This window comes from Bidens hawaiensis, unplaced genomic scaffold (assembly GCF_021521415.1).
Source record: "Bidens hawaiensis isolate Kalapana, Puna unplaced genomic scaffold, B.hawaiensis_p1.1 tig00028455_1, whole genome shotgun sequence".
NCBI lineage: Eukaryota > Viridiplantae > Streptophyta > Magnoliopsida > Asterales > Asteraceae > Bidens > Bidens hawaiensis.
In genome coordinates, this window is record NW_027494637.1 from 151544 (window position 1) to 283657 (window position 132114).

The 132114-nt window shown below is 35.2% G+C and overlaps 10 protein-coding genes, 1 non-coding gene and 3 pseudogenes across 13 annotated transcripts; 6 read left to right on the plus strand and 8 right to left on the minus strand.

Annotated features, from left to right (window-relative positions):
* The first annotated feature begins 6927 nt into the window (after positions 1-6927).
* LOC143577014 (uncharacterized) lies at positions 6928-10698 on the plus strand. The gene is made up of 4 exons (XM_077060968.1): positions 6928-7287; positions 7365-7539; positions 7596-7895; positions 10610-10698. The coding sequence occupies exons 1-4, from the start codon at positions 7018-7020 to the stop codon at positions 10696-10698; spliced, it is 834 nt and encodes a 277-aa protein (XP_076917083.1). The 5' UTR covers positions 6928-7017.
* A 10670-nt stretch (positions 10699-21368) lies between these two features.
* Positions 21369-22366, minus strand: LOC143577015 (HMG-Y-related protein A-like). The gene is made up of 2 exons (XM_077060969.1): positions 22101-22366; positions 21369-21994 (listed from the first exon to the last, which is right to left on the minus strand). Exons 1-2 carry the CDS (start codon positions 22128-22130, stop codon positions 21554-21556), a joined length of 471 nt encoding a protein of 156 aa, XP_076917084.1. The 5' UTR covers positions 22131-22366; the 3' UTR covers positions 21369-21553.
* Positions 22367-28959: 6593 nt separating this feature from the next.
* LOC143577017 (protein RSI-1-like) lies at positions 28960-30194 on the minus strand. Its single transcript, XM_077060970.1, has 3 exons — positions 30101-30194; positions 29941-29965; positions 28960-29316 (listed from the first exon to the last, which is right to left on the minus strand). Exons 1-3 carry the CDS (start codon positions 30179-30181, stop codon positions 29135-29137), a joined length of 288 nt encoding a protein of 95 aa, XP_076917085.1. The 5' UTR covers positions 30182-30194; the 3' UTR covers positions 28960-29134.
* A 2617-nt stretch (positions 30195-32811) lies between these two features.
* Positions 32812-34657, minus strand: LOC143577018 (protein RSI-1-like). Its single transcript, XM_077060971.1, has 3 exons — positions 34376-34657; positions 34245-34269; positions 32812-33229 (listed from the first exon to the last, which is right to left on the minus strand). Exons 1-3 carry the CDS (start codon positions 34460-34462, stop codon positions 33048-33050), a joined length of 294 nt encoding a protein of 97 aa, XP_076917086.1. The 5' UTR covers positions 34463-34657; the 3' UTR covers positions 32812-33047.
* A 14640-nt stretch (positions 34658-49297) lies between these two features.
* LOC143576993 (cinnamyl alcohol dehydrogenase 2-like) lies at positions 49298-63641 on the plus strand. Its single transcript, XM_077060951.1, has 5 exons — positions 49298-49319; positions 49440-49520; positions 61987-62080; positions 62185-62298; positions 63427-63641. The coding sequence occupies exons 1-5, from the start codon at positions 49298-49300 to the stop codon at positions 63578-63580; spliced, it is 465 nt and encodes a 154-aa protein (XP_076917066.1). The 3' UTR covers positions 63581-63641.
* On the plus strand, positions 63637-63951 carry LOC143576994 (vomilenine reductase pseudogene; annotated as a pseudogene).
* Positions 63952-66451: 2500 nt separating this feature from the next.
* Positions 66452-68679, plus strand: LOC143576996 (8-hydroxygeraniol dehydrogenase-like). Its single transcript, XM_077060952.1, has 5 exons — positions 66452-66623; positions 66793-66906; positions 67562-68075; positions 68234-68387; positions 68462-68679. Exons 1-5 carry the CDS (start codon positions 66526-66528, stop codon positions 68677-68679), a joined length of 1098 nt encoding a protein of 365 aa, XP_076917067.1. The 5' UTR covers positions 66452-66525.
* A 1058-nt stretch (positions 68680-69737) lies between these two features.
* On the minus strand, positions 69738-72909 carry LOC143576990 (8-hydroxygeraniol dehydrogenase-like). The gene is made up of 5 exons (XM_077060949.1): positions 72753-72909; positions 72542-72655; positions 71748-72261; positions 70103-70256; positions 69738-70024 (listed from the first exon to the last, which is right to left on the minus strand). Exons 1-5 carry the CDS (start codon positions 72863-72865, stop codon positions 69822-69824), a joined length of 1098 nt encoding a protein of 365 aa, XP_076917064.1. The 5' UTR covers positions 72866-72909; the 3' UTR covers positions 69738-69821.
* A 2133-nt stretch (positions 72910-75042) lies between these two features.
* Positions 75043-76083, minus strand: LOC143576997 (8-hydroxygeraniol dehydrogenase pseudogene; annotated as a pseudogene). Its single transcript, XR_013143035.1, has 3 exons — positions 75565-76083; positions 75318-75468; positions 75043-75245 (listed from the first exon to the last, which is right to left on the minus strand). The product of XR_013143035.1 is annotated as an 8-hydroxygeraniol dehydrogenase pseudogene (transcript).
* A 12363-nt stretch (positions 76084-88446) lies between these two features.
* On the minus strand, positions 88447-88658 carry LOC143577022 (small nucleolar RNA U3). Its single transcript, XR_013143041.1, has one exon. It is a non-coding gene; the product is annotated as a small nucleolar RNA U3 (small nucleolar RNA).
* A 2684-nt stretch (positions 88659-91342) lies between these two features.
* Positions 91343-98319, plus strand: LOC143576991 (dynamin-related protein 3A-like; annotated as a pseudogene). Its single transcript, XR_013143034.1, has 19 exons — positions 91343-91850; position 92099; positions 92610-92892; positions 92982-93010; positions 93087-93188; positions 94012-94080; positions 94165-94335; positions 94412-94460; positions 95112-95394; positions 95472-95564; positions 95648-95785; positions 96365-96472; positions 96567-96665; positions 96751-96793; positions 96852-97000; positions 97557-97703; positions 97790-97842; positions 97939-98038; positions 98148-98319. The product of XR_013143034.1 is annotated as a dynamin-related protein 3A-like (transcript).
* An 8452-nt stretch (positions 98320-106771) lies between these two features.
* Positions 106772-111317, plus strand: LOC143576998 (receptor-like cytosolic serine/threonine-protein kinase RBK1). The gene is made up of 6 exons (XM_077060954.1): positions 106772-106778; positions 106874-107329; positions 109224-109481; positions 110150-110304; positions 110391-110606; positions 110690-111317. The coding sequence occupies exons 1-6, from the start codon at positions 106772-106774 to the stop codon at positions 110996-110998; spliced, it is 1401 nt and encodes a 466-aa protein (XP_076917069.1). The 3' UTR covers positions 110999-111317.
* A 2411-nt stretch (positions 111318-113728) lies between these two features.
* LOC143576999 (AP2-like ethylene-responsive transcription factor AIL7) lies at positions 113729-117020 on the minus strand. Its single transcript, XM_077060955.1, has 6 exons — positions 116726-117020; positions 115710-115792; positions 114663-114755; positions 114500-114573; positions 114229-114356; positions 113729-114138 (listed from the first exon to the last, which is right to left on the minus strand). The coding sequence occupies exons 1-6, from the start codon at positions 117018-117020 to the stop codon at positions 113729-113731; spliced, it is 1083 nt and encodes a 360-aa protein (XP_076917070.1).
* Positions 117021-123695: 6675 nt separating this feature from the next.
* Positions 123696-129147, minus strand: LOC143577019 (nucleobase-ascorbate transporter 11-like). Its single transcript, XM_077060972.1, has 10 exons — positions 128604-129147; positions 127718-127815; positions 127458-127628; positions 127291-127391; positions 127066-127201; positions 126939-126989; positions 126566-126853; positions 125630-125864; positions 124961-125241; positions 123696-124001 (listed from the first exon to the last, which is right to left on the minus strand). Exons 1-10 carry the CDS (start codon positions 129145-129147, stop codon positions 123780-123782), a joined length of 2127 nt encoding a protein of 708 aa, XP_076917087.1. The 3' UTR covers positions 123696-123779.
* Positions 129148-132114: the final 2967 nt, after the last annotated feature.

Below are 132114 nucleotides of genomic sequence, written 5' to 3' on the forward strand. Positions count from 1 at the left end.
TTCTTGGATCTGCCACTGAACAACATAAAAACTAAAGTTAATAACTAACTTGTTGGAAGGAGTAATTTCGGACTACAAGTCACAAGTTGGTGAACTTGAGGGACCAATATTGACAAGTAGGTCATAGTTGTTGGTTTAGTTTCCTAATTGCGTTATGTTTCCTAATTGTATTGTAATTAAAATAGGTAATGGTTTGCCTAGCAAGTTAGGTTAGTCTATATAAACCGAGTAATGGTTAGACAATATAGATTGTGTGGTGTGAGGTGCAACCGAGTTAGGGTTCATCTAGATACACACGAGAGATGTAACCGAGTTAGGGTTCATCTTGGTGTAACAGAATTAGGGTTCATCAAGAGTCAACCAAGTTAGGGTTTGATAGAGTTGTAATCAGTTTTTAGAGTGAGTTTTCTTATTAATACAAACGGGAGTTATTCGTTTAATTCGTGTGTTGATTATGATAACTAACTAATACAATTGCAAAAGAATCTGCAAGTACAATGTCACCATCCATAAGAACAGACACATAATGTGAAACAAAGACCACATAATGTGAATCAAAGAAATCCAATCCTTAAAAGAACATGAATTCCTATAACTTTTCATCACTTATTACAAACATGGGTTTTTCCTAGATCCAACAAAACCCTTAAATTTGACCCATTGATCGGGTTTCCATTCACTTTTCCCTGTAATTCCAATTCACTTGTTAATCTCACAAAATAGAACAAAATACTGAAAATAATATCACTTTAAAGCCATAGATCAATTTTGGAAAAAAATAGATATTATGTATAACCAGAATAAAAGATATTCAAGTTGTTCATTTGTAACAATTTTTAAGATAGTCGATTACTTTGGCATGGCGACTACGAACCCATAAAGATAAAAAATCCTGAACATATGATAATCCCTTATTAAACAATAAAGACTAAAGATTAAAAGGTATGTAGCGATTAGAGTTACCGTTGGAGTAAGCAAAATAAAGTTAAAAGACGGAAGTAACGAAATCGCAAAAAACCCTACCTTGATGAAAGAGAATCGCCATTAGGGTTATAAATTATAGGGAGACGATGGTGATAGAAGATACTTGGGAGTCTGCAACAGCGATAGGGTTTGAGAATGAACCGGCTTATGTAATCAATTTAGGAGCCTGCAATCGATTAAGGAGATGGTAGAAGAGACTTGAAAAATGTATGGATGTAACGGCATGAGAGGTTCTAACCCTTTTTTAACCCATTTTTCTAATCTAGGTACCGAGACCCGTGGATACTGCCCATAACCCGCGAAAATTTTAAAGTTAAATCAATGAGAAGCCATCATTTTTAAATGGAACAATCTTGTGGCATGAGAGGGAGGGAGCGACGTGAGGGCTTTAAATGTAGACAATATTATATATATAGATAGATTTATATATAATGAAAAATACAATTCACATGTTGTTGGTGTGAATTTAAACATATATGAATATGTAAAATATATGTGTATTCATCGTTGTTGGCATAAAATTGAAACGTATATGAATAAGTAAAATAAATGTGTATTCATTTTCGTTAGCATAAAATCCAAACGCATATAAATAAGTGTTACGTTCATACTTGAGATTGAGATAGAGATAAACCTTTCAGATCGAGAAACCCACACATAACACAAAACATAAACATAATCATGAGGCATGAAGCATAGATATATAACATGAAGTTTAACACACAAAAACATGAGATTGAATTATATAAAGTATTCAAACAAAACTTGGAAATTGATACAGGTATACATGTTACCCCTTGAATCAGGAAATTCTCTCAAAGAGTTGATGAACTAACGACTCTATTAGAAAGTAGAATTAACAACTTTTACACGAACTTTCAAGTGGGTGGATTGGTCGGGTGGTATTAGTTAACAAGAGTATTCTCGTCGAACTTCGCTCTTTAAGCTCAACTTCAATACAAGCACACTTGGAGTGCGCGGTATAATGGAGAGTTGTATTCTTCTTCCTAATTTCGATCACACCTAGACCTTTTTAGTTATTTCTTAATTTTTTTCTTGTCGGCAGACTCCTTTCCAAAAACCCTTGTGTTCCCGAGTTTCATTTATCTGAGGAAATGGAAGGAAAAAGAGGGATGGAAAAAATATGTTGTGTTCCCGAGTTTCATTTAAGAAAGGAAAAGGAAGGAAAAGTTAAAAGAGGTGTTCCCGGGTTTCATTAAAAGAAAGAAAACGCGGGGAGAGAAGATTAATGATGAGTAAAATAAAAAAATTTGTATTTTTCCAAATTGGAAAGATTTTGAAGGAAAATAAGTTGAAGAGAAAGAGAAAATCCATACTATATAATAAATAAAGTTTTTTTCATGCCACATGGCATCACACAAGATAGGTTCTTACCAAATTTTCCCACATCTCTCTCTCTTATTAAATACATTTCCCTTTTTATTAATAGTAGTTATATATTAAACTTTTTTTCTTTTTAATCAATTATTTTCTCTTTTTAATAAATATTTTGTAATTCAACATTTTAATGCAAACATAGATATATTATTTAGTTTTTTATAAATATGTTGTATTAGTTATTAGTATTAAGTTTTTATAAGTAACGATTTTTCACGTTCATTTAGATAAAATAATTAATTTCAAATAAAGATATTTTAACTTTATGTTTGTTTTGCAATGAAGATTAATAAAAACTAAATCACTATAGATGGTTTGATTTGTTTTTGAGACAACATGTTTTATCACATGGTAAGTTATGTGTTTCATTATCTAAAGTTGAAATAAAAAAACAAAATGAAACTACTAATTTGATATATAGGTTAAAATTACAAATAAAATTACAAAGATTGCATACAAAAAAATATTTAGAGATTTATGAACTTCAACAACTTTTTATTTTCATATTGTGTAATAGGTAATTTATTCTACCATACATTATATCCTTTATATCATTTGAACATATTTTTTGTTTTTCACATTGTGTTCTAAACAAATTTATTTATTATAACTCGTGTTCTGCACGGGTCTTAATGTCATATGCCATTACACATGAATAATCCTTACAAAATTTTTCAATTTCTCTCATGTTAAATATATATTTCTTTTTCTTATTTATAGTTAATATTTTATTATTTTATTTTAAATCTATTATTATTTTTATAATAGTTATTTCACGGTTTAAAAAAATTAATACCAACACAAATATATTATTTAGTTTTATATAAATATATTGTATTAGTATTAATATTAAGTTTTTATAAGTAAAGAATTTTTACATTGATTTAGATAAAATAATTTTTTTAAATCTCAAAGAAAGAAATATTCACTTTATGTTTGTTTTGCAATGAAGATTAATAAAGTTAAAGCCAATTGCTTTAGATGATTTGTTTGTTTTTAAGACAACATGCTTTAACACATGATATGTGTTTCATTATATATAGCTGAAACAAACAACAAAGTGAAACTACTAATTTTAATATGAAGGATAAAGTTATAAATAATTTATAAAAAAAAAAAACAAGAAGAAGAATTTAAAGATTTATGAATTTTCAACAACTTTTTTATTTCCATTTGTGTAATGTGTAATTTATTTTACCATATATTATATATTTATATCTTTCAGAACATATTTTTTGTATTTCACATCGTGTTGTTATTTAAAAAATTTATTAATTTCTTAAATATATTTTTTTTCTTATTTAAAAAAAAAACAAGAAGAAGAATTTAAATATATTTTTTTTTCTTATTAATAGTTTTATATTTAATTCTTTTTTCTTCTTAATCTATTAATTTCTTATTTTAATAAATATTCCCTGGTTTAAAAAATTCAATACCAATATAAATATATTATTTAGTTTTATATACATATTTGGTATTAGTTAATAATATTAAGCTTTTTATATGTAATGTATTTTCATGTTAATTTAGATAAAATAATTAATTTCAAATTTCAAAGAAAGAAAATTACACTTTATGTTTGTTTTACAATAAATATTAGTAAAAGCTAAGGTTAATCAATTTAGATGGTTTGTTTGTTTTTGAGAAGCTTGTTTTAACTTTTAACACATGGTCAACTATGTGTTTTATATTTAGAGTTGAAACTAAAAGCAAAGTAAAATTACTAATTTTAATATAAAGGATATAGTTATAAATTAAATTATAAATATTATATACAAAAAAATATTTAGAGATTTACGAATTTTCAACTTTTTATTTTCATATTGTGTATTGTGTAATTTATTCAACCATATTAAACATATTTTTTATATGTTGAACATATTTTTTATATTTCACATTGTGTTATTATTTATATAAATTTATTTATTTTAACCCGTGTTCTACACGGGTACGTAACCTAGTACTATAATAAAAGAAACCTCTTTTTCTTGCCTTTATTTTCATAAATAAACTCGGGAACACAACGCGTATGTTTGGCAAAGAGCTTTTATGAGCTTTTAGGAGCTTCTAACTACTAGCTTTTAGGAAAAAACTCATATTCAATAAAAAGTCTTGTTTGGTAGAGTCTATTAAGAGGAGCTTGAAGCTTTTATATTATGAGAAAAGGCTCCATGTTAAAACGCTCCTGATAGTAGCGTTTATAAAAGTCTACAAGCTTCTAGGGATTATAATTACCTAAATAGCCTCCCTGTGTATATATTATTCTATCCCATCTTCCTTCACCTCTTTATCAATTATCAGTCCAAACAAACAAAAGTTCTATACGCTCCTTCACGTTTCTTCAAGCAAGCTTAAAGGTATGAAATCAGATCTTCGATTATTATCCATTTTTTATTTCATTGATTACACATGATATAAGTTGTCGATTGATTATTATTGATGATACGTAACCGTGTGCAACGAATTTGATTTTAATTGATGATTTAGATCTTCAACTTCTTTAGATCATTATCCTTATTAAACTAAATTACGCAGAATTTTGACTCAGTTTTCTATGTAATCTATAATGATGAATACAAAATTAGGTTGTAGATGACATTATAATAAATCATATCTTCTGTCTTGAATGTGAAACTACCTACATGTTTTGATATGCCAAAAGTATTAGAAATCTGAAGCTCTTTACTTGATAATCATGTTTATGTATATTTTGTGAAACTAATGTATATATTTAGAAATCTAAAATTGTTGCCAGGAACTTCATTTATAGGGACTATCAACAGTGGTATATAGGGCAAAATATAATAAATTGTTAAAGAAAATAGGGAGAACTGATTATTTATTTAATACTAACTTGAAATCGTTTAGGCTCGTGAGCCGCCTCGAGCTCGATAAGTGAAGCTCGGGCTTGTTTATTAAACGAGCTTACTTTTAGACTCGAGATCGGGCTCGATCGTGGTTTTACACGAGCCGAACTCAAGTAGCTCGCGAGCGGCTCGGCTCGACTCGTTTACACCCCTAAGTCTGGAATCACTGATAATCAACTTGTTTGTATTATTTGTGACAACTTAGTTCCATGACCTGAAAGAATGAGATAAGATTCTCAACATTTGATAATCATGTCCCGCTGTGAACGCACCCGTATTGAACCTGTACTCACTTATTTTGCATCAATATACTCACATTAATTTTCAAACTCAAATAACTTCTTAACTGATTAGAAGATTCAACATTCAGAATACGAAAAGTTGATCATAGAACCTAACTTTTCCTTTTGAAGTGATTAGAATATTCAACATTAAGGAAACACTTTCTGGTTCAACAAACTACAGTTCATGCAAAATTTAACTAATAAATATTTTTTGTTGTAGTTGGATGACATGCAAAGTAATCTAAAAAATTCCCAAATTGCCCTTGTATGCAACTTGTTAGCAAACAAACATGAATTGAGCTGTCAAAATAACCTGCCAAATCTGACCCGTTTATAATTAAAACATATCTGTCCGAAATGTCTCTTTTGACCAAAACTTTGAATTTTGGCCCGAAATTAGCGAGGCCCGCCCGTTTAAGTTGCAAATCTTTAAAAAAAGATTCATCAATTCAATCCTCCTGCAAATATTCTTAAATACTATTGACCCGTAACAAAACATAAACTGACCAGTAACATGAAAAACTGAAAGTCTGACCTGAACCTGCAGTCCGCTTCGGCCCGTTATCAAAATTACATCTTTTGAAGCTCAAGTCTGACCTGAAACTGCAGTCCGCTTCGGCCCATTAGAAACATATAACGCTTGATAGGTTAAAATAGTATTGTGACCACATACCATGAGTGAATTATGCGAGACATTTCCATATGTGTTTAATGGAAAAGACATGAGAAAATCTGTGGTACTACCAATGCATTAATGAAGTGCAAAAATAAAAGAATCGTTACATACCAAGTTAGTAAATAGAGAAAATCTGAACCTTGAGGTACATGCATCAAGTTTGTAATTGTCAAGCCCAAAAATACAACAAATCCAATTAAATGCCTGCACATAAAAAATACTAAATATGTCAGTAATAACATACTACCACTATTTTGATTTTGGTGATGTAGTTTTCAATATTTAGTAACACTAAGGGTGCAAATGAGCCAAGCCGAGCTCTATTTTCAAAGCTCGTTTAGGCTCCCGAGCCGGCTCGAGCTCGATTAGTAAAGCTCGGGCTCGGGCTTGTTTATTAAACGATCTTATTTTTAGGCTCGGGATCGGGCTCGATAAAGCTTTGAGCTTTTTAACGAGCCGATCTCGGGTAACTCGCGAGCAGCTCGGCTCATTTGCACCCATAAGTAACACTAAAAACTTTATGAAAGTTATATGGTACTTTAAATTAGCATGAATGAAAGTTATTAAAGTTATTAACATGAATGAAAGTTATTAAAGTTATTAACATGAATGAGTTTACCAACACTTTTATGAAACTTGATAATCAAATATTTATGCACACTGTACAACATCCGTACAGTGTAAAACATATCTTTGTAGCTAATTTTATTTTTTTTTTTTATATTTTTAAATTGTGTATATATGTATTCACAGTTACTAGATGGATTCAAAAAAAGAGAAAGGGAAAAGAGAAAATTAGACAAAAGAAATGGTGTTAGAATTTTGTCGATTCTTAAACAAATATATAATGAAGCATGGTCGAACTTCCTCATTCAAATGGGTTTCTCTTCAACCAGAGTTTAAAAAGATTATAAATCATAAATTCGTCAGCGAGAAAGCTATGAAGAACAAATATGACCATATGAGAAAAGAATACAACCTTTGGAAGTCACTTAAGAACGAAGAGACTGGTCTAGGCTGGAATGAAAGTACCAAGCAACTTAGTTGTTCTGATGAATGGTGGAAAATAAAAATTCAGGTGACAAAAATATAACTTATTTAAAATTTAAATACCGGTCACAATGATAACTAACGATTCACCGTTTAATTATGTAGGAAAACTCGAAAGTTCTAGCAATTCAAAATAATCAACCATCTATACAACTACAAGAAGAGTGGGATCAGTTATTTGGAGATGCTGTTGCTAGTGGGGAAAATTGTGTGGTGCCATCTATGGATCCAATGACATTCAGTGAGGTGCATGTTGAGAACCTTGAGGATGACAATGTTGAATAAGGTTATAATGGAGATGCTTTTCAAGTACACAATGATACACCTTCTAATCTAAAAACTTGGAAACTCTAGAAAATACTTTCTTCGGTGACTTTTTGAATGAAGTACGTCAAGCTGATGCATTAACATCAACTGCCAGTGAGGTTGCAAAAAATTTTGAGAAGCCTACTAAAGTAAACACTAAGCCTAAACCAGTTAAGATGAAACGTAAAGGGAGAGACTCATTGGGGGCTTCAATACTTAAAGACCATTTAACTCAAAGTAATATATATCAAGAACGTGCTTTGGAAATATTAGAATTAGATTCTTCCAAACTCAATGAAAGTAGTAAGTTTAGTATTGAAGCTGCTATAGGTGTCACACCCTCAAAATCCACTAACGGAGTTTACCGTCAGAGGGTGTGAACTAACAGGATCAGATTCATTAGTTATAATCAAACCATGAAACAAAGTTTCAAAACCATGAAAACGTTTACGAGTATTTAAATGCGGAAGCGTAAAAAAAACATAAAACAAAATGTTGCGTCACGCAGGACGACTTAAACCCAATGATAACAGTTTTAAAAGAGTTTGCATAACAAAAGCGTTTTCAAGCAATGCATGATCCTATACCGCGCGCCCGCCTCGGCTACCTGAGAATAACATACTAAAAGTGTCAACACGGGGTTGGTGAGTTCACAAGTTTATAAAAAATAAAGCGTTTAGCGTTTGCGTTCAGCGTTTTGCGTTCAGCGTTTTGCGTTAAGCGTTTTGCGTTATGCGTTTTGCGTTACCAGATAGTGTAATGTCAATTATATATCTATAGGTAGCTAGCCTATAAAACAAGTATTACTAAGTGTTCGACACCAAAGCTGACTGTTTATCATTTGCCTTGCCACCAGGTCTATCCCGACCATGGTATGTGTTTAGCCAAGATTACACCCACTCGACCTCCAGTCGAGTTTAGCGTTGGGTGGGGTTTGTCAAACCCAGTAGTACTACTCAACAATGACTCGCTATTATCCAATATTAAACGGTTCGATGTGAATGAAGGACTTTAGTTATTGCGTTTGCCACTTAGTCTTTACAAGTGATATATAATCTATATTAACAAAATCTTAAATGCGTTTTCGGAGTATGTTATCTCCCCAAGTGAAAAGCGTTTGAAAACAGTTTAAAGGGGTAAGTGAAACTCACTGTTTGCGAAGAATTCCCAAAATAAATCACCAAGTGATACGCGTCACAGAAAACTCTCTCTAGCGTTCTAAAACAATAAGGAGGTTTTCTAAGTATCGGAACTAATATCGAGTCTCTAGACCCGGCACATAATTCCTATGCACACAACGTGTTTCGTGTTTCGTTTGTGAATCGTGTGTGACTTTAACAATTGTATTTGTGATACGTTACATGTGTGAGCAATTATTTACGTGTCGTGTATTCATAATGTACATCACTAGCAATTACTTCCCGTAAGGGCAATTTGGTCAACACATAACAATTAACTAGCAATTATTCCCTGTAAGGGCAATTTGGTCAAATCATGACAATCAATTAGCAATTATTCCCCGCAAGGGTATTTTGGTCAAAATACGACAATTAGTTAGCAATTATCCCCCGCAAGGGTAATTTGGTCAAAACATGATAATAAATTAGCAATCACCATGTTTCATGCAACTTTCACAAAATTCAGCAACTAGTTTCTTAACGACAGAATTCTACTTGAAAAACTAGTCTATCCCACCGATCATAGCATCACAATAAATTTACCAAAAATTATCACAAAAGCATGTATGTGTTAGGTTTCCAGAACATATTTTGTTGTATTTTTATTCCATACATATTTCTCACAAAGATCAATTTACCACAGCAAACTCATAGCAGTCAAATTTATGCGCAATATAATGTTATTTGAAATTCCCGTTAAACGAAAAATCCAATAAATGCAAGACCACTTGGGTTAGGTTCCTAACTCAACAAGTCAACTTTCAGAAGTGGAACCAACCCAATTGGTCTCGTAGTTCATGAGATATAACATTTACAAAACAACCTAACAGCAGGTCTAACAACTCATCTTTGCACAACGTTTTTGTAAAATCATAAAGGTTAACTTTTACACGTCCAAAAATTGCAAATTTACATTCTTTAGAAACTAGACTCAACCTAGTTTACTGTAGTATCAATTATCTCAATCAATTTTCACATTTACACCCCGTTTCAGCCAGTTGAACATCAACAACACAACCTGTCCAGAAACTGTTTGCAACAAAACTCAACAATTTAACCATCTATAGACTATAATCCGTTCATATAACACTCTAGACACCATAATCACTATCCATGCACATCAATTACACCATACATACATGGTTAGGGTTTTATTTGATCTCAAAATCAAGACACAACAATTAACATGTAACAATATCAATTCTAGTTATCAAATCATCATCAAATCAAACAAAGATCATATGAACAGAATATATGAAATTTCCAGATTTTAGGGTTTATAATTAACCCATTCAAACTCAAAATTAAGCATGTAAAATACATAGGATAGTTGTTTATACCTTCCTAGCACCTTAATCTTCGATTAACCTTGAAAAATCTTGATTGTATGTGTGTGTATGAGGGCCGATCGCAAGGAGACAAGGGGGGGGGGGGCTGGCCGTCGATTATGAGGGAGAGAAAGAGAGGATTAGGGTTTTAGGTTTATGTTATTATTTATAATAACATGTTACACTCTAGTCCCTCAACTTCCAATTGTTACTTTTCTAGCTTAAATAACTAGTTCTTGTTTCTTGTTTAGCATCACACATAATATAAACAAGTAACACATAAGTCTAACACATAATTATCACATAATTATTGTTTTGACGTTTTTCGTTTATTCACTAATCGTTTGCGTCAACTTGTTTGCGTTTCGGTGCAATTCCCGAAAGATTACATATGTAGTAATTGTCAAGCGTCATTTAAACCCTAGTTTAAATGTAATGAGGTGTGCGTTATAGATTCAGTGATCTTTAAGTTTGAATTGACGGAGTTGAGTTAACGGAGTTAACGGAGTTAACCTGAAATTGATGATTGTCACAATATGTGTGCTTAACAAGATGGTAGATGCAGGATTAGTGAGAGAAGATGAGGAGTTGTGGTTCTTTGCAATGTATTTATTTGAAGATCCGTGAAAAGAGAAATGTTTATAAATGTGCGACATGATCATAGTAGGTTAGCGTGGCTGCAATGAAAGCAAAGGCTCACCGACTAAAGTTTTCTTTGAGGATATGTTACAAAGACATTATTGTCTCTATTTGTTTGAACTTTATTTCTTTTGGATTGATTTATTGTTTTTTACCTTGATGTTTTAGTGGCATGAATATATAGGAAGTTATTTGATATCTTTTTATTTTAATTTTTATTTATTTGAGAATGTTATTTACATCTTTATATATTAAGCTATTTATGTGTTTATATATTTGCTAGTTATGTGTTTATATGTTAACCTGATATTGAATTTATTACCAGGGCTATTATGAATAATGAAACAGGCAAGAAGAAGCACAAACTGCATTGTTATAAATTTTTGTTGGATTCAATTTATATAAGTGATCTAGTTGTTGCATACTATTATAAACATATATACAAGGAACCATGCATGACATCATCACAAACGGGGCAGGCTTGGATAATGGAAGTTTTGAATGGAAATCCTATACGATGTGTAAATGCATTCAGAATGCATCTGTAAGGCCCTGTTACCCGGTGACCCTACTTTAGCGTCGGATTTACTCATAAACACACTTCTTCAAATCAGAGTTTATTAAAAGTTTTCGCGGAATATAAAACATCAATCATTTGTTACAAAACATTAAATCTTTTCTTTGATACCATAACACAAAACTTTATATTTAAAACATCTTTACTTCTTTCTTCAGATGCCAGCCGTTCAATCCATGCCGTGTGTCATCCTCATGCTAACTCTATAATCAGCTCACCTGCGTGCATACTAAAAGTCAGCTACGCTGAGTGAGTTCTAGTTAATCGAACGCCATATAATACATACACATACATACATATCTGTAGTTACATATCCATACTTCACTAGTTACCCTTCTGTTCTACATACATACTTGCTACCATACATACATACATATCTACAATCACTAACTTCAGTCTACCGAGAGTACGTTCATAGTTCACCGTCTATACCTGTACTCAAGGTCGTGAACACGTACAAGGTTCGCAGTCCTTACCTATGTTCACCATTTATGGTACGTACAAGGATCGCGGTCCTTCCCTATACCATAGTACATCCACAACACGTACAAGGTTCGCAGTCCTTCCCTATGTTGCAACCTAATTCATAGCACGTACGAGGTTCGCAGTCCTCCCCTATGCTACAAAATCAGCACGTATAAGGTTCACATTCCTTTCCTACGCTGAAATACATCCACAACACGTACAAGGTTCGCAGTCCTTCCCTATGTTGCAACCTAATTCATAGCACGTACGAGGTTCGCAGTCCTCCCCTATGCTACAAATACAGCACGTATAAGGTTCACAGTCCTTTCCTATGCTGACGCCTATCTACATTACGTATAAGGTTCGCAGTCCTTATCTACGTTTACATATATCATCTACTTCACGTATAAGGCTCACAGTCCTTAACTACGCCATCACCAGCCGAGTCTATGTCCGACAGAAGCTAGAGGGATTTGCCATCCTAACTTACTATGTCGAACGTAGAACTCACATGCCATTCGTGTACCTATATACACATACTTACATTATAACATAAGAACACTCTAGGCATTCTTTACCTCATTCATTTAACAACCATACCCCTTGTCGTTACGTGCAATATCCGAAGATCGTTCACGCCCCGACAAGTATTCATTTGAAATATTCATACATCTTCGATATATAATATTCGTACCTTTATTTTTAACCTGACAGTATGCGCAATATCCGAAGATCGTTCGCGTACCGACAAACAATCATTCATATCTATCACACATATCACATATTACATACACTTATCACTTAGGATAAATGTATTAACAACACATCGAGTATGCACACAGCCCCGAAAACATAACAAGGAATGGGGCTAGAAACTCACCTGAACACGGTTACGTTCACCGTTAATCGTAATCCCTTTCTTCGGCTGTGCACGGCTGACTGTATAACAAGTACACGTATCAAACTACTATCACTACTCATATCATCTTTCCAGTCTTAACTACTACCCACAACGAACGGGGGTCCGGGGGCAGCGCCCCTGGCAGCGGGGTCTAGGGGCGGCAGCCCCTAGCAGGGTCCAAGGGGCAGAGCCCCTGGCTGGGGTCGAGCTGCCAGGTCAGCTTGGAAAAATTTTATTTACATTAACTGTCTTAACACATTTTCCATTAGGTTTTTAATTTATTTTCTAAGCGAACTTAACTTTAGGCGAAGTTAAACCTTAGGCGAACTTAGCATTAGGCGAAGTTAAACCTCAGGCGAACTTGGCTTTAGGCGAAGTTAAACCTCAGGCGAACTTAGCTTCAGGCGAAGTTAAACCTTAGGCGAACTTGGATTCAGGCGAAGTTATCATCAGGCGAACTTAACTTTACAGCGAAGTTGCCATCAGGCGATCTTAGCTTGCAGGCGAAGTTCATAAGGCGAACTTAGCTTGCAGGCGAAGTTCGTCGCGTTGAAGGCGAAGTTGCCCAGATGAAGGCGAAGTTGCCCAGATGAAGGCGAAGTTGCCCAGGCAGCCGCTGTTTTAGTTTCTGATCGGCATTTCGAGCGATTTTAACACCCTTGCTATGGTTCAATATCACCCACTACGCTACCCGACCATTTTTGGTCGTTTATACACTAAAAAGCTTGGATTTTTAAACTTCAAAGATCAAGAATCATACCTTTTTGGGCTTGTTTGGATCTCGTTTACTTGCTTATCACCACTAATCGCTCTCTCTCTCACTCGGGTCTGCCGGATCTGCCTTCGGTCCGGCGGCGAAGTTAGTGTGTGGTGTGTGTGTTAGGGAGTTTGGTGAAAAATGAAAGATATTTTGGGTTTAGGGGATATTTATATCCCTGAAATCCCATAGACCTAAGGCCCATTCTCATTTAACCCATCTCTATTAATCCAAGTCCATAACCCACATCCATTACACGACACTAGCCCGACCCATACCAACTCCTATTCTTTTATTTATTTCCTGATAACCCGAGTAAACTTTCCCTCTATTATTAAGTAATATAATTAATTTATCTTGAAATTTCGGGATGTTACAAACTATGTGGAGAGCTTGAATCAAACTATGGATTGCAATCGAGTGATAGAATATTAATATTATTAAGTAATATAATTAATATTATCCAAACGTGTTTATGAAATTATGTGGAGAGCTTGAATCAAACTATGGATTGCAATCGAGTGATAGAATGTCAACTTGTGAGAAGGTGGGGATATTTCTGTATACATTGGCATTGGGAGTATCTAACAGGGATGTTGGGGAGCGTTTTCAACGTTCTGGGGAGACTATTAGTAGAGCATTTCATGAAATTCTAGAGGCAATATCTGGTAGAGATAAAGGTTTTCAAGGTCTAGCACGCGACATTATAAGACCAAAAGATCCAACTTTTGAATTTGTACCACCTCAAATCTTGAACGACAAAAGATACATGTCGTATTTCAAGGTATTGAATTGATTAATGTCATTCATGCTTGTTTATTTTGTTACTTAACTAATTTCAAATTATATTTAGGATTGTATCGGATGTATTGACGATACACACATAGGGGCCTGCATCCCAGAGAGTCAACAACTACCTTATATTGGTAGAAAAGGGGTACCAACTTTCAGCGTAATGGCAACATGTGATTTCGATATGTGTTTCACATTCGTATCGATCGGATGGGAGGGTTCAGCACATGACACACGTGTTTTCGTTAACGCAACCCAGGATAGTAAATTCAACTTCCCACACCCACCTGAAGGTAATATTTAAAATTGTTTAAACATATATATGGAACTGTTTCTTGTTATTTTTAATATATCCCAACGTCTTTTGTTTTTCAACTCCTTTATCAGGCAGATATTATTTGGTTGATAAAGGATATCCATGCAGAAAAGGATACCTTGTTCCATATTCCAAGACAAGATACCATCAATCTCAATTTCAAAGAGAGCCCCCGAATAATATGCAAGAAGCTTTCAACCGTTCACATTCATCTTTACGAAGTTATATTGAGAGGTCATTTGGAATTTTGAAGAAACGATTTAAGATACTTGGTACAATGCCCAAGTATAGCGTTCAAACACAAATTGATGTTATCATGGCTACATTTGCATTGCATAACTATATACGTAATTCTCAAGAAGATATAATGTTTACTACAATGGAGCAACATCCAACCTACATACCACGAGATGAACTTCATGATGTTAGTAACCATGACACAAGCACCAATGGTCTATTTGAAGGAGCAACGAATGAGATGAAATTTGTTCGCAACAATATTGCTACTTTGATATGGAATGCACGACAATAACGATATAACAGCATTATATTTTATTCTCGACTGTTTGGTATTGACTATGTTTTATTTGATTGAAAATAATCATGTTTTATTTATTTGAGAAACACACACACACACACAAACACACACACACACATACATATATATATATATATGTATGTATGTATATATCTGTGTGTGTTTGATTACGTTTAGTATTATGTTCTTTAGTTATTTATTTATGTCTATTTTGGTCATTTTATACATTTTATTAAAAGCTTCAGCTTCTCTACCAAACACCTAAATATATCTAAAAAGCTACAGCTACCAGCTACCAGCTACCAACCACCAGCTACCAGCTACCAGCTTTCAACCACCAGCTACCAGCTTCCAGCCAAACATACCCTAATTGTCAAAACCCTCAATATAATTCTGTAGTGGGTTCTCCATTAATCTCTAACCGTCTTTCATTTTTTATTTTATATTTTTCATTAATCTCCAACCGTCTTTCATTTTTTATTTTATATTTTTCCAAATTATCGTTCAATTACCTAGTGGGCCTGTTTTTCCTTCTTCTAATCTTCGGTCCAAGTGTCCAACAGCCTGCTCCATAATCCATTGCATTGGTCCAAAGCTCCAATCAACTTCAAGCTCAATTCATTTAATTCCTACGTATTCATAAAACTAATATAATTAATTTATTAAAAAAAATCCGTAATCTTTATTACGCAAGTTGAACATTATAAACGAAATAAATGACAAAACGTAGATAATTTTACATTCGTCAATATTCAAACTCAAAAACAATTTCATTATTTCCTTCAATGTTTGTGGGATTGGGGTGTTTGGTAATAAAGAAGAAATTAAATTTCTAAGTATTTAGGAAACCAGATCAATGTTGATGGTGGATTTAGCTCGTATTCATTCAATTTGAGAACATTCTTAGTTTAGTTTTTCTTTGACTTCAGCCAGAGGTAACCTTGGAGGCAGGATCATCCCCGAAAATCCTTAAGAATTGAAGGAATTGAGGCGAGTAAAAATTGGGCCCTTAAAATATAAACTCAATAACTTGTATATAAAAAAAGTCAACTTTGCAACGATATTTGTGATAACAATAACAAAACAAAAGTATCGTAGCAAAATGAACTAATTTGAATATTAAACGAACCGTAAGTCTCTCCTAACATTTTTTTGCTTTAAATCAAAAGGTCTTTTGTTACATAAATGTAAAAAGTAAAATAATCTATAATCTATATAAACGAAAACATAAAAATCATATGTGTTGCGATGTGGTCGCTCCCCCTTTTTTTGGAGTCATCAAATTTGCTTGATTTTTAAATGGAGGTTTCTCATGCATTTGACCCGGATTCACGGGTATGGGTCTTACCAAACCCATATATTCCTTAAACATGTTATAACGTCTCATTAAATTAAAAATTATTCGCACCAAATTATTGATGTGAAAATCCTATAAAATAGGATATACTAAAAACTATTATATGATTTTTTTTTAAATATTATTTATAATTAACAAACAATTTATAGTAAAATAATAAGCGGGTCTTGGGTCTTACCAAACTCAGATAACTTTTAAACCTAGTTATAACATCTTAGTTATTTGTGAAACATTTTTATCATCACACTCTAAGTATATTATAAATTTCATTACAATAAATAAATTAAATCCAAAAAAGTATGTAAATATTAAAAACAGCAATGTAAAACAGTCCTCGTAATACGGGGGATAAAAACTAGTTTGACATATATATTAGAAAACAGAAAACTCATAAACTAACATGCCACTATCATATTAGTAAAAATTTAAGATTGGATTCATATTTCAGTGGGGCTCAGCTTTAAACAAATAATATAAATAAAAAAATAGAATAAGAAAAACAATGTGAGACGCATATAAATAAAATAAAAACAATCAAAGAAAACAAGAAAGAAAAACAATGTGAGATCAAGTCTCGACCTTGACCATTCGACTGGTTGAACAAATTAAGATTAAGCATGTATAGAGGTGCACAAAAACCAGAACCCGGAACCGGATACGGTAAAAAACCCCGGAGCCGGTTTTTTTATAACCGGGTTTAATACCCAAACCCGTACCTCTCTACCCGTAGGGTAAGTATATGGTATGCATTTTGGTACTGAAACCTGTACCCGAACCGAACCCGATTTGTGTCTGGTAATACTTGAAAACCGGAACTGGTTCCATACCCGGAACCAGTTTTTTCAATACCCGAAACCAGGTTTTTAAAATATCCGATCTATACCCACAATTATCCGAAAAATACCCAAAAAAGTGGAACATCTTAAGTAATTTAATCTATATCCGGAAAAAAACTTAAAATACCCAAAAATAGGGTTTTTTTCAATACTCGGAAGTAAGATAATAAAAAATCATATATTGTCACTATAATATATATACACTCACACACTATACTATATATAATACATCACTTATGGACAAATTAAGATACTTATTTTAAGTAATTTACAACATTAAATGCATGAGTTACATCTTTAAGTAATGATACATTAGTCTTTTACACACATAAAACCCATGTTCATTTGATTTATATCAAAATAATTACAAGTATGGTACTTTAACTTTACTTAAATTTTGTTAATTAAGAAAATAGTTACAACTTTGATCTCTCATGATTACCTACTTTTTACTCAACTTTATTTATTTTATTTTTGTTTGGTTTTCTTCATATATGCCTTACAAAAATAAGATTAAAATTTTTTCGAACATACCTATTTAAACGTGTTTATTTTTGTTGTCGTTTCAGTATAAATTTTTTTCAAAACAAATGAACGGTTTAATATTTACAAGTCATTACTGCATGAGTGTACAAATTTCTAAAGGATAAAATTTACAATCTCATATTTCATTTAATTACATATCTAGCCCTTTATCTTTTTTATAAAAAACATAAACAAACTTATTACAATTCAAAGTTTATGGAATAATTACAACTTTAACCACTTACTATTATCTAAATATTACTCAACCTTTAATTTTTTTTTCTTTTATGTGTTTTATAAAAATATGATTAAAAGAAATTAAATTATATAAATATCAAAATAATCAAGACGGACTTGAGGTTGAGCTCGGATTGAAGTTTGAGTCGAGCTCAAGCTAGGCTTGGTTTGCTAACAACTTTTATATATTTTCTCGTTGCATTGAGCGGGTACCTGACTAGTATATATGTGTGTGTGAGAGAGAGAGATACTCCAAACCCTCGTGATTTCGTGAAACCGTGCGAACCATCCCTCTAATGTTTGCCATCTACCTTTTCCTAACTCATTTCTCGTTTTGACAGACTTGAAGCCCAATGGCATTGTTGCAACCCAAACTCCATCCAAGTCCATTTGTTATTTAAATTTGTAATCAAGCTCAAATACATGGATGTTTGATCCATCGTTTTCTATTTAAAGAGCCCACTTTTTTTCACTGATTTAAGTCAGTAGTAGCATTATTTCGTATCACTTTCATAGATGGTCTTCAATAAAAAACTTATTTTGTAATTTAGCTTTCACTTTAACCTCTATAAATCGGTTGCCATGTCTTCTTTATATCTACTATTATAATAAAAGACTACCCACTTATGTCACTTATCACTCTCTTAACCATTCTCATCTTTTTTAACCTTTTATTCAAAAACATAAATTCAAGAAACATAAATTTGAATCTGGTCAACTTATTTACCATGCTTCCTAAAAATTAGAATTCTTTGTGTATTTGGAAAGCTACAATAACAATTTACTAGTTGTTTAAAACTTTTCATTATATATCTTTTTTTTCATAACTAAGATACCATTAGTTGTTTTTTTTCATTATATATATTTTTGTTGACTATTTTTTGCTTAATGTGCAAAGTTTAACATTTTTATTAAAATTACTTTATTTAAAATTCTTAAAATTAAGAGAATTTTAGGTATACATTAAAACCATTATTAGTTTTAGCTGAAACTTTGGAAACCTCAATTCTAGTTTCTTGCTAAAACTCTAATCATACGAATAATTATTAGTTTTAAACGTTAAAACCAACTATTAAATTATGTTTTCTTTCCGTATTAATACATATATAACTATGGAAACAATCATGGTTTACTAAGTGTTTAATATTTCAGCAACTTTCCAAACGATTATCTAATCACACGGGATGTGTACCAAATTATTAACATTCATTATTTAAAATTTGTTATTTAAAACTTTTAACTAATATAAATGTGAGTGATTTGATTTTTCAATATTCCCTAATTATAAATCAATAGAATAGTTTTGGTAGATTTTTGTAAGGAAGAAATCAAGGGTCTAATATGATCAAGCTATAATTACGGTTTGTTTATTTAATATGGTAAACTCATTACCATGATTGTTTCTTGTAAATCTGAATTCTTTCATTATTTTAAAAGCTACAATCATGATTTTTAATTGTTTTAAATAATTATAGAGATAGAGATATATCAACTTAATTAAATATTGCAACTTCTTTTTAAAATAATCACTAATCACACAAGATTAGGATTCAAAGTTTAAAACACTCATTATCTAATATTTTCAAGTACTATACATAAGACACATCATGTAGTACTTTGCTAACTCATACAGTAAAACATCTTCACAACTATGGCAAACAGGTTAGTATGTCTTTTTCATATTCCTGCCAATTGCATTCTTATCTAATACTTTTGCTATTTCGTATACTTCATGATTATATGACTTTTAATTGTAATAAATTAAAAAACTTGAAACACTTCAATACAGATGAGCTGGTGACAGCAAATTTATCATGCTCAATCAACTTCCAAGTTCTACGGACATTAAGGATGACTCTATCATCAAAGTTTGTGTAATCCGGTTTTGGGATAATCATGTTCGGGATAACATGAGGAAATAATCTCAAAGGGCATGATATTAATTGACCAAAAGATATGATATGTTATGTGTTTATATATATATATATATATATATATATATATATATATATATATATATATATAGTTTTATTATATTATCATTTTTATTGCCTTTTTAACATTTTTATTCTTTGTATAAGTCAGGGAAACATTGTTCATGGGAGCCTATTACAAAAATTTATATACACATTTGTGAGATATATATCTGAAAATACGTGTTACATTTTAAAGAATGTTTATCCAGGTGACTACAGTCCTACATACAAGTATGTGGATAAGGAAAAAAATCAATCTCTTTCTGAAGTCAACTTTTACACACTGTAAGGAATTTGATGGTGATTTATACAGATTTAAATTTCACGACATTGATGCACTTATTGGCAAGGTTACTAAAACGAACACCATTGTCAGTAGGTATTATGTTACATAATGATACTTTGTATTAAAATTCCGTTAGTATAATATTATTAAAAGTATCCAACTCAATAAAAAAATAACCAACAAATATGACATTACTTGAAAGAACTTTTGTTCTCACATGGACAGCTATACGTCGCCTTGTCAAGAGTTACAAGTAGACATATGCTAAAGATTTTGATTCTTGATAAACAATGTAATCTGACCAATACAACTACAAATGTAGTGTACAAGGTAATTTTCTTAATTGTAAATTATTTACGTAATGTTTCTTTTGTAATTCCTGTAATTTTAATGTAAGTTGTAATTGTATTAACAATATATGATAATTTCGTTGTTAATTGTATCTTTCTTAATGTTTAAATTTTAAAATGAGAAAATTATGATTTGTCTCCCTATGCTTTATGGGCGGGAGCACTTTAACAAGCCCATTCCGATTTTACGCGTTGCGTGCCATTAAAGCACAGGGAGGCAAATCATAATTTTCTCTTTTAAAATTTTCATCAATTACCCGTATAATACACGGGTCTCAAACTAGTATCTTATATTTGAGTTGTAAAGAGTTACAGAAAAAAAATATCATCGTGTTTAGTTTGTCAATCATGCTTCTTATCTCTCTTAAATTGGCACACCTAACAAACCGAAGTGGTTTCTTCTGCTAACTTCCTCCCTCGCAACATATCGTTCAACTATATCTATATCGCCAAATGTCTAGAAGACTATCCCTTTGGACCTACTGTAGGTTAACTTCTCGTGTGTTGCATTCAGGTTGTTCCTCCTATGTCGCACCAACCGGCTCCATTGCATTGGCATCCAAAATATATACTTGCGCAACCAAAACAACATGTAGATCATAACAAATACCATTTGTTAATCGCAATCCATTGAATAGATACACAAATAGAATTCACAAAGCCTTCCTTAAGATGTGCTTACCATACTATTATCAAATATATTGTCATGATTAACAACCATAGGTGTATAATAATTCTACCATGATAAAAAACCATCAAACCATAAACTAATGCCAATTCAAAATCCACATCACAAAACACCAAATTTCATTTCATTCCATTTCATATTTAAACCTAAAAATTACAAAACCCACCCTGAGATAACAACATAAACTATAACCTAATAATACAACCTTCCGTTAGCTAATTATCATTAAGTCAACTCAAAAGTCAATTAGCCTCAACACCCACATCATCCGCCTGCACTTTCCTCGGCCTGCCTCTCGGCCGCCCGGTTTTCGACGACGTCGTTTTCACCCCCGCAGCCTTCACCTTCTTCGCCGCCGGCGGAGCATTTGGATCCTTCTTCGGTCTTCCTCTTCCCCTCTTCACATCAGACCCGGGTTGAACCGGGTCTGAACCACCGGTCTGGACCGGACTCCCCAACACCCCCGGTTCTTTAGCTTTTGGCGGACGCCCACGGCCGCGTTTCGCCGGAGCACTCGATTCCGGCCGATAGTAGCTGTTATCAGACACCACTAGCTCACCGTTGTCCACCAGCTTCTTTAATTGATCGGACAGATCGTCTGGCACAGACCCGTGAGTTGACTCGATGTGGCTTGAGATCAACGATTCGCTTTGTTGTTTGGCATCAATGGCTGCAAATATCATCTGCAAAAGAAAACCCACAAAGATTTTTACTATTTTAACACATTTTGAGATTATTTGAAGGTTTTGGGAGACGGGTTTGTGTTGAAATGAATTAGTAATTAATTACCTGAGAGTATGAGGGTTGTTCGTCGGCCATTGGAGGTAGGGTAGAGCAAGCACAGTGTGTGAATTTGTGGGATCTTTTGAGGCGATTTATGTGAGGAAATTGTTGGATCAGGATGGAGATAGATGGTGGATATTGACGGTGGTGAGTAATAGATCAATGGGTAAGATGTGTTTATGAAAGGAGTCATGCGGATCGGTGACGTGGAATTTGGGATTATATAAGAAATGGTTTTCTTCTAGGAGTGGGTTTTGCCGTTTTGTTTTGTTTTGTTTTTTATTTATTTATTTATTTTTTTTCCTTAGCTTCAAAGTCTAAAAAAAGAAAATAATAAACTAGATAGAATTATTTTTATATTTTGAAAGTAAACACTAGCCACTAGTGTTTATTATATAAACAAGGTCTTATACACGTGCATTGTCGCGTGCGGACGTGCTTGTGTATTTACATATAGTCGATATACGGAATGTAGCTAATTTTAATGGTAAATTGGTACCTGTTTGATTAATCATATACCAAAAATGTGTTGCCTAGTTACACAAAACGCATGTTTTTTTAGTTTCCTTGTTTGAAAAAACTGAAAATGAGAGCGTTTTTATAGATTTTTATGTAAATAAAGAAATAAGATGTTTCATAGTTCATACTTCATCTTAGGAATTAAATTCTAGTTATCGAGTTCAAACACATAAAAGTTTAATAAAATGTTTGCAAAAATAACAGCCTTTATCGGTAAAATAAAAATGGATTTTAACTTGGTATAAATGGTCTAGCACCAAATGGACATAATGGTGAAGAACATGCATATAAAAATAATAAAATTGTAAAGCAAACAATAGAATGATACGGAAAAACACGTGTGGTTAATCATGAAAGTTTGATAATAATATGTGGCTATTATTCAAAGTTGATGAATAGTATATTAGAAGCTGGTTTTTAACATGTATATATAATATCTTGTTGATCATTTAGAAAAACAAATGATTTATAATAAATTGTGAGAAAACCAACAGCATTAATGTAAGACTGTACGGTGCGGTATTCGATATGTATGGCAACGTGCTAGTCAGCTAGTCTGTATTGGCAGGAACATGGCCTCGTTTTAGTTAGTGCTGATCAAATTGTATCTCGAACTATATTTTTCTATTCTGATGGGTTTGAAGCTGTTAATGTAACAGTTGAAATATGAAATTTAATTAAATAAAAATCAAAGGTCTCGAGATGGTTAGTTTTTTAAAAATATCATATTTTAGTTTATTAAACTAATCCTAATAAATAATCGTACGAATTTATATTTTTTCACACTAATATTTCTCGAACTCTTGTACTTACTTTCTAAAATCTAAAAATCGACCAATTGATTCAATCTCTCGTGAAACTATAAAAGCGGTTATAGCCGAAACTCTCGCAAAACTAATAGAAGCTTGATCCCAACTCAACTCACAATTCTAGTAATTTGCACAAAATCAAACCTCAACCAATTTCTCCTAACTTACCATACCAAGCACCATTTTTTACCCAACCACCCCAAGCAATTCTAACAACCGTTTTCGACCAACAATTCTATCGTCAACCCCAACATAATGAAGAATCCCAAGAATCGGAGGAAATATGGTGAGTCCGATGAATAAATCCCCGCCACCACCCCACCCCAAATGCAGAAGCATTGTCCGTCATGACCAATACGAAAAGAGAAGAAACTAACATCATCATCCACCGATTGCTACTAGGATTAGAAAATGTATGTTGTATGTACACCTCCGTCTAAATCATCTCTAAAGCATCATTCCATCATGCTGAAGGAACATATGGAGTAGACAAGTGGATTGCCCTTGGAAAGTCATATGCTCCATAAACATCATCTAGTGGGTTAAATGTGTAGCAATTAGCAAAGTTTCTGATGAGACATGAGAAGATAGAGTTAGAAAAAGATTATTATAAATTTATAACTATGACCCATTTGAGTTGTGTGTAGCCTAGAAAAAAACGTGTTACATGGGCCATAGTTAATATGGCGCTAATTGGCTAGCAACAATTGTTCATTAACGTTCTTGTTGATGAGTTTGAAATTGTAAATAGGATATTACGGATATAGGAATCTTGGTGTGTTATACTTACATGATCATATCGGAACAATTCATACCTATAATCATGACTTGCGTTACTCCTAAGAATGAGCATTTTGTCCCAAATACCTGTACTCGTACCCGCAGTAAATGTACCCGTACCGATTTAGCCTATTCGGTACAAATATTGGTACTAATATTTGTTGAATTTCGGTACAGGTACAATTGGTTCAGGTACGGGTACGTTTGATATTTTGTACATATTTGGAATATATAGGGTTTAATAGGGATTCCTCATATTTAATATATAAAATAAATTATCCAACCATGTTATTATTGAACAGGTACTAAACCTTTCTTCAATATTAAATAATATAACATCCAATGCTCGAATCAACCAACAAATCACTTAAAGACGACGATCGAATTAGGATTCTTCAATACTATCTTATCATTAAATTGGCGACCAAATTGGTACTTGTACTAATTTGGTACTCATCACGTACATGTGCAAGTACCGATACTCGGACTAATTCAGGTTGTTTGTTACTTGTATTGGTACCGGTTTCAAGATCGTCGAAGATTTGGGGTGGGGGGGGACAAAGTGGTACAAAAATGGGTACCATACCGAAATACCCGTACCCGTACTATAACGAAAATTTTAATACGGTTATTAGTACATATTTTTATTGATTTTTGGTATGGGTACAATCGGGTACAGGTACGGGTATGGATACAGGTATCGTCCAAAGCTCATTCCTAGTTACTCCATAACCATGTATAAACTTTTACTCGTTTTTTATCGCTTATGTCTAATGACAATACAAATGGATATGTTACATGGGTGTACAATTAAATCTATACTTTGTACATATTTTATTTAACTTAAAATAATTTTAAAGCATGCGAGATGTATGTATCTTCATGTTGTTTTCACATGTACCATCATTTTACACGTGTTTTTTTTCAACGTGTGTGTGTGTATATATATATGTATATTTGTCCATATACTCTTAGAAGATTCTGAAGAGATTCAAGCCCCACGAGCCCAAGTAAACCACTAGATGACATTAGATCGTATCTGCATGTCTGACCTTAGCACATTAAAGAAACCCGCGGGTGAAACCGGCGAGCAGAAGACCTGTCCCCCACAAATGAGACAAACAATACACAACGATTAGTCCACAACCCAATCACAGCCCAAGATTCTTCAAGGGTGACAACCAGGACAAAGGGGAATCACGATTGCATGTTGAGCCAATAACAAGACGCTAACACTGCACCGTTCACTAACGATTATCCATATCGGGCAACTATCACAGCCAATTAGAGGCCTTGTACATGTTCTCCTATGAGAATAAAAGGTTTGTGTGATAGGACAACCTAGCCAATCTTCTCTCTACCTCTTCGACTTAAAATACCAATTGTTTAAGTATATTTCTCCTTCATACTTTCACTCACATATTTTCATGTAATCAAAATACTGATTCTCACGCCGGAGGGTGTTAAGAGAAGACCCCCCCCCCCCCACCCCAATTCTCTCCTTCTCGTAACGAGGCTCATGGTATTTTGTTTTGCATGTTACGATTGAAATAGAACTTGTGAAGATCATATTAGCCTCTAACCTGGTCTGAGACTTGGTTTAATACTTGGATTAAACCTGTGTTTCTTCTGTTTCATATTGAAAATATCATCACATGAAAATGTAATCTAAGTATGAGAATGTGAAAATAGTCCTTGTTAATTGGGGTGGTCGTTTAGTTGAGGGTCATGACATATACCTAATGGTCGGAGTGTTATGAATACATTGCATTTGCGTCTTATAGATTTGCTGTAATTTTTGTGTACAAATAATTGCTTTAGGCTTTTGAAGTTTTTATACAAAGGTCTTCTTGGGTTCAAAAATTTTAAACTAGGTTATTTTACGGCATTGCTACTTATAACTAGTTAGTGAATGTACCGAACTACGATGGTATTTCTTTACTAGAGATTACCCATACCTATTTTCAAGAAATGATTATCTTTTATAACTGAAACACATGTGTCAATCATAGTAGTTTACAAGATACTAGTATAGGATGTTATGGTATTGGAATCATTCGAGAATCCATATACTCCCTCCGTCCTTTTGAATATGTCATATTTGGAATTTTCAAAGTCTTTATTTATAAACTTTAACCTTAATTATATACTTTTTGTGTTATATAAAACTTGATAAAAATTATACCGATAAAAACATTTTTTAAAACATACTCAAATCATATAACTTTCATCAAGTGTTATCTAACACAAACAAAATTATTTAAGGTCAAAGTTTATAAATAAGACTTTGAAAATTCAAAATAGGACATATTCAAAAGGACGGAGGGAGTAGTATTTTTCTATCTATATACATTCATATATGTATAAACATGTATATCATAATTCATAACATTCAGGTGAAAGACGCCTTTCTTGATAATACGTAAACCATAAAGTAGATATCCCAGTATTATTCACGGAACATGTCCTGGATTAGTAGCTCAATTATAGAGATAACGTCTCTTAGACATCAAAAGTCCTGGGTTTGAGTTCACTCCTACAAACACAGAGATTTACCTTTTTAAAAAATTCAATGTAAAGTATTATAAGCTAGCTAGCATTATATAATGCAAATTATTAATATCAGTACATAAATATAAACTATTAACATTAAATTATTCTCATATTTGATAGCTCTCGGCTAGAAATCAGTTCGTATAATTTCTATTTGTGATCCACACTAGCTCGTATATATTTCGAGCCAAGTTAAGCGTGATTTATTAAAGGGATTACTCTATAGAACACTCTACAGCCCATTTAATAAAAGTCAGCCCAACGAGTAGAAAGTTTACCTTTTTCACTATCAGCCCATAGCGGCGTAACTTTTAATTTTTTCTTGACTTCTACCATTTTCACTACTCTTTGTTATACATTTTGAGAAATACATAATCATAATTAAACTCAGCACAAGCTCGCGTGTGGTAACTTAAACGAACTAAAGCTTGGCTCGAGCTTGTGTGCGGCAGCTTAAACGGCCCAAAGCTTGCTCGAGCTCGGTTGTGCAGTGTGAAACTAATACATTGAAGGCCAAAATAGCTAAAACTTATAAATACATTAGGCTCGAGCTCATGCTTGATAACTAAATGATCTTTATTTGAGGCTCGTGCTCTGCTTAGGCTCGATAAGACTCGGCTTGTTTCAAGCTTTTTATCATAAGATGCAAACTAGCCCGCAAACGCCTTGGCTCATTTGCATTCCTACTCACATTATTATATATGTGTAACACAGTGTGATTTCCATTTTATCTAACAAAATTATGGAAAAAAAATGTGGAGACATAGCTCGTGAAATTTGGGAGAGTGATTTGTGAGACATGTGATCAGTGAACGGTTATATTCCCAAGCAAAATGCTAATTAAAGATAAAGTATGTGTCATTTTAAAATGTTAATTAGACGAATAACTCAATAAAATGGCTTGGATAAGAAGAGGATAGATGCATATTTCCTGAGTGTTAATAAAGGGGAGAAAGGAAAAGAAATGAATAGAAAGTAAATAGTTGATGTGTTTCTTAATTTTTTTTATGAGAGAAAGGTAAAGAAAGATAAGAATAATGTTTCATTAATGGAAAGAAAGGAAAAGAAAGAGGGAGAAATAAAGTAGAAAAATGGATGGAAAACTTTCTTTCCAAAATGGAAAGAATCCAGAAGAAAGGAAAAGAAAAAGAGAAATGAGATGAAATAGAAAAGAAAGGAAAGGAAAACTTTCTTTTTCCTTTCCTTTCTCTCGTTAAGTAAACTCGGGAACACAACGTTAAGTTTTTAATTCACAAATTGACAAAAACAAGAGATTAAGAAATTTAATTTACTTTAAAAGCATAAATGCTCAGAATACATAAAGAGTAAAGTGTCATTTTAGTCCTTGTGGTTTGACAAATAATGCGAATTTAGTCCAAAAAGTTTATTTTTTGCATATGGATCCTCCACGTTTCCCAGTTCTTGTCATTTACATCCAAATCACTAACCCCATTAAATTTTATCGTTAAGTCAGGGCTAGACATGTCTTTTCACTATTTCTTTATTATAATACTTATTTCATGAACTACGGTTTGCGTCCTTGTGGTTGTCCAAATCTGCGGTTTTAGTCCAATAGTTTTAAGTTTGCAATTCTTCCCCGTGGTTTCATTTCACTTGCAATTAAACTCGAATTCCCTAATCTCGTTAAGTTTGTTTGTTAAACCCATCAGTGTGCCCTTCACGTGAGGGGCAATTTTGTTCCTTCTTTTTTCCCTTTTTCCCCAAATACACCCAGTCCCTGACGTGAGGGTGTTGCGAATTAGGGCTGAGGTTTATTTGGAGAGAAAAAAGACAAAATTGATCATCACATGAGGGGCACGCAAAAGGCTTAACGACAAAACTTAACAAGGTTAATAAATTCGGGTTTAATTGCAAGTGAAATGAAATCATAAGGAAGGAAATTGCAAATTTGAAACTACCGGACTAAAACTGCAGATTTTGACAAACTAGAGGGACGAAAACCGCAGTTCACTTAAATAAGTATTATAATAAAGAAAGAGTGAAAAGACATGTCTACCCATGACTTAACGATAAAATTTAACGAGGTTAATGATTTGGATGTAAATGGCAAGAACTGGGAAACGTGGAGGGTCCATATGCAAAAAATAAACTTTTTAACTAAATTAACATTATTTGCCAAACCACAAGGACTAAAATGACACTTTACTCATACATAAATAACAAAAAAAAACATATTAATAAATAATGACAACAAATACTAGATAACACTTTGACTAAAATGCCCCTTGGTTATCAGACCACTTTCAGTTTATTCAAATTAAATTATAAAACAAACACAAACTGATGAAAGAAACAGTTAGACCCTTTGACTTATAAAACTGTCAATTAACTCCCTCCAATCTTTAATAATATAAAAAATCAAGGACACTTTGGTTTGCCTTCTTGAGTCTTCCAGTTATTGTAGCAAGCACACTTCTGTTTGTTGCCATAAACACCTGGTGGCACACACCTACATTTTGCACAACACTTTTGGCAGAAGAACATACATGGCTTCTTGTGTGATGTTGCCGAGCACCGGTATGTGCATCTCGGTTTACACTCTGTAAATTAAACAAGTCCATTGTTAAAATCAAAATTTTCAAATTCAAACTCTTAATTCATCATTATCATCAAGATAATAACGTTGATAATCATTAATTCATAGAGTTTGAACCATTTATCATTTTTTTTACTTTTCTTTTCAATCAGAAAATTGTCTAATTACCAGATTTTGTTTTGACTTTTTTTTGTTTTCACATGTTTTTATTGCTACATTATATGTTTTTGTTTTTTTGTGTACTATAATATATAAATGTTACACAAATTAAATTAAAAACAAAAAATGTTCTTATAAAACAATTAAAAGGACATCTTTGCAATAATCCTTAAGTAAAATAGAACATTTTATAAAAAAATGTTCAAAGATTAGCTCGACGGGAGCCTATGACGCAGCAGATCGTAGCAATATGGATCTGCTGCGTTATGCATAGATTTTTTGTGACAGAATGGCTGCGGCAGCGACCATGTGTCGAGCAATGATTGGTTAGTAATGTATAAAATTCAATGACATTTTATCAACTTGTCGTATCAAAATGACATTTTCATGAATTTCCATAATAATAATTTCCTACAAGTATATATATTCAAATTGAATTGGACTAAGAAGGAAGAGATTGCATGCATACCACTGGCACGAAGCCTGTTCTTCCCCTGTAAAAGCGAAAACAACGAAATCACTTCGATAATCCGATCCAAACAATATAACACTAACAATGTCCTCGGTTTAAATATGAGCAAACCAAACATTTTAAAATTGGTACATGAAGGTTTAACCAACAACTTTACCTGAGCTACATCGGTGAATGCGATCAAAACAATCAACAACACAACCAAAAACAAAGCTGTGGATGATCGTCCTCCTGCCATTATTCAAAATATAACTAATAATAATATTGTGAAGATGAGTTGAAGTGGAGATATGGGTATATATTTATAGGGAGTGAGATATTTTGGTGTTTGTAGATGAGATTTACACACAGTAGATGGTGGTGGTGGCGGTGGCGGTGGCGGTGGCGGACGTTAAGGCGTGAAAAAGGGAGATTGCAACCACCAAAAGAGTTGGTTGTCCAGATCGGGAATACCGATGGGAATTAAATTCGTCGGCTAAAATGCCGCGTTTCATGTACTTTATAGTTACTTATTATTAGGTGTAATTATTAAGTGTGATCCATATCTCATTATAAAAGGAAAGTTACCGAACTAGCCTTTTTTGTCAAGTTTTTCCAGTTTTATCCGAAGACCAAACTAAATTTCAAAAATAGCCTAACTATTCCGTCGAGTTCAATTGAAACCGTTCTTGATTCGACAAACTAATGACCATATCAGGACGCGCCATGAAACATACTATTCCGTCGGATATGACGGTTTACGATTTTGTCTGACGGATTAATGAAACAAACCGACATAATAATAAACAGCTGATCAGCTCATGCTTTCGTCGGATCCGGCTGTTTAATTTGTTCGATGAACTCTAGATTTTTCAATTCGGGAGTTTTTGATTTTGAGTTATATAGTGAAATTAAACATTATGGCTGTGTTCTCCTCGAAAACTAAGTGATTTGCACTTTTGATTTGGTTGATTTTGTGAAGAAATAAGAAGTGTAGAGGTTGGTTTTGGAGATAGATGATAAAGAATTCTGTCAGATCCATTAATACGTTAACACGTTGAGCGATATTAAAAGTCTAAAAATTACGCCCAAATTGATGCAAAAAATAGGTTATTTTGGGGATTTTTTTTTATTTTTTTTTTGTTGTAAATCTAGCCTATTTTTGAAAAAATTGATCAAATAAGGCTATTTTGGGAAATTTCCCCATTATAAAACTATATTACATTTTTGAAACTATAAAATCATACGGTATGTATGTATACGTTGTTTGACCGTCGGTATCGTACTTACGAAGCATAAAGAAATTGATATTGAATCGATACCCAGTACGATACCGATTTGTTCATCTCTTTCTAGAACATCTTGAGCAAGACAAACTAGTTCCTATTGGATGGTTAGAGATCTTTGATTTGTGCCATATGACGCACGAGATTTAACTATTTAAGTCATGTGCCACTTGATGTATTTTTCTACTTGTGACATGTTTTCATTAAACGATTTAATGTTAATAAATAATAATTATTTTTCTACTTGCGTTGGTCTAATGAAACTCTTTTCATGATTTTTTTTACATCTTTGACAAGTGTGAAATTATGGTTTTCTTCTGATCAAACATTAGTTTCGCCCTAACAACTTATTGTTAAATGACAATTTTATAGTTTGGTTAAATATATTTTGGTATTTAGTATATCAATGTCAACTTTATTAGTTTAAATTAAATTAAACAATTTGTGGATGATATATGGCAGTATGGCACATGAGAATATGAGGGCATGACGGCGGCAATTCGCGAAGCAAGTTAACGGCACATGTGAGACCGTGCGTTGCAATTAGCATGTACTTTTTCTTCATGGTGCCGTGTAATTAACGGCTGAATTCTTAATAATGCAATTTGTTGTGTGTGTGTGTGTTAGAAAGGAAAATTGCAACAAATATATAAAATAATTGAAAATTATAATTTTTTAGTTTTATACAGAAATGAATTTATGAATAAAAGTTATATATAAAAATGTTGTTCAGATCAACATATATAGTAACGAATGGCTTTAACAGAGGACCATTGTGGGCTGGGGTGGGGTGGGGTGGGGTGGGGGAGGCTTTTTATAACTTTACATTAGTCGACTCGTATCCTCCTTCCGATCAAAAGTCCTAAATTATTAGTTTGAAATTCGGAAAAAAAAAATATAACGACGTTAAGTCATTTTTAACGATTAACGAGGGGCCATTGGGGCCAGCTTTTAAAAATTTGGAACCACCAATGACCATAAAATAAATAGGAATTATTATCGCATATCACCAATCATTAGAGTATTAAAATCCAATAAACCTCGTTATTATTCTTCTGAACAAATGATTTAGGCCTTAAAATAATAATAAGGCAACGAACAGGGCCAGTGATGGGCTTGTGTGGGCTGCTTAACCCATAATACTCTAAAATGGTTTGGTCCACTATACAGGATTACAGGGAATGATTTTGTTTGAGCCTGATCTAAGTCTCTAACACCTAACTTTAAGCCCAGTAGAAGCCTACAGATTGGCCTGCAAATGGTTGTTTCATTTTTACTTACTTGCAATAATTTCATAGTTTGTGTGTACGTGTGAATTATTCAGGGGCTTTTATTGTTTTGTCACCTAACATAGAATTGTCAACAGTAAAAGGAGTAGGTTGTTTATTCCTCATAGACACATATTGGTCTCTTTATTTCTATGGGATCCTTTGAACGGTTATTTGGATTATTGATGCGTATTAGCCCGGCGATCATCTCCATTTCACTCTCAAGAGAAAAATAACCCCTAGCCAAACCTGTAATCCCCTTATTTTGTTATATAGGAGATTTATACCCAAGACCTTTAATTTTATTTTTCTCGCTTGGGTGTTGCACAATAAGTTATAAGCCAGAAGGAAACACAAAATATATGAAAAATATAATTCTTAAAAGAAGAGAAACAGAAACTTGGTCGGATATCCTAGTTTAAAGAGTACAAAAGATCTACCAACTAGATTCGAGCCAATGGATAGCACTTTGACTAAAACACCCCTTGCTTATCCTTAACAGAAAACAAGTCAAACCCTTCTACTTTAAAGAAATGTCATAAAACCCCCTCCAAACTTTAATATGCAAAACTCAAGGACACTTTGGCTTCCCTTCTTGAGTCTTCCAGTTATTGTAGCAAGCACACGACTTCTTGTTGCCGTACACACCAACCGGCACGCACAGGCATTTTGCACAACACTTTTGGCAGAAGAACATGCACGGCTTCTTGTGCGATGTCGCCGAGCACCGGTACGTGCATCTAGGCTTACAATCTGAACACCGTAAACAATAATAATGCCAATGTGCATTAGTATCTATACTTTATAATTTATAATAAAAAACTACAAGTTTTGTCACTTGTTACTTATAAATTAAACATCACCCTTTTTAACAAATTTATTTATAATAGTTACTATTCTTAAAATTTATGTTTCAAAATTTGTTAATTAATTTTTTTTTCAAACATTTGATATTTATAATTATCTTTACTTTAAAATTGTTTAAAGGACTATTGTACAACGAATGTGTTAATAGTGTGTAACGGATTTATTGTTTCTTTATACTGATTATTTATTAAATATTGTATATTCAAGAACTACACGGGCAAGACACGACCTCAAACTAGTACATTGTAAAAGCTCATGGCATGTTGAAAAAAGCTCGTCCAAAATTTGCTCACAAGCCGAACCAAGCTCGAGCATGTATAAAATAAATTTATTTTCTCTATAAATATTTAAAAATATAAAATTAACTTTTGTACATATATCGGCCATGTGTAGAAATATAAAACTAATTTTTTACATATGGATATGTAAAACTATAAAGTAAGTTATTTTATATATCAATGCGTAAAACTTTAAAATTAATACAAAAGAGAGTATTAAAAAACTGACTATTTCAACTTGTTAAGATTGATTAATAAGCTGACTCATTATCACCAATTTATATGGGAGATATAAGGGATGACCCTGGCTTTCCAGGGTTCAAGTCCTGATCTCACCCGGTTTTACCGGCTCATCGTTGTCGTGCCATTTAGCGGGCGTGGGGGTCGGGTTTTATCCGGTGAATCCCTCAATTGATGGATCGCTATGGGCTCCGTCCGTCCGGACTAGTGGCCGGCTCGGGCTACCTTTAGCCAATGGGAGCCGCGGACAGAGTACCGGCGTTACTTAGTTGGTCGTTCAAAAAAAAAATAATAAGCTGGCTCATTAAAGATCATTTAGAACCCTAGTAACGTACAACTAAATGTACAATAAATAAATGAACTTCCGGTGAGTGATATCATACCTCGGGGACGAAGCTTGTTGTACCCCTAAATGTACAAGAAGAAATAATATAAATATAAATATAAGAATATTCAAAAGCGTCGGCTAGTAATGTAGATTAATAAAAACTAAAGGTATAAAATTAATCTGTACCTGTGCAATGTCGGCAAATGCGAGCATGAGAAGAAGTAAAGATAGAACAAGAACCAGAGATGTGTGTGAACGTATGACTCCTGCCATTGTTTTTGTTTTTCTCTCTAGGACTGAATTAATATTGAGATCTATTGATGGGATAAGAGAGAACTTATGGGATGTGATGAAGGGTGAATATGTTATTTATAGCGAATATAGGATGTGTGTTTCATGAAAAATGATGAATCGGATGTCACGTTTCTGCACAGTAGTGAGTACTGTTTTTGTGTTTGTGTGTGTGAGAGAGAGGAGCGGTGATGAAGGCGTGAAAAGGGGGAATGGATTACCTAAATTTAGTAAAGTTGTGAAAATACTAAGGGGTGTTTGTTTGGCCTCTTAATGAGATTATTCAGATATCAATATCTGAATCGGTCAGATTAAATGTGTTTGGCTTGTTCAAGAGTTACATCTGAATGATTTTTATAACCTCTTATTCGCTCAGACACAAAATAAGTCTGAATGAGAGAGAAAGAGGACCAAAGTACCCTAACCTAATTCTTCCCTCCCACCCATCATCATCTACACATCGCTCCTGCTACCAGCCCTTTGAAGCAAGAAACCCACCCTTCGAATGCATCTGCTACATCGATCTCATGTCACTCGAGGTAAATTTTTTTCTCCAATAGCAATTTGCGAATGTTATTTCTGAAATTGATGAATCGTTTGGTTCGTTCTTTGTTCTCCCATCTTCTAAAGCATATGATTGGTCATAACTATTAGAGATTAGGGCTTATTCTGTGTTTTTTATCAAGTTTTTGAAATTAGGGCTTACATGTTTAATGTTCTTGAACTTGTTGAATTCTTGCACTTACATACTTACAGTTCTTTAATCTTGATGAATTCTTGCATAAGCCCATTTTAGTGGTTGAATATTGTTCCAAAACTATGTTTTTTCTAACTATTCTTTACATAATCAAGCTATTTGATTGTTACTTTTGGATGGGTGAAGAAACACTAACCTGACCCCGGGCAGATTACGGATAACCTGGGGGTTAGATAGATGTTTCCCACAAGGGGTTAGACCCTGAGAAGATGGTTCTTCTGATAACCTGCAAAACAGACACCGTGAGCTCGTCACTGAGAAGGGGGGGGGGGGTCCTCCTTGTGACCACCCTCCGGCGTGAGAATCAGACTAGATTGCTCTTTAAATATAAATGTATATTAAGAGATTGCTAGAGCAGATATCAGGTATAATATGTAATACGAGATAGTATATGATGATAATATGATAATGTAATAATGTGTTGAGATGATCATACCATTTGGGGTATTTATAGCCGAAGGTAGGTTTCCAAGGAGGTATGGCCGGCTGCAACAGTGTTCCTGTTCATCAACAGTAGCCTACGCACGTGCCCTGCTGGTAGTTGGTGGGTAGGCAGCGGCTGATAGTGACCAGGCCTGCTGTATACTATTCCCTTTCCACCAACTGCCGGCTACGCACGTGGTATGACAGTAGTTGGTGAGTAGGCAGCGGCTAATAGTGATACAGTACAGGAGCATGCTGCTCGCCATACTGTATCAGTGAGCTGTCGTATCTCTGATCAGATCTTTCGCCCATACCTCGTCAGGTACAGTAAAAGATCCTTCAGTATACAGACTGGCTTATTTGGGCGGGAGTATTCCCCCTCCCGCCTCTGTGCGGGATTGCTCCCGGCTTTGCTCATTCCTTCAGGTGACACTGATCGAGAGCTAAGTGCCTTGTGCGTGTAGCCATGCTGCGCGGGTGGCCTTCCCTAATGGCTTGTATCCGAGGCTGCGGGGACAGGCGGAGTCCTTCACCATTGGGAGGCATTTCCTGCGGGACCAGCTTGCGTACTGCGCGTAAGGACGTCACGTCTCTGAGCATGGTTGGTCCTGCGGATCCAGTTGGTCTCTGCGCAGACGTCCCTGTTTAAGGTGAGTCTTGCGGGTCCAACTGGGCTCTGCTGGGACCTACCTCTTCAAGTCCCCCCAGTCCAATGTTCTTCTCATGCGTGTTTAATAAAGTGAGGTGAACTTTTGGACTTAAGCAAAGGGTTTTGAAAAGGGTTTTGTAAGGTTTTCCATGGGGATTCTTTCCGCGGAAGTCCTTGTCACTTGCAGAAATGCCCGAGTTTCCTGCTTGGTCTTTGGGTATGATGCGGGTAGGTCTGTAACCTCCTCGCAAGTCAGGAGCATTGAGTCCCAGTTGTATGTATTTTCCATGAGGTTTTGGTAGTTTTGAACATAGTGATCAATTATGTTAAAACCACCAATTCCATTCTGGAGCTTCAAACAACGTAGTTCTCGACGTTCCTGCTATGCGGGGATGTTATTTCCGTTTCCGCAAGCATTGCCCAGAAGATCCTTCCTGGTTTCAATTCCCAGCGGAGCGCTAGGTATGTGAAGGGTTTTGCCTTAACACTGTACCAGCGCTCGTCTTACGGTTACTTTACTTCCAAGGTATTCCTGGCGTCAATTCCCTGCGGGTGCTAGGTATGTGAAGGGTTTTGCCTTAACACTGTACCCGCAGCCGTCTTATAGTTACTTGGTTGCCGAGGTACTTGGCTTCAATTCCCTGCGGGTGCTAGGTATGTGAAGGGTTTTGCCTTAACACTGTACCCGCATCCGTCTTTCGGTTACTTGTTCACCAAGGTTTACTTGGCGTCAATTCCCTGCGGGTGCTAGGTATGTGAAGGGTTTTGCCTTTACACTGTACCCGCATCCGTCTTACGGTTACTTATTTGCCAAGGTTCTTGACTTCAATTCCCTGCGGGTGCTAGGTATGTGAAGGGTTTTGCCTTTACACTGTACCCGCATCCGTCTTACGGTTACTTGTTTGCCAAGAGGTAAGGGGTATTTTCCCGCTTACTTTTTAATATTTTCGAATTTTGAATTTTGAAATTCGAAGAGTTGGTGAAAAGATAAGAACAGTCCAAACCTCTGAAACGTCGTGCGACGGTTTCTTCTGACTGTCAGGACGTGCAGGAAGTTATGATGACGTGACAGAACATGGTCATTCCAGTCGCTTTTTCTGGCGCGTGGGCACGATTTTTCAGGCGCGTGGCCGCGAAATTACTGGCGCGCGTCCTGTCAACAGCTGTTGCCAGCTTGCTTTTTGCCACGTGTCATAGTTTCATTGCACCTTCGATTTCTCTCTCCTCCGCATTAAATTCACCGCATTAATTGCGATTACTATATAAAGGGGGAGAGGGTTATTTGTAATCCATACTTTTCACTCTTCTCTTCATCTTTAAGGCGATTTCCGGCGAATACTCATTTATTCAATCGAGCATTCTCTCGAAATCGTTCTCTTCTTCCTCTACAAGATGTCTTCTCGTGATGCTGAAGCTATAGCTGACGACAGGGGTACTGCTGGCGAGTGCCAGTGTGCTCTGCCCGGCGATCAGTACCGGTATGTTGTCAGGAAGTTCATGCTCGATCATCTCGAGCCTGAGTTTCCTGAATCCCACCAGACCGTGTACGATGCCCCCAGAGGCAATATCGGGGTTTATGCTGCATTTTTTGTCTATGGGAATCTTAGATTCCCATTGACAAAATTTGTTTACCGTGTCCTTGAGAGGCACGGTGTTCATTTGACCGAGCTGCACCCCATGGCGATCGCCAAGATTCGCCATTTTGAGTGGGTGTGCCGGATTTTGGGCATCGAGCCCCATGTGGACCGCCTGATGACCTTCTATACCTGGAGGTGCATCCAGGGGTGGTACACCCTGACGACCCGTATTAAGGGTCTGAAGATTTGCGACACCGAGCGCAGTCTTCGTGCGTGGAAGCAGGAATTCTTCTACATTTCTGCCCGCGCCATCCCCCTTGCCATGAAGTTTAAAAATGGCCAAGCGATACCGAGCCTTTACGCCCCCAATTACCAGGAGGCGGAATGGTTTTCGAAGATATCCCGGGTCCAATCTCCGGTTTACCGGTTTGCGGAGTCCGGGATGGTCATGTTAGGGATGAGCCGGGTGTGGAAGAATGCGTCTCAGGTTCCCATCCTTCTCGAATATGGTTTGAACTCTATTCCCTATGGTATGTCTTGTCTTTCTTTTTGATACAAGTTTGTCTTCTAACTGTTTCTTTTCTTTCAGAGGGAAATGATTTGGAGTCGCTTCTGTACCCGCGGGAAACCGACGGTCCCGCGCGGATGGGTACTCGTGCTCTGGACGAGGGCGAGTTGCCCATCCTGGAGCAAACGGCGGATCGGTTTGTGGAGGTCTATCCGCTGGGCCACGAGATCCTGAGCCACCGGCGGCCAGGTAAGGCGATATTCTTTCCTCAATCCCTCAATGCTGTACCCGCTGCTGGAATTAACGACCTGTCTTCTGAGGAATCCTCAGATGCTCCTCCGTTGGTGCGGAAGAAGAGGGTTGCCGGCGGGAAAGGGAAGGAGAAGGCCTCCACAGCTGATCCGGTGATTCTATCTGACTCCGAGTCAGATAATGAAGAGGTGGCGGGGAACCCCGGTGGTGAGGAGACCACTGCTCCGGAGGCTACGACTGTTACCTCCGGAGATCCAGCGACGACGACGGTGATCGGTACCAAGAGGCCGGCTCCATCGGGTTCCTCCCCGCCCGTCCGTACGTTCAGGGTCAAGAAAACCCGTAAGTACAATCATAGTTTCTTTCTTTGTAGATTTATCACTATAAATTTATCTAACACTTTCTTCTTTGTGCAGGCGTGGATGTTGACGCATTCCGGGGTGAAGCGCAATGGAGTACCCTTCCGCCAATGACGGTAGGCTTGGTCAGCCTACCTGAGGCGTCGACCCAGGTGACCGCGCCTGCTTCCGCTGGTTCAGTTGCTCCTGAGCAGACTGTTCCAGCTGAGATGACGTCACCGCCGGCCGTGAGTGCGATTTTTACAGCATCCTTCACAGAGCCGGCGGTTACTGCTGCTGCTGACTACGAGGCGGCGACCACGGCGGCGACCACAACGGCGACCACGGCGGCTGTCACCATGCCCGCGCCACCGGCACCGATGGCAGGACCATCAGGTACGCGCAGGGCTTCCCGCCGATCTTTGCCACCTTCCCGTCTGCCTGACCTGTTGGATGGATTTCCTTTAGGTTCAGGTGATGGGTTTGGCGGCTATCGGCCTGTCATTGACCCTACAGGTGCGTGGGGTTCCTTTCTTTTTCCCTTGTTTTTTATCATCTTTTCCTTACTGCCTTTGTTTCTTTTGCAGTGTCGGATTCCAATGAAGTGTATGTTCCGCGATGGAACATACGCCGAGGAACAACCCTTCGTACCCCTGTGGAGTGCGTGGACTGGGCTCGCCACGCTGCTCCTCATGGTGCGTTGGGGGAAGCCATGGCTAGCTACCAGGAGGGTAGGCTAACCAATGAGCTTCGGGTTCTCCAAGCCCGGATGCAGCCGCGCGTCGAGCTGCTTTGTCGTGAAAACGACAAGTTGAAAGCAGCTCGCGCCAAGGACGTATCTGAGGCGCGTGCTCTTCGGGAGGAGAACCAACAGCTGGCGGCAGCTGCCGCCGACAAGGAGAAGGCCTTCAAGGCCCTCGAGGTTGAAGTTCAGGCGCTACTCGAGGCCCGCTCCAAGGCTGCCCAAGCTGTGAATGAACAGCTTCGGCTGGCCAGGGAGACTGCGCGAAACGCAACCGAGAGGGCTGCCAAGGCTGAAGCCGTTGCTGAGCCTTTGCGTGTGGAGAATGAGGAGCTCAAGGCCAAATTAGAGGCTCTCCAACGCGCTCATGATGCCTTGGCAATGGAAGATGCCAAGAAACTCCAGGAAATCCTGGACCAGAGGGGGGTGCTTGACCACACCGAGCGGAAGCTTAAGGGCGTCGAAGAGGCTGCCGCAAAGGAAGTTTTACTTGCCAACCTTAACAAGAGCGAAGCCGAACGCGCCCATAACGAAGCTCAAGCTGCCCTCCAATGGCTTCTTCGAGAAGCGTTGCCTCAGGTATGTTTAGTTTTATCTTCACGCTTTTCTTTTGTAAGAAAAGGTTCTAATACTTGTGTTTTCTTTGTAGGTTGTGCGTCGGGTCTTTTCAGAGACCTCTTACGATGATGCTATGACCGCAGCCCTCAACGCTTCTCATGAGGATGGGGAAAAGGCCGGCTTCCTGCTTGGTCTATGGTTTGTTGAGAAAGGCGTCCCGCCTTCCAACTTCCCTTTGTTCGATGTGGATACCGAAGCCATTTATGACCAAGCATTGAACCAATACGCCGCCTTCCCGCATCCAGTGGTGGAAAAGGTGGACGAAGTAGCTGCTGCTGATGATGGGTTAGCTGTCCTCAAAGCGTTCCTCGAACCACCCCGTTCTTCTGACGGAGCGGGTCCAAGTGGAAGCGGCCCTGAAGCTTGATCCTGAAGATCCCTTCCCATTGCTAAGATGACTTGTATAGTTTTATTCTTTTAGGCGGGTAGTTACCCGGCCATTCTTGTAATAGTTAATTTGTGAAATATAAATCATTTTGCGTATAAGATTGTTATTTCCTTCTTTGGGTTCCTTGCTTTATAAACTTATGACTTGCATACTTAGTTTAAATTAGCAATTTTCCAAGTGTTTAGAATAAGAACCTTTGAACGTGGTTGATAATGGGTTAAAGTTTCGCTTCCTCCTTCGTGATTGTGCGGGTAGAACCGTCACTTGCACTTGGTAGGATGGCTAAACTTTAACCTTCATCTGACCTGCGTGTAGGTTTTCCTTTTCGAAATTTCTAAGGCATTAAGATAAGTTAACCTTTGAACGTAGTTGATAATGGATTAAAGTTTTCGCTTCCTCTTTCGTGATTGTGCGGGTAAAACCGTCACTTGCACTTAGTAGGATGGCAAAACTTTACCCTTATCTGACCTGCGTGTAGGTTTTCCTTTTCGAAATTTCTAAGGCATTAAGATAAGTTAACCTTTGAACGTGGTTGATAATGGATTAGAGTTTTCGCTTCCTCTTTCGTGATTGTGCGGGTAAAACCGTCACTTGCACTTAGTAGGATGGCAAAACTTTACCCTTATCTGACCTGCGTGAAGGTTTGTCACGTTATTGGGTTCGTGCGGGTAGGACCGCCTTCCCATGCAATGACTTCACGTAATTATGCGGTGAAAACCGGCATATTAGTGTTCAGAAAAGTATAAATGTAAAATCATCAGCTTCGATGTTCTTAAAGAGAATCATTTCCATTAGAAGTGGCTCTTGGCCTTTTCTTTACAAATTGGAATTGATTTACATGCAAACTGTGTAAATGAGCTCCCTTCCATGTTGTTGGGATGGGAGTGCCATCGAGCCGATACGCACCTGGTTCGGGATCTCGTTCTTTACGCAGCATGTAGTCTCGATATTGAAGCTGGAATTGATTCGTGTTTTCCCCAGCTGGGGTTCTACACGCACCTGCCTGCTCAGCCTTTATTGCGCCACGAGGTGCGCGAGCGTCCCATCTCTGACAAATGCTTCGACCATGTCTTTTACGTCTGTGCATTCTTCAGTGTTGTGGCCTTTAGTCTTGTGAAAGTCACAGTATTTGCTCCGATCAGCATCGTGACGATGTCGGATTATTGGAGGCTTTGGCCACGGGAGCTGTTCAGTGGCGAATATCTCAGTGACGCTTTTGCTGAGTAGCGTCCATCTGGAGTTCCGGTGCGGCTGTGCATTATCCCTTCCGCCCAATCGATGTTGCAAGCCGGATGAGGTGTCAAAGTTTACCCTTGACTGCCAAATGCCTTGCTTCCGTTTTTTATTTAGTCGGGCGGAGAGGACGTTGTCTTCTCTCGTCTTCTGAGTGTGTAGAGGTTTGTGCTCTGTGGGAGATCTCTACCCAGTTGCTTCTCCGTTTCCGCATAGCGTTTTGCTGCTGTCATGATGGCATCCCATGTGGATGGCATGCCATCTTTACCCGTTAGGGTGCGGATGAGCTCTGGGTCATGCGCGCCCTGGATGAAGGCAGCGCGAACAAGATCTTCGCTGATATTGCCCAAACTTAGCTTCTTTGAGTTGAAGCGAGAGATGAAGTTTGGCAGAGATTCATCTTCTTCTCGTATGCATTTGAGGATTGTCCATTGCTCCTCGGTATACTTCCGTTGCTGGCTGAAGTGTTGGCTAAACTTCTGCTGGAAGTCTGCCCAGTCGTAGATGTGGTTGACCGGTAGACGATCAAACCAAGCTCTAGCAGCCCCAACAAGCGTCATTTGGAACATGTAGCACCACGTGGGTTCCGTCCAATTGCTGACGGTTGCCCCCGCTATGAACCTGTTCAAATGATCGTCTGGATCAGATATACCGTCATACGTGCCTATGTTAGGCATCTGTTTGGCACTCCTTGGGGCAATTGCTTCCGCAATGTCCCGTGCAAATTTGGACGTTCCCGCATTTGCTACGTTTGGTCTGAACGTTTTGGAGAAGTCTCGTGGACTTCCACCTGTGCTTTTTGGTTTGAAGGCTTGTCCAAAATGCCTTTTCGGTTGGGATTCCATTTCCTTACGCTTCCCTTTTGCCTTATGGCGAGGGTTCGCGTCGGAGTCGGATTCCTCCGAGTCATCCTCCCAGTATTCAAGTTCGTCGGCCTGTTGTACGGAACGCAAGCGTTCGTCCAACTCAGCCTGGAATTCTTTTTGTCGTGCCTCCGCCCATGCCTTAACTTCATCGAGAGTTTGGCGGGGGAGTCTTCGTTTCTCAAGCTGGGTATCAGTGGATCCCAGTAGGCGATCATTTACTGCACTTGCCCCCGCTTGAGTAACTGGGGTAGTGTTCGTAAAATTTACTTCACTTGCCCCGGCTTGGGTAACCGGGGTAGTGTTTGTAAAAACTGTGTTACCGGTATTCACCCCAGTAACTGGGGTTGTGATTACCGGAATTTCTCTAACCATCTTTGTAGAAGTTTGAAAAAACTGGAGAAAAATAAAGTTCTAGCTTTATGCACGGATGGCGCCAATGAAGAAACACTAACCTGACCCCGGGCAGATTACGGATAACCTGGGGGTTAGATAGATGTTTCCCACAAGGGGTTAGACCCTGAGAAGATGGTTCTTCTGATAACCTGCAAAACAGACACCGTGAGCTCGTCACTGAGAAGGGGGGGGTTCCTCCTTGTGACCACCCTCCGGCGTGAGAATCAGACTAGATTGCTCTTTAAATATAAATGTATATTAAGAGATTGCTAGAGCAGATATCAGGTATAATATGTAATACGAGATAGTATATGATGATAATATGATAATGTAATAATGTGTTGAGATGATCATACCATTTGGGGTATTTATAGCCGAAGGTAGGTTTCCAAGGAGGTATGGCCGGCTGCAACAGTGTTCCTGTTCATCAACAGTAGCCTACGCACGTGCCCTGCTGGTAGTTGGTGGGTAGGCAGCGGCTGATAGTGACCAGGCCTGCTGTATACTATTCCCTTTCCACCAACTGCCGGCTACGCACGTGGTATGACAGTAGTTGGTGAGTAGGCAGCGGCTAATAGTGATACAGTACAGGAGCATGCTGCTCGCCATACTGTATCAGTGAGCTGTCGTATCTCTGATCAGATCTTTCGCCCATACCTCGTCAGGTACAGTAAAAGATCCTTCAGTATACAGACTGGCTTATTTGGGCGGGAGTATTCCCCCTCCCGCCTCTGTGCGGGATTGCTCCCGGCTTTGCTCATTCCTTCAGGTGACACTGATCGAGAGCTAAGTGCCTTGTGTGTGTAGCCATGCTGCGCGGGTGGCCTTCCCTAATGGCTTGTATCCGAGGCTGCGGGGACAGGCGGAGTCCTTCACCATTGGGAGGCATTTCCTGCGGGACCAGCTTGCGTACTGCGCGTAAGGACGTCACGTCTCTGAGCATGGTTGGTCCTGCGGATCCAGTTGGTCTCTGCGCAGACGTCCCTGTTTAAGGTGAGTCTTGCGGGTCCAACTGGGCTCTGCTGGGACCTACCTCTTCAATGGGCCAACACTTAAAAAATACCAAAAGATGAAATTAGTTATAGTAGAGTTATGATGTTCAAATCCAGATTATGCGAATTTTCTACAATTAACCATTTGGTATTGGTTTGATTTCAAGTTTCTATGGTGCTTCTCAAACTAAAACCATTATTAAAGTTTAGGGATGAGCAAATTCGGTATTGGTACCGGTACCGAATCGGTACAAAAGTTTTGAGTTTCGGTACCAGTTCCAAGAATTTGCGATTTTCAGAATCGGGATTTTCGGTACCGATATCATCCCTAGTAAAGTTTTAATCACTATAAACCAAAATGAAATTATTGACAGTTGAAATTGAACCATACCGAACTTTTCCTATATATTTGATTACGATTATATGCCATGCATAATCTTTTATACTTTCAAATTATGCATTTTCGTAAGAAACATGAGAAAGTATCTTATTATTGATAAAGATAGTTTTAAAAACCAGATCATAAAAAAATTACTCAAGTTTTTATGTTTGATCTTTAAAAAAGTTTATGCACTTGGAAGAAGAAAATCTTTAAAGCTTATATGATAATTAGATGACATTATTATCTATGTTTTATAGCCTTTGGCTCCAAACTAATCCACACATTATTTGAAGCTGCTTATGAAAAGATGAAAGTTGTATAGCATACAAATTGATGAATGACGAAAAATTGTATTAATATGATGCTGGTAAAGAAGTGATAAGACTGGTGACCCGTTAATACAAACTAAAGAAGTTATTTTGTTGATGAATTGACTTTTTGGTCAAACTTTACTTTCGGTTAGAATTGGCTTTTGCAGGCGGATATATGAGAAGCAACCGATGGGCTAAGGTGAAACAATAGTGACGGTCAATGAAGATATCAAAATTTATGCCGGTGTTTGGTCAATAGACTTGACTTGGTAGTTATAATTAACAAGTACACTCTCTAATGTGTAGAGAACATGGAAGCAACTAGGTTCATCGCATCGCGCGGCGGCGCGGGTCATAACTAGTTAACTATGAGCCTATGATGGTTTCTATTACTTTTTATTTGAATAGTATGTTTCCATGAATAAATTCAACTTGTACACAAACTTTCTATTTGGATTTTAGTATGTTTTCATGGATTTTAAAGAAACGTGTACTTTGGATTTTCTATCACATTTTGTTGTTTCTTTTTATAATTAACGAACATATCGCATTTAGTTGTTTCTTTTTATAATTATTTATCATTCAGAGATCTAACCAAACAGATACATTTCTTTCAGCACGAAAGGGCTAAAATAGTCATTTGGCATGGTTATTCAGATGTACAACCAAACAGCCTTAACTGGTTCAGCACTTACTGGCTCAGAGCCTCTTAATCATTCAGCACTTAATGATTTAGTATTTACTAAACAGCCCCTAAAAAAGTTACTTTTATATAAAGCTATTCATAGAAAGAGCTAATTATTCATTTATTTGTATAAAATACTCCCAACAACCATCTTTACTCACCTTGTAGGTGGCCATATTTAAAATGGTCTGGGATCTTTAGTTGGTATCCGATTACATTCGGAACTGATAATAAAATCAGTTTTAATCCGATATGAGTTTGAAATACTTCAAAACAGTGTTGTAAAAACTTCGATTAGGCTTCGATTTATCGCTAGTACTCACTTTACGGATTATTTTGGCCTAATTGGTCAATGGTTAAATATGACCAAAATCAACAGCTTCTGGCGAAGTTCCGACCAAAATTAGCGGTTTCTGGCAAGATTCCATAAAAAACTAGCGGTGGGCGAGATTCCATAAAAAACTAGCAGTTTCATTAAAGTCTTCCTGCCAAAATGTGTTTATGTATGTATATAACTGAAAATTACATATGAAAATGTATGTGTGCCTGTATATATGAAACTGAAAATTATAAATTAAAGTATGATTCGATTAATCCCAATTAATTAGCGTCTCCAACCTACCGCCTGACTATTGAAAATTATACATTAAAGTCTGATCCGATTATATGCTTACCTATTACAGCAAGCGGATTAGTAACCGCACCAGGGAAGGATGCAACCGACATGATTGTTAGCTTGATCGGGTTTCGTTTTATGGTGTATAGTTAAGGATGATGACTAGGGTTCTTGAGAGGAATCGATTTGGGAGAGATGAGGCACACAAATTTGTATGTGTTTTTGATTGGTTATAATGTTAATTTATTATCTCTCTATATACACCCAAGAGAAACCATTTATTAGCTAGTAAGAGTAATGTGACTCATCAACAATTATCAAACTAATCTTACTATACTAATAAAAGAAAATGTTGAAGTTTAGGTGTCAAGCTTAGATTTCTCATAATTTCTAATCTCTTATCTCATTCATTCTAGCTATCTACGGGTCATGGGTCAAAACCATTTTGTCAAATGAGTTATAACAAAGTGTGGATTTTATTTATTATTGAATTAAGTGTAATTTTCATCCCCGATGTTTGATTAACTACGCAACTTTAATACATTTTTAAACTTCTTGCATATCAACACCTAACGTTTCCACTAAAATCATGATATTGTAGTACTTTTCGTTCACCCCGTTTGTTTTTTCCATTAACTCTACATTAAATTAATTTCTAAGTATTTTGATAATCACAATTGAAATAACTAACCTTATTTACTTTTATCATTTGACAAATCCCGTGTAATACATGAGTTCAAAAGCTAGTATATAATAAAGTATTATAATAATTTTAATCAGAAGGGTAAAATCGTTTATTATACTTTTTTTTGAACGACCAATTTTATTAACAAAGCCATCACATGACTAACAAGTAACTAGCCTTTTTATATCTTCTTTAATTATATTGTCTGACACCCATGTGTTGTTAATAATAGTATCATTTACGTCTTTCATAAACTCCAACAAGCTATGAGGATGATCGATTATATTGATTTTCGTTTGCCTTTATTATATAGATGTTTAAAAATCTCTCTCTCTCTCTATATATATATATAATAGAGATAAGAGAGACAAAATGAAAATGTTGAATTTTAAGAGTTTTACCATATTACTAGCACAAAGTACAAGTACATATTGCATCATTTACAAAACCCGGTATGATAGATACCAAGACCCAGATTTTGAAATAATTTGAACCCAGCGCTTTCCTCTCTCTCTCTCTCTCTCTCTCAATTTCCCTCATCTTTTTGCTTTCAGCCGCATCCTTTTCATTCGATTTCAAGAGGTATTTTCTTCATTAACACCTTTGATTGCCTCATTTTCTTTTTCGTATATTGATTTCGTTATTCATCAGGAGGGAGAAGACAAGGAATGACTTGAAGTCTCACGATCTGTTGATTCAAACGAAGGTAAAAATGGAACCGTCGCCAGTAAGGATGACAAAAAAAAGGATGAAGTTAGTTTTTTGTTTGTGCTTATATAACTCGTCAAAGCTTTGCCTTTTTCTGTGATTCATCGTTTATCATGTGGATTCATTCTGTTTGTTTATAATTCGTGTTGTGCAATTGGTTTATACATGGATTACCAGAGGATCTTTTTGGTAGCTCTCTTAGTTCTTCAAGAGGAGATTCGTAATATATTTTAATTGATTTGATTTTGTGGTTTAGGATGCCAATTTGTAGTCTGACTATGTGTATTTGTATGTGTTAATTGTTTTTTGTTTTTATTGTTTTTGAGTTTGAATCTGTCTAAATTCAGGGTTTTGGTTTGAGATTGTTTGATTTACTTGTTGTTACATCATTTTTGTGCAAATCAAAATTGTTTAATTCATATCAATTGGAAACAAATTTCAAAATCACATTTACTGATATTCTGAATTTTACAAACAGATGCAGTTTTTGTTTCTTGGCTTTAGGTTGTGTGGATTCTAAAGTTTAGTATGTCAGAACTATGGTTTTTTGAAATTTAACTGGAAATAGGCCAAAGTAAATTGAAAGTATTATTTATGCAAGTGTTATTTATCCTTGGGTTTAATGATTCTCTAAAGCTTGCTTCTTTTTTTTTTAATTTAATTTGCGAGTGTATGATTATACATTTTTACTTATTAAAGTGAGAGTTTTTAAACATGTTTGACAATTTAAAATTGGCCGTAAAATAATGCACAAGATCTCATACATTTTTACTCATAATCATTTTTTATTGCTACACTGGATTTTGGTAACCTTTTCATCTATTTATGTAATCTTAACGGACATTGGTTCTAAACGAGTCGTTTTAAAGTAACACGAGTTTACAATCTTATAAATCTTATTAAATACATCATATTTAGAAAAAACAAGGCGTTCAAAATGACTTTGAGTCAATTTGAGTTTTGAGTAAAACGAGTTCGTGCAAAAACTGGTCGTTTAGTAAGTGATGTTTGAATAATTCACTAAATAATATATACAACTGATTAATGTTTAAATTATGTTAGACTAAATGTCATTTAAAGGTTACTACTGAACGCTGCATATTATGACATTGCTTATATTTTTTTTATATATATTTTAAGTATTTGTTTTTGTTAATCTACATGCAAATACTATAGGAAGTAGTCTGCAGTTCTGCACACTGGTTTACTATGGTGCTGAAACTTTGAGATGCTTTGGATGCCACCATGTTACTGTTGAAGGAATGACCTTAGTCCAAATATTATTATTTATTTTATTGTACCTTTTTACTACCACATAATATAGGTTGCAGACCCATTAGAGCAGTGGAATTGGTGCTCCACTTGAAAATTATATATATTCTTGATCATCTTGAACGAGTTGTGTGGAGTGACTAGGCTGCTTTTTTGTTTTTATATCATGTCTGGTTTTTATTTATCGTTAGGATGTAAAAAGATTTATGATGTTGCAGGTTGTATAAAAAGGATGAGTCTGTGAAAACCTCAAAAATTGATGCTGATGTACAGTAACTGTTACTGTAACTGTTACCGAAGGTAACAAAAAATACAAAATTATTGGATTTTAGGTTAGACATGTATAATGTATATGGTTATAAATGGGCCTTGTTTTGGATTGTTTTGATTTGTAGGAACTAATACTTGCATCAATTGTCATGATGGATGTTAATTCTATATCAGGTGGTTATGTGTATTACGCTACATGCTCTATGATGGTTATTAAGGTAAGGATGCTTATTATCATTATTATTTTAAAATTTTTTATTTTTTATTATCATTTCTAATTATCTGTCTTTTTAGAGAATGAAGATGTTATATACAATGCAGTCAAGAAGAAGGATGTGAAACTTGTGCCATGCATATTAGACTTCGGTCGCCCAGGTTATTCTTTCTTTCCTTTTACTTTATTATTATTATTTTTGTTTTTTTTGTAAAATTGTAACTACTATAAGGGATGTTTGACAGTAAATAATGGGCAGAGGACTAGAAGAGCGTTTGTCTTTTAAACGGGATAAAAGTCATGTTCTTTTTGGCGACACAAAGGTTTGCATCCTACTACTTATAAGGTTTTGCATGGTGTTAGTATTATAGTATAAGTTTCAGACCGCCGTTTATTATTGAAACGGATAGGTCGGGTAACGAGTAAAATAACAAATTCGTTTAAGTTATTTATAATCTTTTGGTGTATGTAAATGGTATGAGTTAAAATAGATGTGATGACGAAGCTACCACCAAACATGTAATAATAAGTTATTAATTCCCCCGAGGTGGAGCATGGGTAATTTTTTAACTTGATGTAATTACTAATTTAGTATTATTTTACATAAATTAAAACCTAGCGTTTGATATTTGTTGTTAAAATAATCATATTTCGCTTATTAAAGTGGTTTTGGAACCGCATAAACGATGTTGTGACCCGTTCATGCTTTAGGGAGTTGAGCAAGAAGACGCCAATGAGTTTTATAAGTAATATGGGTGAGTACCATGATTTTGGTTTTATATATTTATAAATAAAATTATTCATGTTCGGTTTATGTTTAAAAAAACAATTTTTTTGGTTTGGTTTGGTTTTGCTATAAAAAAAACAAATCGTCTGAACTAAAAAGAACCGATTTTAAGCAATTAACAAAAAAAATTAGGCTCAAAGTTTCATGCCTAAATTTAGAATTCTTTTTTTCTATTCGGTCCCAAAACTTTAAGCTCTGTGATAAATCGAAACCGAACCGGGTTAATTATTAATAAAAAATTCTTAACGATTTTTAAAAAACCAACTTATCGGTTTTTGATTCTATTTGGGACACAAACCTGCATAGCTTACTCACGTTAAAGTTTTTTAATTAACAAAACCACACATACCCGAGAAAGACTATTGTGATAAGTTGACTTTTAAAAGTCCAAGTGTGATAATCATCATACCTTCTGTTATCAAAGTTATTTTTAGATGAAATTAATTAATGGGTTCTTGAGCTTATGCTAATAAACCCATATGTAAATGGGGATTAGCATGGTTTTACACTTCTAAATTAGAAATTTCCCCTTAGCAACCACTTTTTTTTTTTACTATTTAAGGATTAATCATACATGAAAATAATTAATCATTATGTTGTGTATATCGAAAATGACTAATACAATGTTATTGGGCTGAGGGGGTTTTGTGGAGGTAACCCTAACTGGGCTAGGCCCATTAGGGTACCATGATGGTGGCCATGAGACTCTCTATATAAGGAGGTCTCAACCTCCTTATTAAAGGGTCATGCTCAATAAGAGCCACCACCACTTTTTTGTGTCTGTAAACAAGAGATCTTAGGATTTCTTAGCAGTCACCTCCACACCCCCGAAAAACATTGCAGGTCTCAAGCAGCCGGAGAAGAAGATCAAGATGTGGTTCGTTCATCTCGAAAATCCGTGGAAACATCGTCATGGATCAGGTCAGATTCATTTCATGCTTCGACATTGGCGCCATCCGTGGGACGGCAACGAACTACCCTTCGATCTTCATCTCGGCTGTCAGATCTCTCCCAGGAAAAACCCAGATCTGGAAGTTTACAGAAAAAGGCTTCAAGGCTTGTTCTATTAAAGCTCAAAAAGATCCATAGATCTAAAAGAGGCTTCCAGATCTGTGAAAAAGAAACGACCTGATTCGAATGATCAGGTTTCCGGATCTGTGATGGTTTTAAATCTGCTCCGAGCTTCAGATCTATCTAGATCTGATTTACAGATCTAGATCTAGATTACAAACCTGGATTTTAGGTTTAAAGTTGCAGATCTGACTCTAAAATTGCAGATCCAGAAATTACCAGACTTCCGCCGCCATGTACGCGCGCCCGCGGATTCTCACTCCGCAGCCGTGCATGTGCCGTCGCGGAAACCACCATCTGGGTTTTGCGCAAGAGACCTCCGCCATGCACACGCACACGCACTCACGAGTCACCACTCCATCGCCGTGCATGCGCGCATCAGGCCTCGCGCCAAACTTAAAGGTTGGGAATCCTCATAATATCCCATATGACTACGTGCCAAACTTAAAGGTTGGGAATCCTCATAATATCCCATATGGCTACGCGCCACACTTAGGTTGGGAATCCTCATAATATCCCATATGGCTATGCGCCAAACTTAAAGGTTGGGAATCCTCATAATATCCCATATGGCTACGCGCCATACTTAAAGGTTAGGAATCCTCATAATATCTCATATGGCTACGCGCCATACTTAAAGGTTGGGAATCCTCATAATATCTTACAGCCCGTAAGTCGCCTCACGCGCAGGCTTTATTATTATTATAGCTCGTAAGCCGCAACTCGCGCAAGCTTCATTATTCTTACAGCCCGTAAGTCGCCTCACGCACAGGCTTTATTATCATTATAGCTCGTAAGCCGTAACTCGCGCAAGCTTTATTTTTCTTATAGCTCGTAAGTCGCCTCACGCGCAAGCTCCATTATTATTACAGCCCGTAAGTCGCCTCACGCGCAGGCTTTATTATTATTATAGCTCGTAAGCCGCAACTCGCGCAAGCTTCATTATTCTTATAGCTCGTAAGTCGCCTCACGCGCAAGCTTTACTATTCTTACAGCTCATAAGTCGCCTCGCGCGCAGGCTTTATTATCATTATAGCTCGTAAGCCGCAACTCGCGCAAGCTTTATTTTTCTTATAGCTCGTAAGCCGCAACTCGCGCAAGCTCCATTATTCTTACAGCCCGTAAGTCGCCTCACGCGCAGGCTTTATTATTATTATAGCTCGTAAGCCGCAACTCGCGCAAGCTTTATTTTTCTTATAGCTCGTAAGCCGCAACTCGCGCAAGCTCCATTATTCTTACAGCCCGTAAGTCGCCTCACGCGCAGGCTTTATTATTATTATAGCTCGTAAGCCGCAACTCGCGCAAGCTTCATTATTCTTACAGCCCGTAAGTCGCCTCACGCGCAGGCTTTATTATTATTATAGCTCGTAAGCCGCAACTCGCGCAAGCTTCATTATTCTTATAGCTCGTAAGCCGCAACTCGCGCAAGCTTTATTATTCTTACAGCTCGTAAGCCGCAACTCGCGCAAGCTTCATTATTCTTACAGCCCGTAAGTCGCCTCACGCGCAGGCTTTATTATCATTATAGCCCGTAAGCCGCAACTCGCGCAGGCTTTATTTTTCTTATAGCTCGTAAGCCGCAACTCGCGCAAGCTTTATTTTTCTTACAGCCCGTAAGTCGCCTCACGCGCAGGCTTTATTATTATTATAGCTCGTAAGCCGCAACTCGCGCAAGCTTCAATATTCTTATAGCTCGTAAGTCGCCTCACGCGCAAGCTTTACTATTCTTACAGCTCATAAGTCGCCTCGCGCGCAGGCTTTATTATCATTATAGCTCGTAAGCCGCAACTCGCGCAAGCTTTATTTTTCTTATAGCTCGTAAGCCGCAACTCGCGCAAGCTCCATTATTCTTACAGCCCGTAAGTCGCCTCACGCGCAGGCTTTATTATTATTATAGCTCGTAAGCCGCAACTCGCGCAAGCTTCATTATTCTTACAGCCCGTAAGTCGCCTCACGCGCAGGCTTTATTATTATTATAGCTCGTAAGCCGCAACTCGCGCAAGCTTTATTATTCTTATAGCTCGTAAGCCGCAACTCGCGCAAGCTTCATTATTCTTACAGCTCGTAAGCCGCAACTCGCGCAAGCTTCATTATTCTTATAGCCCGTAAGTCGCCTCACGCGCAGGCTTTATTATCATTATAGCCCGTAAGCCGCAACTCGCGCAGGCTTTATTTTTCTTATAGCTCGTAAGCCGCAACTCGCGCAAGCTTTATTTTTCTTACAGCCCGTAAGTCGCCTCACGCGCAGGCTTTATTATTATTATAGCTCGTAAGCCGCAACTCGCGCAAGCTTCATTATTCTTATAGCTCGTAAGTCGCCTCACGCGCAAGCTTTACTATTCTTACAGCTCATAAGTCGCCTCGCGCGCAAGCTTCATTATTCTTATAGCTCGTAAGTCGCCTCACGCGCAAGCTTTATTATTCTTACAGCTCGTAAGCCGCAACTCGCGCAAGCTTCATTATTCTTACAGCCCGTAAGGCTTTATTATCATTATAGCTCGTAAGCCGCAACTCGCGCAAGCTTTATTTTTCTTATAGCTCGTAAGCCGCAACTCACGCAAGCTCCATTATTCTTACAGCCCGTAAGTCGGTTCACGCGCAGGCTTTATTATTATTATAGCTCGTAAGCCGCAACTCGCGCAAGCTTCATTATTCTTACAGCCCGTAAGTCGCCTCACGCGCAGGCTTCATTATTATTATAGCTCGCAAGCCGCAACTCGCGCAAGCCTTATTATTCTTATAGCTCGTAAGTCGCCTCACGCGCATGCTTTATTATTCTTATAACTCGTAAGTCACCTCGCGCGCAGTTTTTATTATTCTTATAGATCCGTAAGTCGCCTCGCGCGCAGGCTTTATTATTCTCATAGATCCGTAAGTCGCCTCGCGCGTAGGCTTTATTATTCTCATAACTTATAAGCTGCCTCGCGCGCAAGTTATGTTACATTATTATCAAGATGCGCGCTCCATCTTTTATCATGCCTCGCGCCACTATGATGCGTGCTATATCTTATTTATGACAGGGCACCATCATTATCTTAAGGACCGCAACATGTCACCATCATGGAGAAAACCTCCCAAAACTCAGACAATAAAGACAAGGCCAATGGAAAGGGAAAAAACCGCCCCATGACCTAACACACCTCATAAAGTCCAGCGCTCCACCTAGACGCTTGCGCGCCCAGGAGCAACGCTGGACTTGGGGGGGGGCTTGTAGGGGTATGGTACTAAACCCGGTTTTACGACCCTAAATTTATTATGTTTGGCTTATTTTATTATATGGACTAATACAATGTTATTGGGCTGAGGGGGTTTTGTGGAGGTAACCCTAACTGGGCTAGGCCCATTAGGGTACCATGATGGTGGCCATGAGACTCTCTATATAAGGAGGTCTCAACCTCCTTATTAAAGGGTCATGCTCAATAAGAGCCACCACCACTTTTTTGTGTCTGTAAACAAGAGATCTTAGGATTTCTTAGCAGTCACCTCCACACCCCCGAAAAACCATTGCAGGTCTCAAGCAGCCGGAGAAGAAGATCAAGATGTGGTTCGTTCATCTCGAAAATCCGTGGAAACATCGTCATGGATCAGGTCAGATTCATTTCATGCTTCGACATTTAGAAAACGAAATTTTAAACGAGGTTTTCTTGTTTTACGCTGTGATGTTTGCTCGTGTCTAATAATAACCCAACCATTAATTTCATTGTGTGAAAAAAAAATTCATATCGTCTAACATATTTTACTTGAAAAAAGTGGTTACATGATGGTAAATAAAGGAAAAACTTGTGTGATGTGCGTGATGGTTGTTATGCCCATCACGTTACGTGTGAGATGGAGATGATGGGGGTGGTGTTTAACGATACCATTAACCATCATTTTGTTCACGTAGTACATCATTCCCCTTCTCCCTTTAACCACACCTTGAGGTGTTGTTTGCTTTATGAAAATAGCTCTATGAGAGCTCCTGCATTGTATTTGTTTTCTCACAAACGTTTCATCAAAAATCAATTACATGTTTTCCATCTCAAATCTCAAACACATATATTACATATTAATCGATTTCATTAAAATTAAATAATTAAATGATTATTTTACCCTTAATGAACTAATTAAAGAACTACTCACATATATCCCCCTTTTGAAAACCATATATTACATATGCCCCTAATTTAAACCAAAAACGAGTTGGTGTTAAGACAAACATATCAAATATAATAAATTCAATTGGATTCGATTTTTTTAACAAACGAACACGAACAAGGTCAATACCTTAACGAACGAACAAGAACACTAATTTTCGTTTTCTGGTTAGCTTAACGGACGAACATGTATAAGGTCTCGTTCAATACGGTTTGGTCCGTTCCATTCACCCTACTAGAGTAAATGGGTAATTGCACAATTCCAAGAATCAAGACCGAGTCATGAGGAAACCCACATTCAATTCTTTTATTTTTAAGTAGTGATTGCACAATACTCCGACAACTTTTAACCCACCTATGCACTTCCCTTTCATGTTTTCATGTTCTGAAGTAGATTGGTTTGCATTGCATGATTACTTTCCCTATAATGCAACCGCCATCCTTTTTTTTTGTTATGAAATACAAAATGGCAAATGGGTAATTTCTTAAGAAAATATTAATATTGAAAATATTAAATATGTAAATTGATTTTAAGGGCTGGGGGGATATATATGTAAATTACATCCTTAACTATTAAGATGATTTTCTTAAAAGGTGTTCTAAACAATATTTTAATATAGAAAACAATGACACGCGCGTATAAAATATATTAATATATTCTAGAATTTATTTTGAAAAGATTTTTATATATAAATCGTGAAAGTAATCTATATACTATTTTTTAACCTTTGACCGTACATGTTTCCACGTTTCGTTAGTTTTAGGGGTTTTTTAGATACACCATGGGGTATTTAGGAAACACCCACCCATTAAGCCACGGATCGGCCGATCCGTCGCTTATGGCTTGAGTGTATTTGAAAGTTGTGTTTTTTTTGTCCTTTAGCTGTCTTTTTTATTATTTTATTATGATTTTGTTATTTTGTTGTCTTTTGTTTTATTTACCCCTTATTTTTGTTTAGTTTGGTTTGTGTTTTTTTTGTTCGGGTGTAACCGATTCTTGATCGGTTTTGGAAGGTGACAACGAAACAACAATTTTGTATGTCGGGTGATAAGGAACGAGATTTATATAATAATAACGACTTATGTTTGTTTTCTTTTTTTGTATGTCGGGTGTGGTAACAGAATTTTTGTCGGTTTTAAACTAATAACGAAACAACAATTTTAAGCATAACGCATGACCAGATTTATAAAATAATAATAATTAATACATTACGAGTTCGAAAAAAAAACAGACGAATTCGGGAAAAAGTAACAACATACAAAAAACAAATCTAAAATGCGGCACCACCCGCGTCGTCATCGCTCCCCCCCTCGTCGAAATGTGGCGCTGGTATCATGTACTGGGCTCTATGCTGCTGGGCAGACATACAACCAACCATCCAGGTGATCTGACCGCGCATCTGTGACACGCGGCTCCCTGCAGTCGACGAGCATTTCTTTAAGGCGTTCAAGGGCCCATGTGAAGTTACACTCTTGCTCCCTAAAGATAACTGCGTGCGCAATACAGAAAGACTTTGATGTCGACGTCACACCAACAAACTGAACGAACGACCACTTGTACATGTTGGTGTTGTACGTCGTGTCAATCAGCAACAAATCTGGGAACGCACGCCACATGGTATGCGACTTCTCGTGAGAAAAGAAAAAACATTCTTTGTCCTATTGGTGGAAGGATTCGCCCATGTGTAAAAGGTAAACCCATGAGTTTGAAGAAAGTTTTCAAGTACCTACGTTGGGTTTAACAAAAAATTAATAAATATTACAAATATTCTTATTAAACATGATTATTATAATAAAATGATATTATTAATAATATTCTTATTAAATCTTACAGAATATATATTTTTTATATATGATAAAACAAAACAATATATATTCAAAATAATATATATATATTAAAAAGACACTTACAAGATAATAATATTCTGACAAAAAGTACCTGCATGGGGGTGTCACCAATTTTATCTTGGTCACGAAGAACCTTTACGACGTTGTTTATATCCCTAGTAATACATTTGTTACCGGGAAAGCTTTTCTTTAGGGCTGATTTAATTTTAGCAGGCCTCAGACCCTGCCTATGCAACGTCGCAACCATATCAATTTCTTCGTCGGTCAGTTTCCTTAGTGTCGGGTGCCTCTCCTCAAACAAAACGGGATCGTGGTTGTGCGTCTCGTTGACAACCTCTAGCTTCCAACAACCACCTGGCGCGTTGTACCTCCCGACAAGTTTAAATGGACAACCCCTTTTAATACTCCCGGTATGCCTCACCGTTCCCTTGAGTTTTGGTTCCCCACCTCGATTGCATACAAGTTCAACACTTCTCTCCCTTGAACGTTGGACTGAGATAACACAACCATGCTCACGTCCTGTCTTCTTAACCCAATCCACCAACTCAGCAACGGAATCAAAATACTGATATGAATCAATGTAAATAAAGTAATATTTAGTAACGTGTTGAAAAAGAATAATAATATTTTTTTTTTAAAAAAATAGGTCATACATTATTAGTTACATAAGAAAATGACGTCTCCCGTATGAAACGATCACCATCATCATCATCATCATCATCAACATCGTCATCGCCTCCTTCGCGGTGACCCTCTTGAATGCCATCAACGACGTTGCTCGTGACTGGTCTTGACATGTATGGTTGTTCTCCTAAATGTTACTGGTACGGAATCTGAGTTCCGTAATACGGACCGTCTACATGTAACTGCTGCGAAGACTGACTATAAGACTCCTCGACTCTGGCCTCATATGTATTAGACGATGTCCTATTATCCTCTGGCCACGAAGGGTAACTACCGCCGTATATGATATACCCCTGATAAAAAATATTTTGGCAAGACAACGTATAATATTTAAAAAATAACTAACGCGTTGTTGTACTATATAAACACACTAAATAACCTGGTCAGGATTTGGTAAGTCGTACTGCTCGATATTTCCATGCCTCGGCTCATGGTTCAAGTCGGGAGTTTATTCAAATATGGCAAGCCCGACTGCTCCGGCTTATCGTTGTATGCGTTGTAACACCCCGACCAAAGGCGGATTATACATCGGGGCGCCACATATTGTTTCATTACTCGTGACACTATTGGGTGTCAATATTTAATAAATACATTCATTCGCGCACGCGCAAGTAGACACAAGATAACATAAATCAACATAAATCAATATATTATAAGGCAAAATATTCGAACAACAATAACTTGTCTTGATACATTTTAATCTAGGTCCAAAAGTAAAAACGTCCTACGTGTCCACAAGCTCCAAAACAGCTACTGCAAACCTGAACATGTGTTAAAATAAACGTCAAACACTTGCGTGTTGGTGAGAAATCAAGTTTAATAGATAATAGATAACAATAAATCTGCGCGCAACACGTGTATGTCTGGTGTTTAACAAGGGTGCAATCAGATTGTGATCAAGCCTAAATAGATCATAGCTCATAGTTCATAGTTCAATCCGTGCTCCCAATTGAGCACAAAAACAAGAAAACATCTGTGCAAGTGTAAACAAAGAAAACCGTAAACGATAGGTCTCCCGTGTTCATCCAATGGATCCATGAAAACTTCGGAATAGGCCGAACAAAGCGGTTAATGATACACACATACAAATAAACAGCCAAGTAAACGTCCTCAACACATGGGATACTGCGCGACTAAAGTTCATAAACAAGTTTAAGACTCTAAGTTTGTACGAACACATGAACATCCCAAAACATTAAAAATAAAAAGGGATTAGGTACGAGATTACTCACTTGATAAATGATGCGGTGTAAGATAAAGCAAGAACCAACTTTAAACAAACACAAGTTAACCTATAAATAAGATTATTGTTTTAATGATTTGTTTTAAGTCTTGATATAAGTTAGCATAATTAATAAGTAAATTATTATATATAATATGTTACCGGAAAAGCAGGACAGAACAGGGAGGAAGACGGAGGCAGAGAGGGAGGCGGCAGAGAGAGCAAGGAGGAGGACATGAGAGATTACGTGTTTTGTGTGTGTAGTGTTAGGAAAATAACATAATAATTTATAGGGAAACCCTAGGGAACACAATCCCTAGAAAAGGGGAAAAGACCTCCAAAAAGTAAAAGATTCCAAAAGCAAAAGATATCAAAAGATATGGCAGCTGCAGGGGGCAAAGGAAAAGCTGACAGGGAACAGTAAACAGGCATGGGCGGGTCAGATAAAGGTACTGGTCAAGCATGGAAAAGCAGATCTCAAAAGATTATGTCAGTCACTTTTTCTGCCAACCAATGGGGTTGGTGCGCATGCTGCGCCGAAAGTAACTTTTCAGACGTAAGGCAGATTAGGTCAACAGTACAGAAGATAAGATATCAACAGCAAACAAGCAAGTTAAAACAGGAGAAAGGACACAAGACAGCGCGAGAAAGCTTCGAGCGCGAAGGCAAAAGTGCGCGAGCGCGAAGGCAAAAGTGCGCGAGCGCGAAGGCAGACAGAACCAACCTTTGCGCGCCGCGGAAAGAACTATATTTCTAAGCGCGCCGCGGGAAGAACTTCAATTCTAAGCGCGTCGCGAGAACTATATTCCTTAGCACGTCGCGGGAAGAACGGTATCCATAGCGCGCCGCGGGAAGAACTAAAATCCTTAGCGCGCTGCGGGGACAGTTCGTCTCGCATATCGCAGTAACAAGTGGTCTTCACGCAGGCTTCCTTGTAAGGAGTCTGGCGCGTGGAGCTGCGCAGACAACCTTAGGCGGGAAGGAACAAAGGACAGAAAAAGAGTTAGAAGAGAGGGAAACAAGGCTTAAGTGCGGGACGGCGACAAGAGGGAAAAGAAGGCGGAAAGAGAGAAGAAGAGGGACGGGACGGCGGGAAGGAAAATATATTATTATTATTAAAAGTAAAATATAAGTATGAATATTAAATCATAAAAGAAAGAGATCGAATCAGAGAAACGGGTACCTGGGTCGGGTCGGATCGGGGCAGATGTTATATGCGTAGCCCGACTGCTCGTCGTTCCCGTCACCAAACAAAATATCATATAAATCCATTATAGTTTAACAAACACAAAACACAAATACTTTCTATATCTAATCAACGAAAAAAATTGTCTACAATGAAAAATGAGAAATAAGCATGATATATGTAGAGAAAGGGAGACAGATGTGCCAAAATTAAGTTATTGACTTGATCAGCGGCGGATCGATCGATCCTCGGCGTATTAGGTACGGTTTATGACGGATTTGATCTGCCGATGTTGACGTGTACTCGATAAGCGGTGGATCGACCACTAAGCCGCGTATTTGGTACAAACATAATAAGACAAAAGCAGTTGACATAATAAGACAAAAGAGGGTGATCCTTAGCAGATCGGGCGATAAGCCGCGTAGTGGGTGGGTGTTTTCATTTTTGGGTGGTGTCTCTAACATCACCCTAGTTTTATCCAAATTTTTGAATGCATTTAACTTTGGTTTTATTGTAACGTTGTCTGAACTTAAAACTCTCTGTGATACATGCATCGGGAAGCTATAACTAAATTTAAGAATTAAGATAAGGCTATATGGTATGGTTTATTATGATCATTCTCTATCATTTTTCAAATCAACGTTACATCAGTATTTTATCTTTCACTTATCACTTAACTCAAATTTTATAGGAAATGGACCATTCTTTATTATTATTATTATCATTTTGTTTTTAATTCGATTTATCTTTAATTTTTAACAATAGAAACAATATTTAAAACTTAAAATAAAACGCATATCAAACTAAAAAAAATAATAAAAAGTTAGATAGATATAATATGTTCTAGGTAAAGGATAAAATACAAAAATTAATTATCGTACGTTAGGTACGTGACACCCTCAACTCTAGATTTCAAAAAACACGCGGTGACAAATTTGTAAATTATTTCAAATCGTTTCCATCCTAATTAACCGTTGCATCGATTATCGTACATTAGAGATTTCATACTTGAAGACGTGATTAGAGTTTAAAATCTTGATTAAATTGAGCGACGAATTTCGAATTTGGATCAGAGTCGATTTGTAACCGACGAATTTTGATCGCGAACTACTGTTGGGTTATTTATGAAACTGTCACCACTTGTTTTTTAATCTAACGCTCCGAAAGGTCACGTACATAGTGTAAGATAAGCCATTATTGTACGTTAACCCAACCCTTATGTTGTAACTTATCACTCTTATGTGTAATAGGGATATCCAACACTAAACATTTTCTATCCTAAAAAGCGTCTCATACTTAATGTGGTGTTACAAACCCTATTAAAGTTATTCTAAGGCTTGGGTTTTAGGGTTTCATAGTTCATCACACTGGTAATCTCGAAGAAGATCCGTCAATGTTCTTGCTCCTATCCATCACCCCTCTATCTCGAACCTCTCTTCAACATCCCCTTTTTTGTCCTTTCTAGCATCGCCACTTATACCAGTCGTTAAAATAATTCGAAACCACAACCACCCTATCAACTTAAAACAATTTATTTTTACTAAAAAATCTCACCACCAACATAAGGTCATATCGCATTCATTCAACATTTCCCATTACCTATGTCATTTTCGTACTTTCTGCACTCTATTTATATACTTACCATCCACACCATAATGTAATGTCCAACAACTACTGTTATCTCCGTCACTAGAACCTTTTATCAATGGTGAGCATCCAATCAAGGCCTATGGTTATGCTGCTCGTGACACTTCAGGAGTTCTTTCTCCACTTACTTTCTCCCGAAGGTAATAATAACAATAATAATAATTAAACACATTGTGCATGGTTTTTACTAATTTTGATATTAATGGAAATATATATGTTGTTGATCATAATTAATTAACAACAGGGTTACTGGTGATAAAGACGTGAGGTTTAAATTTTTGTATTGCGGTATCTGCCATACCGATCTTCACTTTGCCAAGAACGACTGGGGCTTCACTGCTTATCCCATTGTTCCAGGGTAAGTTTATATATATCGGACATATATGTGATATATAATTAGTTTGGACTAGTGTATATATTGTGCAAGACTAGGAGTAGGATAGATTTGCCGTTAACAATAATTTAATATATTCTCAATTCTCATGATTGCAACAATTTTCATTTTGATTCTTACCATTCTCACTGATTTTTATGGGATTTTATATTTTGACTGAATTGTACATATACAACTTGATTAATGTTGTTTAATGACCTATTTTGTGTTATTAACTATTTTGTTAGCTTAGTTACTTTACAAATTGATGATGATAGTCTACGGGTGTTCTTCGGGTTCGTTTTTCGGGTTTCGGGATTTACGGGTCGGGTTCTTCGGGTTTCAAAGTATTAAATCTTGACCCAAAACCCAACCCGAATCTCTCACGGGTTTTTCAGGTTCGGGTAATTCGGGTACGGGTTTTTTCGGGTTGGGTTAATTGGGTTTCGAGCATCCTAGAAAACAATACATAAAACAAAAAAAATTTAAAAAGCTACAATACTAAAATTAGAACAACATATTATTTTTTGCTCATAAGCAAATAATCGAATAATAAACCAACATAACTTGATAAAACAATCCAAAATAAGAGTGAAACTAACTCGAACCATATTCGTCTTCAATCAGACGTGATTTGGTTGTTCGATTACAGTTGCTCTTAGTAATAAATGGAAAACATAAATCAACAATAAACAATCGATCTTTAATAGTTGTAACGACACCAATCGATTAGGACCAGATTCTGATAACGTTTGTGGCTAAGACTAAGTTTATTATACCAAAAAATATATTTAATTTTAAAACTAAAAGTTTATTCGGTTTATTCGGGTTGACCCGAAACTTATAAATCAAACCCGAGAACCAACCCGAATTACTTCGGTTCAGGTTCGGGTTAGTCTTTTCTCGGGTTTGGGTTTTCGGGTCGGGTTAGTTCGGGTACGTGTTTTCTCGGGTTGGGTTCGGGTAAAAGTGACAGCCCTATAACAGTCCAGGTTAATTAACAGATACGAGTTATGTGTAATAGGTGTGTTGTATTGAGAGTTATCCAGTAACATTTTTATGTGTGCGTTTTCGTTTTTTGTTTATCAATTCGTTCTTGATTGATTAATGTAGGCACGAGATCGTGGGCGTGGTAACTGAATCGGCAGCAAAGTCGAGAAATTCAAAGTCGGGGACACTGTCGGGGTTGGATGCCTGGTGGGATCATGCGGATCATGTCAAAGCTGTACTAATGATCTTGAAAACTATTGTCCGAAACAGATTCTAACTTACGGTTTCCCCTATCATGATGGCACACGTACATATGGTGGGTAGTCGGACCACATGGTGGCCGATGAGCATTTTGTGTTGAGTTGGCCGAAGAATCTGCCTCTTGATTCGGGTGCATATTTGTTATGTGCGGGTATCACCACTTACAGCCCGCTTAGACACTTTGGGTTAGACAAGCCGGGTACGAAGGTGGGTGTGGTTGCACTTGGTGGGCTCGGTCATGTTGCGGTCAAGTTTGCCAAGGCTTTGGGGGCCGAGGTTACCGTGTTTAGCACCACGCAGGCTAAGAAGCAAGAAGCAATTGAAGGACTTAAAGCTGACCATTTCATAGTTAGCAAAGACCCTGAACAGATGCAGGTGGGATATTAACTTCTTGAAATGTAGTTAGTTACTATTATTTAAAAAACTCACTGCTTGCTTGCAAACGAGCTACCGAGCCAACTCTGTTTGTAAGCGAGCTGAGCCTGGGTCAAGGTAAGCTTGACTCGTTGGCTTGCTCGTCTAGATTGAAATCCAAAAATTAATATATTATAAATATTAAAAATTTGTAGTTTAGTAGTTACGAGCTGCTGAGCCCAAGCGCAGCATTTTAGGTCATTTAGATAAAGGAGCCGGCTCGGCTCGGCTCGGCTCGTTTACAACCTTACATTTGATGGTGTTTTTGTTGGTTTGTGACTTCAAACTTAACATGCTCAAACTCAATCTCCTTCTAGAAAAGAACTAGATAAACTTGCAAAACATTCAAAAGCAAAACATATAAATCTTAACTTTCAAACTATTAATTAAATCATAATTAACTAAACTAAACTTACCACTTTAACCCATTCAACTTTCTTTTAACTTGTTTTAAAATAACTTTCACATTCCCCATTAAACTGTGAATAATAATGAATTAATGAGTATTAGTATCATCCAAAATTCAAAATTCAAAATTCATAATGAAAATAAAAACAAGGTTAGGACCGCATGAATAATAATGAGATGGGTATCAAAAATTATACTCTTCCATCATATTGTTAAGCTGTGTTTATATCTATACTACATATAAAGAGAATTCAAAAGACCTCTTAATTTTTAAGATCGTGTGTTGTCAAAACTAGGCAACACGAGACATTTTATGTCATGGAACGCCTAGTCATGTTTTTTCCGAACGGTATGGAACGCCCAGTCATCATTTCAAAGTTTTGAAAAAACTCTTCCATAATCATTATTTTATTCCTCATCTATCTCTCTCTCTCTCTCTCTCTCTCTCTCTCTCTCTCTCTTATCCAAAATGCCATTATTTTATTCTTCACATGTAATGGTATGAAAAGATATACCATATTGATGTTAACTTAAAAGTTAAAACTGTAATAACAATAAAACAATTATATAATAATGCTTTGTAAAATATTATATGAATAATAAAACTAATTAAAATACTATTATACAATATCTCAAGAGTTAACTTATGAACCAACATAAACGACTAAATCATTGCAAATTGTCGATGCCAACGAATCGCGCGGGCACTCTACTAATTCTCTATAAGTAACTATCTAATAATTACCAATCAAAGTATCCGCCAATTTATTAAAAAAAACTCGTTGGGATGCCACTGTATGTTATTTTTTCTCATAAGTTATTGTATAATTTATACTTTTAGCATATACAACAAATTACATATTGATAAATTAATCACCACAAGATTAAATTTTGAAATGTCAGAAATTGTAAATTTTATGATGATATAATTCCCAATTATAAGTCTGTACTTGATGATATACAAAATATAGGTAATTACATAAATACATATTAAAAAGAAAGTTTAAATTTTATAATAAAATGGCAGCATAAAAGGGAAAATTAAATTAAATTCAAATAATGGCGATATATGGTTTAGGTAAATGAGCAAATAGTTTCTGGTAATCGACCCCTATTCACCAAAAATGAAAACTGTATCCAACCAAGCAAGTTTTATTTTATATTTTTTTTATCAATATATCATCAAAATTGACTTTTTCCCGACCTCTGTTGACGTTGTTATTCAACCCATTGTATTGAACGATGTTTGTAGCGACAACTTACATAGAAACCATTTTCACAGAATCTTGAACATGTTAATAGTCATTTATAGATGAGTGCCCACAATATTGATCGTTATTTGCCATCTCTCTGAACCGTTGGATCACAGTATTCTTATTTTGACTGATGTCATCAGCTGCATAAATATATGAAATTCCATTTCTATAATAGGATATAAATTTCAGAGGTTAGTTAAAAGAAACACTAAACCAACAATCACAACCTTCACTTAAATTACCCATGAAACCATGTAAATCGGTCTTGATTTAAGCATTTCCCTAAAAATGTAAACAGTGAGATTTTAAGCATTTTTATCGAGTTCGGTTTTTCTAAACAATCTCTGGTATTTTATCTAAACACAATATTTGTAACATTCTAACTGCTCATATAGTTTGTCCGTCCTTACATTGAATATTTTTTGAAACAAAAAAAGATTTGGTTTATAAAAGTCAAGTATATGAAGTCATGAACTATTTAAAATCTAATTTGGATTAGAAAAGCCAATGACATGGGTCAACACGATAGCAACTTTTTTATTAAAAAACAAATCAGGCAAGATGCAAAGGTCCACTGGCTGCTATATGCAATAATGGAATATGATCACCCAGCTGGCCCCAACATTAACCAAAGACCAAATATTTTATTATAGGGTTTTTAAAATCTATCTTCCTTTTGATTATTCCTAAAGGACTATGCACCAAATCTTTCTTATCATGATTTGATTATATAAGGGCAGTTCTTATGTCATTTCCCAATAATTAAATTTAACTTATACGAGCACTTCTTTTACGCCAGCGCCTATGTCATTTATGCACTAATAATGAGTTCCCTTACACTCTATTTATACCTCTCACAAACACTTCTCCTACACCAAAAGCAATGGCGAATTCACCTGAATCCGAGCATCCAATCAAGGCCTATGGCTATGCGGCTCGAGAAACATCTGGAGTTCTTTCTCCACTCACCTTCTCCCGAAGGTATGCGTAATTATGTTATCTTATCGATCTTTTTTTATTATTACTTTCGTTTAATCTATATGATAATCATGCATGCATACGTACAGTTTCCTAGACGTAGCTTCTTTTCTTTTGAATATGATGATCATGATGATAATTGGAGGAATTTGCGGTTATTGATGATGCACAGGTCTACAGGTGATAAAGACGTGAGGTTCAAGGTTTTGTATTGTGGGATCTGTCATTCTGATCTTCACTTTGCCAAGAACGAATGGGGCCTGTCTACTTATCCCATTCTTCCCGGGTATGTTTCACAAGTGAATGCTGTGAAATATAATGTTTACATCAAGACAGAAGACAAACAGGCAACAAGTTAAAACATAATCGAATACATTACTTTTTTAATCATACCAATTTTTTGGGATTAAAATGGGCGGTTTGATTAATGATTACCATAATAAAATATAGTGTTTACATTAAGCTAGACAGAAGGCAAACGAGCAACAAGTTGTGCCGCAAACCCTTTTAAGATAAAATTTATGAGATAAATTTATCAATTTCGACCTAGTTAACAGCCAAGAGGATCTCCATCACTAGAAACTATATGGAGAGGGTGGGCTCTCTCACACAACCTACATATTTTTTAATATATATTATTCAGATTTATATAGGCACTGGCGAAGTTTCATTGAGGCCCGGGGTACGTGGCCTTGCCCCCTGTTTTTTTGCGCAGTAGTGTAAATTTACTCGTTTTCGGCCGAAAATTATTATACGTAGTGCAAGTTTAGCCTTTTTCGGCTGAAAACTTGAGCCCGCCCCCCCTCGTTTGTGAAATTTTGAGCTCGCCCACCAGTGCCTCAGTCCAATCTTCGCCACTGTATATATGGAAAAGGACGTTTAAGAAGCGACGTTTTTAAAAAAGTAGAAATCTCATGTATAATGTCTCATGATTTATGTAGGCATGAGATCGTGGGTGTGGTGACAGAAGTCGGCCAAAAAGTAGAGAAATTCAAAGTCGGTGACAATGTCGGGGTTGGATGCTTGGTGGGATCATGTGGATCATGTCAAAGCTGTGCTAATGATCTCGAAAACTACTGTCCAGACCAGATTCTAACGTACGGTTTCCCCTATCATGATGGCACACGTACATACGGTGGATACTCGGACCACATGGTGACCGATGAGCATTTTGTGCTGCGCTGGCCAAAGAACTTGCCCCTTGATTCGGGTGCACCATTGTTATGTGCGGGTATCACAACTTACAGCCCGCTCAGACACTTTGGGTTAGACAAGCCTGGTTTGAAGGTGGGTGTGGTTGGTCTTGGTGGGCTCGGTCATGTTGCGGTCAAGTTTGCTAAGGCTTTTGGGGCTGAGGTTACGGTGTTTAGCACCACGCCGGCTAAGAAGCAAGAAGCCATTGAAGGACTTAAAGCTGACCATTTCATAGTCAGCAAAGACCCTGAACAGATGCAGGTAGGATATTAACTTCTAGTGATGTAGTTGAAGACTAAATAATAATTTAAGCTTCCAAATATTTTTCAACATATTAAATATTTGAAAAACGTTTTGTTGTTAAATTCTATATTTGTGACTCTCACATGACTATCTATGTGGTCTATTATTGTGATCAGTCTGTAGCAAGTTCTTTAGATGGAATAATCGACACTGTCTCGGTGACTCACCCAATTGCGCCATTGCTGAGTGTGCTTAAACCAGACGGGAAGCTAATTTTTGTGGGTGTACCAGAGAAGCCAGTTGAGCTGCATACATATTCTTTAATTATGGGTACGAATTTTTCATTTTACATAATATTTTGTTTTGTGAAATATGCATATTGTTTAACTAGATGGGATTTACAGGGAGGAAGATTGTTGCTGGTAGCGCGATTGGAGGGCTAAAAGAGACTCAAGAAATGCTTGATTTTGCAGCGGAACATGGTGTGAATGCTGATATTGAGCTAATTCCCATAGATTATGTGAATGCTGCGATGGAACGTGTCTTGAAATCGGATGTTAGATACCGATTTGTCATTGATGTGGCCAATTCACTCAAAGCTCCATGGGTGAAGTCGGGTTGATCATATCGTCTACGTTGTTTTTAGAACGGTACTAGCAAGTTAAACAACATAGTTTGTCAACTTTCTGTTACGAATAATATATATGTGCTTGTGAGTTGAGTTGGTATCTGTTCGGTTGAATTAATGCAAGTAAATTATTTGTTGAACATGTATGCTCAAGATTATTTGGAATATTTGGAAATATACTCCCTCCGTCTATTTAAAAGTGTCAACATTTTCTTTTTAGTTTGTCTCATTACAAATGTCCACTTTCAAACTTTATTAATCAATTTCTAGACTTACCATTAAAAATGCAAGTATTCAAACTTTTTAATTTTTTTTTGTATATGTCAATGACATTAAAGTCATTTGTTAAAAAAAATGAAATCATTAAAACTTTCTTAAACTTTGTGTTTTTCAAATCATGACACTTGTAAAGAGACGGGGGAAGTAATATTTTAAAAGAGTTAAAGTAAGTGATAGTGGAAACATTGTTTAAGAACTGAGTGAGATTTTCGAAAAAGGAAAAATAATGACACCATTGTGACTTTGTGAGTATAAAAAACATAGGAGAACATTTTGAAGAAGTGTTATTTGTTGGAGTATTCTTTCATTTTTTTTTTAAGAACAAAGAAAAATATAATTAATAAATAACCATCATAGCAAAATGCTAAGATGGGAATGATACATTCACTCCAAAATTACACTAACCATTTCAAGAAATCATATTGAATTTCGTCCTATTTATGATCCATAAGAACAAGTTTGTCTTTATCTCCTTCACAAATTCTCCGCACTCTTGCTAATTTTGAATATCCTATTATTTCGAGCTTTTCAAGGAAACCAAACGGTAATCGATATTAAGCTAAGACCCGTTTTCTTATATGACTCTTTCTAGAGATCTAGAACACTCATTAATATGGTTCCAAAAAACTAATTTACTAAAGGCTTGAATATTTCTTGAATGCTCTTGAATGTAAATGCTTGATATCCAATTGGAAACTGTAATTCGACTTCATAAAATTTGTTTCACATTACAACGTGTTCGATAAATTATATTGAAGAGCTTCTAAGTCAACAAGTCAACTCACAAGCAAATTTTATTGATAAAAAGATAACGAACCACCGGCACAAGTTCTTAAACCGATTAACACAATATCAAACTATGGAGCTTTGATTGAATTGGCCACATCAATCACAAATCGGTATCTAACATCAGATTTCAAGAGAAGGTCCATCGCAGTGTTCACATAATCTATGGGAACTAGCTCAATATCCGAAGTTACACCATGTTCCGCTGCAAAATCAAGCATTTCTTGTGTCTCTTTTAGCCCTCCAACCGCGCTACCAGCAATGATCTTCCTCCCTGTAAATTAATCCCATCTAGTTAAACAAAATGCAACTCTCTCAAGAAAATAATAATAAAAAAAAGAATCTAACAAACCCATAATTAAAGAATATGTATGTAGCTCAAGTGGCTTCTCTGGTACACCCAAAAAAATAAGCTTCCCATCTGGTTTCAGCACACTCAGCAACGGTGCAATCGGGTGAGTCACGGAGACTGTGTCGATTATTCCATCCAATGAATTTGCTGCAGCCTGGTTACAATAATAGACCAAATATATAGTCAATCTTTAGACGCACAAATCAACTACATTAAAAAAATATAAATGCTACAATCAAATGAAGTTGCCGCCGGCTGATTACTATAATATGCCTAATAATCAGTCATAAATCAACTACCCTAATATATATATATATATATATATATATATATATAGGATTGATTTCTTTTGAGAACCACTTTGAGTTTTAAGAACTCGAAAGAACTCAACGTAACAATTTTTTTTTTCGAATTTTTTTTACAAATGTGTAATACGTAAGTGTAAGTGATGTACAAAAAATTACGATATTTTTTTACACACCGAATCGACTTTTTACACATGTGTAACTAACGTTTAAACTTGTGTATTTTTATCAAAAATACTTATTCTCTCTCCTGCTTCATTTTTTAATTAAATTTAATCTAAGCCACATATTTCAAATCATTTAATTAAATGTGTGGTTCAAAATTGAGTTCTTAAAGTTCTTAAAACGCACAATGGTTCTCACAATAACCATCCCCTATATATATATATATACTACATTAATTGAGTGAGTGTGGAAATGTTAAAATATAAATGAAGACAAAATTGAGAAGTGTAAGAAAAATTTAAAGTTATACAAAAAAACACATTATAAACAAAAATAAAAAAAATCATCATTCAAAATATAAATAAATACGAAAAAAAATTTAAAAACTTAAATGTTTTCTTCGGCATTCTCGTTCCAAAAACAAAAAACGACGAAAAGACACAATGTCAAGATTAAACATAAAATGACGAAAATGAACAAAAGAAACAATTATAACTAAAAAACAGACATAATGGATCACAAAATATAACACAATACCGAACAAAATATAACATAATGTTGACTAATATAGCAAATATCAAGAATAAAATACACAATCAATGGCGAAAATAAACACAAAACACAATGATAAACAAAAGAACACAATGATTTTTTTCCTCAACATTGTGTTTTTTTTAACGAGAAAGACGGTGGAAAAATTTTTGTTTTATTAAATTTTGAGTTATGATTTTTTTATTGGTTTTTTTATTTTTTTCAAAAAGTATTTTATGTGACTATAAATCATTATCATTCTTCTGATTTTTTTTCTCTTTTGTAAAATAACTTAACTCTGATTGAGAATTAAAAAATAAAGTTATTTTCTTAAGATATAAAAGGTAATAAATACACAGTGAATTGCGTCTTGTGATTGCTAAAAGTTTTAACTTTTTTTTTCTTAACCATGAGAAATTACGTCCCATGCACATTTTAAAAAGTATTGACTGAATTTTTTTGTTAGGTTTTACTTTTTAGAGTGGATTTAGTACCACACAATTAGATAAATTAAAATATATATGTATATATATATATAGATATTGAACCGGTTACCCAACCGAACCTACAAGTCCTGTTCTAGAACCTTTTTTTCACATCTATCTTCAAGTCTTTAACTACATTACAAGAAATTAATATCTTACCTGCATCTGTTCAAGGTCTTTGCTGACAATAAAATGGTCAGCTTTAAGCCCTTCAAGTGCTTCTTGCTTCTTAGCCAGCGTGGTGCTAAACACCGTAACCTCAGCCCCAAAAGCCTTAGCAAACTTGACCGCAACATGACCGAGCCCACCAAGTCCAACAACACCCACCTTCTTACCCGGCTTGTCTAACCCAAAGTGTCTGAGCGGGCTGTAAGTTGTGATACCCGCACATAACAACGGTGCACCCGAATCAAGGGGCAGATTCTTCGGCCAACTCAGCACAAAATGCTCATCGGCCACCATTTGGTCCGAGTACCCACCGTATGTAAGTGTGCCATCATGGTAAGGTGAACCGGCAGTTGGAATATGTTTTGGACAATAGTTTTCAAGATCATTAGCACAACTTTGGCATGATCCGCATGATCCGACTAAGTATCCAACCCCGACAGTGTCCCCGACTTTGAATTTCTCTACTTTGTTGCCTACTTCGGTCACCACACCGACAATCTCGTGCCTGCATTAATAATCATATGTGTTATATTTAGAACTAGAGAAAAATCTAAATCATATCATCTAACTAATGATAATAATATAAAAAAAAAATTCAAGCTATATGTTCCAAGTATGACAATAATATAAATATAACTATGATAATAATATAATTTTTTTTCCCAATTCAATTCATATTATAATAAATGATTACAGGTAGGCGGACAACAAGTTGGGCAGTCACCCCCTTTTGAATGACAAAACCGATCCTGATAACTATGATGATATCATAACAATAAACGTACCCTGGAAGAAAGGGATAAGTGGTCATGCCCCATTCGTTCTTGGCAAAGTGAAGATCGGTATGGCAGATTCCGCAATACAAAACTTTGAACCTTACGTCTTTATCACCGGTAGCCCTATAAATCATGATCAACAACATATTCTGATTAATATCTAGATGAAACATAAGCAAACTAAATGATGCAATATACTTTGTGTATGATTAGTTATTACCTTCGAGAGAAGGTGAGAGGAGAAAGATGTCCTGAAGGGTCTCGAGCAGCATAACCATAGGCCTTGGTTGGATGCTCGGATTCAGGTGAAGTAGCCATTGGTGAATTAAGCATGAGTGTTTGTGGGAGTGTAAGTTAAATAAATAGAGTGGAGAGGAATGACATAGTAGCCATCGAACTAACTCTAATCATGTAGCCATCTGTAGTTTATTAAAAAGAAATCTCGTTTAAACTTTAAATTGATTTAGATATTAATTTTTATTTAGGTTTTCGAGTGACTAAACAAAAGAGGACATATAAGAGCATCTCTAACACACATGTTCACTTCATATTTAGATTTAGATGGAGCTTATGTGAATGAAAGATGATAGAGAAATAGATGAGTGATAAAGTCTGACATTTAGTTTAGTTGTTGAGAGATAAAGTCTGACATTTAGTTTAGTTTTTTAAACATAGGCAAACAAAGTTTGTAAGAGATGATTAGGAGAGAGAAGAGGAAGAGAGAGGAAAGAGAAAAAAACCGACTACACTCATCCATTATCTTTATGTATTGTATTTGTGGATGCTCTAATGTGCAACTTTTGTGAAATCTTTTGCATAACCTCATTAAACTGAAAAGTTTCAAGGCAGTATGAGAAGCGGCAATGAAGAGCATACAATGAGGTTTTGATGTCCTAAAATCTCGGTGGGCTATAGTTCGAGTCCCTATACGTACAAGACATCAAGACAAAATTAGAACTATAATGTATGAATTCATTATATTACACAATATGATCTTGAAATATCTCAGGTACGGGCAATAAGCCTTGAGCAAGAACTCAGTCCTTCAACAACTGACGAAGCTTATAATGTTATTCTTACAAAATTGCGATGTCTAGACACCTCTGATGCCATTATGTCGAATCTTGTAGAGCAAATAGCAAACGTTCGCATACCCAACGTGATAGCTCGTTTTATTTTATTTGTTTATATTTTTAATTAATCCTTCATTTCTCAATTACCGTAAAGTTTCTTTATATTTTTAATGTTAGTTTTTTATTGTTATGATTTATTTATTTATTTAAAACGACTTTCTTTTTGTGTTTAGGCCACTGCATTCTTCATATTGCAGAGCCCCATTGTCACACTCTAATCAGAATGTTTTGTCTTAACTGGCCCCACACTGGATTCAGAGTTTGGTTTGGGCGTTCCCCGGGAAACCATACCGCCAACTACCACTTGATAGTCGTTTTGCCGCCACAAGAGCAGAACTTATGAGCGTAACACACGGTAAGACAAAAACCTGGGTTCAGGATTCTATTTTTTACATCACCGCAGTAATATAACAGCAAACGTGCTGATGTGGAGGCTATGGGATCGATGCAGCAAACACCATGTGAATACTATCAGCATGGAGCGGGAACTTCCTCAAGTATAATGGACTTAGTGGTGTACACGAGTAAATCCCAAACTCGGACTTAAAAGAGCTTGAGCTCGACTTGTTTATAACTCTATTTCAAACACTTTGAGCTCGGCTCGTGAGCTAGGTTTAATTTAGTTATACTTTTTAGTTATATAATTATTATATATGCACATCTATATACATGGTTAGATATATTTAGTTATACTTTTTAGTTTACATTTAGTCTCATTAGTCTAGTCAAACGTGATATGTGAAAGTGGCACAGGCTTGAGCTCATTATTAAAAGAGCCACGATATAAGCTCGATCAGCTTAGACTCAAACTCATCTAAGCTCGACTCGATTCAAGCTTATAACAAACCAACTGATTTCAAGTAGCTTATGATTGGCTCGTCTCATTTACATATGCATCAAAATAACAAATTTTCTTTTCTCTTGATTTGAAATTCTTTTATGATCTTGGGAAATTATTTGTATGTGTTTTTTAGTAAGGCGTGACTGCCCGGCTAGAGAGAACTCATCTTGCAAAAGTTTGTGAAAAACACAACAATTTCAGTTTGTTTCCAAAAAAATCATATGAAGTAAACATTGGATCATGTTTTGTTGCCGAACCCATGGCCACAACTGTACTTCATACATGAGACTGTTCATACGTACATGGGATCACATGTGATTTTCATTATGCCATCACCGGTGATCCTGCATTTTCGTTACGGTGAGATCTTACACTCATGATACTTTTTTGGAGGTATGTTCTAATATAAGTTTTTTTTATCATAGAAAATAATTTCCATAATTAAGAATGTTCTAAACTCAATCCACAAGAAAATTTTATTCATAAAGATTTATTAGCCAACCATTGTTTCATAAACCGATTAACGTTATATTGAACTATGGAGCTTTGAGCGAATTGGCCACATCAATGACAAATCGGTATCTAACATCAGATTTCAAGACACGTTCCATAGCAGTGTTCACATAATCTATGGGAACTAGCTCAATATCCGCAGTCACACCATGTTCTGCGGCAAAATCAAGCATTTGTTGAGTCTCTTTTAGCCCTCCAATCACGCTACCAGCAACAATCTTCCTCCCTGTAAATTCCATTTAGTTGAACAAATTGCAGCCACCTTAAGAAAATAAAATATGCAAATGAAAGGACTAACCCATGATTAAAGAATATGTTGGTAGCTCAAGGGGCTTCTCTGATAATCCGACACAAATAAGCTTCCCGTCTGGTTTAAGCACACTCAGCAATGGTGCAATGAGGTGGGTCGCGGAGACTGTGTCGATTATTCCATCCAATGAACTTGCTGACTGGTTACAATAGTAGATCAGATAAACAGATTTCATAATTGATTTAGAAAAATGCTACACAATATATATATTTACTATAAGAAATTAATATCCCACCTTCATCTGTTCAGGGTCTTTGCTGTTTACAAAATGATCAGCTTTAAGTCCTTCAAGTGCTTCTTGCTTCTTAGCCGGCGTTGTGCTAAACACCGTGACCTCGGCCCCAAAAGCCTTAGCAAACTTGACCGCAACATGACCGAGCCCACCCAGACCAACCACACCCACCTTCACACCAGGCTTGTCTAACCCAAAGTGTTTAAGTGGACTGTAGGTGGTGATACCCACACATAACAATGGCGCACCCGAATCAAGGGGCAGATTCTTCGGCCAACTCAGCACAAAATGCTCATCGGCCACCATGTGATCCGAGTACCCACCATACGTACGAGTGCCATCATGATAAGGGACACCATAAGTTGAAATGTGTTTCGGACAGTAGTTTTCAAGATCATTAGCACAGCTTTGACATGAGCCGCATGATCCTGACAAGACTCCAACCCTGACATGGTCCCCGACTTTGAATTTCTTTACTTTGGTTCCTACTTCAGTCACAACATCCACGATCTCGTGCCTGCATTAAGCAGGCATGATGAAAATTATAATAATAAAGCTAACCAACTAATGATAATGATAAAATCGCAGTATCTATAACGAAAAATCAAATAATAATGATTGTACGTACCCAGGAATAAGGGGATAAGTGGTCACGCCCAATTCGCTTTTGGCAAAGTGAATATCAGAATGACAGATCCCGCAATACAAAACTTTAAATCTCACGTCTTTATCACCCGTAGACCTGTGAATCAATATCAACAACAAGTTCGGATATTAATCTTGATTTCGATGAATATATAATAAGCAAATGTTATTACCTTCGGGAGAAAGTGACGCGTTTTGTGTGGTTTGACCTTTTTTTTTTTAATTTTTTTCAAAATCATTAGTGCATTAAATTCCTAAAAATGGTATAGTTGGTTTTTAGCATTCTGTTTATGCAAAACTGCAAATTCCAATAACAAAAAACATAATTATAAATAACAAGGTAACGCGAGTTATCTCGTTTGTTAGTATTCTGTTTATGCACAACTACAAGTTCTATTAAATGATATCATAATTAATTCAGCAAGACTAACTCACAGATCAAGCCCACATCCTTTTCTTTTTCTCACATACTTTAAGCCCTTGTGTTGGATCACTTGGTCTACCATGACTACCAGTCTATGAACTGTCGTGCTGGTTTGGCCATTCTTATTGGACCCCTGCAGCGCTATCTAGCCATTCTTTGACAACCTCTTTCTTGCACCCCTATACCAACCTACACCCTTTGGTGGTTCATTATATTTGAACTCTTTAAAGCACGATGTTCGACCTGTCTCTTGAACCACCAATATGTTGTGGTCCCCAAGGGGCAATGATTTCGTGGAAAGTCGCTGATTGGATCATCAGGACCGTATCATCTAGCAAAGTGGGTGCGGTGGGGGGGGGGGGGGTATCAGTTGTATCTACCATTTGATGAATCCAAAGATGCAACTTTCGTAGACTGAAGTCGTATTCCAGAAAAAACTTTAAAATGGGGAAAAAAAGGACAATATTTCTAAAACATCCGTAGGACAGGCTCGAACACATTGAGTACACCCGATACATGTATCATAAATCTTTACTGAATGCGACATTGGATCTATCTATTTTTGAACGCGATAAAGTTTCAATCTAGTAAATTGATAAATGAATTATATATTTAAATACTAGTACTAGATGAATCGATGAGTTCCCCGTTTTTTTCTCTATTTCTGGATTGACAGTGCCAAAATACTTTGATTTCTTATCTTTGTGATAACATGATCATATCTTACATGGCAGACATGCTAATTGAAATTAATTTACTAATTGAAATTAATTTATGAAAATTATAATGTGATAATTTATATTATAATATTACTTATTCAATAAATTTGATTGATTTATACGAGTTGATTTTCTGTTACGAGAAATTGATGAAACAATAGCGAGTCCAATAGCGGCTTCAGCAGCTGCAATAGCTATAACAAAAATAGAAAAAATGGATCCTTTTAGTTGACGACTATCAAAAAAATCAGAAAATGTTACAAAATTGAGATTAACCGCATTTAATATAAGTTCAAGACACATAAGAGCCCTAACCATATTTCGACTTGTAATCAATCCATATAGACCAACAGAAAATAAATAAGCACTCAAAAAAAGTACCTGTTCGAGCATCATTAACCAACTCCTTATAAATCTCGATTCATTTCAATATGAACAACAATTTAACCAATTGGATTGACTAGAATATAACGAGTAATGCAACAAAGTAATATATTAGGAATAGATTGAACTAATAAATAATTTCTATTTTATATACAAAGTCAAATAGAAATTTATATACAAAGTCAAATAGAAAAAAGGAAAGACATGTGATAGCTCATAACAAGGTTTTTCCAGTTATAAAGAGTTATTATTGACGAGCTACAGCAATTGCGCCGATTAACGCAACTAAAAGAATTATTGAAATAAATTCAAACGGAAGAAAAAAATCTGTTGATAAATGAATCCCAATTTGTTGACTATTACTTATCAGATCTTGCTCTACAATCTGGTTTGCTTTTGTAGTCCAAATAATCCCGTACCATGACGTATCTGGAATAGTAGTCATTAGTGAAACAAAAAGACTTGTACAGACCACGGAAGTTACTCCATCTCCCACGGTCCAAAGACGGAAATCTTTGGAATATTCTGAACCATTTATGAACATCACAGCAAAAATGATTAAAACATTTATGGCTCCTACGTAAATAAGGAGCTGCGCAGCAGCTACAAAATGGGAATTCGATAGAATATAGAATAACGATATACAAACAAAAACAAATCCCAATGAAAAGGCAGAATAAATGGGATTGGCAAGTAATACTACTCCCAGACCCCCTAATATAAGACCTAATCCCAGAAAGGCTAAAAGAAAATCATGTATTAGTCCAGGTAAATCCATTATATATAAGAGATAAATAAATCAAAATCTTGCATAACTTTATTGACCCGGTCAGGAAAAAAGAAGTAACTCCACTTTTTTTCTATTTTATAACTTTTTTTCTATTTTATAATAGTTCTTAATTATTTAATTTGAAAAATTCCATTTTCATGGATATGGATTGATGTAGATGTAGTTATTGGCCAAATCTCTCGAAGGAGTAATTTGAATCTATATATTTTCAAATCATCAATATAGACTATAGAAAAGAATATATTTTTCATATTAATATAAATTACTCGCCGCCTAATCCTAATCAATATAATTATGAATATAATTGTAGTTATTCACCAAACAAAAACCTTCATTCTTTTAGATCAAAATGAGTTCTTAAGTTTTTATTTCAGGCAAATTTAAAATTGTTCGAATGGTGTAATCGTCAATTATTGACATTGGTAACCGACCCAAAGCAATTTGATTATAATTCAATTCGTGACGATCATAAGTAGAAAGTTCATATTCTTCAGTCATTGATAAACAATTTGTTGGACAATACTCAACGCAATTACCACAAAAAATACATATTCCGAAATCAATACTGTAATTAAGTAATCTTTTCTTTCTAATATCAGTTTCCAATTTCCAATCAACAACGGGCAGATCTATAGGACATACACGAACACATACTTCACAAGCAATGCATTTATCAAATTCAAAGTGGATTCGGCCGCGGAAACGCTCGGACGTGATCAATTTTTCGTAGGGGTATTGAATAGTTACAGGTAAACGATTCGCGTGCGATAAGGTAATCATGAAACCTTGACCAATATACCTTGCGGCTCGTACTGTTTGTTGGCCATAATTCATGAACTCAGTTACCATAGGAAACATATCGTGAATATCTATAAAAAATAAGATACTTGTTTCTTTATCTTGTTTGAGACAAGTCGTGAATATCGAAGTCTTTTTTTACAGTGAAAGAAGTTGGAAAGAAGTTGTTAATAATATATTACCTAGAGAAATAGGTAAAAGAAATTTCCATCCAAGATTTAATAATTGATCCATTCTCAGCCGCGGTAGAGTCCATCTTGTTGCGATAGGAATGAACAAGAACAAATAAGTTTTAGCTAATGTAATAAAGATACCAATTATTGTTTCAAAAATTCTACCCCTTTTAGTAATATCAAAAAGATCAGGAACATATATGTACGGAATAGAAAGATTCCAACCCCCCAAGTAAAGAACTGTTACAAATAATGAAGAAACTAGTAGATTTAAATATGAAGCAACATAAAATAAACCAAATTTGATACCGGAATATTCGGTTTGATAACCTGCTACTAATTCTTCTTCTGCTTCTGGTAAATCAAAGGGTAATCGTTCACACTCGGCTAGGGAAAAAATTAGAAAAACTAGAAACCCTATAGGTTGACGCCACAAATTCCATCCCCAAAAACCATATTTTGACTGCGCTTCAACTATATCAACTGTACTTGAACTGTTAGATAATCATAGTAGATGATAACATCACTGTTCCCATCCCTATTGCAAAACCGTACATGAGATTTTCATCTCATACGGCTCCTCAAAGTCACAAATAAATCCAAGGACCCATCCATTATTCTTTTTCTTGATATGTTTGTAGGATAGATAGATATAAAATGAAATCCATTGTAGGGTCCCCATTAGACACTGGAATTCTGTCTGCTATATATATATTGCTTCTGAATCCATCTTATATTTTAATAATTTAAATTCTTCTTTGTTGAGTAATAACTTAATCCTTGAATAAAATGTTTCTTGTAACAATATAAATAGATATAGATATTTCAACCTAACGTTTTCAATTACGAAATCCAATTATCCAATTAGACGTTGGATTAGTTCGCGAATCATGACAAGAATTATATCTCTATATAGAGAAAGAAAAAAATCTATTTTTTCTAGTGCAATTTCATTCAGTCTTTCTATTTCTTTTTTTTTTTTTCGTTCCTATTCTCCTTTCTCAAAAACAGGGGACCTCAAACAAAGTTAAAGGATTACTTCGTTCTTGATAGTTATTTACTTAATCGGTGAATAGAAGTATACTCTGGATCGGAATCTGGGAAGTACTCCTTGATCATTTCTACCAATTTAAAGCCCCTAATTCTTTTTATACACAGAAATACACTTACATAATCTCTATTACGAATCCTTTGTGTACCTTAGTGTTCCTAGCTATCCACTCATTTTTATCAATCTACTTTCGGGTAATACATATGGTAATAGATAGTAAAAACCTCAGAAAGTTGATCTTTTGAACCCGCTTCAAGTCATGATGACTAATCAATCAATCTTGGGGTAAAAAGTCTCTAATACTTATATTAACTTTTCTTAACTTTTGTACATAGGAAATGAGATTCAATCTTTTACTGCAAATTTATAAGCCGTTTCTTTCACTCATATAACTATCTGGTTTCCTTCATCAACCCCCGAATAATGAATAAAAAAACGAAAAGATATATTCAACTCATGACACTTCCTTCCTAGAAAGAAAAGAAATAGCGGGAAATTTATGTCTTAACGAATCACACGTAGAGATATTGATAACACACATAGAGTTAATGGTATTTCATAACTAATTGATTGAGCAGCAGCCCGTAGACCACCTAAAAAAGAATATTTATTATTTGAGCCATATCCTGACATAAGAAGGCCGACGGGAGCAATACTTGAAATAGCAATCCATAAAAAAACACCAATACTGAGATCGGCTAGAACAAGGTGATAACCAAAAGGAATTACTAAATAACTTAATAAAATTGATATGACTGCTATAGATGGTCCAATACTAAATAAACGAGTATCTCCTCTAGATGGAAGAAGATTCTCTTTGAAAAGTAATTTGGTACCATCTGCTAGAGCTTGAAGAATTCCCAAAGGTCCCGCGTATTCAGGACCAATTAGTTTGGATACGGCAAAATCGATCTATTCGGAACTACATTCGATCTAATAAATACCCTGTGTCATAATTTAAAAAGTCAGAATTAAAAAAAAAAGATGGCTGGTATCTTTAGTATTTTATTATTAGTTACCTGTGTCTACTATTTAGGCAGAATACCGTCACCTATTTTTAGTGATAAACTGAACGAGCTCGACAAAATGGAAGAAGAAGTTGATTATATGTATGGGAATCAAGAAAATTTGAAGTTCAAAATACTTGAAAAAAAGAAAAAAAAATGAAGAAAAATACTTTTTTTTTTTTGAAAAACCTATTCTTACTTTTTTTTCGATTATAACCGATGGACTCGTCCATTACGATACATAAGAAAGATAAATAAAAAATTGAAAGGCTCTATAAGAAAAGAAGCCTCACAATATTTTTTTTATACATGCCAAAGCGATGGAAAACAAAGAATATCTTTTACATATCCTCCGAGTTTGTCAACTTTTGGGGAAATACTAGCAAGAAGAATATCGTTGTTTACATTAGAAAAAATCTCCCCTGATGAACTATACGCCGAGTGGCTTTATACCAATCAAGATAAAAATAACAACTTAAATAATGAATTGATAAATAGAATTGAGGCCTTAGAGACAGTATTTTTTTCTCTAAATATACTTGAAACAAAGACTAGATTGTCTAATGCTGAGACGAAAAACAAAAAAAATTGCCTAGTGAAAATGTATGATCCCTTTTTGAATGGGATGTATCGTGGAAGAATGAAGAAATTTTTTTCTTCTTCAATCATAAATGAAACTTCAATAGAAAATTGCACAGAAAAAACTGAACTAAATAAAATTCATGGTATCCTTCTTCCCTATCCTAATTCTCCAGAAAATGAACAGAAAATCGAAATATCAGAAAAAAAACAAGTCAAAATCGATTCAAATAACAGGTTAAAGTTTTCATTGAACGCAATTCTAACTAACCCTAAACGTGAAAAAAAATATATTGGAATAAACGAAATAGGTAAAAAACTCCCTCGATGGTCATACAAATTAATCAACGAGTTCGAACAATATTTTATAAAACGACGAAAAGAACAAGGCATAATGCAAGGGCTGGATCACCAGCTTCGAACAAGAAAATTTAAACATATAGCATTTTTAACTCGTTCCACACGAAGTTTTAAGAAGTCTAATTTCAAGAATTTTAATCTTTTTAAAAAATTTAATAGAGATTCGGGTTTTATAAGTTATTTGGAAGAACCAGATTTTCATCGAGCCTTAATCAAAACCTCTAGCCGTCTTCAAAGGCGTAAAATGGTTATTTGGGGACCGTCTCAAGGAAATCCCCATTCCCCGCTTTTTTTGGAAAACACGAAAGATTTTCCTTTTCCTATATCTGACCTAATGAAACTTTTTTTTTATTAGAGATTGGTCGGGCAAAAAGTCAGAATTCGAGATTTTAAATCAACAATTCCAAATAAAAAAAAAACGACCAGGAAGATGCAATAGAATTCTGGGAGAACATTCCATATGCACAAAAATCAAGAAGTGTTCTGTTACTAGCTCAATCAATTTTTAGAAGATATATTAAATTACCCTTATTAATAATAGCTAAGAATATCGGCCATATTTTATTGAGACAATCTCCGGAATGGTACGAGGATTTCCAAGATTGGAATAGAGAAATTTATCTAAAGTGTAGCTATAATGGTCTTCAATTTTCCAAAACAGAATTTCCTAAAAATTGGTTCAGCGAAGGTTTTCAAATCAAAATCCTATATCCTTTTCGTTTGAAACCTTGGCACAAATCTAAGCTACGACTCTCTGATAGAGATCAAAAGCAACAAGATGATTTTGATTCTTGTTTTTTAACAGTTTTTGGAATGGAAACGGAATATCCTTTTGGTCCTCCGCGAAAAACACCTTCCTTTTTTGAACCAATTTTGAAAGATATAGACTATAAAGTCAAAATAAGAAAATTTAATTTTAGAGTTCGAAGAGCTTTAAAAAAAATAAAAAAAAAAGAAGAAAAAGCATTAGTATTTGTAAAACAAATACTAAAAGAACTTTTAAAAGGAAAGAAAATTCCATTATTTATACCGCGAGAAATATACAAATCAAATGAAACTGAAATAGAAAAGGATTTTATAATTAGCAATCCGATAATTCATGAATCACTTAGTCAAAATCGATCTACAGGTTTCACAAATTATTCACAGGCAGAAGAAGAAATGAAACATAGAATTGATAAAAGAAACACAATCATAAATCAAATAGAAATAACGAAAAAAAAGAATAATGGAAAATCACCGCCAAAAATTTGGAAAATATTCAAAATAAAAAATATTGAATTATTAATTCAATTTTTCTTTGAAAAGATATACATAGATATCTTTCTATGTATCATTAATATGCGCAGAATCGCTCTACAACTTTTTATGGAATCAACAAAAAAAATTATTAAGAAATACATTGACAATAACGAAACAAATCAAGAAAAGAAAAAAAAATAAAATGGACTTTATTTCGACTATCAATATAAAAAAGGCTTTTGATAATCTTAGAAATAGTAAGGGGAAGTCACATATTTTTTTTGATTTATCTTACTTGTCACAAAAATATGTATTTTTCAAATTATCACAAACCCAGGTTATTCACTTCAATAAGTTCAGATCTATTCTTCAGTATAATGGACCGTCTTTTTTTTAAGAATGAAATAAAGGATTTTTTTGGAAGACAAGGAATATTTGATTCCGAAGTAACACATAATCAACTTCCAAATTATGGAATGAATCCCTGGAAAAACTAGTTAAGAGGTCATTATCAATACGATTTATCTCAGATTACATGGTCTAGATTAGTCCCACAAAAAGGGCGAAATGGAAAAAAGAAATGCCAGACGTCTCAAAATAAGGATCTAAACAAATGGTATTCCTATGAAAAAGACCCATTATTTGATTACAAAAAAAAAACTCGAAAGTCTATTTATTACCAAATAAAGAAGATAATTTTCAAAAAAACTATAGATATGATCGTTTATCATATAAATATATTGATTCTGAAACTAAAAAGAAGGCCTATATTTATAGATCATCATTAGAAACAAATAAGAAGCAAGAAAATTCCACCAGAAAGAAAGAAAAAATTGTTAACATACTCAAAAATATTCCTATCAAGAATTATCTAAGAAAAAAGCAATTATATATATATGGAAAAAAATAAAGATAGAAAATATTTGGGATGGAAATTGAATAAAAATATTCAGATTGAACCTAATAAGGACCAAAACAAAATAGGGGATAAAATTCATAATAATGGTCTTTTTTATCTTCCGATCGATTCAAATTCCGAAATCAATTACAAAAAGGTCTTTTTTGATTGGATGGGAATGAATGAAAAATTATTAATCTTAAATCGCCTCATATCAAATCCGAAAATTTTTTTCTTTCCAGAGCTTGTGATACTTTATCATAAATATAAAGAGAAACCTTGGTTTATCCCAAGCAACTTACTTCTTTTTAATTTGAATAGAAATCCAAATTTTAGTGAAAATCAAAATAGAAAGGGAAGGCAAGAGGAGGGTGAGGATTTTTTAAATTTTAGCCCATCCAATTCAAAACAATATTTTGAATTAAAGAATCAAAACAATATTGAAGAATCTTTTTTAGAATCAATTGAAAAACTAAACATATTATTTAAAGGAGATTTTCCTTTGCAATTAAGATGGACTGGACGTTTGAATCAATTGAATCAAAAAATGATGAATAATATCCAGATATACGGTCTCCTGGTTAGCCTCATAAATGTAAGAAATATTACTATATCCTATATTCAAAGGAAAGAAATGAATCTGGATATAATGAGGAGACGTTTAAATCTTACACAATTAACGAAAAAGGGAATTTTGATTATGGAACCTGCCCGTCTATCTGTAAAAAATGATGGACAGTTTTTTATGTATCAAATCATAGGTATTTCATTGGTTCATAAAAGTAAGCACCAAAGTAATCAAAGATACCGAAACCCCCAAAATGTTGCTAAGAATCACTTTGATGAATCCATTCCAAGACATAAAAGAAAAACTCTAAATAGAGACAAAAAGAATTCTAATTTGCTTGTTCCTGAAAAAATTTTATCGTCTAGACGTCGTAGAGAATTGAGAATTCTAATTTCTTTCAATTTAAAGAATCAAAATAATGTGCATAGAAATCAATTATTTTGCAAGGAGAACAAGATAAAAAACTGGAGTCGATTTTTGGATGAAAGTGAAAATTTTGACATAAAAAAAAATGAATTAATTAAATTAAAGTTCTTTTTTTGGCCTAATTATCGACTAGAGGATTTAGCTTGTATGAATCGCTATTGGTTTAACACCAATAATGGGAGCCGCTTTAGTATGTTAAGGATATATATGTATCCATAATAGAAAATTTTGAGTTTCCTATATATTCTGTTGTTCTATCAATCATCTTTTTTCATTTTTTCTGCTGTCCGTGATCTGTAAATATCCATGTTATATGCAAGTAACCCGATGCACACATGTACTGTCCTATTAGGATAAATAATAAGGAAATGGCGTATCAATTCAAGCTATAAATAAATAAAAAGATAAACTATTTGGTATCGTCTTTTTGTATCACTAGGCAAATGAACTCAAAAATAGGTTAATGTTAATTGATAAAATGAATATAAAGAAATTATGATTGTTGTGTATACTACATGAAAATTTATGACATTATTATTACTGATCAATAAAATCAATATCTGCAAAAAGGGGAGTATCAAATTATTTTATGGTAAAAAATTCATTTATTTCAATTCTTTTGAAAGAACAAGAAGAAAACAAAGAAAACAGAGGATCTGTTGAATTTCAAGTAGTAAGTTTCACCAATAAGATACGGAGACTTACTTCACATTTGGAATTGCAAAAAAAAGACTATTTATCTCAGAGAGGTCTGCGGAAAATTTTGGGAAAACGTCAACGGTTGCTGGCTTATTTGTCAAAACAAAATAGAGCGAGTTATAAAGAATTAATAGGGCGGTTGGATATTCGAGAGAGAAAAAGTCGTTAATTTGAAGAAATTGAAGAGTTCATTTGAATTCTTCGCTTAAAGTTTGATGAACTTCTTTTCGCTTTCAGCAATTCATGGAAGAATGAATCAGGAAAAACCTATGACTGTACCATCTATAAGAAAAGACCTCATGATAGTAAATATGGGACCTCACCACCCATCAATGCATGGTGTTCTTCGACTCATTGTTACTCTAGATGGTGAAGATGTTATTGACTGTGAACCAATATTGGGTTATTTACACAGAGGTATGGAAAAAATTGCGGAAAATCGAACAATTATACAATATTTGCCTTATGTAACACGTTGGGATTATTTAGCTACTATGTTCACAGAAGCAATAACTGTAAATGCGCCAGAGCAATTAGGCAATATTAAAGTCCCTAAAAGGGCCAGTTATATCAGAGTCATTATGTTGGAGTTAAGTCGTATAGCTTCGCATTTGTTATGGTTTGGCCCTTTTATGGCAGATATTGGGGCACAGACTCCTTTCTTCTATATTTTTCGCGAAAGAGAATTGATATATGAACTATTCGAAGCTGCCACCGGTATGCGAATGATGCATAATTTTTTTCGTATTGGTGGAGTCGCTGCTGATTTACCTCATGGCTGGATAGATAAATGTTTGGATTTTTGCGATTATTTTTTAACAGGAATTGCTGAATATCAAAAGCTTATTACACGGAATCCCATTTTTTTAGAACGGGTTGAGGGAGTGGGCATTATTGGTGGAGAGGAAGCAATCAATTGGGGTTTGTCGGGACCAATGCTACGAGCTTCCGGAATAAAATGGGATCTTTGTAAAGTTGATCATTATGAGTGTTACGATGAATTTGATTGGGAAGTCCAATGGCAAAAAGAAGGGAATTCATTAGCTCGTTATTTAGTACGAATCAGTGAAATGACAGAATCCATCAAAATTATTCAACAGGCCCTAGAAGGAATTCCGGGAGGGCCCTATGAAAATTTAGAAATCCGCCGTTTTGATAGAGTAAAAGATACTGTATGGAATGAGTTTGACTATCGATTCATTAGTAAAAAACCTTCTCCGACTTTTGAATTGGCGAAGCAAGAACTTTATGCGAGAGTCGAAGCACCAAAGGGAGAATTGGGAATTTTTCTAATAGGAGATAAGGGTGTTTTTCCTTGGCGATATAAAATTCGACCGCCGGGGTTTATTAATTTGCAAATTCTTCCTCAGTTAGTTAAAAGAATGAAATTGGCTGATATTATGACGATACTAGGTAGTATAGATATCATTATGGGAGAAGTTGATCGTTAAAATGATAATTGATACAACAGAATTACAAGCTATCAACTCTTTTTCTAGATTGGAATCCTTAAAAGAGGTCTATGGGATCATATGGGTGCTTATCCCTATTTTTACTCCTGTATTAGGAATTACAATAGGTGTACTAGTAATTGTTTGGTTAACATCATCTTCTTCAGGTCATTTTATCACTATCGAACAGTTAATCCTTAAAAGAGGTCTATGGGATCATATGGGTGCTTATCCCTATTTTTACTCCTGTATTAGAAATTGGCTGATATTATGACGATACTAGGTAGTATAGATATCATTATGGGAGAAGTTGATCGTTAAAATGATAATTGATACAACAGAATTACAAGCTATCAACTCTTTTTCTAGATTGGAATCCTTAAAAGAGGTCTATGGGATCATATGGGTGCTTATCCCTATTTTTACTCCTGTATTAGGAATTACAATAGGTGTACTAGTAATTGTTTGGTTAACATCATCTTCTTCAGGTCATTTTATCACTATCGAACAGTTAATCCTTAAAAGAGGTCTATGGGATCATATGGGTGCTTATCCCTATTTTTACTCCTGTATTAGGAATTGCAATAGGTGTACTACTAATTGTTTGGTTAACATCATCTCCTTCAGGTCATTTTATCACTATCGAACAGTTGGTGTGCAAAAAAGATTGTTGTCTGTCAGACAACCATGGAGCCATGCTAGGACCCATAGGACGGGCTAGCGACGATCCTCTACTGAGCCAAGGGATAACCCATAAGCTCTGATAATCACACGCTGGCTTCATGGTCTCGTTTCATCAACCCAACATGGGTTTCTGTCTTCTTTAAGACAGAGAATTCAGAGGTACGAGCCTATAGAACAGATCCTGTTCAAGTAAGGTCGTGCCTTAATCCCTCTCTACACATCTTATAACTCTTTCTTACGTTTAACTTCTGAGCGATGTGGGACAAGAGTAGCACCTCATTCACTTTATATAGAAGAAAAGAATTGTATATCTGATCATTCTAACCTGCGTAAATTATAATGTTACTGTAACTTATGATTTTAAATAAAAACATTGTGTCCTTTAAATAGCTAGGAAATAAATATTCACATACGTTATTTTCTATCTATTTATTTTTGCACAATTTTACAATCAGCAATATCTTTGTTGAGTGCACCATTTTACTACATATTAGATACAAAAAAATAAAAAATAATAAACCATATAATTTACACTCATATTCGGCTTTAGTATATATCTTAGATATCAGTCCGAATTATCTTATATATAATAATATAAAAATTGTAGAAATGTTAATCAGATTGACGAATCGAATGTTGACGGGTTAAACATGTTAGATATTAGAACCCAAAACCATATTATTTTTGTCATGCTAGTAATTGTCACCACTAGTGTTGGACGGTTTGAACTCATTTTTTAATTATTCTTTTAATCATTATAACGCTATCAAATGATATTATTAACTACTGTTAAACAGATACATGCAAATTGGCTTGCATACTATGTTCACAATCAATTCAACAAAACTAGCACATAACAGGTCCAAATCCTTTTCTTATTCACCCAGTCTTTCAACCCTTGAAGATCACTTGGTCTACCATGACTAACCGGTCTCTGAGCCGCTGGAGCTGGTTTAGCCATTCTTGATGGACCACCCCTATAGCATTCTCCACTTCACTATATTTTGGCAGCCTCTTTCTTGTCACTTCCTTTGACCGGTTATAGCCAGCACTTGTTTGACGGTTCTGAAGAAACACGGATCTACTCCCCACTAATGGGTCCTAGATCCAATGAGTCCACAAGGTAGGATACGGTTACTGTCAACATGATATGAATACAATTCCTAAAGTCTAGTGACGTGAATCCAGCAAAATAGAACACCGTGAGCTCGTTACGGGAAGGACAAGAGGGGGGGGGGGTCTTCCCGTAACCACCCTCCGGCGTGAGAATAAGTACCGTTCTTACAAAGAGATAAAGTACTTAACTAAATTGTGAGAGTGTGGTGATTGTGAATGAATACATCATGATGATCGAGAGGATATTTATAGCCGAAGGGTATGAGAAGGTGATTGGGCCAGCTGTCCCTTAGGAAGATGCCTGCATAACCGTCTGGACACGTGTCCTTGTGTGATAGGTTTAGCTTATACGTTGCATGTGCATGTATAACAACTTAGACACGCGTCCTCTTTCCATTTATTAATGTGAGAATATTGGACATGTGCACGGTTATAACGACCTTGCCAGGTGTCACTGGCTGATTGGCCAAAAGATCACGTATTGCCCAAGAAAGCATCTTGGTAAATCTTCTAGAATGTAATTGGTTATTGACAGCTGTCCCAGAGCATTACCTCGTGGTTATTTACGCGGAAGGTTATTCCTTCTTGCGGATGACTTCTGAGGGTGCTATGATGCTTCCGCATGTGCTATGAGAGTGTTTCTTCCTCAAATGATTATGTGGATGACTTGTGTGCCCCGCGGGTGTCTTATGAGGGATTTCTGAGTGACCCGCGGGTAATCCTTAAGGATATTTGGGTCTTTTTGGTAGCCTACCTCTATAGGTTCGTTAGATTTGAACTCTTTAAAACATGTTGACCCAGCCAGGCTGATATGTGCAACAAGACATGAAGATTATCCATGTTCTATTATTATTGTTTTGTTTTGTTTTTTTTAAGTTAGTTATTTTCCCTAAGTTGTAGCAAGAGGCGTGACCCATGTTCTTGTTCCTTTCCTATTACTTGTGTTTTGAACAAAATGAATGGACATAGTTTATGTATGAAAAAGAAATGTTCAGTACCGATTTATCTCATGTGTGTGAGTTAAATTGTGTTCCTTGCTAGTTCAAACTCGGTATGTTTGGACGGTGTTCTTGGAGCCTAAATCCGAATTCAGTGGTGCATCTGTATCTTAATTTTCGTTTAGTTTTGCCCTACAAGTAGTTCGGGTGGTGAATCTGTAACTCGATCCTACCGCTGCCCATCCGATTCAATTTAATTTTCAATTTTCATATCCTTTGCCGGTGATATCCTGTCAGATGAGCTCGGTACCGATTATGAATTTCCCGGTCCCGAATTTCCCAAAAAAATTGGTACCGTAGCATTTTCAGTAATCAGTACCACTAACATAGGCAATAATCCGGTAATAACCAGTACTGATCTCTAATTTTCCAATCCATATTTTTTTTAAAACTCGGTACCAATGACCGATACCATTTGCTAATCCCTACTTTAGACAACGAATAAATAATTTAGATGACTTTTCGTACTATACACTAGGTATAAGCTCAGTACTGAACCGGTACCGATCCCAATTTCTTGAAACCCAATTTCTCAAAAACTTGATACCCGGGCATTTTCAGTACTGGTACCGTGAGAAAAAATTCGATAAATACCCGTACCAATCCCGAATTTTCCAGTCCAAATTTTCTTTATAACTACTTATTTCGTTACCGATACCCGTTACCATCTGCTCAAGTCGTTGGTTTGTTTGTGTTATTTTCCCATCATATTCATATTCTATAGCCCTTTTGATGCTTTCGTAAAAGGCGACCACAGAAACAAACCTTGGTCCGTTGGCGGGCGTTGGGCTTTCGCGGGAGGAATAACGGTATTAACCACCACAACCACCGTATCTCACGCTTCAAGAAACCCTTAAGTTTCTTAATCAACAAGGCACCCCTCTAAACAAATATATAATATTAATATACAATTCAATCCCTTCTCCCAATCTGATCACACTCCCGTAAATCATGAACCACAATCAACCGTCACTGGGGTCCACCGTCATTCCGGTTGTAAACAAGCTCCGTCAAGTACTCGTAAACGTCGGTGAAGGCGAATCGAGATTACAATTGCCGGTGGTGGCGGTTGTTGGCAGCCAAAGCAGCGGGAAGTCGAGTGTCTTAGAAGCCCTAGTTGGCCGTGACTTCTTACCTAGAGGTTCCGATATATGCACCCGTCGTCCACTGCTGTTGCAGTTAGTACGGACTGATGAAGAAGCCGGTGAGTATGGGGAGTTTATGCATTTTCCGGGAAGGAAGTTCTTCGATTTTGCACAAATTCGGGCCGAGATTCAGTAGTTAGGGTTTACATTATCAATCGTGTATTCAAAATTCATGTGTAGGCGGACTGACTGACGTTTAGTGGATAGTTCGTTTATGTTCAGTAGTTTATATTTAAGTTTAAGTTCGTTAATGTATTCATCTAGTTTTAATAACTTTATAGGCCTAACACATTGTTCTTCACGTTAATTTTAACTCTTGGATATCAAGAACACTAAATCATGAATCAAACATTCATATATCGTAAAGCCATATGCATCAGAGTAAGAACAGGGGATCAATTGTGATGAATATGGTCTGTGTGAGAAAGTCAAAGCAGAGTAGCAGACTGTACATAATTAGGAAATTGATCAACGATTGTTTACAATTTTGAGCGTCTTTGTAATTTATGAAACAGTACTAACAAGGTGGTATATCCGTTCGTTTGGGGTACCATAAAACCGTAATTAACTGCCAATTAACGGCCTTTGAATGTTGTCAAGTTTGACTTTTGTTTTCTGTCTTGTGTCCATTATCTAATAAAATACATAATTAAAATAATCTAAGTCTAGATTACATTCTAATATTAAGTAGTTTTAGCTCAGCTATTTTTGTTTATCTATGTTCATTTATGTTCGTTCGTTTACGTTCATGAACGAACACGAACACAAACAAGAAAACCCCGTTTGTTTAATTGTTTGTGTTCAATCGTTTTTCAGTTAAATTTAAACGAATGGACATTCTCCGTTCGTTTACGTTCTGTTCGTTTACCAGTCTAATCATGTGTTTTGAAGGCTGAAACTGACCGAGAAGCTGGAGAGAACAAAAGGATTTCAAGCAAAGAGATTTGTCTCAAAATCTATTCAAACAGAGTTCTGGATATGACATTGGTGGATCTGCCTGGACTGACCAAAGTGCCCGTTGGTGACCAGCCGCCAGATGTTGAAACACAAATCCGTAAAATGATATTATCTTACATCAGACAGCCACATTGTTTAATAGTAGCTGTTACCCCTGCAAATTCAGATTTGGCAAACTCAGATGCACTGCAGATTGCAGGCATTGCTGATCCTGATGGTAAGTATGTCAAAACAAATGAAAATGATATTATGTTTTGTTCTTGAAGGAGTTATATAGTTATGTAACAATATGCACCTTGTTTTCAGGTAATCGGACGATTGGTGTAATTACAAAGGTATTGCAAGGGTTGGGTTGTAACTTTGTGTGCTTTAGTTTTTTGGAAATTTTGATGTTTTTTTTTGTAAGTGCAGTTGGATATCATGGATAGAGGTACTGATGCTTGCAATATTTTGCTTAATAAGTCGATTCCTCTTGGACTTGGTTACATTGGTGTTGTCAATCGCTGCCAAGAGGTAAATCATTGAATTTTTGGAAGTAGACTGGTAAATGAACCGAATGCATCGAACATGAACAGTTAAACGAACAGGGTTTTCTTGTTCGTCCGTTAAGAAAATGAGCCCGTGTTCGTTTGTTACGGGTATTAACGAACAGTTCACGAATGTAAGCGCTTATATTTGAACATAGATGAACGAACATAACTGTGTGAACATCAATTAAAAGTAAACTTGAACATCAATCTGGCATAAAAAGTTAGTAAACCTAGACCTCGTTGTATGGAGTCTAAAAATATTAATTGAATATACAAACGGACAAACTTAAGCAAATGTAAACTAACGAACATTAATGAACATAAAGAACGTCTACAAACATAAATGAACAAGCAAGACGTGTGTTCATGTCTGTTCGTTTAACTAAATGAACAAAAAAAATTAAAAAAATTGTTCATGAACTTGCAGTCGAACGGTTCAGCAAACATTTCATTTGTTTACAACCCTACCTGGAAGTCTCCAGTCAGGGGAGACTACCCGGTCATAAGGAATGCAATGAGCAAAACAGACAATATTGGTTGGTTCAAGGGGCAAAATGTTACATATATCTTGTGTACTTTGGTTATTGAATGTGTTTTGCTTTTAGGTTTGTAAAAGAGACCAAAAAATAAATATCTGAAAGCTGTAATTAGAATAGAGGAGAAACCCTATATAGATACAAGTGAGAAACCGGAAACCCTTGATCAACATATAATGGATCTGTGGGCTAAAGACGACTAAACCCAAATAACATATTAGTAATGCTAATACTTATAATTTACATCTACTTTTTTATCATGTTTCACAGGCTATTCAACTAAATAAGGGAATACAAGATGCACTTGCATTTGAGGCAGCTTTCTTCCAGAGTCATCCAGTACACACTAAACTTTAGATTATATGGTATATGGTATATCTATATCTAGCTACTAACACATTGTTTTATGGTGATGTCACATAGGTATATAATAATGTTTCAGATTGTTGTGGTATTCCTCAATTGGCCAAGAAGCTAAATCAAATTTTTGTACAATACATCTTCAAAATGCTTCCAGATTTGAAGTCAAGCATCCGGTCAAAGTTAGTTATTGCTGAAAAGGAACATTCTTCTTATGGGCACATGCCACAAGAAGTAAGTAGCATGCACCAATTGATATCATATTTTTATGTTGACTTTTGTTGACCAAAGGAATTTATGTGCTTTTCAGTCTGACTATGCATCATTGGTTTTAGGCATACTTCTTAACTACTCCAAAGGTAAGATATATTGTTGGTCATTTGTTATGTATGTATAGTGTATTTATGTAGGTAGATATATGCCTGTAAACGGACTGAACGAACACGAACGGGTCATGCTCGTGTTCGTTCATTTAACTTTACTAGAACAGAAGGTTGAACACAAACAAGAAACGGGGTTTTCTTGTTTGTCTTAGTTTGTTAAGAAAATGAGTGTGTTCATGTTTGTTTAAGTTCGTTTTTTAATAGTATAAACGAGCGTTTCACGAACATAAACGGAAGGCATAACTGGACATAGATAAACGAACACAACAGATCAAACACCAATTAATAGTAAACGTGATGCTGATCTGTTTGGCCTAAAAAATTAATAAAACTAGACTAACTTGTAACGGCTGATAGTTTAATTTCGTAAAACTAGACTAAACTGTAATGGGTCTAAAAGTTTAAAGGAATATATAAACAAACTTTAATGAACATAAATGAACGAACATATACAAATGCAAATGAACGAACTAAGAAAACGTTCACGACCATAAATGAAAGAACAAAACATGCATGCACGTTCGTTCGTTTAACTAAATGAACAAAAAGTTTTGTTCATGTTTGTTCGTTTTAGAACATAAACGAACTTCCCGTTGAACGGTTTACTGAACGTTCAGTTAATTACAGCTTTTGTGTCCCTATTGGATGGAAGAAACGAAGAACTCCTAACATGTGAGTTGTATGGTGGTGCGCGAATTCGTTATATATTCCAATCAATATTTGTGAGACGTTTGGAGGTAATATTGTTTAATGTTGACCGACATATTAAACTTATGATAATGTATAAATGTTACACATTATTGTATTTATGTTGCAGGAAGTGAACCCATTTGAGAGATTAAGTGACGAAGAAATTCGCACATTAATCTACAACGCAACTGGTCCCAGCTCTGCTTTATTCGTGCCTGAGGTTTATTTATTTGTTTATATATATCTATTTTTTTTATGTTCATAAGTTGGGAATTACAATTTCTTTGAAACTTATAGGTTCCGTTTCAAGTTCTGGTTCGAAGGCAGATAGCTCGGTTGCTGGATCCTAGCCTTCAGTGTGCTAGACTGGTATATAATGAATTAGTAAAGGTTGGTTTAGTTATTTCATATTAGACCTTTTTTTAATGTAAGCCATTTGTTTTGGGAATATTAATGTTTTTAATATGTCTTAGATGAGTCACAGTTGTCTCGTGCATGAACTTCAACGGTTTCCTATTCTTAAGGCGCGGATTAATGCAATTGCTGAGCGCTTTTTGCTTGAACGTCTAGAACCTTCAAATAAAATGATCAACGACATAGTTGAAATGGAGGTATTTTAATCCAAGGTTTCTAATTCCTGACACGACATGGATCTAAACGGGTTCGTGTCAGTTCTGTGTTGAATATGTGAACATCGGGTCAGGTTTTTATGTGTTTCGTAAAAAATGCGTATTATGTCATGATTTAAATTGACTGAGTATTTTATGTAAAAGATAAATGAACATCAGGTATTATAGTTTAATTGTTATTGTTTTATGCACAATTCTACTTTTTATGTAACTTGGTAAATTTTTTGTGTTGATAATAAAAAAATGGGTATTGTGTCATAATTTGTATGTGTATTTTATCATAATTAAATGCGTATTATAACACAATATAAACTAACCGGGTATTTATGTCTAAATTATAAAGGTAAATAAACATCAGATTTATAGTTTAAACGTGAATGCACATGTCGTGATCAGGTTCATCTGCCTGACACGATTTCGGGTTCGTGTAAAATGTTCAGTTTCATGTCGTTTTGTACCTGCAAACACGGCCCATTTAACACCAATATTATAATTGAACTTTTAAAACCAGCCATCGACAAACAATACTTAAAGGCATTTTTTATGTTTTTCATATTTCAGGCTGACTATATAAACACATCACATCCAAAATTCATTGGAGGAAACAAAGCAGTTGAGGTTGCTTCAAATCAACTCAGGACATATAGATTAACTTCACCAAGGTCAAGGGTATAATCGTCCAACCAATAACATTAATGCCTTCTTTTGTTGTTAAAGAAGATTGATAAAATTAAGGTTCGGTTTTGCATAACATTTGTATCAGGACGGTGTAGATTCAGATGCAGTGTCGGTTTCCGGAAGCAACCGAATATCTAATGCCATTGTGGCTAGAACTCTATCCAATGGAATATTTTCTGATCAGGTTTTTTTTATTTTCCAAATTTAATACAGTTACATGGAGACATTAAACTTTTCGTTTTCTTTTCTGCGTTCTTGCTCACAAATAGGGAGTTCGTTCGGTTGCAGATATCGAGAGAAATGGATCACCTGGTAAATATGCAAATTTATTTATTTAGTTTTTCTTATATATATTTTTTTCATTTTGTAGGAAGCGAGAGGGGTTCACATTGGAGAATTCCAGCGTTTTTTCGTGGACGGGAGGTTCATAATCCTGAAATAAATATATCCCGAAGCAACTCGGACCATGCAACCGTGAATCATAGGAATCATGCTTCATCTACAATACATCTTAGAGAGGTTTGCATTTTACCTTGTCCCATTGGTTAGCAGGGTATTGGTGGGGGACGTGAGTTGCCTGCTAATGATGAATACGGTTTGTTATCACTGTATTATTATTAGGATTTATTTTTCCCTAGCCCGAAGGCCAGTTAGAGGTTTGCCTTGGGTTTTTTTCTTTTACTTGGGTTCCCCTCCATTGTAATTACAGTTATCAGATATACTATTCCAGACTGTTTTACAAAACAGAAAAAAAAAAACTAAATTATAATATAGAAAACTTGTAAAAGAGGCTAAATTAATATATCCGATAACTTTGATTACAATGGAGGGGGGCCTCAATATATAGGAAACTAACCAGAAACCATAAACCTATAACGAGACCGTGGGCTAAAGATAAATAAATCCTAATAATAAACTAGTGATAATAAACCCAAATTCTAATTGACAGTCCTTAACGGGTCGGTTCTCATGGTTACCAAAAAAATCCTGCTTGTTATCTTAAAGTTTTGGAATTTAACTTAGTTTTGGAATTTAACTTGGTGCATTTTTATCTATGAAAAATAAATGGTGATAGCCACCGTTAACGCTGAGTTCATTAGAAATGCACTCGGAGCATGAAGCCATGGCGTTAGCTGTTACAAAAATTCTATTGGAGTCATACTATACCATTGTGCGGAAGAATATCCAAGATTCCGTCCCCAAAGCAATCATGCACTTTATGGTGATCTTTATTTTCACTTGTAAATTTTGTTACATAATTCATGTTTATTTTTGTAGCAAGTTATATATAAATGGTTTTGTATCTAGGTGAACCGTATGAAGAGAGAGTTACGCAATGTCTTAATCAAGAATTTGTATAGGTGAATGAGAAGGCCGGCTTCTTGTTTGTTAAATTTATATTAAATTTAAGTGAAATAAAATTTATTGGTTTTGGTTTTGGTTTTGGTTTTGGACAGGGAGGATCTCTTTCAGAATCTGCTAGAAGAAACCGAGGAGGTATCTAGGAATAGGAGTCGTGTTGAAGAAACTCTCAGAGCTCTTCAAGAAGCCTCGCGTGTAAGTTTAAGCTTTTTTAGATAATTAAATGCAATGAAGTTTGACACACAGTGAAAGCACAAAACATAAAAAACATAAAATAAATCAGTTGATTATTTTCTTTGACTAGCTCTTAGATGAGATACCAGCTGAAGCCGCAACAGCCGAACGAGGTCTTTTGTGAGGATCATCGCAATTTCTCAAGTTAACCGAATTCTTCTGAAGTTCATTTTTAGCAACAAGATTGACAATGACTAACTATTCAATCATCTAAGGATGTATATTATCTGAAACAAATTAATTTAAGACCGAAGATCAGAGAGAATGATAATATGTCAATGTGGTAGCTAGTTACTTGTTTATAACTTTATTTATTTTGAAACACAAGTTAGGCTTTGAGCTTGGCTAATACATTCTCATTATGTATTGGTTTTTGGTCAATGCATCATGAAAATAGAAAACTTGTTAGTGAACCTATATATTTGCTTTTTTGTAACAAGATAGATGGGATGATCATAGCTTGTTTATTATATTATTTTTATTTGAACGGTCATTTAGATCACTAATAGGCCACTGATCTACCCGAAAATTCAAGAAAAATTGAAAGACATAACAAATATAGGTTATGGGAGCCCGGGCCTCTTTTTATTAATGCAGTCCTTTCCATCATTTTATTTCTTAACAATGTAGAATGAATGACATGTTTTATAAATACCACTTTGTTTCATCATCAATGTAGAATGACATAATATATTTTTTTTAATTCTTAAAAGATTATGTATGTATTTTTATTGTTCACCAATATGATGTGACAAATTATAAATTTATTCGAAGAAATTAATTAGGAAAAAAATTTCCTAAGTAATTTCTAAAACAATAAGTTTAATCTAAATTCTAAAAGCATGTACATGGATGTATATAAATCTATATATAGTTAACTCCATTAGCTACAAGTACGTTGTTTATTTTGTTACTATTGAGTATAGGCCTAGTAATCTAGATAATAGAGAGGATGTTATGCTACTCTTTTTTCAGAATTAAAATTTGCTTGATGTCTCAAGATATTTAGTCATCGCTACACTACTTTTTTAACAACGTTTGAAACTACCCCAAATAACCGAGTGAGCAGTCTTAAGACGGGATGTTAACCGTTCATGCTGATTTCCATCGTTACTCTATGTATACATCGGGTAAATCAAGTTTTGACTGAACACTACTTTACCTTAGTTATGAAAATATTGAGTAAACTATTTTCATCAAACGAATGACTATTATTATATAACACACTTCTCTCACTAAGTTGGTACCCAACCTTAGAAATTTGGATCACCAAATCCAGTTAGGAATTGGGAAGTGATCAAGTGATGTAATCAAAACTAACTACTATCAGTACGTTTATCTTAGTATTGTTAAAAAGGTTCACTAACTTTTTTGTCCATAGTATACAATATGGTCCATTAACTATTACCAAGTTAAATAAAACGTCCATCAATTATTAGTATCTTCAAGTGAGTCAAAACTAGATAGTTATGAGGTGTTAGTCAATTATTAATAGAGATGTTCAAGGTTAGGTTCCATCGACTTCTAACAAATTGTGGACCAAACTGTTAACTACGGTTTTGAAAAAAGATAAACCAAGGCAAACCGACCAAGTTGGTTGAGCTGACTAAGCCGGCCGATATGGTTTAATAATACAGTTTTGGCCGTTATGGGGACTTTAGAGAAAATAATAATAATTTCAAAAGTATAGGCGTATAGCTTTGTATTATTTTTTTCTACATGGTAAGGGTTGTCCATTAATACAACATATATATATGTAACTTTATATGTTTAAAACGAAAAATAATAAAATAATAAATGTTAAACGGTTGGTTTCAATTTTTGAGACGTAATTCGTTAAAACCGAATCGTGAACAGAACCATCTATATATTAAACTGGTAAACTATTTATGCCTTTAGGCGGTTCGTTCTGTCAACAAACTATCATGAGTACCTTAGGATAGTGTCTAATTGGAAACATGAAAAGTATAAGGGTGTATAACATAATTAGAATGAACATAGTTTGGCTTTGGTATATTAATCATATTATTTTACTTAAACCTCTATTGACTCTCTAAAGAAAGAGAATGGGATTCTGTTAAACTTACTTCTCAATTGAGAAGTGACATGATCAAAATTGGTGGTGTGGTTGGTCAATATGTACTTAATTTTTATAACTTTAAAAATCTTAATAACTTTATGTATTGTGGTATCAAGGAAATTAGTTAATAGTATGGACAAGTAGTAGGTTTAGTTCACCCACTTGTGCTACCATATTTCCATGCATGACTTTCTAGTTTCTACACTTGTAGTAATAAAATATAATTAAATATTCTGAGCGTGAAATAATATGAACAATTAAATATTACGGTAATCGACCCAAAAAAAAATATATATAACTTTGTAACAATCAAAATTTAATCATAGTATTGATAATAAATCCTCAATCATATTCGTACATTCAAATTCTAATGTTAGACTGAGTTTAAAGCTATATGTAATGAATATAATTCATCATTTGTTATTTACTTTTACCTGAGCGTCATATCATTACTTCCTCCGCCACTCAACATGTAGTATACCGATCATTCACCATCACATTTCTTTTATATTTCTTTAATACATTTAACTTTAATATTTCAAATTAATATTATTAATATTAATACACAAAACAAATATTAACAATTTCTTTCGGTCCAAGTGTATGTCTGTTGTGTGATAAGGAGGCTGAGACTATGGATCACTTGTTAGGACTTGGGAGGGCGCAATTGCTAGATGATTGGACTTAGGGCTACCAACCTTCAAAAATTCCGTTGATTTGGTTTTTTGGTTAGCGAGTTTTTTTGTTAGACTAGCTAATGTTGATGAATGCAGAAAAGGTTTCGGTGGAGGCTATTATGATGTCGACGAATCGACGCGGCGAGTTCTTTGGCAATTTAAAAATGATAACATCTTTCAAATCAAAAAGATTATGAACAAAACGATTTTTTATTATATGTTTAACTATTTAGTTTTATGGTTTGTCAATAGGAATCAGAAGTGTTAACTTTAATTGGGTGGATATGTTGATAAAGATTCAATCATGATCTTGTAGTTCTTTCCGGCTAGTTTTTTTCCTAGTCGTTTTTCATATAATTTCCATTGTGAAAAAATGAAAAGAAAATAGTATATATTAAAGTTGACCAAAGATAGTGACGGATCGGGTTGATTATAAAGATGTGTGGAAGAACCGTTCAAAAAATTGACAGAGCCTTTATGGTTTTGAGTTATGAACTGATTGTGCTCATGCTAGAACACAAGTATAAGATAAAAATAACATTGTATAGTTTTAAAAGGAATACAAGACATGCTAAAAAAATGATCCATATGGAGAATGATTAAAAAAAACCACGCGGTAAAGAGGGGGCTGAATTTTGTGAGAAGCGGGCCAGTCCGTGGGTCAACGAAATAAAAATAGGGCTTTAGACCCACACTTAATTAATGTCTCTAAATTGAAAAAAGAAAATTATTATATATAGATATATATTTAATCGGCATATTAGATAAACATAAATATAAATTGGATGTGGCTCAATAGTAGGGCACTCACTTTACTAGTGAGAGGTATGGGTTCAAACCCCACTATCACCAATTTATATGGGAGATATTAGGGATGACCCTGGCTTGCTAGGGTTCGAGTCCTGATCTCACCCGGTTTTACCGGCTCCTCGTTGTCGTGTCGTTTGACGGGCGTGGTGGTCCGGTTTTATCCGGTGAATCTCTCAATAGGTGGACCGTTAGGGGCTTCGTCCGTCCGGACTAGTGGCCGGCTCGGGCTACCTTTAGCCAATGGGGGCCGCGTACGGAGTACTCGGCATTACTTAGTTGGTCGTTAAAAAAAAACATAAATAACTATTGGTCTATGTAAGGCCCCGAACCCGGTAGCCCTACTTTAGCGTCGGATTTACTCATAAACATAGTTCTTACAAATCAGAGTTCATTAAAACTTTCGCGGAATATAAAAACTTTCATGGAACGTTACAACAATCCAAAACTTGCCTTAATTAAACATTCTTGTCTTTCAAAATAAACGTCAATTACAATAAAACATCTTGAGCCTTCAGATGCCAGTCTCCTATTCGCCCACCATGTGCCCGCTCAAGCTAGCTGTCTCATTCAACTCACCTGCGTGCATACTAAAAGTCAGCTACGCTGAGTGAGTTCTAGTTAATCGGACGCCATACAATACCTACACATACATACATATCCGAAGATACATATCCATACTTAACTAGTTACCCTTCTGTTCTACATACATACTTACTACCATACATACATACATATCTACAATCACTAACCTCAGTCTACCGAGAGTACGTTCATAGTCCGCCGTTTATACCTGTACTCAAGGTCGTAAACACGTAAAAGGTCCGCAGTCCTTACCTATGTTCACCAGTTATGGTACGTGCAAGGTCCGCAGTCCTTCCATGTACCATCCTATATTGACAACACGTACAAGGTCCTCAGTCCTTCCCTATGTTGCAACCTAAACCATAGCTCGTACGAAGTCCGCAGTCTTCCCCTATGCTAACACAAATATAGCACGTATAAGGTCCACAGTCCTTTCCTGTGCTGACACAAATATAGCACGTATAAGGTCCACAGTCCTTTCCTGTGCTGACACAAATATAGCACGTATAAGGTCCACAGTCCTTTCCTGTGCTGACGCCTATCTACAATACGTATAAGGTCCGCAGTCCTTATCTACGTTGGCGTCTATCACCTATAACACGTATAAGGCCCACCGTCCCTATCTACGTTTACATCTATCATCTACATCACGTATAAGGCCCGCAGTCCTTAACTACGCCATCACCTGCCAAGTCTATGTCCAATAGAAGTTAGAGGGATTCGCCATCCTAACTTACTATGTCGAACGTAGGACTCACATACCATTAGTGTACCTGTATACACATACTTTACATATACAATAGTTACATTATAGCATAAGAACACTCTAGGCGTTCTTTACATCATTCATTTAACAACCATACCCTTGTCGATACGTGCAATATCCGAAGATCGTTCACGCCCCGACAAGCATTCATTCGTAATGTTCATACATCTTCCATATATAATATTTGTACCTTTATTTTTAACCTGACAGTACGCGCAATATCCGAAGATCGTTCGCGTACCGACAAGCAATCATTCATATCCATCACATATATCACATATGGCATACACTTATCTCTTAGGATAAATGTATTAACAACACATCGAGTATGCACACAGCCCCGAAAACATAACAAGTAATGGGGCTAGAAACTCACCTGAACTCTGCTTCTTCCTCCGATAGTTGTAAATCCCTTCTTTAACTGAGCTCGGCTGACTGTATAAGTTACACGTATCAATACTCGCCTGATCTAATCTGGTGGCCTAGTATTAGCTTACTTTTACTTATCGCTTTTAATCTATTTTCTAATCGAACTTGACTTTAGGCGAAGTTAAACCTTAGGCGAACTTAGCTTTAGGCGAAGTAAAACCTTAGGCGAACTTAGCTTTAGGCGAAGTTGTCATCAGACGAACTTAGCTTTAGGCGAAGTTGTCATCAGGCGAACTTAGCTTGCAGGCGAAGTTCATCAGGCGAACTTAGCTTGCAGGCGAAGTTGTCCAGCTGCGGTACTGTTCGACCTTAATCACCTTCGTTTCTCAACCAAATAACTCGATTTAGGTATCAACGGAATCGTCTAACCAGCGCCTACAAACCCCAACCATCAAATCGACCTAACATCGATGTTTAAAGGGTGCGATTTAGGCATATAGGTTACGGATTCTTTTTATCAATCGATTAACCCATCAAATCATAACCATTTTCAGTAAGTTTAGCTTTGTTGGATTCGTTTTTACCATACAAACTCAGATCTATCATTTCTCAAATCAAACCGAACCTATACGAACGATTTCTAACTATAAACGTACCTTGAATGAGTCGAACTACGAACACGGTTAAGCCTTGATGTTGTTTTGGTCCTGTCACGACGTTCCAGCACCAACAAGCTCGGGTTTTCGCCTTCGGATCTTGGTTCGGGTCGTGTGTGTTTTGAGTGTGTAGAGATTAGGATGGATAAATGGATGGAATGGAAAGGATTGGGGTTTAAGGGGTATTTATACTCCCTTAAGCCTATGGACCGAAGGCCCATATTTCCTTTTGGTCCATATCTAATCCCATCTAATTATCCTACTAAGTCTTCATATTTTGCTATTATTATCGTCCCACTAGCTCGTTTATTTCACCCGACAAAATAATATAATAAATATTACTTTAGAAATTTCGGGATGTTACAGTCTAGTGGTAAGCCTATGTATTGTTTAGTTGTAGGTCTCAAGTTTGACCAGTATTAACGATTCTTTTTTCTTTTTGGTACGTTTTTAGCAAAATTGTCTTAAAATGGCCACAAAATCTCATTTCGATTTAGGTCCTTATAACTTATATAAGTCATAAGCTACAAAGTTGTAACTTATGACTTATACACTTACAAAACATAACTTTAAACACCATATAATAACTTTTAAGTTAATTATAAGCTATAAGGAGGTCAAATAAAGAATCCCAAACTCGTTCGGTTATTTTCTAGGTTAGTATAGAGGTACAAACGACGGTGTTCCCGCTGGTACCAATCGTTACCAACTCCGCCATTGCACCACTTCGTCCACCCTGACACTCTTATTTTGTTTCTATCATATGTCTTGAATACTCATGAATGAACATGTGTGATGTAATTTTCCAAATCATATGATTAATATATACTTTGAATGAGTCGTATATTAGTTGCATATCTTTAACTCAGGATTTTTAATTTTGGTCAACCTAAGCATCTTGTTTTTTGTTCGAGCTAATCAGTTTTGGAACGACCGATATACGATTTAATATTTAATCATATATTGACTGCGAATGATTTGTTGTCGTTTTTTGCATTGTTGATCATTTGAATGTGCTTTTATAATAAAGACAAGTAAAAGTATTTTATCAACACATGATATTTATTAGCATATAAACATAATATAAACCAAAATTTAATAACATTCTTATAAAAAAAATATAAGACTACCGACTTATCAATTAAATGAAGTTAACTAGCCAAACATATAGTAGTTAGAAGAAGTAAAATCATCATGAAGAAAAGTTGAATGGTCAAGTCACTGTGTAGTCATATGTAGGGGTGTTCAAAATCGGGTATCCAAACTTCGGATATCCGAAGTTTCTAATATCCGAACATTTCGGATAGTGGATTTCACTATCCGAATTCGTATCCGGAATTTCGGATATCCGAACTTCAGATATCCGAAATTTCAGATATCCGTTCGGATAGTGAAACGGATATCCAAAAATCTGAAGGAGGAAAAAGAAAAGAAAAACACTTCTCTTATAAAAGACTTATAAGAATCATGAACAAATTGGGCATAAATCTATAACCAAAATTTACAAAACGCCCTTCTGTATTTATATTTATAAATGACCATCATGAACCCTAATTTACAAAACACCCTTCTGTATTTATATCTATAAATGACTATCATGAACCCTAATTTACAAAACGGTCTTCTGTATTTATATTATATTTACAAAACTCTCTTACCAAAATTTACTATCATGAACTAATTGGGCATCAAATGGTATTATGAAGTTGTTAACAGTTTAAAAATATTAGACCAAGCATAATGGGAGTATTGTGGGGGCGTTTACAAGCATCAAAATGTCACCCGAAGTTGTAAAGAAAACATTGAAGGTGTTAGGAGGTGGAACCATAAGTTTTTTTTTCCAGCCAATAAGCAAGATGGTGGTGGGCGATTGGGAATTCCCCCCCACCACCACTACCAATGTTATTAGAAGATACAAAACAGTTAAAAAGAGTAATAGGTTACATGTGAGTTTACATTAAACTTCGAATACCAGAAACCCATCAAGTAACTCTTACCATATACGACAATAAGAAAGTATAACTTATGCCAAAAACCATACAAACAAGATAAATAGGTAGTAATTGATACATAACATATATATATTTAAGATCCAGTAAAACACTTTACGAACTTAACATATATAAACTGATATTACTAATACCCGTCTTGACAACATTTATCGTTATCAATACATTTATAGTATAACTTATATAGGTATATGTTAAAGATCCCTAGCTTAAGTAGTTTAGCTTATACATCCAAAAACATCATTTAAAAAGGATGTATTGAGTTCTAGTTATATGAGTGATAAATAGATAAGAGGTTTTAGTTTGAGCTAGAGGTATCAATCACTTTTGATAGATTTTTTCGAAGGTGAAATAAAGATGGCTGAATAGGTTAGTGACTCGTAAGTTATTCAATTGACCATTAAAAAAACAAATAATCTTTTAGCCCTTTAAAGTAATAAAATAAAATATAATTTGAAAAAAGAAATAAAATCACTCACTCACTCCATAGAATAGTCCATATCCATATGACTACTGCATCTATTGAAATTGGCGCCGGTGTATAAATACCTGCACATACCTTTTCTCTACGTTGAAAGTACCATAATTCCGGCTCAACAGTAGTTTCCGGCCACCGTATTCTCAGCCGGAGAGGCAACATGGACTACAATCCAACCTGAAACTGATTCACTTTTCTTTTCTTGTTTTAACAAATTCTATATTTCAAACTTCAATTCACCGGAACCCTATATTTGAAGCTCCAAGGATGAACGGTGATTTTACACTTTTTTTTTATTTCCTGATTCTTGGTTACGCTTTCGTGTGAATTTAATCTGATTTGGTGTTTTCACAATTTGATTGATTGTAGAAGCTGTAAATAATAATCACAAGGTTATACCGATAGACGACGACGATCAATCGTCGCCTCGAGGCGTATTGGAATCCGATTGCCAGAGCAGTTTGAGCAGCCGTGGCTCGTCGTTTAATGAGAAATCTCCTCCGTCGACGGAGGAAGACACGGACTCTGCTACCGATGAGGATGACAGCGGCAGAGCGGCGGTCAGGTGGAGGAATTTGGTGTTTAGTTTGAAGTCCAAGTCGTTGAGGGTGTTTTCGAGGAAGAGTTTGATGAAGAAGTTAGGGAATAATAATACTAATAATAATAATAATAATAATAATAATAATAATAATAATAATAATAATAATAATAATAATAATAATAATGAGGTGGCTGTTGACGGAGGAGATTGGGCGGTTACGAAACCCTCGTGGCGTAATTTCACGTTTCAACAACTTTATGCCGCCACCGATGGCTTCAGCCACGGTAACAATATTCTCCTCCTTTCTTTTCCCATTTATGTTTTATATTTAAAAAAATGTTAGAAATAATTATTGCATTTTTTCTGAAAAACATTTATTAGATTTTTTTTTTAAATTAAAGACATAATTGATACCGATTGATTTTTTGTCGACTAGCCATTGCAACACCCATGTTTTTGTTTTGAACATGTTAACTTGACGGAACTATTTTCTGGAAGTGGTTCCGGTACGGTAACAAATGTAACCGATATATGAACTCGCGTTGACGCAACACCATGCTTTTGTTTTGAATAATGGATATGTTTTTTGGGTTTAGTTACGGTACCGTAACAAACGTAGCCAATACCGACCAAATTCGCATCAAACTTGATGCTGCAATGCTCGTATACATTAGTGTAACTACTAATCCTCGTTTAGACTAATTAAATTTGGGTTTGATGTATATACACTGGTACGAATCTAACCGATACCAATTTAATTCGTGCCCGCCACCGCAACGGAGTGGGTTTGCTACCCAGTTTCTTTTAAAAAACATTTATTAGATTTTTTAAAGTTATAAGCATGGCACTTATCGATATAGTCAAATATGTATAGGATCTTTTTAATATAGTATTAGTATTTCACTATTTCCATATCGGTAGACTTTGAAATTAGTCAAATAATGGGATTTATGAAAGTTGACTAAAGTGTAATCTAAGTCAAAATCAGGTATCTCTTGTACTTTATTTTTCATCCATGAGTATATGACCTTTTGGTTTGTTTTCTCATATGTCCTACTTTTTGGTATGACTTGAATTTTGGGTATTTTGTTCTCATCTATTGTTTTTCTAAATTATAGTATATCTATTTTTTGTTTCGTATTTATTTATATTTATGATTCCTAATAAGGTGAGTTTGTTAGTCATTTTTAAAACTATTATGGTTAGAAAATCTGTCTGCTTAAAACAGTATGTATAGATGTAACCAAAGTTCGAAATATATATGTTATTTTCTCTTTTTGGAAACTTGAGTCTTGTTTAATGTTTCTTAATTACTAGTATATTGAAGTGGTTAATTGCATTTACAGTTCAACTAAGAAAGCTAATTGATACCCAAACAGAGTATAAATTCTATTACCATAAATGTCAAAAATAAATTAATTTTTGGTCATGGTTTTGTTATTGTCTTCAAATTTTATTTCCAAGCAAAGAATAATTTGTTCTTTCTTCTTGTTGCTGGAAAGTAGGTCTAGCAATATGAACAAACTGATCAATTTTTTTTTATAAAATAGTGTTTAAAAAGGTCACACTACAAAAAGCTGTTATCTTTATAATATAGGGTTTATTAAGCAAAGATATGGAGGTTAGCGTCATGTGAAACCAACCAGTAAAAAATATTTGTATTTATTATATAACTCGAGTGAAAGACATTGATTCGTCAAACTTTTTAAATCAGTAAAAAAATTTATCGGTCTACATTGACCACGAAAATAATTGTAAAATATTACTATGATGCTAGTGACATCACATAAAATGTCAAATTTGGCAGTTATTAACTGAAATATTTGTGTACCTATAATCTAGTGCACCAGGATAGTGACCTTGACATCATAGTCAAACCTATAATCCAAGTTGTTGACTTTATAAAGTCAACAAGACCTGTCTATTTCAAGATTACCTACCTTATTTGCCTTTATCAACTTATTATTTTAAATATATTGCTGCCCGCTTAATAAAAGGGGGTTGCTGCGCAGCTTGTTGCCCGCTTACCTGCCACTTCATTGTAAATCGTTTGAATGATTTATCAAAAAGAAATATATATATATATATATATATATAAAATGTATTGTTTTATTTCATTGCATAAATGAAAAAAACATTGCCATATTAAGAAATAAATCTGTAATATGGTTTGTGTAGATAATTTGGTGGGACGAGGAGGACACGCAGAAGTGTACAAAGGATGCTTGCCCGATGGTCAACTAGTGGCGGTGAAGAAAATAACAAAAAGGGAGAAAAAAGATGAAGACCGAGTTGAGGATTTCTTATCCGAGCTTGGGATCATAGCTCATATTAACCATCCGAATGCAGCCCGCTTGATCGGCTTCAGCTCCGACACTGATTTGCACCTTGTCCTCCAATTCGCACCTCATGGCAGCCTTGCAACTTTACTGCATAGTACACTTGATATTTTTTATTATTTCACACGCGAACAGAATTAGGGATGTAAACGAGTCAAAGCCCGAGCTTGTCCAAGCAGACAAATAGCTCGCAGTGGCTCGGTGTCTTTACATTCCTAACCTGAACCATGCGATCCAAACTAAGGGTGCTCAATCGAATCGGATACGGGTTATAAACTTATAAAATATTTACTGAATTTGAATTCGGATAAAATTAGCAAAAACAAATTTGGTTCGAATTTGGGCCTAATCGAATAAACTGAATTAAATGTTTTTTAAATTATAAAAATGAAAAAGAATGTATAATTCGAATACGGGTTATTCACTTTGAATTGGTTCAACATATTTAAATTCAAAGTTGATTTAAATATTTGTTTTGCATAAGGATTCGATTTGAATAAAGCAAAAGTTGAATTTGTTACTCGAGTTTGGTAAAATTTGAATTTCGGGTTACTCAAAACGAATCAGTTCGAGATGTTTATAATTTTAAATTTGAGTACGATTCGAATTTGAATTAAAAATTCGGCTTGAATAAGGATTCCATTTAATTAACTTGAAATATTAATTCTGTTTGATTCGGTTGTCGGGTTACTCAAGTCTGATTCGTATATTTAACACCCCTAATCCAAACAATGTCATTCTGTTGATCCAATTTTTTTTGTACAGATGGTGAAGAAAAATTAGAATGGGCAGTACGGTTGAAGGTGGCGATTGGCATAGCGGAAGGGTTGCGGTATCTCCATTGTGAATGCCATAGACGAATAATTCATCGTGATATCACAGCTTCAAATATTTTGTTGATGGAAGATTATCAACCTCAGGTTAGTTAAATACCTGTTATCGTTAATGCAACCATTTATTCCTTACACGCCTCACTAAATTTAACAATTTGGTCATTTTCGTGTAGATATCTGATTTTGGGCTCGCAAAATGGCTACCAGAGAAATGGATTCATCATATTGTTTTCCCCATTGAAGGGACTTTCGGGTACATGGCACCTGAATATTTCATGCATGGAATCGTTCACGAAAAAATCGACGTGTTCTCGTTTGGAGTTCTTTTGCTTGAGCTTATCACGGGTCGTCACGCGGTTGATTCTAGCCGACAGAGTCTTGTAATCTGGGTACGTTAATACTTTTAAAGATTCAATATTTTGAATTTTGGAAATGGAAGTCCTTTAACATAAGTTAGATGTGTTTTATATAGGCAAAACCGCTTCTAGAGCAAGGTAATGTTAAAGAACTTGTGGACCCGCGTTTAGATAACAAGTATGACATAACCGAACTAACGCGTGCAATGTCGGCGGCTTCGGCATGCATTCATCACATGCCACATATGCGTCCGGATATGGGACGGGTTATACAGATACTGAAGGGTGATGGGTTGACAACCGAGCCGCAGCCGAAAACTGGTGGTGGGCGGGCGGTACTTTTAGACTCGTGTGACTTGGATGAGTACACGTGTACAACGTACCTGAAAGATCTAAATCGACACATGGAACTTGCTATGGAGTGATGGTTGATAAACCTTTAAAGAGGGTGTGCATGAACAAAGAGTTTGATTTTGGTTTTAAATGTAATCATGTGTTTGGTGGTGGCCTAGTGGGTGTACAAGAAATCTCTTTTGGAAGTTTTAGGGCCGAATCTTGTTTTAGTTGTGGGCTTAGATGGGGTTGATAAGTTGTAATATTTCTAGTTCATATGAAAATGAAAATTCCCATGTATAATCCTAAAATTGACATTTAATAGTGACAATGAAAGTAACCACCAACTTATTAATTACCATGCGGTTCATACCCATGATTACAGAAGTCGATAGAACGATCGACTGGGAAGTTGCGGCTTACTGAGTACTCGTGAATTATTCGTTGACTACTCAGCCTAGGCGGGAAGTACTCAAGGAATTACTTGTCATTGCAAAAGTTATAAAACAACTAATATCATAGTGGTGCCATACGGTCATGTCACATTCACATGACTAGTTATGCCATATAATTTACAACGAAGATTGGAAATCACAGCCGTTACAGTAGTTCAAAATCCCAAATATTTAATATTTAATACCAAGAATAAAGCATTAATCTTTTTTATTCTTTGATGCTTCACCTTATTTTTTTTTTCAACGGCAATGCTTCTCTTTCTAGTTGGTTGATTTATTAAATAGACTGTAAAGGCCAGTTGCCACATTGGTGCATAAAATAGAAGGTAGATCAATACTTTTAAGTAACACTCCACAGCCCACATAAATGACAACAATACATTTTTTTACCACTTTATAATATTACGTGATTTTAAGGGGCATTGTAGAAAACGTGACAAATTAGTAGGAAGTATATCTATTTCTAAATTGATGAGAAAAAAGATATTATGCGAAGAAATTGATGTGTGTTAATGTTTTGATATCATGAGAAAAAAGATACTATCGTGTAATTCATATAATTTTCCGCCACATAAATTGCACATTTGTTTTATGTTAATGTTTTGATTAATTTTGGTTTCAGGGCACATCCAAAGATTATTTTTAAAAATATGAAGTAAAGTGAGCCTTTTCAACTTCTTTTTTGTTAAAATGGCTCTACACATCTATATCTATATCTATATCTATATCTATATTCTCTAATAAAAAAATACTACTATGTGTCACTTGTCACTCTCTCAATCATCCTCACATTTCTAAACCCATTTTGTTGTTTGGATCCCATGTGGGTCATTAACCAACCCAAAATAGCCTTATTCTTATGTATATATAAAGCAAGTGTGTTAATTTTTATTTATTTCTTTTTATATTTTAACATCATATTTATCCTTAAGTAATAAAATGAAGCAATTTAGCTATAGAAAAAGAACAAGCAAAATGGGATTGAAGTGGTCGGAACATTGCTTTATTATTATTATTATTATTTTAATATTTTCAGGTATATAAAATAAGAGTCAATTAAAATATTTTCTTCTTTAAAAATTTTCATTATATACATTGACTTTAATATCATAAATTTGTTTATCGACATACGAACCATTTAAATTTATTCTTTTGGTTTGGTTTGGAAGGCTAGAATCATGTTCTTTTCTTAGTTATTATATATATATATATATATATATATAACTAGCTTTTATTCTCTGTAATACGGGATTGTTTTATATTATTCATTTATAATATTAATATATTTTATTAAATTTTAATTTTATTTATTGTAAGGAAGTTATTTAAATACTTATGATTTGATAATGAAAGGGTTTCACAAATAAATGAAATATTATAACCCGGTTTAAAAAAGCTATATGGATTTGGTGAGACCCATGACCCATTTTTTGTACTATAAGATTGTTTCTTAATTATAAATAGTATCTTTAAAAAAACCGGATACTAAAAAATATTTGATGAGATTAATTTTTAATATAATGGAATGTCATAACCCGTTTAAAAGGCTATTTGAGTTTGGTGACACCCATACCCGTGAATTCAGTTTAAATGCATGATGAACCTTCATTTACAAATAAAGCAATCTGGTGGTTTGAGAGAATTTAAGAAAATTTCGTTTATATATATTTAAGATTAAGATTTAATACATAATCTTATTTTATTATAATTTATATATGGTTGGCTTGTACTTGAAAGAACCCTTGTTTTCACACGAACATCTATATCGCTTTGTCAAGATTTACAGGTAGGCATTGACTATTTTTGATTATTGACAAACTAGGTATATTGACCACAAACATATTGTACAAGTAATTTTTTCTTATTAGTAAATACTCGCGTAATGTTTCTTTAGTAATTCCTATAATTTTAATATAAATTGTACTTTTATTAACAATATATGATAATTGTATTGTCAATTGTATTTTGATTAATGTTCAAATTTTAAAATAATCATCAATTTCCCGTGTAATACACGGGGCTCAAACTAGTGTTTCATATAACCAACACAACAGAAGCCAAACCATTATCTCCCTTAACGCACTAATACTAAAACAGCCACTAAGCTAAATCAGTCATCAGATTAAGAAAAATATTCAACGATTAAAAAAGCTAAATCAGTCATCAGATTAAGGAAAATATTCAACGATCAAAAAAGATATATCAGTCATCAGATTAAGGAAAATATTCAACGATCAAAAAAGCTAAATCAGTCAAAAGATTAAAGAAAACATTCAACGATCAAAACAGAAGCCGAAAACATCATTAAGTCTTGTTCATATATAGTGCCCCATATATCAGCACTACTGGTTAGGCCAAACCAAGTACTCAGCCGGATACCACATTAAAGCCATCGAACCGCAGGTAATTTGAGGTACACCAACGGTGGTACAAACTTTGATGATGCATAGATATTGAGTTTTGATCAAATGGCAACGCGTAAACTGGTGGCACAGTAACAAAACTGATGCTGCTTCCACCTTCATTACCGCCACCGCCACCGCCACCGCCACCATAATGCTGTGGTGGCGGATAGTACTGGTTGGTAACCAGAAACGGATTCTGGTCCACCTCGGCACTAGACGCCTCTAGGTTCTTTGAAGATCCATCAACGGGAAAGGCGCTATGGAAAATTGCTTCTACATCATAACTATTGATCTCGAAATTTGTCATCGCATTCAAACCTTTAAATTTTATTGCTGCTATGTCATAAGCCTCCGCAGCTTCCTGCTCAGTCGCTGCAATATATCATCATATCGTTAAAGACAATAATAATACGATCAAACTTAACATTTTAACAAGTCATTTAATAAGATGTTATAACTTACCATATGTCCCGAGGTAGAGATCTTTGTTTCCAGCAACACGTCCAATCCTTGCTTGCCAACGACCTTGATGTTGATGCCTCGTTACTCCTCGGTAGATCGAGGCTCCCCTAGAAAAACCATTGCTATTCCTACCCAAACAAAAAATATCTCAGATTCTCATGACCCCACCGATACTCCGCTAACTAATAGGATAAAGTAAACTACAACTTAAGTTGGGCAGGTTGCCTTCAAGGGGTTAACATTAAAAGCGATATAATAATCAATATTGAACCTTCTTAAAGAAGCGACGAATTCTTGTTTGCTTACGAATCTCATCTCTACCAATTCTCTTGCATAATATGCAACCTTGAAGCAGATTCAAACCATGCGATTAGACAAACACCAAGAATAAACAATATCAAGTCAATAACAAAGCACATTGTAAGCTAATTTACCGGAAAGTTTATAATGGCCTTGGACCCCCAGTACTTCAAAGCGGCCAAATCGTATGCTCTTGCGGCCTTTTCCTCCTTGTCATAACCACCTAATTAGTTATTAACCTAAACTCCATTAGCAATTTGTAAAGCCTTGCCAACTTATAGGCGATTAATTAGAATACTACAACCCGATGCAAAAAAAAAGGAAAAAAAAAAAGAAGAGTTTACTCACCTAAGTACACCGTGGATCCGAAAATCGGAAGTTAAGTAACAACAACCGCATCCACCAAGCAAAATAAAATCAGTGAAAGAACATGAACAATGAACGTTAGCTCGCATTAGTGATCAACATATATAAAAACATATGGTTAAAAAATATAAAAGTAATTAACAATTATATAAATTTATTTTTTCATAAATGTTATGACATTTTTTCCTTTTTAGTTACGGAGTATTATTTTACAAGATGTTTTAAGAAAATATAGTAAGATAACTTCAATAACTTTATAATAAATGACAAAATTAATGTGATAATGGGAGTACTATGCTATAAAACGTTTTTATAAAGTAAAATATATATATAATAGATTTATAAAGGTTAAAGGCAAAGGCATGTGTACGTACTACTAATTAAAGCACATGTCATGATCATTATAGATAAGGATGACAATGAGTCGACATGCGACGGATTTGGATAATCTTCGTCTCATGCCCGGATATCGGACAAAATCGTGCTTGTTACCCATCCCGCTAGGTGGGTACAATTACAGTTGGAAAGCTTGTTACTTGAAACCCGATTTAAACTCATCTCAAAAGCAAATGAGAATATAAAATACTAAACTATACATAAAGCAATTTTATAAATTTAATTACTATATTAGTTTCAAATTTTTTCAGTGATGTGTTATTCATACACCCTTTATAGGTTGTACATAAAGATAATATGTGTATTAAAAGGGCGTGTGAATAACCATTGCCTTTTTTCAGCTATCAAGTTCTTTAACAAAAGCAATATAATATTCATAAAATAAAATCTTCTTCCAAAGTTTTAAATTAATTAAGTACCTTGACGTCCTCTCCTTGCTTGAGCTTCATTCCAATAGGTGTTATCCCAAAGATGCGCTTCGTATCTACCAGTCCACTTATGTCTGCACACAATAGCCATCTCTTTAATAAAGTACAAGATGGTGTCCTATATGGAGTTTAAACGGTTTGAAAATCAAATCGTAAGTCAAACCATCCTCACAATTGTAAATACAACTTCTATTTAAAATAGCAGCTTCTTGTATTATATTCTTAATGTTGGAAGTAATTTCGGACTCCAATTCACAAGTCGGTGAACTTGAGAGACCAATATTGACAAGTAGGTCATAGTGGTTATGTTTCCTAATTGTATTGTAATTATAATAGGTATTGTCTTGGCTAACAAGTTAGATTAGTCTATATAAACAGATGTATGGTTAGACACTTAGACATTAGAGATTGTGTGGTATGAGATGCAACCGAGTTAGGGTTCATCCAAGAGGCACACCGAGATGTAACTAAGTTAGGGTTCATCTAGATGTAACCGAGTTAGGGTTCATCAAGAGTCAAACCGAGTTAGGGTTTGAGGGTTTGTAATCAGTTTTTAGAGTGATATTTTCTGATTAATATAAACGAGAGTTATTCGTTTAGTTTGTGTGTTGATTATCGATACAAGACTTGACTTAAAACCAAAAAAGTCAAAACATATTTATAATCAAAGTTTTTTTTCTTTGAACTGTATAATCAAAGTTAAAATAGCTTAAAGATCTAAAAATATAAAAAAAGTTACTTTTCAGTTGTCACAACATCTTATGGTCTAGCTAGGCCCTTTTTCCTAACTGGTTTCTAGTATAAAAAGTAAACCAAACTCTTGCATGCTTGTGTTTAAAAAATTCATAAACACATGTTTAAAAAACCGACCGTGAAACCAAATTGAAGTCAAATTTAAACAGTTTCAACCCGAAACATCAAAAGCCGACCTTAGAATTAATGATGTAAGCATATACAATTATATGATAATGCACACATTAAACACCATTACATATATATAAATATACCTGTAACACCTCTGTATATTGATTTTTTTGTTTCACTTCTCTTCTTACAACTCTTCTTATCACCAGAACTACCAGTCTTCGGGTCACCGCTTGCAGTTAACTCGTTACCTGACTCAACCGACTTCCCGGTCAACTCAGCCAGTTGCATGGCTGAGTCATCGACCACTTCGGATGACCCCGAGTTAGTCTTCGATACTGTTTGGAACCCATCAGTGGTTTCGATACTGTTTGCATGAATATTATTATTATTATTATTATGGTCAGAGGTGGTAGAAGTGAGCATCACCGGAGCCATTATTATTATTATTATTATTATTATTATTATTACTACTGTTCACCGGCGACAGTTAGCAGAAGGAATATTACACATGCAAGTTTGAAAAATGTGACGGTATGAGAGAACAAGAAAGATTAGTGTTGAAGGTGGCACATGCATGCATGCAGAAGCAAGCTTTCTGACTCCGGCACCGGCGCCGGCGAGATTGAGAGAGAGAGAGAGAGGATGTAAGTAAAGGTATGCATGCAATGGGATGAAGACTCGGTTTTATATGTGGGAAGAAAACAAAAGTTGTCTGTTCATTCGGTTCCATTTAATATTGTATTTACTTCTCTTTATCTTTTCGTATACATTTTCATTATTTTATTATATATATATATATATATATATATATATATATATATATATCTAGGATAGTTGCATTGCAAAAGTATAAAAATGCTTATTTTCCCACCTACATGGTAATTATGTTGTATCACATATGGATATACATCGCCACAAGTTACGTAGATGACTTTGTAAAATGCCGTAGGAATAGGAAACGTGGTAGTCTGGTAGAGTAGCAAATATATCAATGCCCCACGTTCTTGTTTTCTGAAAATTTAGACGATTTTGTGTTCAGACATGTAGTGGGATAAAAAAGAGACTTTAGTGTCTTCACATTCTTAAATACTTTACACACACGTTTACATAAAAAAAAGGTCTAGTTTTATTATTAACCCCTACATAATTTGAGTTATACTCCTTATACCCTTAGGAAATTTAGTTAATGCTATATTTTTATAAGTTTTCAAAAGTTTATATTTTATGTAATATTTATAGTGATTTACTTAATCATACGAATAATAAACAAAAATCTCACTTAAATCCCCTTTATAACTATTGAAATCGAGTCTAAATTCACAACTACTACTGGATTATGCTTTATAAATATAAATAATAAATAAGTTGAATATCACTGGATTATGCTTTATAAATAGTACAATTCAATGTGAATATCCAAATACCATACGTAGCATTGGTTATTAATCACGTCGATTGTTGACTGGTCCACTTTTGCATATCATGAGTTTAATGTAGCCAAACAATTGCGCTACTGACTGTTGGCTCAAACCAAGCTTTTTTTTTTTAACACGTTTTGAGCTATTTGAATAGCCTTATTGTGTATAGTTTTTTTTTTCAGGTAACCATGAGATAAGATAACCTATGTCACACGATCACTAATTTTGCAAGAAAACCGTAAGTTGATACTTGATAATGAACATTTAGGCAATAAAAGTTAGTTGAAACTTGATAATAAAGACTTTGTCATTGTGAAATCAAAACTAAAAGTATTAATTTTGGTCATTTAAAAAGGGTAAAGTTAAATTAGATGAAAATATTTACTAGCGGGGCCTCAAATTATTTAACTAGCTTTAGGCATTCAGAAACTTTAGGCCACCCTAGGACCTCCCACTACTAAGTAGTGACTGACGAAAATGTTGTGATCTAGCCTTACATGACGTAAATATCCAATGTAAGTACATATCCTATGCAAATATATGAGATATCATGACTTTATAATTAGCCTTAAATACTTCCTTGAATAATTCCAATGTATTGTAAACTTTTATTATGAAGCTAAGAATGAAATTCAAGAATTAAATGTGTTTTGGTGATAGATGTAGTTTATGACGAATGACTTAACAAACTGAAAAAAAAAAAGATATAAATATTTGTGATTCGACATTATACATATTAGATCGTGGCTTTGTCCATTGAATTTGAAACTCTCACTATCAACATTATCATTCATAAACTTATCTTCTTTTTCTTTATTTTAAATATATTTGACACTTTGGTTTTCCTAGTTCTTGTCACCAATATTAACAATATTAGGTAAATAGTTATAAATAAATAAAAAAAATTATATCGCAGCTGTAGGAATAGGAAACGTGGTAGAGGAGTAGCGATGATATTTATAATGTGACGATGCCCCACGTTTACATGTTCTTGTTTCTGAATTTGCAATCTAAATTCAGACAATCTAGTTCTATGTTATGTTCAGACATCATTTTCGCATTCTCTTATACTTTACACAAACGTTTATATAAAAGGTTCTAGTTTTATTATCAACCCTTACATAATTTATATTATACTCTTTATACCCCCTTAGAAAATGTTAACACTATATTTTCATAAGTTTTTAAATTTATTTTATTTTTTATGTAATATTTATAGTGATTTACTTCAATCATATGAATAATAATTAAAAATCTCACTTGAATGGCCCTTATAATTATTGAATTCGAGTCTAAATTCAGAGCTACTAACATTTTAACTCTAATAGGTACGTTATACCCTTAATCATAAATATAATTAATAAATAAGTTTAATATCACTGGATTTTGCTTTATAAGTAATACAATTCAATTTAAATATCAAAATACTATACATAGCGCTCGCTATTAATCATGCCGATTGTTGACTAGCCCGTTTTGGGTATCGATGGGTTTAATTTAGCTAAACAATTGAGCTACTAACAGTTGGCTCAAACCAAGCATTTTTTCAAACACACTTTAAGCTATTTGAATAGCCCTATTGTGTATAGTTTTTTATGGTAACCATGAGATAAGATAACCCATCTCACACGACCACTAATACTCTGCAAACTAACGGGATAACATAAATCACAACTTCTGTTTGGTATGTATCTTTCATGGGTTAAGACTAGAAGCCGGTATAAGTTAGCTGAATACAAGACCTTTATTAGAGATGAATTAGACCGTGTGTATAGTTTCATATTGTGTAGCCTGTTAGCCGATTTGGGCACATAGGGAATGGATCTATAGTCTTATTTAAGCTAAGCCACTGTCAGAAAATTGGGCCCTTGATCAAACACAAAACACACGATATGAACAAACTCATCTGACTCTTTTTATTATTTATAACCCAAAAATTTAAAGTACACTCAAACCCATTACATGTGCTGACCCAATTTATAGCTATACATTTTTTATGAACAAATAGCGCGACTCTTATTGGATTCTAACCTTAACAAGTGTATAAATTAAACTAACACATGGTTATCTATATATATTAAATAAACCTTAACATAAAAAATAAATAAAAGCCAAATTAAACTCTTAACTAACTTAACTAACTAACGAATTAACCAACCCATGATAAACAAAAAAAATCCCTTTATATTTCAGACTTTTAGATTTGGATTTAAATATTATAAGAAAAGAACTCCCTTAAACCTGAATTAGACTAAAATAAGCTAACTGGTTAAATCACAATATGAAGAACTACTAGAAAAGATAATCTATAATATATATAAACGAAAACATAAAAATCCTATGTGTCGCTATGTGGACGCTCCCCTATTTTTTGAAGTCACCAGATTTGCTTGATTTTTAAATGGAAGTTTCTCATGCATTTGACCCGAATTCAAGGGTATGAGTTTCATCAAACTCATATATTTCTTAAACGAATTATAACATCTCATTAAATTAAAAACTAATCTCACCAAATATTTGATATAAAAATCATGTAATTTAGGGATATACTAAAAATTAATATATGATTTATTTTAAAAAAGATATATATAATTTATAATTAAAGAACCAATTTTATAGTGAACAAAATAAACGGGTTTTGAGTCTCATCAAACCCATATAACTTTTAAAACGGGTTATAACATCTCATTTATTTGTGAAACAATTTATCAACCATAAGTATATTATTAACTTTCATACAATAAAAAAATAAAATTTTAAAAAATAAATAAATATTAAAAACAAATAATATAAAACGAACCCCGTAATACGAGAGATACAAACTAGTAATCAATAAAAATGATGGCACAACAAATAATAAATTCCCATCTAACATAAACCATATGTAACTACACGTTGTGTTCTCTATATGGATCCTAAAACAAACAAATGAACATTCTTGATATACTGTAATCATATTTATCAAAGAACTAGTTTATATTTTATCGGCGAAATATAAATATTTAAAGTTTTTAGCATTGTTATGAAATTGATATGTATATTATATTTAGTGGTTTGAATCATTAAGTGTACTTGGCAGAATGGTTATCTGGCATGACTAGAAATCTTGTGGATTCCCATGTGCGGGTTCGAATCTTGTTGTCCATGTTTTTGTTTTCCAAACTATAACTTGAGAAGTTTATACATTAGCTATAAAATGTTTGCAATATTAGTCATCAAATATCAATCATTTGTACCAATTTCCAACATTCACAAATCAGATTGATCCATTAACTATTAATTGTTTGCAAAACTATGATACCCGTAAACCTTAAGTCCAAATTTATTTTTGGAATACACTTGAAATATTTATCTAGATGTACTACTGGCTTCACATATACCATTTTCTGCATATTCAAATTCAGACGTACTGAACCACCACATCTGATTTTTGATTGTTAATATTTGACTCTTGAGTTATTGATTGTTAATTTCCCGTTAAATGTTAATAAGATTTAGGTAAAGAAAATCGTAAGTTGACACTTCATATTGAACAATCAAACAATAAAAGTTAGTTGAAACTTGATAATAAGCCGTTTGGCATTGCGAAATGAAAACCAAAGTACTAATTTTGGTCATTTAAAAGGGTAACTTAAATTAAAAGATGAAAATATTCAACAACGCCTCTAATATTAATTTAACTACCTTTAGGCATTCGGAAACGTTGGGCCGCCCTGTGACCTCCCACTACTAAATAGTGACGAAAATATTTACCAAGTGATTTAACAACACATGACGTCTATCCTATGCAAATATATTAGATATCATGACTTCATAATTAACCTTAAATATTTCCTTGAATATTTCCAACGTATTGTAAACTTTTATTTGTGAAGCTAAGAATGAATAAAATTCAAGAATTAAATGTGTTTTGGTGATAGTAGTTCATGACGAAAGACTTAACATTTACTGAAAAAAAAGAGATAATAATTTGTTGTCCGGTTGTGGCTTTGCGCATTGGAACTCCTGTCACATTATCGTTCATATACTTATCTTCTTTTTCTTTTTTTAAATATATTTGACACTTTTGTTTGCTTAGTTCTTGTAACCAATATTAACAATATTAGGTAGATATTTACAAAAAAATAAAATTATATCGCAACCGTAGGAATAGGAAACGTGGTAGGAGAGTAGCAAATATATTTATGATACGGCCATGCCCCACGTTTACGTGTTCTTGTTTTCTGTATTTGCAATCTAAATTCAGACAATCTATGTTGTGTTCAGACATGTAGTGGGGTAAATAAAGACTTCACTATCTTTACATTCTCACTTATACTTTACACACACGTTTATATAAAAAAGGTCTAGTTTTATTATTAACCCCTACATAATTTGAGTTATACTCTTTATACCCTTAGGAAATGTAGTTAACGCTATATTTTCGTAAGTCTTCAAATGTAATATTTATAGTGATTTACTTCAATCATACGAATAATAAATAAAAATCTCACTTGATTCCCCTTTATAATTATTGAAATCGAGTCTGAATTCACAACTACTACTTACATTTTAACTCTACTAATTACATTATACCCTTAATCATAAAATATGACCGGATTATGCTTTATAAATAGTACAATTCAATGCAAATAGCCAAATACTATACGTAGCGATGGCTATTAGTCATGTTGATTGTTGACTAACCCGTTTTGCTTATCCATGGGTTTAATTTAGCCAAACAATTGAGCTACTAACAGTTGGCTCAAACCAAGCTTTTTTCAAACACGCTTTGAGCTATTTGAATAGCCCTATTGTGTATAGTTTTTTTCCGGTAACCATGAGAACCTATCTCACACTAATAGCCCTATTGTGTATAGTTTTTTCCGGTAACCATGAATAGCCCTATTGTGTATAAATCACAACTTTTGTTTGGTATGTAGTTTTCAAGGGTTAGGATTAGATGCCGGTAAAAGTTAGTTGAATCCAAGACCTTTATTAGAGATGAATCAAACAGTGTGTATAGTTTTATATTGTGTAGTATGTTAACCGATTTTGGGCACATAGGCTATGGATCTATAGTCTCATAAGCGAAGAAACTGTTGGAAAATCTGACCCTTGATCGAACACAAAATATACAATATGATCACACTCATATAACTCTCTTTATTATTTATAACCCAAAAACATAAAGTACACCAAAACCAATTCCATGTGACGACCCGATTTATTAGCTATACAGTCTTGATGAAGAAATAACCCGACCCTAATTGGACTAACCCTAAAAAATACATATCAAATAAACCTAATTACATAAACATATAAATAAAAGCCAAATAAAACTCTTTTTAACTAATCTTACGAATTAACCAACCCATGATAAACCAAAAAACCAAGATCCCTTTAAATTTCAGGCTTCAGATTTAGATTTAAATATTATAAGAAAAAAGAACTCCCTTAAACCTGAATTAGACTTAAATAAGCTAACTAGTTAAATCACAATACGAAGAACTATTAAACAAGATAATCAATAAAAAGGATGGCACAACAAATAATAAAATTCCCATCTAGCATAAACCATATGTAACTACACAATGTGTTCACTATATGGATCCTAAAACAATCAAATGAACATTCTTGATATTCTATATATGTGAACCATAATAATGCAAACTCAACTGTAATCATATTTATCAAAGAATTAGCCTACTGTGTGGTGTATACAATCCACCTTTTGAACATGTAGGCTGATGCTGAGTTGGCAAGAGCAAAATTGACTGCTGACTTTTATGTAAAGTCATGCATCCAAACATTTAGCCCATTTGAAAACTCTGGAAACTTTGCTAGGTAACTTATAGTCATCAAGAGAAGACGGATCCGAGGACAGGTCATCAGAAGTTGACCAACGGTACACGCCCCGTTCTTGTTGGCCGCCAGGTACAGTGTCGTCTAGTACTATTGCCACCAATAGTGTCACAACCATGTTCATTGATAGAAGCGCGTTCATTATAAAATCAAACTGGCAATAAATTATTACACGTAATATATATTAGATACAACAGTCTACATACTAAACGCCTCACCAAGACACGTGGGAAAATCACCCAAATAGGCATTTTGACCCAACGTTTTGCAAAAATAAGCGTTGACTTTTAGCATTTATTGGTAGGCATGTCTAAAACCAACCAAACAGACAAGGCCAAATAAGCATAGGCAGCCAAGAAGGCATTTAGCAGGCACAAAATCTTTGTAAAACACTTTGGGTTCACAAAATAAACCAATAATAGTGTAAAGCGCTGGCTGAATTAGCTGGCGCTTTACACTTAGTGATTTGATTGGTTTGTTACTTTGTTTTGTCGACCCCGTTGTACTTTTCAAAGATTTTCGTGCCTTCTAAATTCAGGTTAGGTGTTTAAATGAGCCGAGCCTAAATCGAGCTCCTTTTTTAAAGCTCGAGCTCGGTTCGTGAGTCCGTTTTTCAAGCTTGATCTTGATCGCGCTTGTTCATTATTTACTTGGTAATTTATATACATTTTTTTAACATATTATTTTAACTACTTTTTATATGTAATAAATATAATTATATATTTAACTCAATAAAAAAAGCATATAAATAATAGGCTCGTTAAGGCTCGCGAGGCAGCTCGGGCTCGATAAGTGAAGCTTGGTCTCGTCTACTAAACAAGCTTACTTATTAGGCTCGAGCTTATATAAGCTCCAATCGATTCATGTTGTTACAGAGCCGATCTCGAGTAGCTCATGAGCCTTTTTGGCTCGTTTACACCCGTAATTCAAGTCTTCTTATCCGGCTCTACTTATGTGGTGTTTTCTTATTGGTTGCTTTTAATATGTTTAATTTTGGCACGGTTAAAAGTCAGCGTCTATTTTCATGATTTTCCAGGGGTACATTCTTGAATTTACGTTGACTTGGTCAAACACGTTAACTTCAAAACCAGAAAACGATACAAATAAACACACCTGTTTATTTCCAGAGTGAATCGGCCCGTCTGATGCTGCTGAGTAAGGAATGAAGTAACCGGGAAGAATAAAGGCGGTTTCTGGTTGATATTGTTGAAAATATGCCGGTAAAGATAAACCAATAAAAAGAGAGACACCAACTATCATTATATTTCTGAAGCTTGCGGTGTGAGTATACCGCAATGTCGAGAGCCCTAATGCCACAACTAGGGCCCACACGAAGCACAACAAAGAAGCAGCCAACGCTTGCGGTATAGAAGCAAGAATCGCACCAACTTTACCTGATATAATAATATCTCATTAAATATCAGATTCAATTCATTTAAACATTAATAAATGTTGAGTTCGTTCTAGTTTACATCTTTTTTTATGGATAACTCGCAAGTCGTGTCCTTTCATTTCCCCTTAAGTTTACCTTATTATCTAATGTATATTAGTGGAAAGAACAAAAAGTGTGACAAAAATATAATCTTCGAAAACAATTTTTACCTTAAAACTTAACAAAAAGTCCAATGTTATTAGCAGAAAGGATGAAAAGTGTGACAACATATGACTTCAAGGACATTTTTGTACTTATTGAAGTTAAAGGACACATTTTTTGTAACATAAAGCACAAATACTGTAATTTGCCCTGAATGTTATTAAAAAATTAAGAGAATATAGATATACCAATGAAAGAGAAGACGATTAAGATAACCGCTCCCACCTCCACAGCCCGTCTACTAGCCACCTTTGTGATGGCAACCGTGTGAGCATTTTCAGTCAAAGTTGTTGACCCGCCTCCCGTGCCCCAGAGGCCAGCCAATACACTACAAAAGCCTTCCAAACCGATTCCTCTACTTACAACACCTCGTGTAGGAGGTTTTCCATTAATATGCATTGATGCCGAATAATACGTCCCAACCTTTAAAAAAAGACAACATAAGAATTAAATCTAAACTTGAACATATGCGCTTTGTATATTATATTTGATTTAATTACTCTAAAAGTAGGCTTATAAACGAACATGAACAGAGTGTGTTTGTGTTCATTCGCTTAACTTTAACCGAACAAACGGTCAATAAGACAAACAAGGTTTTCTTGTTTTTGCCAGTTCAGAAAATGAGCATCTTCATGTTCGTTTATGTTCGTTCGTTAACAGTATAAACAAATGGTTCAGGAATGAACATAACTGAACACAGATGAACGAACATAACTTGGCTAAAACCAGCTACAAGTAATGAGAACAACATGCTGGGCCTAAAAAGTTATTAAAACTAGACTAGGTTGTAATGGGCCAAAACAACTTTAAATGATTCATATTACTGAGCATAAAAGAATTCAAATAAGCAACCGTAAGCAAACTTTCACGAACATAGATGATCCAACCAAAAGCCAACCAAACTTTTGTTCATGTACGTTCGTTTGTTAAATACACGAACATAAATAAACTTCCCGCCCAATAGTTGACGAACTGTTCACTGAACGTTCGGCTTGTAATTACAATGGAGGGGGAACCCTCAAAATATATGAGACCAGAAACCCTAAACAGACCTATAACGGGCCTGTGGGCTAAAGACAATTAAACTTAATAATGACTAGTAACAATCTATATTTAGCAGTTACCGAGTCAACCGATGCCACAAAAGACACAATGATCATGATGATGAAGGTTCTTAGATGAAAGATAGGGATACCCCATTGCAAAGGGTAAGGTATCCTAATCCAGTCAGCAGTTTCCCATGCATTAGATGCATCTGTCCTGCAATGCTTCATCGTATACGCGTGCTTAATACATGAATCGGTTAACATATTGGAAATAGGTATGTCTGGGCTACACCCTTTGTAGTCGTATGCACCGCCAGCTGTCAAGAAACACGCGTACACCCATATAATTACAATGCTCAAAGGGACCTGTACAAAGATTAATATTGTTAGCATCAATATTATTTATCAGACATAAAAACGAAGAAAAAACGAAATAATTTATGATACGTACCGCGTATACTTGGAATACACGGTTTCCAAAAACAGATACTCCCCGGAGGTGCTACAAAAAGGAAGCAAAACTATAACATTGAAGTTCTAACAAACTAATTAGGCAAAAAAATGTTATACACGCTTACCAGAGAAAAAATAAGCACCAATAGTATCTGAGGAACACTAATCTCAACACAACTACCAGCTAGCGGGAAACCATAACTGAAAAACGCCAGCCCCACAGCTCCAATAGTTGGTGCAACCACAACCGGATTAATCAACCTGCAGTGAATAATTTAAACTAACTCACTCAACTGTCTATTTTATTTCAAAGTATAAAGATATTGACAGCTTATCATTAAAGTATTTACCTTAATAACAAGGACATTAAACCGCTCAATCCAATAATGCATTGAAAGATTGAGCTAACAATTATAGCCCCTTGTAGCTCCCTCATTATGTGTCTAAATTTCTGTATTATAGAAGGTTATTTAAGATGCACGTGAAGGGAATAAATAAGTAAAATAAAAAAACTTACATTTTCAGAAAGATTTCGGTATTCATGCGCATTAATGATAACTAAAGCAGGAGCCAAAAACACGAATGAACTACCCTGAACCAATGGTAACCGCGTCCCAAAGTACGAGTGCAAGATTGTGGTTAAACCAGAAACCAGCATAATTGTGGAGATTACAGTGGCAGTGTCCTTCTGTTAGAAACAAAATATAAAATGTTCAAACTCGTAACAGTTATTTATGAATTTTTCATTAACTGAAAGGGAAAGGAAGAGTGGCTGACATCAGTGCCACCCATGGCGGGGACAATGATCAAGGGGACGAAAACTAGTGAACCCGCGAGTGAGAGGTAGTGCTGCATACCGTAGTACATGAGTGGGACTGCATTGCATAAAACAATGAATTTAAGTCAGCAATAACATATGATTGATTATAAAAAGAAGACAAACTGGATTTTAATATTCCGAACTGTGACTCATTGGCCGATAATAATTTATACTCGCAAATTGGTAAGTCACGCTTATAACTTTCACTTTTGCTACCAAGGTGAATCACAGTATAAAGAAGAAGCATATTATGGAATAATCAGAATTGTTAACGAAAAAATAATCTTTTTCATGTAAATGTTAAGCATAAAGTTTTGTGTTAATTAGTTTACTTATAATCAGCATCAAATCAGCATACAAGATATTACCAATTATTAAAGATATAAATATATGCTAAAGAAAAGGATTCAGAAGTGGCAAGAGTGATTATATTTCTTAAAAGTACTAAAATCCAGTTTGCCTAAACTGAAATTCAAATTCAATAAATATATGCATTTGCTAGATTGAACACAAACAGATCTAGCATATAGGTTTACTTTCAACCAGTGTTGTAAAAGTCGGAATTACTCGGTGGCTTATCGATTTGATTTCATGTAATCAGACCCTAAAATCAGTAGTCGGTCAAAGCGGGCCAAAATTTTTTGAAGGATTTGAAAGATTAGAGTTATTTTGAAAAACTATATAAAAATAATTTTGAAAAATTACATATAAAAACGCTGCTTTGAACATGATCAACTACTAGATTCTTGTAAGTTTAATAAACACAACGCAATAATAATAATAATTTATCATTCAACATTCAAAACTAGTAAAAAAAATCATTTAAAAAAAACAAAAACAAACCTAAACCAGGATTATCTCTGATTCCACATTTCATTTCAGGTGGATTTTGTGCTCCAAAATGACCAAAATCTCCTTCATCACCTCCAGGATACTTTATATCAATCACTTCTTCTTCATCATCTTTATTATTATTATTATTATTATTATTATTATTATTATTATTATTATTATTATTCTCCATAATAACTGGACCACCAACATTTCCAGTTCCACGATCTTCATCTCTTTCTTGTAAAATGGGTTCACTCTCATTATTATTAGTATTATTATTATTATTCCAATTTGGGTTCAACTCCGGTCCAATTTCAGACTCATTTGCAACCCTCGGCGGCACTGAAGAACCACCACCGTGAACGGAGCTTGAAGAGCCAACTTCGCCGGAAAAGATGGAAACAAAGCCGGTTCGTTTAGCCCAGGATCTCAAATCTCTGGCATTGTGGTCGCCGTGGGGTACAAAAGGCTCGATTTTGGATCTTAACTTTTTGCCTTTTTGTTTGTCGGCTTTGTGGGTTGTTGATTCTGCTGGGTTCGATTCACGTTCCATATTGTTCAAATTATTTTGAAGACAAATAATATATTATATGATTACAATTACAAACAATATGTTATTAATGGGTAAAAGGGTTTTTGGTGACCGTTTCGGAAGAGAAAGAGAAAGAGAAAGAGAAAGAGAAAGAGAAGATGGGAGTGATGGGTCAAATTGGTCACTGTCACTGTCAACTTGGCTTCCTTAGGCTGATGGGTGTGGGGTGCTAACCTGGGCGCGTGAGCCCCTCCGCTCGCGCCCCCAGGCGCTAACCCCACACCACCAGGGCGCGAGCGCGAAAATCCAGGCAGGCGTGAGTGTGGTCGCGGGAGAAGAGAGAGGAAAAGCTGGTGGGCCCGCTCAAAAGAGCCGTTGAGCTCGGTTTTTTTTTTAAAAAAATCTTTAAAAACTCCTATATAATACCCCAAAATCAACCCATTTCAACCATATCAAACACAACTTCAATCTCCAAACTCATATATAATATCCCAATCTCCTATATAATACCCAAAAATGTCTGGAAATTGGTACCCAAACCTAGATTCAGATTATAGTTACGACGATTTATGGTCGTCACCAGACCAATCGATGTTTTATACGGGGCCGCAAGAAACATCCGGCTTTCAACCATCCAACATACAACCGTCTCCTAACTTTGTTGTTCCAGAGACACAAGAATCACACGGTGATGCTACGGGAGCAAGAAGACGCGTCCACCGGAAAAAACAACTTGCAACGGACGGGCCGGGACCGGCTTCGACTCCGAGGATGAAACGGAAAACCACTCCGTGGTCATCGGATGAGAAGGAAGCCTTGTGTCGGGCTTGGATAGTCATTTCTGAGGATCGGCGTTGCGGTAATTGTTTTAACGTTTTTAAAAATGATTTTTAATAAAAAAGTTAAATAAAAAAGTTAACTGGAAATCTAATTTAATTATTCATTTTGCAGCCGACTACCAAAAAAGCAAGGTTTTTTGGACAAAGGTTAGGGAGACGTTCTATACGCTCGTTGGGAGTACAGAGCGAAACGCCGATATGATTTCGGGTCGGTGGTCCGAAATCAGAAAATTTGTCGGCTTGTTTACTAATCTTTTCAACAGGAACGCCGGTCGTATGAGACCAAGTGGCAGTGATGATTTGGCGGTTTACAATTTCACTGTCGAAGAGTGGATGCATGAGTGTTTGCGGAGGTATGGGACGGTGAAGACGTGGGACGATTTAAAGTTGTGGGAGAGGTTGAAAAGGTGTTCCAAGTGGGTTGAGCTTGTGGCGCCGGACCATGATGCGGAAGTAGGGCCGAAACGGACTAAAACTAGTTCGTCTGGAGCGTATAGCACTTCTGCCGGGTCGGATTGCCGCGTTGGATTCGACCTAAACATTGTGGGGGAGGAAACGTCTTCACCGCCGAGGAGGCGGCCATTGGGACGGGACGCCAAGGGGAAAAAACCGGCTGAGGGGGGAGCCGTAAACATCGTCGATCTTGTTGAATCCCTCAATAAATTCAACAAAACCATGGAGGTGGTCTCTAATGACAAAAAGGAAAAAAGTCGAATGAGATATTTGGACTTCCTTACAAGAGACTTCAGTAACCTAAATCCGGTCGATCAACTGCTGATGGAAAAGCAAAAGGAACGTATCCGAAAGAGGTTGATCGAAGAAGACCAAGCCGAAGAATAAGAATAATGTTTTTTTAGTACTTTAATTTTTATTTTATTTTTAGATATTAATGTGTTTTTTTTTAATGTGTGTTTTTTTAATAATTTATGAGTTTTTTTAATAATACGTTTTTTGAATATATTTATAAAAAAATAAAAAAAAAATCCGCTGGAGCCCCTCCACACCAGGGCCAGGGGCTCCAGCGGGGGCTCCAACACCCATCTTATCCAGTTTCTCTCTCTGCCACACGTCACAATATTATTGGCTGGAGCCCCCACTCGCGCCCCCGTTAGAGCCCCCCACACCCCTCAGCCTTAGATTTCTAAGTTTTTCTTTTTCTTTCTTCTTTTTTCTTTTTATGAATGAATGACTTTTATGTAATTAGGGGACGTTTGGCATAGCTTTTTAAATAAAGCTTATAGGTTTTTTTTTTTAACAAAATAACTTTAACTTGGTGTTTGGTTTAACTTTTTAAATTTATGCTTATTAGCTTATATAAGCTAATTTTGAAAAGCTTATTTGAAAATGATTTTTTAGTTTATTTGAAGAAGCTTATTTGTATAAGAGTGTAAGTTACTCATTTATACTCAAATGATAGTGGATTAGTAATTATTGAAGCAATTTATTACTCTAACAAATTAAACAATGGTGAATTTAACAACTTATTAAGACACATAATTAACTTGTAGAATATAAGCTAATCCAAAGACTTAAAAAAAGCTTATCAAATAATAGAAAATAAGCTATAAGCTACTTTAATATATAAGCATAAGCAAAAAAATCAAAGCTAGGTCAAACACCCCCTTAGGGAAGTTGCTTGAAAAGTCAATAAACACTGATTGAGTAGTCAGATATTATCTAATATTAATCATGATTAATCTGAATTAATCAGATTGGCTTCAAGGATTATTGGGGGAGATGTAAAGATAGATGATATGTGATACGTCTACTAGCTCTCGTAAAGAATCATGTTTTTCATGGTTGAATAAATTACATTAAATCCATGTTTCACTTTATTAGGGGTTGTGTTGAAGATGACGAGATCGAAGTTGAACACATTAATTAGTGAAAAGCTTGAAAAGTCAACATAGTCAAGAAAGCTCACGCATATATCAAGTTTAAAGAGATATCTGAATTGCTCGGAGTTGAAGACCTTCCTAATCACGACTTTGAAAATTAGGGGTTGATTGAAGGTTTGGTCATTTCTTAGTAGGGATGACTTAGCTCATTAAGTTTTAATTAGGACTTAATAGTTTTCTTACTTGCTAAGTTTGGGTTACTTTATAAATAGATCAATACCAAGTAGGGTTTGATCAAGAGAGTTACTATA

Coding starts and splice junctions, on each gene's coding strand:
- LOC143577014 (XM_077060968.1), top strand. CDS start 7,018: ATGGTGTTAGAATTTTGTCGATTCTTAAACAAATATATAATGAAGCAT. Junction 7,288..7,364: donor GGTGGAAAATAAAAATTCAG/GTGACAAAAATA, acceptor TTAATTATGTAG/GAAAACTCGAAAGTTCTAGC. Junction 7,540..7,595: donor CCTTGAGGATGACAATGTTG/AATAAGGTTATA, acceptor CCTTCTAATCTA/AAAACTTGGAAACTCTAGAA.
- LOC143577015 (XM_077060969.1), bottom strand. CDS start 22,130: ATGGCCGACGAACAACCCTCATACTCTCAG. Junction 21,995..22,100: donor AACAACCCTCATACTCTCAG/GTAATTAATTAC, acceptor TTTCTTTTGCAG/ATGATATTTGCAGCCATTGA.
- LOC143577017 (XM_077060970.1), bottom strand. CDS start 30,181: ATGGCAGGAGGACGATCATCCACAGCTTTGTTTTTGGTTGTGTTGTTG. Junction 29,966..30,100: donor CATTCACCGATGTAGCTCAG/GTAAAGTTGTTG, acceptor TCGCTTTTACAG/GGGAAGAACAGGCTTCGTGC. Junction 29,317..29,940: donor GAACAGGCTTCGTGCCAGTG/GTATGCATGCAA, acceptor TTTAATTTACAG/AGTGTAAACCGAGATGCACA.
- LOC143577018 (XM_077060971.1), bottom strand. CDS start 34,462: ATGGCAGGAGTCATACGTTCACACACATCTCTGGTTCTTGTTCTATCT. Junction 34,270..34,375: donor CATTTGCCGACATTGCACAG/GTACAGATTAAT, acceptor TTGTACATTTAG/GGGTACAACAAGCTTCGTCC. Junction 33,230..34,244: donor CAACAAGCTTCGTCCCCGAG/GTATGATATCAC, acceptor TACGGTGTTCAG/ATTGTAAGCCTAGATGCACG.
- LOC143576993 (XM_077060951.1), top strand. CDS start 49,298: ATGGATGTTAATTCTATATCAG. Junction 49,320..49,439: donor GGATGTTAATTCTATATCAG/GTGGTTATGTGT, acceptor CTGTCTTTTTAG/AGAATGAAGATGTTATATAC. Junction 49,521..61,986: donor ATTAGACTTCGGTCGCCCAG/GTTATTCTTTCT, acceptor CTCCGTCACTAG/AACCTTTTATCAATGGTGAG.
- LOC143576996 (XM_077060952.1), top strand. CDS start 66,526: ATGGCGAATTCACCTGAATCCGAGCATCCAATCAAGGCCTATGGCTAT. Junction 66,624..66,792: donor CCACTCACCTTCTCCCGAAG/GTATGCGTAATT, acceptor GATGATGCACAG/GTCTACAGGTGATAAAGACG. Junction 68,388..68,461: donor TACATATTCTTTAATTATGG/GTACGAATTTTT, acceptor TGGGATTTACAG/GGAGGAAGATTGTTGCTGGT.
- LOC143576990 (XM_077060949.1), bottom strand. CDS start 72,865: ATGCTTAATTCACCAATGGCTACTTCACCTGAATCCGAGCATCCAACC. Junction 72,656..72,752: donor CCTCTCACCTTCTCTCGAAG/GTAATAACTAAT, acceptor CATGATTTATAG/GGCTACCGGTGATAAAGACG. Junction 70,025..70,102: donor TACATATTCTTTAATTATGG/GTTTGTTAGATT, acceptor ATTAATTTACAG/GGAGGAAGATCATTGCTGGT.
- LOC143576998 (XM_077060954.1), top strand. Junction 107,330..109,223: donor CACCGATGGCTTCAGCCACG/GTAACAATATTC, acceptor TGGTTTGTGTAG/ATAATTTGGTGGGACGAGGA. Junction 110,305..110,390: donor TGGAAGATTATCAACCTCAG/GTTAGTTAAATA, acceptor ATTTTCGTGTAG/ATATCTGATTTTGGGCTCGC.
- LOC143576999 (XM_077060955.1), bottom strand. CDS start 117,020: ATGGCTCCGGTGATGCTCACTTCTACCACCTCTGACCATAATAATAAT. Junction 114,357..114,499: donor TTCGTCGCTTCTTTAAGAAG/GTTCAATATTGA, acceptor TTGTTTGGGTAG/GAATAGCAATGGTTTTTCTA. Junction 114,139..114,228: donor TCTCTACCTCGGGACATATG/GTAAGTTATAAC, acceptor GATATATTGCAG/CGACTGAGCAGGAAGCTGCG.
- LOC143577019 (XM_077060972.1), bottom strand. CDS start 129,147: ATGGAACGTGAATCGAACCCAGCAGAATCAACAACCCACAAAGCCGAC. Junction 127,629..127,717: donor CCGCCATGGGTGGCACTGAT/GTCAGCCACTCT, acceptor TGTTTCTAACAG/AAGGACACTGCCACTGTAAT. Junction 126,854..126,938: donor GTGTATTCCAAGTATACGCG/GTACGTATCATA, acceptor ATCTTTGTACAG/GTCCCTTTGAGCATTGTAAT.